Below are 105,828 nucleotides of genomic sequence, written 5' to 3'. Positions count from 1 at the left end.
GATCAGTTTTATCCTTCGGGTCTCACGCAATTGCGCAGACACCCAGTTCTTCAAATGCTGCTTCATTGATTCAAAAGAGTATTCATTAAAAAGTATTTAATATCAGTTTCTATCATTTACTAAAGAATTACACAACATTACTACCCTACTACCCTTCTATACAAAGCAAAATCTTAGATGGATCTGAACCAAAATATTCAAAGCAAAATCTTAGATGGATCTGAACCAAAATATTGAAGGCAAAAACCAAATACAAAACACAAAATGAGCCAGTGGCATATTTAGCATACCGTATGTTTTTTGGCAATGGATTAAACTGTTCACAAATCATCTTCACTTGAAATCTATCTGCCCTTATCCCTTTGCCAGAACACTGGCCTTAGTGTGTCCAATGAGAGCTTATTGAACCCTTCCATTGTCTCACTTGACAGTGGACCACTATAATGTTGCTGCTGCTGCTGCTCTGCCCAAATCCGTCCACTCCGGTTTCCCACATCATATCCAGGTGTTGATGAGTAACTTGCATCCATTAGCATGTCACCTTCCAGTATGCGGAGAACCTTCTCCAGAAAAAAGGAAACAAGCGCCCAAGCAAAGGCATAAATACCATCAGCAATAATGTCTAGTATCCGAGAATATTTTAATGCATGAAACATGATAAGTTCCCCTTGCTAAATTCAAGAAAAAAAATATTTCTACAAAGAGTTTCTCCTCACAAAATGTGACATCTTCAACAAAGAGGATTCCTGATATCTTCCCATCCAATTAAGCACTTCAAAAGGTTTTTTATTTGGCTTCCAAAGTCTATAACTTACCACAAAAAGGAATTCATATTTAATGCTGTACTTTACCGCCAAAGAAAATTTCCTGGCTATATCTATGCAGAGTGTCATAAAAAACTACTACAAGATTGGGATTATAATAATCAAGTTAACCTATCTGGCTGTTCTGAAGACTTGCTTAAAAATATTTGAGGAAAAACAATGATGTAAAATTTCCATACAAATTCCATTTCTTGTCTGACAAGCCTGAATTGTTGGAAGTTTCTCCTCACCTGTGACATGCGAGGCCTAGAGTGAGGATCTCGCCGTATACATAATGATGCTGCATGAAGCATGCAGTAAACCTCCTGTTCTGAATAGCGGTTCCCTAGCTGTGGGTCAATCAGTTCATCTATGGCATACTCCTCCAACAGTGGCCGTGCCTAATACAGATCAAGAAGCATAATGAGAATTACGGAGATCACATAAAAGAAACTACAGCCTCAAAATAAAAAATGAAAGTTTCTACTGGTCATGTATCTCAAAAAGTCACATCTTTAATCAATGATTAATATATAATTAGCCCCCAATCAATACACACACACACACTTGATCTACAGCTAGATAAAAAGACAGGAACATATTTCATAAGTTACAAGTGAAAGCTAACAATTGACGAGGTGATTCCAAAGCATACCCATTCAGTGAGACACTGCTGGCCCTTGGGCCGGTTAAGATCTACTGCTTTCCTTCCTGTAACAAGCTCAACCAATACAACCCCAAATGAATAAACATCGGCCTTTTCAGTTATTTGGCCACTTTGGGCATATTCTGGAGCCAAATACCTGCAGCACAGTAGAATTTCTTACAAAATTTTGCAATTGGGAGCAGGTAAAACCTGAAATTGACAGCAAATGCATCAACTAAAAAAATACCCAAATGTTCCAATGACTCTTGTTTCTACACCTGTATCTCCATCAGGCTGCCACCTTGCGAGACCAAAATCCCCAACCTAAATATACAGCATTCAATATGTTAACAAGTCACATTCCACCCAACCTGAGACAAATTATCAATAGCTGAAGAAACAGGTCCACAAAACTCTTGAAAAGACAAATGCTATTGAGGGCTAAATATTTGAAATTTAAACATCCACAAGATAACATCCAAAACAACTTTAGTGCAAAAAAAGCCTTGAAACTGATTGATGTGAGCAGATGCAGGCATGCAGCAAGAAACTATGGTCATTTGACATTTATACAAGAATATATTCTTATCTAGATAGGATACTAGGAAATCTCCATACCAGTGGTTCAAAATCATGGGTAATGAGGATATTGTTTGGCCGCATGTCACGGTGGACTATGCAACCTACTCTGCATTCTTCATGAAGATAGCGCAATCCTCTAGCAGCTCCCACTGCAACCTTCTGGCGTGCAGACCACTCCAATGGCTCCTGATGACGCCCTAAAACATATACTCTTCAAGGTAAATATGCAATAACGGTCGGCAGCCATAAATCCACACATTATTTAGAGCAAGCTCCACTGCAAAGTATATCTGATAAACCATATGCTGTAGTTTGGCTAACAACCAACTTACTAAATGAAATGGCACTAAAGACACATTGCCAGTACCTATTCTTTAATAGTTAGGGGAAGATACTGTAATAATATCAATGCCAAGCAAAAACCCTACAACATGTGCAAGTCTACAAATGAAGTCAAACTACTTTAAAGAGTGCCATTGATCATCTGAGGTCTAACCACATGCTGAGTGCATCTGCATCGTGCAAGCACTATAATCTTCATGCAAAGGTAAAGAGAAATTACCATAAAGATGAGAATCAAGTGACCCGTTGCATATATATTCGTACACCAGCAACCTCCGTTTATCTTCAATGCAGAATCCAATCAGCATAACAACATTCCGATGCTGAGCACAGCTAAGGACTTCAACTTCTGAGCAAAATTCAAGATCCCCCTGTGAACTAGCCAATTTGTGTTGCTTGACAGCAACTGCCTGGCCATCTGGCAATACACCCCTGTGAACAGATCCAAACCCACCCTCTGCCAAGAAATTAGCTTGAGAAAATCCACCAGTTGCAAGCTCCAACTCAGCATAGCTGAACCACCTTGGTGGTTTTCCAAACACAGGCGCCTTGTGTTGGCATATTGAGCACAAAGGAGGGGGTCCAGGAGGCGCATTTCTGGATAATGCTGCTGCTTCTCTCACATTTCCGCTTAAGTCTAAATCCTTCCTGTAGTCGGATGTTGCTCCGATTTGTCTATCAAGTTTTGAAAACTTCTCTAGCAAAGCTTTAGTTGTTGATTCTTGAGCCATACTAATACTTCTCTGTGAGCCTTCCTCCATATGTCGTGACGATTGAATGTGAGAACTAATGAATTCTCCTATCCATGGTTCAAACCTCAAACTTGCGGAAGCTGATGATAAATGTTCACTATCTGTGTCAGAACTAGATTCATCAACATCCCTATTTTCCTTAATGATTAATGATTCCTCTTTCTTCAGGTCTCCATTTGTTTCCGAGGGAAAAAATGGAGAAGTTCCAGGATCACTCGACACTGATGATGTTCCAGCTTCAGTGGCAGTAAATGGTGTCCCTAGCTCTGGACTGCTTGTTGGAGTCACAACCGGTCCTCGAATTGAATCTGAAGAATCATTTTTATTTTTTTTGTGTTCCTCAGAGGCTTCATCTAGTTCAGAAGGCAATTGATCTGCACTTTCAGCTTCCTTGGATGATCCAACCAAATTCAATCGAAGAACCTTTGGCTGGGAACGTTTCATAACGACTATGTTGCATTGTAGTTCTTCCATACAGAGTTTTTCCTCGTACTTTAGCTGTCTGCAAAACAAGCCAAAATATCTGGAATGAAATTGCATGAATTAAAAGCAATAATTTCTGGCTCAAAGAAAGCATTATGCGAGTACTCGAAAAGATCTATGTTAATTCAAAATCTTAGAAGTTATGTGTTCGTTTCTGGAGAGGATAAAACATTACATCAACTCAAAAGGGACAAAAGAAATATAGACAAATAAAGTATTACTTGTCTAATACAACCCAATTGGCTAGTGCCTTCTTGGCTTCTGCAGCCACTGCACCACAAGGTGATCCAGAAACAATCTTTATCTTCACATTGATCTGCAAAAATAAATCACGATAGCAAACTCAGCACTGGTGTGCCAGGCATTAGAACACATATTGATGCACTCACCTTGTTTGGATCATAAACATCATGAAGCTGAAGGATCATCTGGGAGCATGAATCTGTAATATCGCACTTCTGCTCTGAGGTTGCTCCTGAATGAGACTTCCGGTGACCACTGGCACAATCCCCTGCAAATCTAGGGAAACCCCATAACTTTCGACCTAAGAATGGCAGTAACAAATTGTCAGTATCATATTTATCAACAAAGTACGATGGAAAAACAAAAATGGTGCCACTGAATTTTATAGATTTCAAAAGAACCATAAATTATACACAACGGGGCTCAAAATTTTCAAAGACAGTCAGGATACCAGTACTACCAAGAAAAGTAAATACTTATGGCCAAAAACGGTCAACACATTGCAACACTTCACCTTTCCAAGATACCTTCTGGAAAGGGAAAAGATCAGTGAAGTTTCCTTGCTGTTTACTAGATGGTACCTTGCCTGGTACCATCTGAAAGTACTCATAAAAAAAAATGATGAATGAAATTGAAGCAGGACTGGGATATGGCAAAAGTGACCAATATTAAGAAAAGTGCACTCAATCAAAATTTACTACTCAAAATTTGACAAGCAAAGAAGCAAAATAAACAAGAGGAACCTGAACTCTGTGACGGAACAACAACAAGCAGAGTAATGCAGTCCCCAGCATGCACGACGTGAGTCAAAGCCCACACCAAGGCAGTCTTAGGAATCTCCTTGGATGCCTTGACTGCAACTACAACCTTCTCGGCGACATCGGAGCCGCCTTTCTCTTGCTTTCCTCTCTTTTGCTCTTTACTCATCACTACCACCCCGAAATGTATTAAAAAACCCTCTTTGTTTCTTTAACAGATCAAATTGTTAACGCTCGTAAAGCCCTGCGGTTATGCAGGCAAGAAATAGAAGCCGTAAAACAAACATTTTATGCATTATTGCTCCGCCCCCACCATGTTGGTTTCAAAGACATGTACCACCAACAACAAAACCATGCCCCTTCCAGTCACAGCAGAAGCAGACACACCTTCATTGACAAGAACGTTTTCACCATTTCCCTAAATTCCTCAAGTATTCGTCAAAAAATACAAACCCATTTCACAAGCTGTCTTTTTTTTCCTTTGTCTTCTTGATCCGCAGGTAGTACCCACTACCCAGAAACCTTGAGGATCTAGATATCGTTTTGGCTCAAAAAGCAAGAAGCTGATTCCACTGGCACAATTTTGCCAAAAAACTCACTTGCTCTCCTACAAAACTTTACAGAGAGAATCAACAACACTGTTTGTCAAAATGGAAAAGGACACAACATCCAAACAAGACCTCATTATCTGTCACAAACTAGCATTGCTTTTTTAGCCTTCAAATCAGTAAGTCAAAATAGTGTAAGAACAGCTCCAAAAGGTGAAAAAATAAGCAGAGATTCTTCGGATCCCAGTTAAGCAATGCCGGTCGTTGACTCTCTTGTTTTAGTGTGCAAATAGAACCAATAATATCATGCACAAAACAGTGCATAAAATGAAGCTTTTCTGCTGATTGATTTGAACGTGGAACATCCGTTTTGAAACATCATATTTGAACTCTAATAAGCACTCTTAAGCCTCAAAGCCACCCCTTCGCTTAAAATTGGAAACCAGCTACACACTCCTGCAAATCAAAAACCAAGATCAGAATCCGAACATAGAAAAACGGACCCCAAAAGATAAAATGTTGACTGGTTGCTTGGAAAATGCAAGAGGGGAAAAAGCTTTGTTAAATCAAAATAACCATCAAGTACTAAACTAACAAAAGTAACGACTCATTCTAACACAAATTAGTTCAAAAATAAAAATCAAAATGAGCTTTCCACAGCTAGACTGAACCCAAAAAAAAACAGAAAGAAAAAATTATTAGATCCAAAACCATAAGCTGAAACTCAAAATGCCACAGCTCTGTTTCAAGGAGGAAGAAAAAAAAAACCACTCAAAAGCATTGCATCCCAAACAACAATCCAAAAGACACCGACAACCTCAGGAACAAACGGAAAACGGTTTAGTTTTCGGGAAACAAAAATCGCTTTGATCTCCAAACTGATAACAACACTTCGAAAATGGCTTCAAGCTTCAGCTTCCTCTCTCTCTCTCTGTGCTTTCGCACTAACCAAATGAGCACAAAACGTAATCTAGGGAGACAAATAGCGCGAAAACTAGAAGAGGATAGAAAAATCTTTAGGGTTTACTTACAAGAAACAAACAATCAATCAATTTATCTTCAATTTCTAAAGATGAGTACAAAATCCTCGTCTTATGAAAATAACCTCTCTCTCTCTCTCTCTCTCTCACACACACACACACCGAAACTAGTTTGGAAGCAAAATTTTTAAATCAAAATATAAAATGATCAGATTTTCAGAGCTGAGCTGAGCTAAGCTTTGCAGCAACTGAGGGAAAGAAGATACGGCGTTCTCCATCTGGATTTGTTATTTATTTATATCAAACCAAACTCTGCAATTACAAAATCTACACTACCATACAATTTTCTTACATTTCCTTAATTTGCCCTTCTGATTCCAGTAGAATTTCGAAACTGGACTTACGTTTACATGGCAAAAAATAAAATACCTGTAAAATATTAGATAAATTTCAAAACTGTATTTAAATTTTTATTGTTATAATAAAATGATTTTTAAACTTAAAAATATAATATAAATTTTTTATATTTTAAAATTTTATATAATAAATTTTTTTTAATTTTTAAAAATTAATTTATAAATAACACATTAATATAAATAATTTAAAATAATGATAAAATGAATAATTAAAGTAAATATTTTTAATTAGTTATTATATATTTATTATTTTATTATTTTATGTGATTGATATTTTTTTTATAATTAACATATTAATAATTATAAATGATTTGCCACTATTATATAAGAAAAAAAAAATTATCTACGTCATTATTATTTAAAATTATATAAATTAATTATTAAAAATTAAAAAATATTTTTTATATAAAATTTTAAAATTTAAAAAATTTTATATTATATTTTTAAATTCAAAATAATTTTATTGTAACCTTAAAATATTACTACTAGAAAAATTTACTCTTGTTAATCATACATATTTTAAATTTTATTATTATTATTATTATTATTTAGATGTTGTAAAAATTTATTTAATTTTATATACAATAATATTTATATGACTTTTTTCATAATTTATATTTTATAATTTAATTTTTTTTATTGAAAAATAAATTAATCTCCGATTAATGTTTTTATTAGTAAAAGACTTCAAATTCATTATTTTAAATTCATCTCAAGTTTAATAAAACAACTTTTGAGTTCATCATATTAGGAATTAAGGCGAGCGCCAAAAATATCATCCTTAGTTATTTTAATGGTGGGTTTGGGTGGATACGATGCCGTTTTGTGGTTTTAAATGTCTGAAGACGCCGTCTCTTATTCGCCGATGTAAAAAATAAAGTTAAAGTTTGGCTTAGTGCTTTTGTCGTTTTATGAATGCTTCGAACGTTATGCGGCGCACAATCACATTACTTAAGAGTCAGGTTTCGCTGTGACTCTTTTCTTTTACAGTCATTAGTCGCAGCCAATGAGTGATGGGTTTGACGTGCGGGACCCAGGTGATGAGATTTTACTGATTGGCGAAATGGACGGTGATGGAGTGGGTCTGAGATGAGACTCTAGAGACAGGGTGGTAATAAATTTAAGGAAAATTGCCAATGAATCCCTGCATTTTAATGATATTAATTTTTTATTTTAAAAATTAAATTATTTAGTCCTCTAAAAACTGTTTAATTAATAAATAATTATATTATACAAGTTATAAATACTGAGGAAAAAAATACTTTAAAATAATGAGAAATATTGAACAATTCATATACTAAAAAATAAAGAGAGTAAAGAATATTTTTTAAATTAAATAATTAATTTTATTAAAATATAAAGACTCTCTGTTTTTAATATAGAGATGGAGAGTTTATAAAGTTTTTCACATTACTTTTATCATCTTTTGTTTGAATTTAATTGGTCCTTTGTTTTTTTTTTTTTTTTTTTTTAAAGGTTCAGGTTATGCTTTTAGAATCCACAAAGTATAAAGGATCAGGTTATGCTTTGCTTTCCTATCCCGCTTAAACATTTATATTTCAAATTGCCGCTTTAATTTTTTTAATTAAAAAATAATAGCTTCCATTTATGAATTAAAAAATAATAAAGTATAAATTATATAATTTACAAAATATCAATAAAACATAAAATTGTAAAATTAATGAAATTTATATTTATTTATAAATTTTTATATATATGGTAAAATGGATTGCTCTATATATTTTTTTTTTTAGTGAAAATTTTATTAATGGTAGTCATCCATTTTGTGCACATGTGTATTTTATATATGTATGGTGAAAATTTTGAATGCAAATCAAAATGTGAATGGAATCAAATATTTGAATGAAAGCAAGAATCATATTTTTGAAAAAGCATGAATCTCATTTGTACAAGAAAACAAAGCTACAAATAAATTCCTTTGTCCTTTTGAATTTGAAAATAGCTATTCCAATATGAGATCTATTAATAGTTTCCTTTTCAAATAATTTTTTTCATGATAGATATGAAATCCATTCCAAAATCTTTTTACTAAATTCTAATTAAATTTTAAATTTATTATCTCATATTTCCATAAATAATTTAGATATTACTAAATAAAAAGTGTGACTATTGATAAAATTTATACAATTTTAATTTTAAGCTTTTTAAATTAAAAAAAAAGAACATTATCATATGGTAAGTATGTTAGATTGTTAGAAAAATAACAATAATAATATGTAGTCACTCTTCTTAAGGAAATTATACCCTCCACTATATTGCTGTTAAGTATTTTGAGCAGATCTCTCTAAGATAACAAAGCCAAAATAAAATTCTAAATAAATAATTCTTGAATTCTCCAAATAATGAATTAAAGAATAACAATATTGATTGTAAATAGAAGTGAAGAGAAAAGATAGAAGAGAGAGTTACAAGATAAATAGTTAATAAATTTATGTTTAAAACTACTATTTATCATAGTTATTAGACTCGAACTAAATCGGTCGGTTGAACCAGTGAATTGGTGAACTGACTCTCAAATCCATTTGAGTTTATAATTAAACCAGATAAGAAAGTGATCCATCGTAACCTGGTTGACCCAACAATTGAACGAATAAACCAATGTGACCTAGTTGACTTGATTAGTTAAATTGTTCAATAAAATCTCCCTCTCTCTCTCTCTCTCTCTCTCTCTCTCTCTTTTTTAAAAAATTTGTTGTATAGGAAAATTAACTTAAAATCTCATAAACAAGTATTTAAAATTAAAATCAATTGAGTTAGTTTAATACTATGTGTTTTTTATTTTAATATATGCTTAATATTTTATAAATATTAAAAAAATTATATATTTATAGGAATTTTGATGCATTATATTGCTTGAATATTTTTATGTAAAATTTAAGAAAACAATTAAAATTTATCAACTATAACTTAATAAATGCTAAGTTTTTAAAATAATTAAAATTTAATTAGTTATATTTATTTATACTAATATGTTATATTTAATTAATTTATATATTTAATTAATTTTTAATAATTCACTCATTGAACCATTAACACACTGGTTGAACCACTAGCTCTTTACCCCACCTCTTCACCGGGTCAACATTCGGATCGGGTTTAATAATACTATTATTTATAAAGCACTTACTTATCTTTGAATAAATATAACAGTTCATTTTATATATATTAGAATAATTATATCTATTCACTTGCACATTGAAAGAATAGATATAACAGTTTACTTCGTATCTCTTAAAATAATTATATCTATTTATTTGTATTTATTAAAATTGATACTCATTCAATATGAGACAATTTTTTCTATTTTTAACTGTTATAATAAAAATAAGTGAATAGATATAATTATTATAAGAGATACACTCTTTTAATATGAGATAAATTTTTTTATCAGTAACTACTTTTAATAAAATATAATACAGAAACATGTAATAATTTATTATGTTTTAATTTTATATAAAAATAATATAATTATTGAGAGTTCAAATTCATATAAGAATAAGTTCATAACTCATAAATATATATATATATATTTTATAATTTAATTATTATTAAAATCGTTATTCCGCTTGTATTAGAAGAATCCGTTACCATAATAATTGAAGGTTAAGCTCACAAAAAGAGAAAATCCCATAATCGTAAATAAACGCAAAAGTTGGCCTTTTTCTTTTAGACTCTTCGAGAGTTTACCATAGAAAATAAATGCAAAGCCGTGAAGGTTAACTGGAGTCTCACGTTAGCATTGAAGACCTCCCTACCTGGAGCCAGTCTAGTCTCTAACTAGGCAACTACTGTTAACAGTTCAACCACGATCAATGGCAAAGCCCGGGATGGTGTGGGGGCCTGCTAGACAAATAGTTGGTGGAACCCAATTGCCGTTACCTATCTCCGTCAGGTTGGCTCACACACCAATCAGCTGTCCCCTTCGCACCAGTTACCGATAACCAACGTTTTCCATTTTGTCACCCAGCGAGGTGCACGTTAGCACCACCAACTGTCACCTTATCTCGTTACTATTTCTGTTTTTCTATTTTTTCTTAACTAAAAAAACTATAAACTGTGTCAAACACTTCCCCATTTGTTTAAACTATCAATCAAGGTCACCGTTTCAAATTCAAGTTCCCGGCCGCCGGACCCAGGCCATCACCGATGCTCTTCATTTAATGCCCTATCCATCAACAGTGACGTGAACGTAACAGTGGGCTTAGTTAGTGAGTGCCCAGTGGCTCTATTGGTGACTTGAATATTATATTACATTTACAAGATCAAGATACGACATAAATGAGATGGTGACGAAACGACTGCGTATTGGAAACCGGTGCAATAGATCACTTTTTGCGCCACGTGCCACGGATCATGTCCAACAGCTTTCGAACCTCCGAATCATCTGATTACGTGTTTCAACGACCAAATTATTATATTATGACCACAGATTCCTAATTTTTGTTTGGTAAGGAAAAAAAGAAATTGATTAATTTGATTTTATATAAACTTTTTTTTCTCTGATTTTATCCCTTTAAACTGGAATTTTGCATTTGTCTTATCGGAAAGGACACTGTTGATAAAATGCTTAATTACAGAGGACAAGAGAACGTGTTAATCGAGATTTGGTGTGTATTTTAATGGGTCAATGACGTATTACTGCTTCTAAATTCATTTTCCGCAGCATGGTTGTCTTTACAGGATTTTAGTAATGCCTGCACGTTCTGATAAATTTGTACTTCCCATGGTTTCCAAAACCTAGCTATTAGTTGATGCCATTGCCACGATGCTCATTTTTTTTAATAAAAATATATTATTTCAATCAATAATTTAATGTATACAAATTTTAAAATAATAAATTATATTTAAATTCATCGATAAATTTAACTAAATTTAATATCAAAATATATTAAATGTATAGATTTTGACAATAAAAGAAGGCTCACTCAATTTTATAATTACTTTTTTTTTTTCTCAAAGGCAGGAATTCATTCGTTTAAACACAAAGATTAATACAATCTCAAACTCAAAAGAACCAAACCCAAATATAATTCAAGATCATAAAGGAAAAAAAAGGTCCCAAATACTAGCCCTAAACAAGCTACTTGGCCTAAAGGCTTACAACCAACAAACCTAAAGCTAACAGGAGATTAGAGGAGGAATGCCACCAGCCACCAATTGTCAACTGGTGGTAGCAGACGCTGGCAAGATGAGAAAGAGAGACACATATGAAACACTGTCCAACAACCCGTCCTTCTAGAAGTAGCACAAAGCACCTTTTCGGCACTAACATCTATTGGCCTTGAAGGTCGGCCACCAAAAATGAGGCTGGCTAAAGTCCCCTGAGATAACCATCCACACTGAAAAAAGGACCCGTCAACCATAGCTTAGTAGAACTGTGGCCACCGCACCGTAGCAGAAGAAACAAGCAGCTCGCTTTTATTGGAGCAACATTAAGGCAAATCTAATGGAAACCCTCACCAAAAAGCTCTAGATCTACCACAAAACACAACTTATTCTAATTCACAACCTCGCCCAAAATGAGGGAGGGAAGAACCCACTGCTAGGAGAGGGAGGGCAAGAGAAAGCGGCCTTCTCCTACCCGAAAGGGCAGAAGAAGGCAGCCTGGTGCGGCAAAAATAAAGAATATAAACGCTAAAAAAAAAAAAAAAAAAAAAGAGAGTCAAGATAAAGGGTATGAGAGGTTTTAGCCACTCAGTTTTATAATTCATTTCATAATGAAGTGACATATTTACAATTGCTTTCTAATTGAATTAATCGAAAAAAATAAAATTCATGATTTTATATTATTAATTAATAAAAATATATTTATAATTCTTTTTATTTATAAAAAATAATAAATATAATTTAATATTTATAAAAAATAATTATAAGTTAAATATTATTATAAAATTATAAAAATAATAATTATAATTAATATATTAATTAATAAAAATTTTATTAATTTAATTATTAAATTAAAAGTAATTGTACTAAAAATTAAAAATTTTTAAAAATATTAATAAAAAATTAAGTTAGATTGAATTTATTTTTAATTATTTAATTATAAATAAATAAATAAATAAAGGCATAGGACATGGGAAGCAATAAGGTGCATGCAGGCAAATTAAATATGAACGGTGGGCGGTTGATCTAATGTGATTTAATTTAATTGAATTGGAAAGGGTGATTTTTGTACTTATTTCAAGGCGATTGATTGTCTTTTCTCTTAATCACTCACATTAAGAAATATTATAAATAATCTAGTTTTAAAATTTTCATGGAGATTGGATTATGAATAGTATGAGTTATGCCATGCACGTCCAAAGGGTGCTTTTTGTTTTCTTGCTCTTATATTAAACTATATCTTGAGGACTTTATAGGGACAAAGACCCCCTATTTCATGAGATCAACACTAAATCAAAAGGACAATATTAAAAAATTTATGGGTGCCAGGAATTGGAATTTTGAGACTGAGTCCAGCACTAACTATCTTGAAGTTTTTCTAATATATTTGTATTTTTGTGAAATTTCAAATGGGTGTCATGATGAAATGATTCCATGCAAATCCCCAAAAAAAATATGATTGAACTTGTGATAGTGGGTACAATTTCCATGGAAACACAAGAAGTTGACCCATTTGTGTGACATACAGACAAAGCAAGTCTAATATTATGATCATGTTACTGTCATGCATGTTCCAGCCTGCAGGGTCAAGAAACAAAACAAATATCATTTTGGGCAGTAATTAATGGAAGAAGATTTGTCTAAGTGAAAAGCAAGAACAAGAAATAATTCAAGGGTTACCAAAATTCAGAATCTTGAATTCTTGATTTTGATGACACATTACATACTTTGCTGGGCCAATATCCAAGTGGGGATTTTATTTTATCTCAAGCTCATTAAATGCTGAGGGGCCTTCATTGTCCCTTGAGAACTGGAGCTAACAGCTAGGAGTGTCCAATCAGTACAGGGACATAGAAATGTGGGAACTTAGTTTTCAAGTTGTTGTAAATTTGTGTGCTCTTCTATTGATGCTAAAGGTTCCTTCTTCCTTTGTAGTCATTGGTGCAATAAATTTTTCATTTTTTGTGCTCTTCCAATTGAAACCCATTATAATTACACCATTCAAAGGAAATGGCCCTTGTGTGGAGAGAAAACAAGAGAGAGAGAGAGAGAGAGAGTTTTTGTAGGGTAGACAGCATCTCTATATCCTAAGAAAAAATATATTTTTTAAGAAATTGTGAGAATGAAAGTAATATAATTTCAGCAACAGAATTAAGTCAGAGTAAATATATTAAAGAAAAGATTTAACAAGTTAAATTATTGCAGTTTTTGGAAAATTTCATTGCACAAATGGTGAAATTGTAAATGATTAGAAAGAACTAATTGTTTCCTACCACAGTGACCATACACATGGCCTGGCCTTCTCCTTTTAGCTTCTTGAGTGTGGGTGGTCCTTGGATGCCACTTACAGTGATTAGCTTGTCACCCACTTGTCCTGCTTCTAATAGCTTAATCTTTGTCAAAAAGGGTATATTGCTTAATCATTCTCTTTCAATGAAGTTATAATTAAGGAAGAGAAAGTGGGTTTTTTGACTAATTACTAATTAGTGGGATGCATCTAATCTAATCTAAAACATAAAACAAAAAAGATGATTCTGATTATGATGTGTGTTTTTGGAATGTGATTATTATTTGCTTATCTTGGTCCGTTAGTAATGATTATGTCACCACACAAAGGCAGCTTTAGTGTAATTTTTTAGAGTAATTATGATATGTGATTATTCAATCTTATGATTATTTTTATAAAATAATTTAATTTTAATTTTTTTTATAAAATTTATTAAATTTTAATTTTATTTTATAAAAATTATCTGTGACCTAAAAAATTAAAAGATTTCAAGTTAATTTTTTAATTTATTAACTATTTTATAAGTAAAATTACTTAATTAATAGTTACTGGTGGAGAACAAACAAAAAAATAAGAGGTTTAACGAAAATAAGAGGTTTTATATATATATATATTTTAAATAAATTAATTAAATAAAATAATTTTATTTTAAAATAATTGATAAGTCAGCAGGTTAACTTAAAAACTTTTAATTTCAAATAACAATAATTTTTGTGAAATTAAATTAAAGTTTAATAAATTTTATAAAATAAATTAAAATTTAGTGATTTTTTATGTAAATACTCGTAAAGCCATGTTAATAATTTAATAATCACAAATTTATTTGAGTATAATAACTCATTAATTAAAAATTAGTTTTCCAAGCACAAGATTAAGGAATAATTTAAAAATCTCCATTGTCAAATAATCCACATGAAAGTGTTCTAATCATATAATACATCTTCTAGGCCAAGAACTATTAATTCAGTGGAATACAAAGGGCTACTGGTAATTAAATTGAAGTGATCATTGACTAACTTCTCTCTAAGGTCATTTTCCTTTCAATTAGAGCCATGTCCTACTTGTCATTCATCTTCAATCATCATCATCATCTAGTGGGGCAGATGGATGCTTTACCATTTCAGAGAAAATTAAAAAAAAAATCAAACTATTTAAAAGAAAATTAAAAATTAAAAAAATTACAATTTAATACCTCAATTTTAATAAAATTAATTATTTAATTTTTTATTTTTAAAAATTATTTTAAACGTTAATTTAAATTTTATTCAGTCTTTTATAATTTGAAAAACACGATTATATAAACTTGAAATATTCAGTTTTGATTACAGTAATTTCTTTATAGTAAAGCATATTTGATGGAAGGAAGTTCATTTTTGCCTCTAAAGGCTTTAGAGAAAACAAAATGACAAGGCTTTGATCTTTTTATGGTACACCCAGCGATCAGAGTATATCCATAACATAAAAACACATGAATGAATCCATGTCCCACGTTATTATGAATCACGAGCACCATCATTCACCTGTCTTATTAAACGAGGTAAAATTCTCTGTTATTTTTCAAAAAGAATAATGAAAAAATAGTAAAAAAAGAAATTCAAATTCAAGATTAGTTATTAATTTGAGTACTATCCTTTAAAAATGCTAATAATAGCTGGGAAATGTGAATGACGTAACTAATATATTTAGATTATGAAGGATGGGTTTGACTTTGAGTTAATCTCACTAATTATCGTTGAATATGGATGAATGATATGTAAATTATATTGTAAATTTCTGATAGACTGTAAGCTTTTTTCCCGATTCTGAAATGAATATACTTTTTATACCTTTAATTTTTTAATACCAAACAAAAAAGAAATTAAATGAATTAATAGTATTGAAAATTTTTAACCTTTCACAAAATTTAATTTTTATTATCTGATTAATAGTATTGAAAATTGTTCTACATATACAGCATCACTAGAGAACAAAAGAAGTGTGATGAACTGGGGATAATGTGAAGGTCTTGCATTTGAATGTTAGATTGATTGAAGGGATTAATTGCATAATCTTCCCATCCTTTTGATGCTAAAAACCAATGAAGAATCAAATACAAAGAAACAAAACCAAGCAAAGAAAAACAAAAATGTTAAAACAAGAAAATGATGATCTTGAAATGAATCACAAACCCAATAATTAAAGCCATCATGGGTGGGGCCAATTCAGAATTGGTCTCCATACACCCCTCCTTGCAAAACAAAGCTTGCATTTTTACACAGAAAAGCATGTTTTCTTGATTGATTGCATCAAAGTTTGGTACACACACATGGTCTTCTTCTATAGCCCACTAACTTAGCTACTTTTGTGTATGTCTTGATTCAGAGAGTCTTGGATTCCATTATAAAGGGGTAGCAACCATTTCCATTTGGGTCATGCCCTATGAGCTTGAGACCATCATGACCCTCAAAGTGAGGCACCAAGTGAACATATGTAAAAGCATGCTCCTTTCAGCATTTGTTCTGATTTATAAAATCCATGGAACCAGTCTTTTGTTTTTGTAACAACATCTGTTGCAAAGATTTGCTCATCATTTTGTTTGTGCTCCAACCCTGGATTATAATATACATTACTGCAAATGCATATATGTTTCTGCAAAATAAGTAATGCTATACTTTTTGTCCCAACTTTCGTGCCTTTGTTTTAATTAAAGCATAATATAAATCTAATGGGACACCCAATTAACCTTTTTTTTTATCGATAAGGTTAATTTGATTAGTCTTCTTCACTTTTATCATTGAAAATTATTAAAAGAAAATAATTACATCTTATTTGGTAATTCACCTATTGCTATTTTGCTCATGAGATTCATCTTGAATAAAAAAAAAAAAAATTAAGCTATTCTATTCAAGGCATCTACTTTTGATGAAGTTCATGATTTGGGAAGTCAGTAAACTTGTTTTTTTAGTGCCTATTGTTTTCATGGGGTTTTATTCAAGGAAAAAATTAATGGGTAAGCTATTTTAGAGGCATGTAATGAGTAGGTATTACTATTTAGAGTAATGGGTTTATGCCATGCTTATGTCTTTCTGGATGAATTCATTCTAATTCTTAATGATGGATCTCATAATTTATTTTCTAGCAAAATCATGGTTTATGTCTTCATATTGTCACAGGAAATGATTTTGGAATGAAAGTGGGAATACTGTTTTTTTTTTTTTTTTTTTTCATTTTTAATTGGGAGGCCTCAGGCCTAAGGGTGGATTAGGCTTGCCAAATGATTCAAGGCTGTTCCCCATTTGTGTTCTTTCTAGACTAGCTGTGCCTCCATGGAAACTGTAAAAGTGTACATCAATTATTCTGTACAGGAATCTGCTGGAGTTTCTCTGCAAACTGACATAATTGTTTTTGCCAAACAAAGAAGTGCCAACATCTCCTCAAAGGCCCAACAATAGGTTGTTGTACTTCTTGAAGAGATGGTCTAGACTTTCTGTTTGCTTCATTAGACCATTAGGGGTTAAAAAGTTCTGGTTCTGCACAATTAGACAGAGCCCAGCACAATGGCTTCCACTTAATTATTTTTTGGGCCTGGCTTGCTACTGTTCAGACATCTTAACTCAAAAGTCAAGCCCAAATGTGCAATTCTTGCATTTTTTGTTACCCCAAAAGCACCCCACCAAAGAATTTTCCAATTTTTGAAAGGCAATAACTATAATTGTGGAACTTTCCAGATTCCCCATTTTCACTTATAATTCTGTGGATTGAGCTCAAGGGTAGCAGAAGGTTGGAGAAGAACATCATTATCCATTTTTCTACAGTATCAGGAGGGATAGTTCAAGAAAGTACCAGAATTTTCATTTGCTTTTATGATAACGATTTAAAAATCCAGAATCATCTTCTAAATCCTATATATATCCTTCCCACATCTATTGTGTTTCATCGAGAACTGTATTGATCAAAGGAAAGTGAAGCTCTCTGATTAGCTGATCATCTCTTTAAAGATTTCAATTTTCTTTCCAGGGTTACCTTCAAAAAAAAAATGGCATCATCCCTCATTCCCAGCTTCTTTGGCAGCCGCAGGACCAATGTGATTGATCCATTTTCTCTGGACATTTGGGATCCTTCAGATGGCTTCTTCACCTCTACACTTGCCAATGCGCCATCCTCAGCAAGGGAAACCTCAGCTTTCGTCAATGCAAGAATCGATTGGAAAGAGACCCCAGAAGTCCACATTTTCAAAGCAGATGTTCCAGGGCTAAAGAAAGAGGAAGTGAAAGTGGAGGTAGAAGAAGGCAGAATCCTCCAAATCAGCGGAGAGAGGAACAAAGAGCAGGAGGAGAAGAATGATAAGTGGCACCGCATTGAGAGGAGCAGTGGGAAATTTTTAAGGAGGTTCAGGTTGCCTGAGAATGCAAAAATGGATCAAATTAAAGCTGCCATGGAAAATGGAGTGCTCACTGTGACTGTTCCCAAGGAGGAAGAGAAGAAGCCTGACGTCAAATCCATTAAGATTTCTGGCTAAGGAAACAAATGCAAATCTGCTACTAAAATGGTTGCTTGGGATCAAAAGTTCTGAATATGAAATAAAATTTTAAGTAACAATATGTCTCTTTTACTGAGTAATCAGTGATATTAATCTTTGTATTAGCAAAATGATAAAAACAGAGCAATACATTCTTAATTATTGTATAAATTCTCTTTTAAAAAAATTTTAAAAAATTCAATCAGATCAAATCGATTCAAAATGCATATTATTAGTCAAGAAACAAATCAAATCATTTTTATTTCTGCCTTAAATTAAATCATCTAATAATTTTTTAACGGTCCTGCATTAGCCACCTCTCTTACAACTTTACCCTTCTTCTTTCCCTGATATTACCCCTCCCAACTACCTAAATCGCTACCAGTTTCGCGCTATCACAGGGGCAAAATGTTAACGGATTCACCAAACAACAACCCAGCGGCCTGTCAGCTCCGCGCCCTCAGCCCCATATCCAGACAAAACTCGCCGGATTCTCCGCTTATTCTAATTACTCTACCCAATTCAAAATCTGAAACCCTACCATAATATGAAATAAAATCATTATAAATTCAGTCAATTTTCACTTCACTCTCCACTTCATAGAAATTTTGAATTCGAAATTCGATTTAGGTTTTAGGGATTCGTTTCAGGAAAAAAAAGGCTACCATGAAGGCTTCGTTAAAGTTCCGTGAAGATCAGAAGCCACTCTTTCGAGCCAAGGTTCCTTTGAGCATCTTAGGCTTGCCTTTTCAATCAGGGATTGTCGCTGGCGAGTCCAAGGAGCTCACTCTCAATCTCGCTACCTTCTTCGAATCTGGACCCTCCATCAAGGTCGCTTACCGTCCCAATGATAGCTGGAACCCTTTTTCTCTTATCGTCAAGACTGGAATGGGATCCTTTGGTTCGCCCGTGGCCAGCTCCATGCTTATGAGTGCGGAATTCAATTTGCTTGGGAGGGGGAATCCTAGTTTTATGCTTCATTTCAAGCCCAGGTTTGGGGATTTTTCTATTAAGAAATCGCAGTCGTCTTCGGTCTTTGAGAAGGGCGGGAATATGTTTGGGTCTTTGCCCAATTGCAATGATGATGGATCGATTGAGGTGGTGGAGTCTCCGGTGATAAACGGAGGTGGCGTAGGGGTGGCGAACGGAATTTCCGGAAAGAAAATTTCGGTTTTGCCGCCGCCTACTGCCAGGGCGATCGCAAGCGCATTCTCTGGCGTGGAAGTGACAGCAAGTACAAAGCTTCCTGTGAGGAGCAGCGCGGTGGTCAATTTCAGATGGGGAGTTAGGGTTCCTGCGGAATTTAAGAATGGTACTGTTGGTGATTCAACAGCTGGGATCAATCTTAGAAAGATTCCGTTTTTGGTGATGAATAAGATAGGGATTGAGCATATTGATGTTGATGATTCCAAATCAAAAGGGACGGCATCTGCCCCAACGAAGTTGAGCTCGGAATTGACAAATACTGATATGGCGGAGGCTTGTTTGACGGTGAAGCGGCAACTGGAGGTGTTGCAAGCTGAGAATGGGCTATTGAAGAAAGCTGTGGAAGATCTCAGGCAGGAAATTGCTTCAGGTAAGGTAAGTTTGCTGGATTTCAATTCTGGCAAATACAGAGAAAATGAGAGGAACGGAATGAAAAATGTGAATAGCGGTAGAATTGAAAGGAGAAGCAATGAGAAGAAATCAATGGAGGGGGATGTGCATGAGGAGTTGAAGAAGTCATTGAAGGGAACTGTTGGTGTTGGTGCTTGAATTTGTAGAAATCTCTGTAGGGTATATACATGTAAAAGCTGCTAAGTGTGTTTATCTAGGCTTATTAGCAGGTTTGTTTTGTTCAATTCTATGCCAAATTTTGTAAGGATTGTTTAGGGTTTTATAAAATGTGTTCTATATTGGTTGCTTGGTTGATCCTGTGAAAAAATGGAATGCATGTTTTTGCATTATTTAGATGCAGAAGCTAATTTGGATTGAACATTTTGGATCATAGCAAGCAGGGCACTTTAACATATGAAGGAATTTGAAATATAGTTTGATAGTCATAACGGAAACAGATCATTTAAACCAATGTGCAAGTTCATGAGAAAATGCTTTTCTGCCTTTATTGTATACTGAGACATTTGATGTATCAATACGAACTTGATAGTTGTTTCAATAGCATATATATATTGTAATGGCTTGTGGAATCTAATAGCTGAAATGATTAATGATTTCAAGCTAGTTCATATTGTTACAGTTTTATTAGAATGTGGGAATTTTAAGAAAAATGTCATTCAATTATTTTCATTTTAGATACATGGCTTCCACAGATTTTCCTTTGAACTAAGGCTGCATTTCTAGTTCAGTGCAGTATTGGTTAACCCGAAATCTCAATGGACTTGACATCAGGCTTCTTATCCTCCTCCTTAGGAACAGTTATAGTGAGCACTCCATTCTCCATGCTAGCTTTAACTTGATCCATCTTTGCATTCTCAGGCAACCTGAACCTCCTTAAAAACTTCCTACTGCTTCTTTCAATGCGGTGCCACTTATCATTCTTCTCTTCCTGCTCTTTGCTCCTCTCTCCGCTGATTTGGAGAATTCTGCCTTCTTCTACCTCTACTTTCACTTCCTCTTTCTTTAGCCCTGGAAGATCTGCTTTGAAAACGTGGGCTTCCGGGGTCTCTTTCCAATCGATTCTTGCATTAACGAAAGCTGAGGTTTCCCTTGCTGAGGATGGCACCTTGGCAAGTGTAGAGGTGAAGAAACCATCAAAAGGATCCCAATTGTTCAGAGAAAATGGATCAAACACATTGGTCCTGCGGCTGCCAAAGAAGCTTGGAATGAGGGACGATGCCATTTTGGAAAGCAATGTAGAAAACTGAATGGAAAATTTTGCAGTATGCAAGCGAAAGAGGGCTTTGATCTGTTTTGATCTAGTTCAGGATGGATGAGATACGAATGTTATGAGCTTGCTATATATAAGGATCGAGAAGAGGATTCTAGCTTATTCGTTCCTATTACAAAGGAACAAGAAAAGTCTGGTCCTTTCTTGGGCCATAGGTTGGTTCATAATCCTGGCCTGTTACCCAATTAATAAAAAAAGTATAATGATGGAGGTCTCCTGTTTCTTCTCCAACCTTCAAAATTAAACTTCTTTTCTTCGTCTTAGGTGTCGTTTGTTTGGTGAAAAGTTAGGAAACTTCAAAATTCTCAAAAGATATCAAAGCCAAGCTTATTTAATTGGCTATTATCGTGAAGTTTAAGTGTCTGTTTGATTTTAAGTTTAAAAAATAAAAATTATTTTTTTAAATAAAAATATAATTTAAATATTTTTTAAAAAATAATTTAAAAAAATTATATTATTATTTTAATATTTTTATAATTAAAATTTATTAAATTTAATTTATAACTATTTCTTAATACTCTCCTAATAATATACTTAAAAAAATAATTTCAATAGGAATAACAAACTGCCATTAAATTAATTTTTCTTCTAATGGGCTATAGCTCCTTCCGTGGCAAGTCCAATTTGTTCATAGACGTTATGGGCTTCAAAAGACTGCTACTTAGGAAATCACCGAAAACATTCTTTGTTTTGTTTTATATAACAAAGCCTTTATTTTTAGGCAGACAAGCCCTTCCAAAAGTAAACCACTGATGTAATGTCCAAATTCAACCCCTTCGAAAAAAGAAAAAAAAAAAAGATTTGAGATGATACGCACCTTGAAATAATTCAAATTTAAATGATTCGAAATTGAACCGACTCAAATTTTTAATGATTGGACATTGAACCTACTCGATTTTTATTTATTACATATTGCCTAGTTGAGTAAATTTCAATTCAAGTTGTTTAAATTTGAGATACCTATCATTTTAAACTTTTTTTTTTTTATTAAATAACCTAATTTCACCTTAAAAGTTAACTATCTTATAAGTAAATACATCTGCAGATGACTTTAACATTGAAATAGGATAAACTCGAATACTGTATAGAGAAAATGAATTAAATTTAATTTCACTCAAAAAGCTAATTCAAAGGAAAGAGATTTATCAAAATTCATATAACTCAAATATTTCATTCCAAATTAATATGAGACAATAAATTATACCATAAATGGATTCAAGTTATCTATCTAATCATTTTATAAAAGAAATTTCGATTTAAAGTTGAACTATGGTACAATTTAGATAAAAAAAAAAATTATGAATTAAAAGCTGAATTGATTTAAAACATGTAAATTTCAATGTGTGTCAAATTACTTCAAATTTGAAATTTATGAGTTATTTAATTTGAAATCATTTTAAATAATTACAAGAATTCAAATGGAATTCGTAAGTGGAATCAAAATTTAACACCTCTAATGTCTTTGGATTTGACCTTCCTTCTTATTGCCTAAACATTTGATTTTTTTGTTTTTTAAAGTAAATCATAGGTATCTTCTAACCTACCAAGTTATATTTAATTCTATTCATATTGAAAAAACTCATTATAAAATAAAATACTATTAAAAGAGATTTTCTTAATTTATAAAAATTAAACATTCGACCTTATTTAAAGAATATAAAATCCTTCACGGCTCATATTATTCCATTGATCCGCCATTGATCCGCTATAGCAATAAACATTGGATTCCAATGATCATCTATAGCAACAAGCATTTCTAAATATAAACTATTAGCATTCAAACAAAAACTTGCTTATCATTAACACTTAATCACTATCGTAATTATCTCTTAATCATTATCGTAATTATGCATTCATGCTAAGACACAAAATGAAGATATTTTTCTTAGATTATTATTATTATTACCATCAACGCATATCTGTGTCTGACATTTTTCAATATATATATATATATATATTTTAAAGTAAAGAATGATTCAGAATACTTATAATATTTATTATGAAAATGACAAATCCCATAAACTGAACTTTTTAATTATTGAAGAAATTAAGCAGATACAGATTCAAAAATTGCATAGGACAATTAGGTTGGAATATATAAATAGTATTAAACTTTAAAGAGACGTGTTTAAATTGAAAACCATTTCCTGCAACTTGAGGGAGAGAGAAGAGAATTTAGACTTTGATTTGTCTGTGAATGGAAACCACTAAATTATTATTTTTTTCCTTTTCTTTTTGGTTGACTGGGAAAATGATCAATAACTCCATTAATATTGAAGAAGTGCGTGCAAGAAAATCTGTGAAAAATGTCAAATTTTAAATTTAAAAAATAAAATAATTTTATTATAATATTTTAATAAAAAATACATTTAAATACTCTATTATTTACACATTTTATTGAAAGGAGTATGAAATTTTTTATTTTATGCTTACACCATGTTTGGACATGGGAAAAATAAGATAGGGAAGAAAATTTAAGAGTAAAATAATTTTATTTTCTATTATTTTGTGTTTAGGTAGGGAGAAAATAAGAGACGAAATAAAATTTAAGAGTAAAATAATTTTATTTTCTATTATTTTGTGTTTAGACAGGGAAAAAATAAGAGACGAAAGAAAATTTAAGAGTAAAATAATTTTATTTTTCATTATTTTGTGTTTAGATAAGGAGAAAATAAGAGATTTAGAAAAATTTGAGAGGAACATAAATGTATTTTATTCACTTCTACTTTTTCTCCAAAATAAAAAAAAAAGTGGGAGAAAAGTATGTCAATTACAAATATACCCCCATATTTATATAAATTTTTATTTCTTAATTTAAGAATAAAATTATAATTTTACTATTTATAAAATAATTTTTTTATTTATATTTTCCTTTTACTATCCAAACATAAGAGAAAAATTATATTTTTTTCTTATCAATAATAAATTTTTATATTTTTCTCTCATTATTTTCATTCTTTCAATTTAAACACAATATTAAATTATGAGGTATTAAAATTGATGAAATGACTCATCATCATCAAATGTCATATTAATAATATTAATGTCACATCAATATTATGTCAACATATATTTAACACCATTAATCAATTTACCCTTTAAATGTTAATAATATTATGCCTCATGCTTTTATATTAAAAAAAAAAATTTAAACCCCTTTCAATAAAACACATAAAACACAAAGTATTTAAGTGTATTTTTCTTTATTTTAAATATAAAATAAATTTTAATTTCTTTAATAAAAGTATAGATAAGCCATTCACCAATAGTTGAATATTTTATTAATAAAAAAATATACATTGAAGACTAACTTATTTTTCATTAAAAATTTGCAGCCTTCAAGCTGTATCAATTATTCAAATCAGACCAAAATGTTTTTGGCTTTATAATAAGGACATATCAATTTCATGATTTGTCATTCTGTCTTTAGATTGCAATCTTCTGCCATTCCACTTCTAATAGACAATTCACATGAAAGAAACAAAGATAAAAATAATAATAGTAAAAAATGAATGCTGTTGAGTCAAATGTGGAGGAAAATGACAATAAAAAAAAATATATATATATATAAATATATATATATAGGAATTCTTTTCATTCTATGATGCTTAGGGGGTTTGATATGAAGATAATAAAAATAATTATTATTTTAAATTTTAATTTATTATTATTAATATTAATGTTTTATTTTATTAATATTTATTTTTTTAGATTAAATATTAATTTTAAAGAATCGAATAGTGTTTGATATGAATAATTCGATACTTTTATATCCTTTAAGCGAAATCTAACGTTCAATTTTTATAGATAAAGAAGATATCCATTAAAAATACTTTACTTTTTAATGGACTAATCTAATGAGAATAAGATTAATCTTGCCTCTAGAGATACTGAATAATATATATAAAAAATTGCTAACCTTAAGGGATTAAATTAATATTACAATTAAAACAATTAATTGAGTTAATCATTAAAAATATCATGTAATAAGGTATGAGTCTACACTTTCCCCATATTTATCTTTTATTACATTATTTAAATATACTCAAATATCATGTAATCATATAAGTATATTTTTGAGAAAATTAGTTAAAATTAATTACCATACTTTTTAATTTATCAATTTAAATTATTATTTAAAATTCTTAAATTAGTGATTTATAATAATAATAATAATAATAATAATAATAATAATAATAATAATAGATATATTTATCTATAAATTTATGGATTGAGGTTGTTTAAATTAAGGTATGCACGATCTTCAATTACTAAATTTTAAAAAATAAATGAAAATTTATTTATAATTAATAGATAAATAATTATTTTCTTAAAAGTTAAATTATTATTAAAATATATATATAAAAATAATAACTCCATAAATTAATTCACAAACACTGAATTGAAACATATCATCAACATGCTCTTCTTTGTTTCTCTCAGATATGAGAATGATTATTATTCTTTCTGCTTTTATGGACTAAAAACAGTGATTAAAAGACAAATTCATTTCCCAAAAATTTCAATAAATCTGATATGTTGATGAACGGAAACCTATTAAATGTATAACTTAAAAGCTCAATTACACTCTATTCTTATTTAAGAAGTTTAATTTAGTTATTTTTTTAAATTTAATTTAAAATTTTTAATTTAAATTTAATTTAACTTAAAAATAAAAAAAAATTAAGAAATTAAACTTGAAATGGACTAAATTAAAATATTTCAGTAAATATAAAGGCTAAATTGAATAATTTAGCTTAAATGTATAAATACATCAATGACTCAGTGCTATTAAAATTATTTGTAAATTTATGAAATTTTATATTTAAATTTAATCTGAATTCATAAAAAAAAAAAGCTCATTGATTGATCAAAAGATGCCAAATTGTGAGTGCATAGCATCCACATATTTATGTACCATAAATCAATTTAATGACTCTTCAATTAATTTGCTGGTACCAAATAAATGCAACTTTGTTTTGTCTCTATCCCATTATTTCTCTATCCCTATGTTTGTTTCCTTCTCCACCCATACCATTCTCTCTCTTTCATTCTTTATTTTTTATTTTTTAATTAAAATTGATACAAGTTCTATTCATCAAAAAGTTAATTAATTTATCTAGAACTCTAAATAATTAAAATAATAATTTTAAAAAATTATTTTTAATAGAAAAAATATAAAAAAATTTAATAAAAATACTTAAATAATATATATATATATATATATATAATCTCCCTACAATAAAATTTTCATTTTTATCTGGATCATGTTTTTAAAGTATTGTGTTTTTAAATTAGTTTTAATAAAATAAAAGAATTAACTAATAGTATTTTTTAAATTATAAAAAGCTAGACAGTTAGTTTTATTAAAATAAAAGGATTAAGTATTTGATAAGGAATGAATAATTATTTTTCCTATCTTACCATAATAAAATACATTGTTATGTCGATTTATTAAGAAGTGTATCCTCCCCTAAACCTGTTTGTATTTTTATTTTTGATAAAAAAATAAAAGTTGTCAAGATTTAAGTTTGAGTCTCTGTAGTTATATAGAGCACGAACATTACACGACTCGTCCTATTCAATTAAATTAATCTAATTTAATTGAATAGGACGAGTCGTGTAATGTTGGTGCTCTTGTAATTTCAAACTCTCTGATTCTACTTTCAGTCACAATCAAATGAAGAAAAAAAGAAAGTTCCTATCTTCTTCATTGAGCTAATCGCCCTATTTTTTGTTGTTGTGTCCATAATTAATCTCAAGATTTTATTACTATATATTTTTACACATGTTTAGCATGGAGTGGAAATCCCGTGTTTGTTGCCCTGTAAAAGATTGACTTGATCAATCATCCGGTAGTAGGCCATGAGCCTTGAATGCGACTTAAAGAGAAAGGTCTGCGCAATGCAACTGCATGCTACCATTCATGATCCACACATCACCACCACACACTCTTCATTATCATGGTGGCTAGAGCTGTTGTGGAGGAAATTGTTTTCTGTAATAGTTTTCTTTTTTTTTTTTCCTGTGGAAAATGATGATAATCCCACCTCTAAGTTATTAAATTTCTATTTTCTGGATGAATTTTTCTTGAAGTTAATGATTTTTTATGGAATGCATTTATCGATCGTATTTGTTAGAATCATTCTTTAAACTTTTGGATCTTGGGATCTCTGCATTAAGCATTATTAAGTACATTTATGAAGATTACACGGATTTGCAGACAAAAACAAAACTCATATTCAAAAGTTGGACCCCAAACTATGGACCTAGAGAGACCAAAAGTTTTGGAGTTTAGCTGGGATGCGGTTGCCTTGATACTTCATTGAATGGAGTTTCTTTCTGTGCTCTTTATTGTATAGGCTACTTGCTGAAACTAGAGCAGAAGTCTGATCAGAGAGAATTCCTTCATTAATGGCATTCTTGGAGAGTTCACTTGGTACGGACTACCTTTTACTTCTTGATTTTTCATTCATTTTATTTCTTGTGTGTGCTGTGGATTGGCTCTTTAGGATATTGTATCTTTAGTGTTGTGGTTGTTTCTTTGTACCTTTTGTGTAGACAGTAAATTTGTTAATTTCTGCATCCAGATTTTATATTTCTTTTATCGTTTCAAGCAGTTTAGACATGTGCAGAAAATTGTATTTTTTTTCCCATCCACCTCAAGAAATAAAATGAAGATCTTCTGATGAACTCTGATTGCACTTGGTGTGGTTCTTGAAAAAGAAAGAACTATGAAAAAAAAAAAATGATAATCATGAGTGAATTGTTAGATGTGACGTTAACACTATGTACAGAACAACATTTCTCTGTGTTCTTTCTTAATTTTCTTTAACTTCCGCTTTGTTGATATACTTCCTCTAATAGCCTTGAGTTTTTATGTTGCGCTTATTTTACTAGTCTGAAGTGCATATCTGCTGTTTGTAGAAGTAACAAGTAAAACTTACAAATGTTATTGGTTATCACTTGCTTATGTAGGAGGAATTTCTTGGATTTGTAAGGAGGAACTTGATTTGGGTTCTCCTTGCACACAAAGAACCATCATAGATGTAATAAATCTGCTATTCCTGGGGGTCTTCTATATGTTTTTGCTTGTGGGCTCTATCAGAAAACATCAAGTCGGTAGAAGAAATAGAAGAGACTGGATCTTTGTGGCGGTTTCAATCTGTTGTGCTCTTATTAGCATTGCATACCTTGGTGTTGGATTATGGGATCTAATAGCCGAAAACGATAGGTTCAATCATTTGAGCTGGTTGGTTTACTTTGTCAGAGGACTGGTTTGGATTTCCTTGGCAGTTTCGCTGCTTGTTACAAAATCCAAATGGAATACAGTTCTCATTATTGTCTGGTGGGTGTCTTTTTCTTTGTTGGCTTCAGCTCTAAATATTGAAATTTTAGCAGGAGCACATAGCATCCAAGTTCTTGACATTCTGCCATGGCCTGTAAACCTTTTGCTGCTATTTTGTGCTTTTAAAGAGTTCAGTCATTTTACTAGTCAACAACCCCCAGATGAGAGCATATGTGAACCTCTATTAGGTGAAAAGGAGGTAAAGAATCAATCAAAACTAGCCCAGGCCAATTTTCTTAGCAAGTTGACATTTTCTTGGATTAATGCTTTGCTTAAATTAGGCTACTCAAAACCATTAAATCTTGAAGATATCCCTTCTTTAGTTCCTGAAGATGAAGCTAATATAGCCTACCAAAAGTTTGCTCATGCATGGGATTCCCTTGTAAGAGAAAAGAACCCAAACAACAATAGGAACTTGGTTCTTTGGGCTGTGGCAAATGTACATTTCAAAGAAAATATATTTATAGGTATGTGTGCTTTGCTTAGGACGATTGCAGTGGTAGTTCTTCCTCTTCTGTTATATGCTTTTGTAAATTACTCCAATCTTGATCAGCAGAACCTGTACCATGGTCTTTCTATAGTAGCGTGTCTACTTCTGGTAAAGATAGTTGAGTCCTTTTCTCAAAGGCATTGCTTTTTCCTGTCAAGACTGTCAGGAATGAAAATGAGATCAGCCTTAATGGTGGCAGTCTACCAAAAGCAGCTCAAACTTTCAAGTTTGGGAAGAAGAAGGCACTCAACAGGTGAGATTGTGAACTACATTGCAGTGGATGCCTACCGAATGGGAGAATTTCCTTGGTGGTTTCATTTAACATGGAATTTTGTACTGCAACTTTTTCTATCCATTGTCATTCTTTTCGGGGTCGTTGGTCTCGGTGCACTTACTGGATTAGTTCCTCTCCTCATATGCGGACTTCTCAATGTCCCATTTGCAAGATTTCTGCAAAAATGTCAATATGAATTTATGATTGCTCAGGATGAACGACTCAGGGCTACGTCTGAGATCCTGAACAGCATGAAAATCATAAAGTTACAATCGTGGGAAGACAAGTTCAAGAGTTTCATTGAATCCCACCGAGACAACGAATTCAAATGGTTGTCCAAAGCACAGTTCAGGAAGGCCTACAGTACTCTCTTATATTGGTTATCTCCAACAACCATTTCTTCTGTCATCTTCTTGGGATGTGCTCTTTTCAGGAGTGCTCCATTGAATGCCAGCACCATTTTCACTGTTCTAGCAACATTGAGGGGAATGGCGGAGCCTGTAAGAAATTTACCTGAGGCTCTTTCTTTTATGATCCAAGTTAGGGTGTCTCTTGATAGAATCAATACTTTTCTACTTGATGATGAACTCAAGAATGAAAGCTTGAGGACAATTCCATCTCATAACTCAGATAAAAGTGTTAGAATTCAAGGAGGTAAATTCAGCTGGGATCCTGAACTAATGATGTCAACTTTGAGAGAAGTGAACCTGGATGTCAAATGGGGGCAAAAAATTGCAATTTGTGGGCCGGTTGGGGCTGGAAAATCGTCGCTATTATATGCCATTCTTGGGGAGATACCTAAAATTTCAGGAACTGTGAGTTACAAAATAAGCACAATGATTATCTTTACTGTTAAGCATATGTTTGTATCTATAATAAATGGATGCTCTTCTATGCTTGCTATCAGGTTGATGTGTTTGGATCCATTGCCTATGTTTCTCAAACTTCTTGGATTCAAAGTGGAACTATTCGTGATAACATACTGTATGGAAAATCAATGGACGAGGGCAAATATGAGAAGGCCATAAAAGCATGTGCTTTAGACAAGGACATTAATAGTTTCAATCATGGAGATCTCACAGAAATAGGCCAGAGAGGGCTTAATCTAAGTGGTGGACAGAAGCAGAGGATTCAACTTGCCCGTGCTGTCTACAATGATGCTGATATCTATCTCCTTGATGACCCTTTTAGTGCAGTAGATGCACATACTGCTGCAATTCTATTCAATGTAAGGGAGAAATAAACAAAAAGTCCATATGTTTCTTCAAAAGCATGAAATAATTACAAAAACAGCTTACTTGAAAATATAATTGCAGGACTGTGTCATGACTACTCTAGAAAACAAAACTGTCATACTAGTGACTCACCAAGTGGAGTTCCTCTCAGCAGTGGATAGAATCATGGTAAAACAACTTACAGAGAAATATATTTGCTTCTTTGATTTATCCAGATGTGTTAGAAAAATTTCAATTATGTTGTCTTCTCAATTAATAGGTCATGGAAGGTGGGCAAATTACTCAATCAGGAAGCTATGAACAGCTCTTGAAGGCTGGGACAGCATTTGAACAGCTTGTGAATGCTCATAAAGATTCAATAACAGTACTGGAATCTTCTAACGATCAAAGTCAAGGACAAGCTCTAAAGGTAGATATGGTTAGGCCAGATAAGTCTAATACGTCTTATACCACTAAACAAAACAGTGAAGGGGAGATTTCTGCCAAGGCTGTGCCGGGAGTGCAGCTAACAGAAGAGGAAGAGAAGCAGACTGGAGATGTTGGATGGAAGCCATTCCTCGATTACCTCATCGTGTCACAAGGAACACTTTTTGTGTGCCTTTGCATACTATCACAAAGTGGTTTTGTTGTTTTTCAGGCTGCTGCAACTTATTGGCTGGCATATGCCATCCAAATTCCTAAAATGAACAGTGGCATTATGATTGGAGTTTACACTCTGATATCAACACTAAGTGCTGCCTTTGTATATTTGAGGTCTTTCTTTACAGCCCATCTGGGATTAAAAGCTTCTAAATCTTTCTTCCTTGGTTTCACCAATGCAATTTTTAAAGCTCCTATGCTCTTCTTTGATTCTACCCCAGTTGGACGGATTCTGACTCGGGTAAGAATATACTTTTAACTTCAAATAAACTTGAAAAATCCTTTAATGCACTGTGCTCTTGATTGCTGAATGCATCTTCTCAACCACTATTGACATTCATCTATTATTATACTCTGCAGGCTTCATCTGATTTGAGTGTTTTGGATTTTGACATTCCTTTCTCCTTTACCTTTGTGCTGTCTCCTCTTCTAGAGCTTATATCAATAATAGGAATTATGGCCTCAGTCACATGGCAGGTTCTCATTATAGCAATTCTTGCCTTAGCAGGTTCAAAATATGTTCAGGTAGATATAATTTTTCAACTTCTTGATTTCATCTAATTTCTAATGGAAGGGAAGAGCTGAGTTCATTTGATCTGTTGTTCCTACTCAAAGGATTATTATTTAGCCTCTGCAAGGGAATTGATAAGAATCAATGGTACGACAAAAGCCCCTGTCATGAATTATGCAGCTGAGACATCACTTGGTGTAGTGACAATAAGAGCTTTCAAAATGGCGGACAGGTTCTTCCAAAACTACCTAAAGCTTGTGGACAAGGATGCCGTACTTTTCTTCCATTCTAATGCGGCATTGGAGTGGCTAATTATTAGAATAGAGGCAATGCAGAATGTGACTTTAGTCACTGCCTCTCTTCTACTTGTATTGCTTCCAAAAGGCGTTGTAGCACCAGGTAATATTGCTTCGATACAATTTGAGTTTTCACAATATTGTCAGAAAATGTAAAAATATGAACTTCAATTCTGGGTCTACAGGACTTGTGGGACTTTCATTGTCTTATGCATTGTCGCTTACTGGCACCCAAGTTTTCCTGACACGTTGGTATTGCAACTTAGCCAACTACATGATATCAGTTGAACGCATCAAGCAGTTCATGCACATTCCACCGGAACCCCCGGCGATTGTGGAAGACAAAAGGCCAGCATCTTCCTGGCCCTTTAAGGGTAGGATAGAGCTTCAAGAGTTGAAGGTGATAGGATCCTCAGCCTCAGTAAAAATCATCTTTTGAATGACTGAGCTTTCAGAAAACTTTGTGATCAAATGGCTTTTCAAGAATTAATATCCCCTGAATTTGCTTCCTAATACTATTTATTTTACAAATGCATTAAACCTTTTATAACAATGACATATTCTTCATTTTTTATTCTTCAGATAAGATATCGTCCAAATGCTCCACTAGTTCTTAAGGGAATCAACTGTATATTCATGGAAGGGACTAGAGTAGGAGTTGTAGGGAGAACTGGAAGTGGCAAAACCACTCTAATCAGTGCTTTGTTTCGCTTAGTAGAGCCTGCAAGTGGCCAAATTCTTATAGATGGACTTAACATATGTTCCATTGGTCTCAAGGATTTGAGGATGAAGCTCAGCATCATCCCTCAGGAGCCAACACTTTTCAGGGGGAGTATTCGAACTAACTTGGATCCTTTAGGCCTGTACTCTGATAATGAAATATGGGAGGTAAGCCAATTGATTCCTGGTAAACCCTTTTCTTTTTCATGTACAAACACATGTCAACTGCTTATTTACAAGCTTTTCACTTGCAGGCTTTAGAGAAGTGTCAGCTCAAGGCAACAATCAGCAGCCTACCTAATCAACTGGACTCATCAGGTTAGTATACTTCATCAAGTGGAAATACCATCTAAAACCAGCTTCAAGAATCCCAACAAAGAAGGAAAGAAGTGGGAAAACAACTCCATTAAGTTGCCTATTTCTATTACTCAAGGTTTAAGACTTCAGTGAAGATTATGTATTCTAATTCTAGCCAATTTTGCAGTAAGCGACGAAGGTGAAAACTGGAGTGCTGGGCAACGCCAACTCTTTTGCCTAGGAAGAGTTCTTCTAAAGAGAAACAGAATTTTAGTTCTGGATGAAGCTACTGCATCCATTGACTCTGCTACTGATGCCATTCTACAAAGAATTATTAGAAAACAGTTCTCAGACTGTACGGTAATAACAGTGGCACACAGAGTTCCAACTGTTATAGACAGTGACATGGTTCTGGTCCTCTCTTATGGTATATTTCTTGTTCTTTTTAAGGGTCATTCTAATATAAAAAAAAAAAAAAAAAGATATATGTTTTTGGCAGAAGCAATAATATTTCTTGTTGGAAGATGTTAAGTAAATAGTGTGATTTGCAGGGAAATTGTTGGAGTACGATGAACCTTCAAAGCTTATGGAGATTAACTCTAGCTTTTCTAAGCTTGTAGCTGAATACTGGGCTAGTTGCAGGAAGAACTCTTAGAAGAACTTTGCAATAGACTTTCCTGACATTATGTATCAATAATAATGGTGAAAGAAAATAGTGTTTTCTTGATGGAGTAGCAATGCTTTGATCAGCTTGACCTGAAAAGATACAAAACTTAATTAGGGGTCCTAGGCTTAGTTTGGCTGCTCGGGATTTCATTTTTTTTTTTTTTATAATATCAGATCCGTTAAATTCATAAAATTTTAATCTTTTCAGTGATATTTTTATTGTATTTAATTATTAAATTCATAAAATTTTAATCTTTTCAGTGATATTTTTATTGTATTTAATTAAAATTTTAAGATTAAATTGTTTGAGAAATTAGCCTCAATACTGATTTTGTAACGCCCTCACTTTAGATAGTATGTTCCGGTGATTAATGTCTGATCGGACAGCTAGAATGCCTGAAACTATATTTAAATTAGAGTAAGGAGCCATAAATAAGCTAAATAATAACTAAGCAAAGCTAAAGAGAAATCAAAGAAATGAGATGCAAATGAGTTAAAGGAGCACAAGGTTCCGGCGATGGGTAACCCTACTAGAAAGTGACTGTGGATATAGTTGCCAACCCCAGGCTCGTGAGGAACCCTGTGAGATAAGTATTTGGGACCAAATTAAAGAATTTATGAAGATTAAATGACAATAAAATGTCAAGAAAATGCAAGAAAATTTACACCAATTGGTAAAGACAACTATGACTCGATAAGTTCAACGAATGGTATTTTGGTCATTTTACTTCGAGAGTCGACTTTTGACCAAAATATCAATTTAATTAAGTGAGGTTAATGTAATAAAATAAGAAGAAATATTAATAAAAATTTAAATAGAAATGAGTAAAGAAAAGAAAAGGAAAAGAAAAATGATAATAGAAAAAAAATTATGACATCATGATGATACAAGCATGATCAAGCATGGTGACATAATGACATAATTAAAAATTTAATCCAATTATATGAAGATAAATACTTAACATAAGACAAATTTGACTAAAGAAAATCTTCATCTTCCTTTTGCTTCCCCATGGCCAAACCCTCTCCTTCATGCCATCCTCCATTGTTGAGCTTATTAAGCTCATAAATCCTTGAATTCTCTCCATATTTCTTATAAATTCTAACACAAAAACTTGACTATAGACCTTGATTAAGAGTTTGGTACTAAGAAGGAGAGAAGAAAGTGAAGAATTGGCTAGCTTGGAATCTTGCTACAAGAGGTTATTGCAAGTTTTTAAGTTCTTTCTACTTCTAGTATTTAAACTAAGTTAAATAATGGTGAAAATGAAAGGAATTGATGTGAATGATGTATATGGGAAACCCTTGAAATCTGGCCAGCCTTGATGGAGTGAAGGTTGGCTATGTTTGATGAGTCTAAATTTGCCTATGAGTATGAATGAATGTGTATAGATGAATTATGAGTTGAGTTGGGTGACTTTTACTTGAAGTTGAAATTGTTTGGTTAGGGTTTTAAATAATTTGAGGATTTTGGTGCTAGGATGCACAATTAGTATTATTGATGCCAAATAATGACCAATTTATGTGAATTGATAATAAATTAATGTGTTGGTTGAGATGAATAAATGAAATGGGAAGTGTTGCTTTGTGCTGGGATTCTGGACCTATGAGTCTAGTATGTTTGTATGGCTATAAGTTGAACTGTGTAACTCCAACTGGTGTGAGGCCAATTGATGATGAAATTTAAGACCTAAAACCACAATTTTCATGAAGAAACCTAGCCCAGAAACTGCCCACAAATTGCCTTAAAATTGGCTTGAATCCAGAACCAGTGTCCTGGACCTGGGCAGAAATGAACAAATAAATAGTGTTTGGTCAATTAGGCATAGTTTACTCTAGGAAGCTCCAAATGGCCTAATTTTTAAACCTATGAAAAGCTTAGACATAGTAGAACATTTTTCATGGAGATCAGAAATCTTAATTCTGACCATAACCCAATCAATTTGCTAGGCAAAATTAGGTCATCAAATCTGCCTGAATCAAAACTGACCTAGAAATTCTGGACCTTAGGCCATCCGACCAGTTGTGGCAAAAATGCCATAACTCAGCCTACAAAACTGCAAATGTAGTAATTCAAAAGCCAAAATCTTCATAAGACCTAGAACTATACTTTTGATGTTTTGACCAAAACTCATAACCAAATACAACTTAGGGAAATGTTAGGAGAAATTAGGACTTCCCAATCTGGAAATTCCTGCACCTGGACAACTTGACCATTTGTGTGACACCCCTTACTCGTGTACAGTATAACCGAGTAAGTAATGCCACACGGTGTACTGGCACACTCTAATATACCTTACTTAATTTGTGTCATGCTTTTGAAGTTAATTTATGAAATATGATTTATTTTAACCATTTATCACAAGTATATTTCATTTGAGGTTCCGAAGATTTTAAAGAAAATCCGGCGGAGTACCGGCTAAAAATGGAGAAAACAGTTCTTCGGAACCTGTTAAAAATACTTCCAATATTTTTTATTCCATCATCTCAAACTCCAATATCCAAAATCTCAACAATATTTCTCAATTTCAATTCTCAATAATCTTTTCATTTCTCACACATCCATTTTTCATATACAAGCGATAAATACATGCTCAAATTTTTGCATTCATAGTCATAACTTTCATTATTTACATGAACATCAAAATATATTACATGAGTTCAAATACATATGAGAAAGTAAAAATCTACTACAAAATATCAAAATGACAAAATGACACCTAGTGCCCTACCAATGCACTGCAGGTAATGAGGTGACACGGACACTGTGCAGATCTACAGGATGAACTCACCCAGTCTGCGGTCTACTGGGCTCACGATCGGGATCTCCGGTACCTACGCGTGGCAAAAGCAACACGCTAAGCAATAATGCTTAGTGGTGCAATAATGTAATAGAAAAAAATAACAAGAAAATAAATGTGTATAGAATGTGTATGCTTTCTTTGTTTGGTATTGATATATTCATTGTTTCATTAACGTTGTTCACTTTTATTCATTTGGTTGCCCCAAGTAACCTACACTAGACGACTGGACTGGATAAACGGGTAAACTGGCACTGGGTATCTAATACCTCGGGCCGTCACACCATCGGTCACATATGCATCTCAACAAGTCAGAATATATCAGGCACAAGGCCAAAGCTCAATACAAAGTCAGAATGACTAAAAGCCATGAAATCACGGAATGGCATATTGCCATGTGCAGTACTGCTAACTGAACCCTATTGGCATGCCAAACTATCCAAACCAATCTTGTTAGGTATACTAGGGCATTTGAAACTTTTAAATTCTTCAATTTGTGAATTTCAAATTTTTGGTGTCACTATTCATCATTGGTCAACAAAAAATGTTGACTTTTAGAATAAAAATGTGTACATTGACTTTGGCACTCCAAACATACCACATTTGGTGTTTAAAACTTATTGGCATTTAGTGTTAATACCATTCCAAAGTGTAACTCAACACTAGCAGAATTTTCAGTTTTGGTGAGTCAACTTCACTGTTCCATTGGACACTGTTACTGTAGGAATTTGAAGAAATGAAAAACATGAAAGTTGTTCCTTATTTTGTCTAGTTGAATTTCCTTTTTTGAATCACTCCATTTGGAGTTTTGTAGCTCCAGATATGGCCCAAAAACCCAAGCTGCCCGGATTTGCATTCTGCAGAAAATACCATATCTACAGTAGCATGAACAGTGACTGCCATAGCCATTTGGGTTAGGTTCTGGCCATAATTTGGGGTAGGTTCCTTCATGAAAGTTGTTTGTCTATGTCTTAACTTGTTTCTGTAAAAATTTCAGGTCAATTGACCAAATCTACAATGAGTTATGGCAATTCTGCAGAATCAGTTTCAGGGTTCCGGATTGGGGCCAAGTTTTGGTCCTCTTGCTTTGGTCTTTTGGACATGGTTTCTTCAGCAAAAATGTGCCATTATAAGCCTAGTTTCATGTCCAATTGGCCAAACACCAATTGGACTAACACAGCCCAAGTTATGGCAGTGCAAAGGGACTGAATTTTCAGTCCTATGTCTTGTCTAGGCGCTTATACCTTGACTTTGCCATACCATTTTTCAGTCCAAATTGTGTTCAACATACCTCAAATGGTCACTTATTGACCATTAGATTGTTCTTTAACAGTTTAATAAACCAAATCACATTTTCACCCTTCCAAACCCTAATATCCAAATCAATTTACTCATAAACCTCAATTAGCACCCTAGTTAAACATCTATGTAGATATATAACTTAAACACCATCTCTAACTCATGCTAAGTCCATTAAAAACATTCAAAACCATTCCTCTATTAGGGCTGCCGAATTCTTTGGTAGAGATACACATGAATTTGTTTCATTATTTCACAATTTCTAATTCATTACAAGCATAAATCATGGAATTAATGAGTTTTAACTTCATATATGCACTAACCTTGTTGTATGCCAATCCAAGCTTGAGAAAGCTTCACTTTCTTTCTTCTTCTTGGCTGCCAAAAGATTATGCAAGGTGCTAGGACAAATTTTAGTGAAAGGAAACTAGGGTTTTAGGGTGAATTGAAGGAGGGAATTGAGCTTTGATTAGGTTGTCAATGGTGGTTTGGGGTACACAAGGGTTTCGGCTGGTTTGGGATAAAGAAGAAGGCAGCTGCATTTTGTTTCTTTTGGTCTTCATTTGCCTCTTTATTTGTTAGTCAATGGATGGCTAAATTTTGATTGGTCAAAATTTTATTAATGACATCACCATGATGTCATAATTAAGCTTTTTCTTCATTTTCTTTCCTTTCCTCCACTACTCATTTTCAATTTGATTTTTAGTAATGTTTATTCATATTTTATGTCATATTAATTATTTATTCAACTGGACATGTCGGCCAAAAATCACCTCTGAAGGCGAAATGACCAAAATGCCCTCCGTTTGGCTTAACGGGTCAAAATTGTCTGTACCGATTGAAAAATTTTCCTAAGTATTTTCTTGGCATTCTAATGCCATGGGAACCTCAATAACCCTTCTCTGGAGTCCCAAAAATTATTTTATAATTTTTCCCCCGGGTCTAGGGCTCCTCGTTGCGAGAACCGCAACTTTCCTCTGGTTACCCATCGCTTGGGCACCGGCTCGTTTAACTCGGTTGTATTTTATTTCTAAAATTTTTACCAAATTTTTCTTATTAATATTTGAGTTAATTATGGTTCCTGACTTTAGTTTAAATATTTTTCCGGACGTTCTAGCTGTCCGGACCGACACCGGTCACCGGAACAGTAGAATGTACGGAGTTGGTACAGGGAGGGTGTTACAATTTGATACCCGGATAGTAAATAAACCATAACTTCCAGTAGAAAACTCTAATTGGGATGAGCCCAATTGATCTGGAAACTTAAAAAATAGAGCTACAATTTTGGTTTTGAAATCTTACTCAAATTTTGAGTGTAAGGACCTCAAATATGAGTTGCAAATACTAACCTAATCTTGAAATTCTACATATACAAGGTTAGGAGTCTAGGTTGATTAATTAGCCATAGCTCACCCTATACAATCCCAAATTTAGAAATTTTTGAACATGTGTAACCATGAGACACAAGGGAACAACTTTCATGAAGAAAGTGTGGTCAAATTACTATTGTAGCTTGACTTAAAAAATTCTGGAATTCATGAAATACACTCACAACAAGTTGAAATATGATTGGTATTTAATGCCAATGAGTCATTAAACATAAATGTGATATGAATATGTATTTGGGACCCATGTTCCCATTATGATTGAAACTAAAATGTTATGAAGCATGAACATAAAATGTAATGATAATATATAACCTATGAATGCTTAAAAACACTAAGTGCCCATGTAGGCCTAGACATATGTGTTTGGTTGGATAGACTGACATGCCAAGAAGGGACCGATATACTTAGTAGTGCTGCTTATGGTTTTTATGACATTTTGTTACATATAACTTGTGTGCCATTCTGATATATTGGCTTTATGCCTGATACATGTCCTTATGCTCGTTTATGACCTTTGAGTCATTTTGTTGATATTATGGCTTCTAGCCATTCTGCATACATGGGTCATATTATGTGTCTCATGGTATGACGGCCCGAGGCACCACGGTATCCAGTATTCAGAAACTCGCGTATTTAGTCCAGTAAGTTTGTCATAGGTTACTTGGGTAGTGATAAGTGCTAAGAAATAAAATTTGATATCAATTTAACAGGAAATAATTTATAAATCATAAAATACATTTAAATTGAGCAAATATAAATATGAATTAATTTTATTTATTTATCTAGTTTATTTTTATTTTATTATTGCACCACTAAGCAGAAATGCTTAGCACATTAGTTTTTCTAATCCGTAGGTACTGAAGATAAAACTCAGTGGACTCCAGACTGAGATTTTTGGAAGTACAGATCTGCAACCAGTGTCCAGCGTGTCACCTCACTTCGCAGTGCATGTTGATAGGACCTGCTAGGCTATTTTATTTATTTTGTATCTTATATATAAACATAAGTTTATAATGTAAATTATGAGTTTATGTAATTGAATTTGTATATAATGTAATTAATAAAGTTGAAAATTTCATGTATAAATTGAGCATGAATGGATGAAAAAAAAATTTTTTTGAATGAATTTGATGACTTGAAATTGAGAATTGTGGATTGAGATTATGAATTAAATTTGAGAATGTTGATGAGTCTATGAATTGATATGTAATATTTTTTGAAACAGGTGAATAATATATCTCGCCAAATGTTAATAAAACTGGGGAAACTCCGTCTGTTTTTCTCATTTAAATAATCGTATATAAATAATAAAAGAAAATAAAATTAATAATGAATAAAATATGACAATTGAGTTTTAAAATGGCATTCAAAATAAATTATAAATAAAGTAAGATAAAGTAATATGCTCCGATAAAGAATGTAGCATGGTTACACTGTAGATCAGATAAGAGGTGTTATAGATTTGACTCAATTTTTTTTTTTTTTTTTGAGTCTGGCTGAGATTTAAATTTAAAATTTCAATCTTAAAATAACTCTAATAATATTAAATTAAAATTTATTATTTAGTTACCCACCCTTTAACATGTAACTTAGGATTTTTTTTTCAAGAAGATTTAATTAGTCATTGATGATTTATCAATGGTCCAATTGTCTAAATATCTTGAATTTTGTAATTAAATATTATATTTTGAATTTTATTAATTTAATATATATAAATTATTAGTTATGTTTTAATTATATTTAATAAATTTGAATTAAAACCCACTAAACATAGATAAAAAGTCTGAAATCTTTATATTGAGAATAAACAGTTGGAATATATTGAAGGGTTTTATTCACAGTGGACCTGTGCATGAATTTTTTTACTGTATGATTATCAATTTATGGCTATTGAACCTAACATATAATTTAATTCCTATAAGTCAACCTAGTTTATATATATTTGCACACATGGCTAAGGCTTTTATCTAAGCCCTTGGAAAATTTGTTCATCTGTCCGAAGAAAATGGTGGAAGTTTCCTGAATTGCCAATTTTATTATTAATTGAAGGCTGGCAGCCTGCCCTGGCAATAACAAAATAATATTTTGGAGTCAAAACTCAGGTAGCTGCAGCCAACACAAGCCCAAGAGGTAGCAGTAGTAGTCCTTTATGATGGCTCAGTTTAATATCTAGAAAATTCCAGGAACTACCACAATACAAGAACTTGTGTGGGAATAGAATATATGGTGGTTCTTCAAAGCCTGGATATTCTCTTGAAATTATTATTAAGGAATCTTACAAATTATTTGGATGATAGTTTTCAGTTTCATAATATATAGTATGGTAAAGCTATTTGTTTGTGAAGATATTCTTGGAGAATAGTGATTTTGGATTATAAAATCATGGTTACTTAACCACAATTTTATCGCAGATTTTTAAATTATTAAATTGATAATTTTAGATAATTTAAAATTTTTATATTCTAATTTTTTGCTTACACAATTTATAAAATTTCAACTATACTTTTTTTTTTATTTAAAAATATTTGTTATCTCAATCATCAATTTCTCCCTTTGATAAAAAATCTTTAATTTCTCACTTACATAAGCCAGTTCTCCATAGTCTCTCACATCTCAGGTCCTCCACAACTCTTTATATATTTAAAATATTAATAAGCGTATTTTAGTAATTTTCATATTTATTGCACCATATCATTTAACCAAACAAGAAAAGATTATTAGATCATTTTATATCATATCATCTTTCCATGTAATACAATATCATAGATTAACAAATCATGTTGTACTCAATCCAACCAAGGGGTTAGAGAGGTATTGAAACCCTAACTGCATAGGTCTTTATTCTTCCCTGATGCTCATTCTGTCCATCATGAGTCTAGTAAGACAGTGAAAAACATATTATCAGAATCAGAGGTTTTCCATTTTCTGCAATTGTATTGGAAATTTTGTTCTTTTTATCCCTTGAAGAATTTTGATTTAAAAGCCCAAAAGCTCACCTCCGCATATGTCTGCTAGAAATGAGCAAAGCGCGACTAGGCTTTGATATCATATTAAAAATTTAAGTCCAATCTCAAAATCCAGATGTTAAGATTGTATTGAGATTAAAAGTCTAAGAAGTTATGAAGAGATATCAAGGTCTACAATCAAGCGACTTGGCTCAATATTCATGATGTTCCCTGCTACTACTAACAGGACTTCAGACAGAAGCAGAGACGAGCAATTTTACAAGCACGTAAGTATTTTGTTTCATTTCTTAGTCAGTTCTTGATCAAAAGCAGCAATACAAACAATTACTTGCTTCTTGTTAAAACAAAGAAAAAAGGGGAAAGAAAATAAAATCCTGTCCACTTGATAGGTGCGGCGGCATCCGCCAAAATTTGGGTTACAAAAGCTAACTACTGAGGAACAGAAAGAGCTTTAGGGAAGGCGTCATGGGCACCTATTGAAATAGTCTGCAACTTGCAATCAGTTGATGAGAATAACTGAGCAGCAGATTTGTCTTCCATAGAAGAAATTGCACCAATAATCTGCAGCAATACACGTTCTAGCTCCTCCCCATCTGTCCATTCATGAATTTCTGCCTTAATAAGCATGGGATTTCTGCAAATTAAATCCCAAACAGGGAAATTCTTCCTTGGCATCAGATAATCAGCTTCTGTAAGCCTCAAGCTGGGGCAATAATCACCAACACCATCACCAAGATAGATGATTTTCTTGTTTCCCTCCTTTGCTATGGAAGCCTGGATTCTTTCAATGATGAGACCCTATTGAACAGAAAGCATACATAACCACAAAAATTAGAACTTTAATTCTCACAATTATAAGATTATTAACTCAAGATTATAATGTTAAATACATGGACCCATATGCTGTGAATGGTGGGGTCACTTCGAACACAAGTTAACAAGATCCAAACATGTCCAGATATGTCAAAATCAGAGTCTTAGATAAGAAACCACATATATATATGTGTTCCAGAAATTCTGAATCCAATTTACCAATCTACTCTACATGAACTTTTCTTTGCATAAAACATGTGGGTCTTGCGTGTATCCAGCTCATTGTATTTTAGTTAAATATCTAGAATTCTCAGGAGAGATTCAACAATTAATTAAGGAAATTAATTAATGATAAAATAAATTATATACCTTGCACATATTTGGTGGGCAGCGGCTGCAACCATGGGAAGATTGAGTGAAATCATGGTAAGGAAAGATCCTTAACCTCCCTTCTTCATCAACAAATCCAGGGTTTGTGTTGATTTCTGAGAAGTAATCCCTCAATCCAAGATGCTTCAAGATTGTCTCAATAAAGAACATATTTGCATCACTTACAATCCTCAACTCACACCTGAAAATAAAACAAACATGTAATTAGCATCATAATTAGTTAACTAATTTCTCCATCTACATAACCATGCATAATACAGGAAATGTGCATACCCTAAAGCATGAGCTGATTTAATTGCGGGGACAATCCGAGGGTGAATAGGGGTGCGTTTCAAGACCCCAACAATGTCATCAATGGTTTTTCCCTGAGAATGAAGCTCTTCCATCAGCCTGTCCTGCAATTTCCAGAGGCAAAAAGGGAAAGGAAAAACAATAGTTGGTTAATTGAAAGGACAAAAGGACAAAATGAAGCCATTAAAAGAAAAACGACATTACAAAACATGCGACAAAAATATAAAATACATACCATGAGAGAGTTCCAAGGCATGGTAGGGAGAAGTTGATTGAACAAATCTGTAAAACCCAATTCATCAATGACCCAGTTATCGCTATCAACATCAATGATGGTCTTGTCGAAATCAAAAACCACCACAATTCCAGCCATTGCAGGTTACTGAAAGAAAAATGCAAGAAAAAGCAGGCAAGAAATTTGCTGTGTTTAACAAGTTCTTGGGGTTGTCAGGACAAAGGAGAGAAACAAAGGGTATTTATATGAGGAAAAAGGAAGCATTTTTATTTGGATGCCATTGGAATATTACGTGAAGAGGTTTCTGCGGCAAGGAAGTGGCTTTGGATTTCGGTGGGAGAACCGCGGGAATAAGGGAATATTCTTGGGGAATGAAATTCACCTGCCAACCTTTCAAAATTCAAAGTACTTTTGTTTGCGGAAATTCATTATCAATTTAAAACGGAAAAAAAAAAATAAATTAAATTTTGAATTAAATAAGTCTTTATTTTTTTTCTAATTAAGATTAAATAAATAATTATTTCATAAAATATTATTTTTTTAATATAAAATTTTTAAATTTTAAATATTAAAAATTATTTATTATTTTTAATTAAAATAAAAATAAAAAATAAAATAGATAATAAATAAAAATCATTTAATATTAAAATTATTATTTTTAATATTTATTTTTTAAAAAATAAAGAAAATAATATTTTTAATTTTTTTAAAAGAAAATTTATTTAGTGTTAATTAAAAAACTTGATTTTTGGTATATTTGGTCCTTGAATAAAAGTACATATTCTCATTTTTTTTTAATTTAAAACATAAATATACAAGATTTTATATATTTAATATATTTTATTTTAAATTTATGATAGACCAAATCTAAGTAAAAATAAATTTCTTTACTTTATGAAAGCGATTAATTTAAGTTATAATAGAAAAATTAAAACGACAGGGGTTGATTGTGCAATATGTGGTGCCAATGAAGATGAGATGCATGTTTTCTTTTAATGCCCTTTTGCACAAGAATATTGGAATTGTTTTGGCCTGATTGTAAGTTTCCAACAATGCTCGTCTTTAAGTGATTTTTTGGAATATATTGTTCCATCGTTTGGATGGTGAGATAATAGGGCTAAGTGTGTTCCATCTTATGGAATATGTGGTACCGTAGAAATCTATTGCTTCGATAAGGAAAGAGTAGTGTGGCCCAAGAGCTTGTTACTTTGGCATTGAATTACCTTTGGAAATGGGAACGAGCATAGAAGTTTTCTGAAATGACACATGTTGTGCAACAAGAATGTAGGGTGAGATGGAATAAGCTAGTTGTTGATCGACTTAAGTGCAACCTAAATGCTTCAGTCGCTTTTGATTTTGGTAAAACTTCATTTGGTGCACTATTCGAGATGCTAATGGGTCTTTTGTGTCAAACTTCTCTAATTTCTTTGGTTCAATCCATGATCCAAGCATGGCTGAAGTTCTTGGCCTGCGTGAAACATTATTTTAATTAGGCAATAATAATTTCCTGTGGGGTAATCTAGAGATGGATTCAAAGGTGGTTGTAAATGCAGTTAGTTCCTTTGAAGAAAATATGTTTGAATTTGGCCATATTATTCGTGATTGTAAGCTCCTTCTTTTATATGTTAGTCCCAAGGTTTGGTCTGAGCCTCCAAGCTCTCTTTATAATATTTTGTTTTCCGATATTACTTAAGATTTTTTTTTCACTTAAAATGTTAGATCCTAGGAATAAGTGTATTGGGATGGCCTGTTGGCCTTGATTATAGTTTAAACCTCATTCGTTAAATTTTTATTGTTTTTTTAATAAAATTATAATTTAAAAATACTCAACTCAACTCAATTAAGCCTTTATCTTAAGAATTTAGGATCAGCTATATGGATTCTCTTTTTCCATTCTAAACGATTTTTTGTTAAATCCTCGGAAATATGTAATGCTTCTAGGTCATGTTGTACTACTTTTCTCCAAGTCAATTTAGGCCTACCCCTTTTTTTCTTTCTATCCTCTAACCTAATGTGCTCTACTTGTCTAACTGGAGCCTCAGTATGTTTACACTTCACATGATCAAACTACCTCAATTTCCCTTCTCTCAACTTATCCTCAATTGGCACTATTCCTACATTTTCTCTAATACTCTCATTACGGACTTTATCTAGTCTAGTATGACCACTCATTCACCTTAACATTCTCATCTCAGCAACTTTTATCTTAGACACATATGACTCCTTCAGCGTCCAACGCCCACCACCATATAACATGGCCGGTCGTATGGCTGTACGGTAAAATTTTTCTTTCAACTTATTAGGAATCTTACGATCGCATAAAACTCTCGTGGCACTTCTCCACTTCAACCATCTGACTTTAATCCTATGACTAACATCCTCCTCACATCCCCCTGTTAGTAGTATGCCCTAGAGCATATCATTTAGTATGTATCTTGTACGTGTTTTATTAATAAAAGGCATTTTCACTTTTTCGTTTACATAATATATTTATGTGTAATAGAAAAGGTCCATTGATATTGATCAAGATGGAATCTGTTCCTTTAAGTAAATAGGGATAAAATCCTATGTTCATTTAATTGTTTTTGATATTTTCAAGTTCCTGGCCAGGATAGATAGATTTAATCAGAAAAGAGTTTCTGATGAGAAAATCTTTTTAATCAAGAACTAGAATTAAAAGATAACATAATATTCATAGCAAATGGGGTTTGACATAACCATGACTCCAGCTCGAATTGGGATTTTGTAACAGAGAGATTCTAGTGCATGGTAACATATGATTATAGGTTCATTTAAGGTAAACCTTATTACTAATTGGGTGGCTATGGCATGCTATGCTAGGTGTTAACCATGGTCTATAAGGTGCATAAAATGATTTAAAGAAATCATTTATGGTAAGAAAGAGTTCTGATGATATTAAGAGTTGATATCATGTCTCATTGCCAATTAGTGATGAGCTTAGTAAGTCACATACACAAGTAATCACCAAATTAAATATGATTTATTTAATTAATTAATTAAAGAGTTTAATTGATTAATTAAATAGGTTTGGTTTGCAATTAGATTGCAAAGTCCCTAGCATAGCTTGAAACCAAATCTAGGTTATTGGATGTATAATATAAATTAAATTTATATTTAAAGTATTTAAATATGAATTTAATTAATGAAAAATTAATTAATAGAGATTAATTACTTAATTAATATTTGATATAAATTGATTAGAAGAAGAGAAATAATTATTTTGGGTTGAGAACTCAAAATTAAGACACAGGGGTATTTTGGTCATTTTACAGGGTGACATGTGGCACCATGAGATGGTGACACATGGCACTGCACATAAGCTTGCCATGTGTCTTTTAATCATGTAAAATATTTAAAGTTAAAATTAAATATAGGTTTGACACTTGGCACAATGTGATTGGGTCAATTAAACCTAGAGCCAATCAGAAGGTGACATGTGGCAAGGATTTTAAGTGATGACTTAGCTATATAAGTGTTGTTATGAAAGAGTAAAACGTGTGGGCTACTGTTCTTCTTTGGTGCCGCCACCCAAAGAACATCTCCCCTCTCTTCTTCTTCATCTCTCATCAATTCAAAAAGATTACCAAACAATCTCTTGAATTAAAAGTACTAGAAATTATTTCTAGAGTCCTGTTTACATCTGTAATCTCTCAAAAGGCAAAACTTGATTTTCTAATTCATAGAAAAAGCTTTAGAAGCTGTTCAAGGGCTGTCATAGGTGATCTTGGTGTGGACAAGCTAGAGGGACAACATCTGGTATCCTAAGACGTATCCTAAAGGTGCCAAACATACTGCAGTGCATCAAAAGGTTAGTGCACTTGTTCTTGATCTAATCTAGGGTTCTAATGAATTAATTCGTTAATTATAAAATTTTAAATGGCAAATATAGATCCAAAAATATATTAAAAAAGTTTTAATATGCTGTTTATCATTGAAATCAAATAGATAAAAATGAATCTTGCATGATGCATGTGATCCTAGATGAAAAATTTTGAATTTCAATGATATAAACTTGTGTTTTTCATGCTTCCGCTCCTTCACCCCCATCCACTTGAAGGATTGAGCCGAGATATTTAAAGTGATCACTTTAGGGCAGTACCACTCTATCCAAACTAACTCCTTCCCTATCACCAGTTCGGCCTTCACTAAACTTGCAATACATGTATTCTGTCTTTGTTTTACTTAATTTAAAATCCTTTGACTCTAGAGTACTTCTCCAAAGCTCTAGCTTTCTATTGACTCGTTCTCGTGTCTCATCTATCAAAACTATATCATATGCAAACAAAATTATAATTTAAAAATAATATATAAAAATTAAAATGGATATTTTAATTTAAATTCTTTATTTGATTATTTAGTCTCTCACTTATTATTGCCAATTTTGCTAGTTTCTAGAGGAGAGATTTTCCTCTCTCTCTCTCTCTCTCTCTCTCTCTCTCTCTCTATATATATATATATATATATATATATATATATATTTGGGTATCGACCAATTAATTAATGAGAAATGGAAATTTTCCATTGGAGAAGAAAAAAAATATATAATTTCTCTTTTTTTTTTATGTATGATTTTTTTTTTCTGAAAAGGATATCTTTCATTACTTAAGAAATGACTGGGAACATTCTATCCTCAGCTAATAGATGCACTAATTGGCTGGGGATGTTGGTAATCCAAGTTGGATAGAGCATGCCGCTTCTCACTGAATTAGCTATCCAATTTGCGCATCTATTAGCTGATCTTTTAACATGAGTAATTCTGATCAAAGGATAGTTTGATAGAATACATCGCAAATCATGAATAATAGCCTCAATTTCCCAAGGAGGGGACTCTTAAGGAGATAAAAAAGCCTAAACAAACTGAAGGGCATCTGATTCTATAACACAAGAAGTCCAACCCCTACTGATAGCAAAATCCACTGCTTTCTTGATTGCCCATCCTTCCACTGCTAAAGCAGATAGACTGAAGGAAACTGACGCAAATCCATCTATATACTCTCCTTCGTCATTTCAAGCTAATACCCCCATACCTGTTTCAAAAGAGATATTATCAAAAGATGCATCTACGTTCAGTTTTACTTCCCCAGTAGGGGGAGGTGTCCACACTATTGGATTGCTTTAGTGAATGGTCTGAGGCATAGCCAGAGAATGTCTTTGTGGAACTGTTATAGAGCACAACTCCTCAACTTCATTCTGAGCCCTTTTAAAGGTCTTCTCTGGTTCTGGATCAATGTGTTCAAAAACGGCCTTATTTCTTGCTTTCCAAATATACCAGCTAAGAAGATAAGCCAACCTTAGTTCCATTTGATCTGGATGATTGGCCATCTTTTGGAGATATTGCAGACATAACCATAAAGATTCAAAACCATTAGCATTTGGACTAAACCCCAGTCTTGAGCCAAACCAAGTTGTAGCTGCATAAGGGCATAAGAAAATCAAGTGTTCTACAGATTCAGCTGTTTGATGACATAAGGGGCAAAGAGGAGATGAAGCACTACCACGAGCATACAAATTTACTCTGGTTGCTAAGGAATTAGTACAAGCCCGCCAAATAAAATTTCTGACCTTAGGGGGGACTGGGATGGACGACACCATCTTCCAGAATGAAGGAGGGGGAGATCTAGATGTTGATGGATCATATTGATTCCTTAATCTACTAATACTTTGCAGCTGGTAGTACACTGAGTTGACCGTCAATTCTCCATCCTTCGAGAAATGCCAAATCCTTTTGGGGTCAAGAGGCTGTTGACATAAGGGAATTTTCCTGATTGCTACACACTCTTCTAGAGTAAAGGATGCATAAGTCCCACTGTTTTGTGCTTGCATTAATTAAGTCTGCTACATAAAGAACTAGGCTATCAGGTGGTCGTTGATTTCAAATTCTGAATTCTGACAATGAAGGAACCCATGGCTCTTGCCAAACATTGATAAAGGAGGGGCCAGTAATGTGCCATCGTAATCCTATCTTCAAAGCTTCCCTTCCCACTAACACACTCCTCCATCCCCATGAAGCATTGCCACTAACTTTAGCTTCCATAAAGTTAGAGTATGGAAAATATATACTCTTTAGGATACGAGCATATAGAGAATTAGGGAACTGAATGAGTTTCCATGCCTGTTTTGTTAATAAGGCTTCATTAAAAATACTAAGCTCTTTGAACTCCATACCTCCCTCTTTTTTACTCTTGATAAGATTCTTCCAATTAATCCAATGAAAATTGGATTTATCAACTGAGTGCCTCCACCAAAATCTTACTGCCAGCTGATGAAGCTCTCGAATTATACTTAAGGGAAGCTTGAAAACTTGCATAATGAAATTTGGGATAGCCTAAACTACTGCCTTTATCAACACTTCTTTCCCTGCTTGTGAAAGAAATTTGCTCTTCCACCCTTGAAGTTTGCTGCATATTCGGTCTTTGAGAAAAGTTAAGGCATGGCTTTTTGATCTTCCCCATGAAGTTGGAAGCCCTAAATATTTAGAAAAGGCAGCAGAGTTTTGAAAACCCAAAATCTGGGCTATCTGATGCTGAATATGTGGCTCTGTATTGCTGCTAAACATAATGTCTGACTTTGTTGCATTGATTTTTTGCCCTGATACTAGACTATAAGCGTCCAGAATCTGCTTTAACTGAGTTGCTTTCTCTATTGTGGCTAGCCCAAACAACACTGTATTATCAGCAAAAAGAAGGTGAGAGATAGGGGGGCAGTGCTTCTTGATCTTGTACCCTTTAATCTGATTTTGGTCCAAGGCCTACACAATAAGTCTTGAAAGAACATCTGAGATCATAAGGAAGAGATAAGGTGATATTGGGTCACCTTGGTGCAACCCTCTAGATGGCTAAAAAAATGGAGAAGGCTCTCCATTAATCATCACAGAGTATTCCACCATTGAGACACAGTGAAAAATCCAGTTCACCCATTGCTCACAAAACCCCATTTGACGCATGACAGCCACTAGGAAATTCCAATCCACGCTGTCATATGCCTTGTAGATATATGCTTTAATTGTCATGATCCCTATTCTCCCTTTTCTTCTTAATTTTAAGCCATGGAAAGCTTCATGAGCGATATATATATTATCCTGGATACTTCGATGGGGAACAAAAGCTGACTGTGCTGGGGATATGAGATCCCTTAACCAGGGTTTCAAGCAGTTGGCCAAGACCTTTGAGATAATTTTGTAAGCATAGTTACAAAGACTAATGGGTCTGTAGTCGGAGAAAGACTGTGGGTTGTTATTCTTCGGGATGATAACAATATTAGTGGCATTCAGGTGGCGAGGAAGAACACTATTCTGATAAAAATCCTGCACCAATCTTACCACTTCCACTTTGACCGTGTCCCAATATTTTTGAAAAAACAAACCTTGGAACCCATCAAGGTTAGGGGCTTTATAAGCGCCCAAAGAAAACACTGCTATCTTTATTTCCTTCTCCATAATATATTTTTTTTTTTTATGTATGATTAATGTATATATAATAGGAAAATTTTATGATGACTTTATTTTTAACAAAACAAACATCTAAAAATAAAATATTCAAAAAATTAAAATTATATAATATATATTATCATGGGATTAATGAATATTAAACCCTTATTCATATTAAACACTTATTTATTAATATCTGATATAATTATATATCAAATATTAGCAAGAATATTGTGGCACCGAATCTTTTAAGTTGTGGAAGCATCTGTGACAAGACAATACAATACAAGTTTGGATTATTTTTCATGTGATTAAAACATTCCAGAATATATTATCCAAATATTCCTATCCCCCAATCCAAGTGATGAAGTGACAAATATATATATATATATATATATATATATATATATATATATAAATGTGCAAAGACTCCAGTTAAACAAGTAGAGCATATTGGGTTAGATGATAGAAAAAATAAAAAGGGTAGACCTAAACTGATTTGGAGGAGAGTAGTACAACATGACCTATAAGCATTACACATTTTCGAGAATTTAAGCCAAAATTGTTTAGAGTAGAGAAAGAGAATTCATATACCGACCCCAATAAATTTTTGGGATAAAAGCTTAGTTAAATTGAGTTGATTATATATGTGAATGTGTTTGCCCGCATCATGGTTTCTTGATGATTTGTTTGCTTAGGCAAATGCCAATCTTTTGGGTATGCAATTATTTAAGGGTGAGAGAATCCCATATGTTTTCCCTATCTTCTTGTTAGAAATGCTTTTCTCATAAAAGAATATAACACTGCCGCCAGCACCACCATTAATATATCGCAACTTGGGGTCAATTAATCCACAGAATTTCACTAGCCGACACCCTCAATTTCTTGGTGTGCCAATGGCATGCAATCGATATACGTGTGCTTAATTAATTAGTATAGTTTTTCTTTTATAATGGATGTTTATCATAAGCTGATGCATGCACCAACATGGTCCATAGTTTAACCTAATCTTCTTGTATTCTGCTACCCCTAAGCATTTTAAGCTAATGTAGAACCATTGGGATTTTTCTTTAAATGGTTAAAGAGAAAGAAGATAATAATTAAAGATCCACTACTCTCTCCACCATATTCCAAGAGAAAGACAAAGATAGCTAAACATCTTTGCTTTCTCTTGTTGGATACGTGATGATATTGTCAGGAAAAATAAAATTTGTAGCAGTAGTAGCTTGGTGGTTGAAAATACACATCACACACATGGTGCCCCCATCGTGAGTCTGTCTGTGTATTGCTTGCTCAATTGGCTTCACGCAATTTCAATATCATGTTTGCTTTTTATACTTTTGAAAGTTGGTGGTGGTTTCTCTTTTGTGCCTTTCAGCTTTTCGGTGGATTTCCCGATTTTTCTCCCCTTTTCTTCTTTTCTCTAGAAATTGACATATTCACCTCACCATCTGGAACCTCTCCGACTCATTTCATCATCATAATAATAAAGCTCAGTTTGATAAGTTTTTTTTTTTCGTCAATTTTTGATACAGTAATTAGCCAGTGTCTGCATCTTTTCCAACCCGACAAACTCAAGTTCAGGATGATTCATCGTATTATGATGCAAGTTTCTATACGAGTATTGATGGTAGGTTGCAGTATTCGACTTTAAATATCATTCATGCTGTTAACTCAATGTGTCAACATATGCACAATCCTCTATAGTCTCATTGGCACTTGGTCAAACGACTAGGTTACATTCATGGCACAGCTTGGTGGCCTAGAAAAGGTTGAGTTGGGTTCACGTGTGGAAGGGTTAAATCTCGGGCTGGGCACTTGCAGCCTGCATTACCTAGTGGAGTCCTTTCCTTCCACTCTTTACCTTCCCCCACAAATTTTATCATTCATTCTTTATCTACACCTTTCTTTACTTCCTTTTCTTTTACCCTTTGTTTGTATCCTTAATTGTACTTGGAGAAATATTAAATAAAAAAATGGTGAAAAAAATAAAATTTAATTTACTTTATATTATCAACATAATCTTTTTATTCTTCTTTATTTTATTATTTGCTAAGCCTAATTGGACTTTTAGAGATTTGCACCAATTTTGAAGTTGACCCAATAACTATGAAAATATTACAACTCTAGTTTCAGCCCAGGGCTTGTGCTGAGCAATAACCAAATCTTTAGCTCCCTAATGTGAGTGCTCACTGCTTGGCTGTGCCATAAATAGTAAACTGTGGACGCTACACGTTATGGGTTTGTTTCCGGTCTAATTGGGTCAATATAATGGAGTAATGTGATTGAGATTGGATTTGGTTAAGTGGTTAAGTGCAACTCATTACTTGTGCACTTATCACTACAATGGCCCTGTATTATGAATCCTAGTGGGGTTCAATCAACCCTAAACAATAATGATGGGCCTAAAAGGAAACATGGGTTAGGGGGGTTGACTAGGCCAGGCCTGAACATGGTTAGTGCCATTGGGTCCCATGCAAAGCAAAAGTGCAAGGAGTAGTAAATGTACATGTGGATGTGGGAGGCAAGCAATCAAGTAAACTGGTGCCAGTGAACCTATTGGTTCACTTTAAGAGTCTTTCACAAAAAGTCCTAACTGAAAAAATTAACTCAACAAGGAAAATCACTACTAGATTTAGAGGCAATAGCTCACCTATTTTTGGGTCCAAGAATTCCCAGATATGAGATGGACCCATTGCTTTTCTTGACAACCCATCATCCATAGGCTGACCCACCTCCTTATCCCATCAAGGTATAAGCATTCTGATCCAAACATCCTCCATTTCTTTCTCAAATAGAGGAAAATCTACAGTTTTAGTGTTTATTATTAATAATATTTTTTGATATAATTAAATTCGATTGAAATCTAAATTTAAATTCGAAACATCACATTTTTTAAGATCACTCCAATACAAATATTTCATTCGCTCATTAGAGACAATTTATTCATTTTGATTTAATTATGGGTTATCTTTTATAATTATTTTTTAAATATTATAAATATGATATTTTCTCATCGTTAATTTAATTTTTTTAATATATAAATAATATATAACATATTTAAAATTTTGAAATAATTATAAAACTATAAGCAAAGTGGGAAAAGCCATTATTTGATTTTATAATTCACCCGTTTATGGCCTCATTACATCACTAATCACTACTTTAATTACCTTATATTTTTTAATTACATCCTCTTTACCTAACCAATAATAAATAACACTCAAACAAGGGTTTAGATGTCAATAAAACCATTATCCACGTCTGTAGTATTATTGTTTACGTAGAATTATAAGATATGGAAACAACAAAATAATATTAATTATTTTTTAAAATACTAAAAAGAAACATCAATTTGAAAAGGGAAGAAAAAGAGACATTAAGTCTACTAGTTCACCTAATTCTAACACTACATTTCCTTGCATGACATCATCCCATTGTCCCGTCTTCTTATTCTTCTTCATGGCATTGCTACCCTAAAAAAATTATTTTTATTTTCTTTGTATAATGAAAATGGAGTCTAGGGCTTGTCAAAACCTCAAATTATTCATTTACAACTTAAGTATAAGAAAACATTCTATTTGTCAACCTTAAAATTATATATTTATTTATTTATTTTTAATAAAATATTAAAAGAGTGAAGATTCAAATAAGAGTCTATCATGTAAGTGATATGTTTTCTGTTATTAGAGTAAGTCAAATTAGACAAACTCTTATATCTTTCTAACGTTGGAAGGAATTTTTTTTTTTTTTTAAATGCTTTCAAATGTCTTAAAAAATGGATAAAAATAAAAGGAACTTGAAATTCCATTATAAAAAAATAAAGAGAAAAATAATATGATAATGTAAAATCCAACAATCTGATCATTAAGATTTCAGTAAGAGCTTGGGACTTAATTTTCATGAGTAAATAAGTGGTTTTTGAAATAAAGAAGATGGGTGATTAATTTGCAACATTCACCTAATTATGTTAATAAAGTTAATTATAATCATTTATAAATAAAATTACTTTTACCATTATTATAGACTTTAAATTGAAATTTCTTTTTACATATAATAAGTTCAAATGATTTAGCAAATTAATAAATAAAAAAATAATTAAACTTTGTAAAAAATTATTAAAACTCTAAATATCTATATAATAATGATTATAAGATTTTGAATTCAAATCTTATATTTATTTGTAATGAAGTTTTTTAAAAGTAATAAGAGGCTTTTTAAGTTTTAAAAATCTTATATTTGTATTTAAAGTTTTATTAAAATAAGATTTTTATTTATTTTCTAACTCATCAAATTTATAGATTAAAAAAGTTTTCGTTTTAAAACCTTCAAATATTTTAAAAACTTTCCATTCCTCTGAATGCTAAAAAAATTATAAAAGAAATAGCAAGAAAAAATTTAAAAAAATATTATTTTATTTTATCTATTTTCAAACAGTTGTAGTGTATTATATATATAAAAAATTCCTTATATATATCATTCAAGATTGAAGATTTAAAAAAATATTTATGAATTTTAAATTTTAATATTAATTACTCCATCCGTCTCATAAAATACTTACTTTTCCTTTTCATATGTCATAAATTATAGGCTATTCTTATTTTTTGAAATTATATTTTATTTATTCACTTATTAATATATCCCTATTTAATATGCGTTTAAAAAATTAAATTTATTCATAGTAATAATAATAATAATTTAGTAATATGAATTTTACATCTAATATAAAATCTCGAATCATCAATCTATTGGGCATACCCATAAAGGACCTCAACCATAGACCAACTTATAAATTTGGATTAATCATTTATTGAACCAACCAAAATTGAGAAACTTATAAATTTGGCTTTGATCTTACCTATGGTAACTCCATACATTGTAAGAATATTTTCTATTACGAAAAATATGAACAAATAAATAATCAATTGTTTAAAGAAAGATAATTTTGATAAGATTAACAAAAAAATTATTATACAATGTTATTAATGCATGAAAACTCACGTAGGATTAGGGGTGAGCAATCGGTTCAAACCGAACCGAATTAAATTATAAAAACTGAACTGTCAATTTTAGAAATTGAATCGAATCGAAATTAGTGAAAATCGAATCGAACCGAACCGCTTTATTTCAGTTCGGTTCGGTTTAAACAATCGGTTTGATTTTTTATTATTTTTTAATTTAAACTTGATTTTCAAGTTATTTGATATAATTTTAACTTTGGTTTGAACATAATAACCATTAGTCAATGAAATTAAACAATTAATATATATAAAATTAAATATAATTCATAAATTTTCCATAAAAAATAAATTAATTCAAAAATCAATTAGTTCGATTTGACTATATAAATCACTATTCGATTCGGTTCGGTTTAATCGATTTTTTTCTCATCAAAATCGAACCGAACTAAAATAATTGAAATTTTTATAAATTAAAATCAAACTGAACCGATTAAATTTTAAAACCGAACCAATTGAACCGAATTGACTCAATTCGATTTAATTTTTCAATTTGAACAGAATTCTGCTCAGTCCCTACATAGGACATTGTATTTTTTTTTTATTTTGCATTAATGTAAAGAATATTAAAAATATTTAATATTAATTAACTATTTTATTGATATTAAAAATACCTATATAGTTATTTAATTGATTTTTATGCTATAAGTTCTTTTATTTTTATAAAAAAAATTAAAATTTTGATCTCTAGTTTGGCCTCTGAATATCTTAATAAATGTGCATTTATAATTATTGAAAAAAATAAAATTTATTATTTTTAATTTTAACTATATTACCATATTTTCGTGTATGAAAAAGTGTAATTATTTTTAATCAAATAAAGAAAATATACTTGATTAATTATATATTTGGGATCACATCTTGTTTGGTGGACATATATGTCACTCACAAAAGCATATCCTAAAACTTTTTTTTTTTTTTATAATCTCTCACCACCGTCCGATCATAGGACTTTACATCCCACGACCGATGTTGATCTCCATGCAAAAAAAAAAAGCCCAAGGGCAATCGTGTAATTCCAGACCAACCCTAACATGTACGTCTACAATGCTTTATCATCACGGACCAATGAAATCACATCCCTCCACATCACAGCCCAATGGAACTCGTCTGTCCAAGTAAACGATAACAACAGCAACGTGACTTTATTACATCCTCAATGATTTCTTTTAAAAAATACAAAAATTAGACGAAAAATTATTTAATATTTTAATATATGTATATTTATATTTAAAAATATTTATATTTTTATATAAAAAATATTATTAATTATTTATGAGTTCCCCTCTGTTCTCTCACAAGAACTCATATGTTTTGGAATTACAGTTTTGCCCTTTTAGAGAAAGAAAAACAATTTCCTTATTTTCGTTTTACTGTAGAGAGAGAAAGATGTAATTTTCATTTTTCATTTTCTTTTATTTTTCCTTTCAGATATAGAGGGAGGAAAAATAAATAAATAAATAAATAATAATAATAATAACACATAGCTCTCTCTGTTTTAATGGTTGATTTATGAAAATCTCTGGTTAAGCAGAAAAGGAATTCCTTTGATGGGTCTTTGTTATAAGCTGAGATGAGATGAGATGCGATCTTTTTGATTGATTGTCGGGACTTAATCTGGACCTTGGATTTGATCGTGTTGAGGGAGAGGGATATAGATAGTCAGAGCGAGCGAGAGAGAGAGAGAGAGAGAGAGAGAGAGAGAATGAACGGTGGCGATGAGGTTGCTGCAGCTCCGTCGGGCCCACCACAGCCTTTGGAGTGGAAATTCTCCCAGGTCTTCGGCGAGCGCACCGCCGGTGAAGAAGTACAAGAAGGTAAATTATCATCCATGTATACTTTTTTCTGTGTAAACCTTATAATTTTTGGTTCATTTGGATCCAGTTGATTTTTTTCGTGTTTGCGGAGTATTAGGGCTTGTTTTTGGGGTTTGGATCCGAAATGGATCGTGGGTCGATGAGAAATTTGTGTTTAGGTTTTCGGTCAATGAGTTCTTTTTTTGTGTTTTATTGTGGGGTTTCTGCTTGTGATTTATACAAGTATAGTGGTATAGATTTGCATATTTAATAGATTGAGGGAAGTTTAGTGTGGAAGTTGGGTATTGTTTCCTTACGGCACATGCAATGGGTAAGTGATACAAGTGGGTCGTTTAAGTCGTGAATGTTCCAATTTTGTGGCTATGGTATGGATCTTAATGATTTCATCGTCCTTCTATAATTGGTGATATGTATTATCGGTTTATGCATTGTTCATAGTTTTGCGAACCAAGCTAATATGGCCTGTTTTACTGAACTGAATATAATGGCAATCCTATTTGCTGCTCTATTTTTTTTTTCTTCTTGATGTTCAAAAGAATAACCACATTTTACATGCTCCTGGGATGTCAAACTCCCTCCCCCCTCCCCTCCCTTTTTAACTTGGTGCATGCTAATCTAAAAATTATTGTTTTCCCCCTATTCATTAACTCGATTGCTATTTGAAGTAGGTCTACAGCTACCATAACACTATTGGAAATAAAACTATGTATGACATGATGTTTGAACTAATGTGTTGATAGCATAAGTGCACGAGTAAGAAAACAATGTGTTCACTTTAAGTGTGCAACATTTTACACATGAGTAGTAACAGTTGTGGTTGCATTCTCTAAAGGGAGTAACTTTTAATCTGCATCAATCAAGAGTACCCGATCTATGCTATTGGTGTGTGGTTTTGAGGAACCTGCAAAATGGAATTTGCAGCTATTGTATTCAATTCCATGAATCAAAAGAAGGAGCTTATCCTAGATGATGAAGTATTCTGAGAAATAAACCAAGCAGAAGATAAGGAAGTGTTTGTTGGTTGAGCAATTTTATGATTTCATGATAGAAAGAATTATTGGACTCAAAATGAAGATGTCAGGATAATTCAAATTTCAAGCAAGGATTGTGTTTTTCTTTCTTCTTTTTTTGTTTTCCTTTTTTTGGGAAAAAGGGAGGGGGAGGGGGGGGGGGGGGGGCGGGGAGGGGGATGGCTGCATTTTTTAAAATTTTATCTAGCATATAAAGGGACATGAAAATTCATAACATTGATTACTGAATTGGATTAAAACCAGTGATAAGCACTGGTAGGAAAAACTAAATGAAATGAGGAGCCAAATGTGCCTTCATCCTGTTATCAGTCAATTGAAGCAGCATTTGGAATGGAAGTTTTGGAATCTGATCAAACCTTATTTGCAAGAATCAGGCTCTCAAGACTTGAAATTGTGCTCTTGTAACTGTGAGATGAATTCTTCAGAATTGCTGATGAGACAGAACAAAAATAAGAATAAAAGTGAAAGTAAGAATGTTTGAAGCTCACTGCAAGCAGTTGGGATTCAAAACTTTTAATTTGAGCTAGTTTAGCAAAAAATTAAGCTAGAAAAATGGAGGTTTCTTAAGGTGCGCTGGAATAACCTAAGGAATTTTGAGGTAGAAGATTGAGTTTTTTGTAATTTAAGCAAGCTAACAAGATTGTTTCTTGATTATGGGGAAGTATATGTTTTGTAAGATTTAAGTTGATCATCTTGTTTCTGAAATCAGATATTCCCAACTCAGAGAAATCCTCACAAGTGTTCCAGCACTTTAGCACAAAGAAGTCTTCTAAGCAATCTTCTTTGGATGGCTAACTTTTGTTGGAAAAGATATTCCTTATTCTACCATGGCTTCAAGTAGTTGCTAGTGGGGGGCACAGGTTCAATGGCTAGGCTCTTTCTATAATTAACTGGTAAAAAGAAGAATATTATTTCTAATTCTACTATAGGCTCAGACGGAATTTATTTAGGGACTCATTGACATACTAAAAGGAATTTTATGATACTCTTGGCTGCTGTTGGTGGTTCTTGGAGCTTTTGTTTTGTCCAAGAAGGATCAAGTTTCTGTGGCTGAAGCACAACCTAGTGTCTAGACCACTGTTCTAAGAGGAGGTTATGAGTTCAAATCCACCCACTTCAACCACAAGGTGACACAGAAAATGGAAAAAAGAAAAAAAGATAGTACAATTACTCTATGTAAATGCTTGCCTAAGCTGTTTGATTGACAGGTATTGCTGCGCTAACATTTACTATCAAGAATAACTTGGAATTTAGGAAAAATGTTGTGCCTGCAATTGGCTAAAGTGTTCAAATTAGTTTTGGCTGATATTCTCTATTTGCAAGGTGCTGTATGCTAGATTATGCACTGATGACATTCCATTATGAGAGCTGTGCATTGATGTCAATGCCTTTTCCATTTGCCTGTCATTAATGAAATTAAGCACTGATATTTTATATGATGTTTCTGTTTCAATTTTGTTTCTTCTTCTCTTGTTGGTTTGTTCCCCTGTTTCCCTTTCTGTTATTGCCACCGTTATCATTCATCAGTTCTGTTGATATCAGCCTGCTAATGATACAAGTAGAACCATCGCTATTAGTTAAACAGCCATATGATTGTCTACTTATATAATTATTTTTCTGACAGCAAGAAACATGTATGTCGTGTGAAGGTGTGAGTTTTCTGCTTTTATTATATATACTTTGAAGATATACTTTCAGAGAATAAAGAACTTTTAAAGTTGAGGTTAATAAGACAGCTAGCAGTGGCAATATAGACAAAGAAGCTATCACAAGTTTAGTGTATAAAAAGTTGCGAAAAGAGAAAAAAAAATGGAAATGGAAGTTTAAGCATGTTTAACAAGATTATATAACAGTATTTGCACCAATGTACAGTGGAATTGAAGGATCTGACAGGATTCCCTGATTTTGTTTCCTTCTGCAGTTGATATTATTTCAGCCATTGAATTTGATAAAAGTGGTGATCACCTTGCCACTGGTGACCGTGGGGGCCGGGTAGTTCTATTTGAGAGGACAGACACAAAGGATGTATGTTCCCCCCCCTCCCCCCCTCCTTTGCAAAGGCTTCATTTGTTCAACTCGTTATGTTATTGCTTATTGTTAATTGATTTATTTTTTGGTTAGTGGCAGCATTGTAATAATTTTTGTTTTGTAATGTGAAGCCTGGCGGATCCAGAAGGGATCTGGAGAGAATGGATTATCCTATTAGTAGACATCCTGAGTTTCGTTATAAAACAGAGTTTCAGAGCCATGAACCTGAGGTATTATTTTCCATTGGTTACTGCTATTCTAATTTCAGATGCATTTACCTTTTGGTTATCACTGTTAGTGTTTTCACTGCTTCTACTTGTGTTTCTTCCAGTTTGACTATCTCAAGAGTTTGGAAATAGAGGAGAAAATAAACAAAATCAGATGGTGCCAAACCGCCAATGGTGCTCTTTTTCTCCTTTCTACAAATGATAAAACCATCAAGTTTTGGAAGGTAGGAATGAGACTATCTTGAAGCATGGTAAAAGCTTTATTTTTTTGTGTTTTTTTATTACTTAGCAGCTCTCTGGCCTGTATATAACTATATATGCTTAATGTGTTGATGAGAGATATGTATACTTGTTTACTAAATGATCTATTTTGAGGTCATCTTAATTGTGGATTAGCTTGTCAAAAGTCTTAATGGTTAAGACTTAAGATGTTTTTTTCCCTCTTTCTTTCCCTTTTAATAAGATTCTTGTGTATTAAGATGACTATGTTTAGGTTAGATTTGGGGGCATGAATTTTTAAAATGAACGCTGTGGTGGTTGTGTCGATGCATTGATTTATAAAACATGATATGTAATTGCTATTTCATAGAAGCATCCATCTCAGTGCCTCTTGGAACTAGTCATTAATTGTTGTAAGGAGGGTAAATTGTTATAGCTTATATTGAAGGCGTATATGTGTAAGAAATTTTTATCCTCTGTACATGAATATTCTTTACCAGTTTCCTTTATTTAAAAGGTGGACTTATGATTACATTATGGTTAAGATGTGTCAAACGATTTCATGTTTCATTTGTTGAGAACTTACCTTTAGGAAATTATTCAGCTACTTAACTTTTTTGGTATTTCTGTCTTCAAATTGCACAGGTCCAAGAAAAGAAGATTAAGAAAATTTCGGACATGAATGTGGACCCTTCAAAAGCTGTAAGTAATGGTAGTGTTGCTAGTTCAAGTAACTCAAATAGTGCTAAACAGTATCTTGCAAATGGAGGTTGGCCAGAGAAGTCATATGGTTGCCCAAGCAATGACTTCACTTTCCCACCTGGGGGCATTTCATCACTACGGTTACCTGTGGTAGTTGTACTCAAACTGATCTTTTCTTTTCCTTGCATCCTTTTGTTCGGGCACTGTTTGAATTTCCTGACTTTCAATTGTTACACCTCAACAAAGCTGCATGTTTTTTAAAGGGTTGCTGTATCCAAGGAATGGTGCTTCTATTGATTATGCAAATTTTTGTGCTATTAGTGTACCACTTTTTTCTATTTGATTTAATGAATGAAATTTATGTTGAATATTTTATCTCCCCTGCCCTCGCATTTTATGCTGTTTTTGTCTACTTTGGGTGATACATTTAGAGACATAATATTATTCTCTCTCGAGTTTTTTGTGCCTCAATATCTTTGAATTTTTAGGATGGACAACCTGGTTGTTTTTGCTCCCTTTTTTTTTTGGTGGGGGGGGGGGGGGTGTTGTCTTTGTATATGGTTTACTTATTTTCTGGATTGCTCATGCTCTCTTTTATTAATTGACTCTTTTTTTATGCTTTGCATAGGTAACGAGCAATGAGACCAGCCTGGTGGCTAGATGTCGAAGGGTATATGCTCATGCACATGATTATCACATCAATTCAATTTCAAATAACAGGTGCCATTTCTCATTTTTCAAGTTATATATATATATATATATATATATATATATATATATATATATATATATATATATATATACATATTTTGATTCTTTGGGTATTTTATGTGATCCTGAAGAGAGTTTGGTATGTTGTCTATATGTTTAGACTTAAAACTTTTCTGTCTTTATTGATGATAGAAATCTGTGATGATTTATTATTAGCCTTGGATTTTGTGGCGTTCCCCCTCCCCTCTTTGAAGCACTCTTTTTCTAGAAGATGCCCATTTTTCCCAAAAAGTTGATTCATAATTTTGTGCTTCTGAAAATCACCAATTGCTAGTGTGTTATATCCATTAATGCCTTAGAAGCTCATTTAATCAGGTGGCTACAGCTGTGGATGGTTTTACTGACTTTCTTTTTGAACCACAGGTTATATCTCAAGCATATTATATTTTCGTTGACACCTAATAATAATCTTTTATTTGTCTTTGGTGTTTATTTATTATTTGGAGCAACATATAATATAGAGCTAAGAGTCATAGGACTTTTTAGCTATTTCTCTTGATTACTTCAATACTGTGGCAAGTTTTACTGGAAATATTTTTATGGACTTAGAAGGTGTAACTTGCTATATCTCTATTGCCTCATCTGTATTGTTGATTTACTAATTTTGCTAAACATCTCTCCTTTCATTCGTTCTAGTGATGGTGAAACATTTATATCAGCTGATGACCTGCGAATCAATCTTTGGAACTTGGAAATTAGCAATCAAAGTTTCAATATTGTTGATGTGAAACCTGCAAATATGGAGGATCTAACAGGTAAGCTTCTTACTCTGTTGTTCAGGGATGTATTGAAACTTGGGCTTCAATTGGGATTGTAGTTGAGAGTCTAAAAAGCTGCCTTTTTTTTTTAAAGCACCATTTTATATGTTTAAAAAAAGCAGTTTGAAAAAAGATGTTTAGTTCTCATGGCTAAAAGTTAAAATATGTCAAACTTTTTAATATCCTCTAAATAACATATTTAAGGATGTGCTTTGTTCAACAGCAGTTCCAAACTTCCATTAGCAATGTCAAATAGGCCATTTATGTATTAGGCCAACCAACATGCCCATAAACAACTTTTCTGATCCTGATTTTGACATGAGATATGGTGTCCATACCTGCCTGCCTTTAAATAATTTCCCTGTTATCCTTTGTCTTCCTTTCTGTAAAATATTTTGGCCTCTTAGTTGAATAACATTTTACCTGGCCTGGTTTTTTCTGTGTATGCCAGTGTTGTGCGTACGCTATTAGGTTTACCCTCTGCATTTACGCTTAAATTATTCCTGGATAAACTAGTGTTAAGTTTCCTCTTTTTGATTGATCAAGTGTTTCTTTCAAGTGGCAAGCATCTGTTCAACGATTTATTGCTTTAGTTATCTACCTAATTTCTTGATCTTTGCAGAGGTTATAACATCTGCAGAATTCCACCCCAACCATTGCAACATGTTGGCATATAGCAGTTCAAGAGGCTCAATCCGACTCATTGATTTACGGCAATCAGCTTTATGCGACTCTCATGCTAAATTGTAAGTAGAAACGAGATGGTTGGGACTGGAAAAAATGAGAAGGCATAAACAGATGCCATTTTGGTTTGGGGCATATTATATGATGGAGGTTTTGTGGGGACAGGCCGTTATGGATCGGTGTTGGAATCAATAAACATTATTTGTGAGGTCGTTTACATCAATACCATGAATGGACTCGATAGTAATATCTATTGGTTGCAGGTTTGAGGAACAGGAGGCACCAGGCTCAAGATCATTTTTTACAGAGATAATTGCTTCAATCTCAGATATTAAATTCGCTAAGGATGGACGACACATACTTAGTCGTGACTACATGACTCTCAAGGTTTGGGCTGCTTTATTTGCAATTCATTTGGATCACATTTGTTGTTGATCATGGAGTCTCATATTTATATGAATATCAGCCTACTATATGGTAGCCAAGTTATATGATTCAAGGAGAAATTAGTGTTGATTTTTAAATTTTTATGATGATAAATAATAACATTGTCTTTTGCCAAGTGGTCATGACCAAAATTACCACCTTGCTTGTAGCCATTTTGGCAAAAGAATTGAAAGAATTGATCTGACTGCTTGCTATTAGATTATTTTAAAATGAAAATTTCTGGATAATGAAGAGAGTTTAGATTTATGATACATGCCATATTAGTGTTGTAACATTGAGATGTGTTGTTAGAGTTGGACTCTTAAGCTGCACATATCTGGTCCTTGCATGAGCATAGTGTTTGTTCATGGCCAGACTAGACTAGGATGGCATTTTGAATATGGTATGACTTTCGGGTATTCCTTCCCATGCATGTTGAATTTTATGATAGTTGTATGCTGGCTCTAGGTCCACACAAGCCCTAGGTCACACGCCTAGGGTGGTTCAAGCAAGGCTCTGTCCTTGAGGCACATGCCTTGTGTTTGCACCTTGGCATTCGTGTTAGTGGGCTTTTTTTCCCTTTGAATGGTACTTTCTATTAGTTTTTTGAGTTTTTATTTTATGCCTGTAATTTGGGTTTAAAACCATTGGATTATACCATCTAAATATCAATGATAATAAAGTAAATGTGATTACATTACATAGAATCAACTCTTGTGAGGTGAATGTCAGAATTTATTGTGGTGTTCTAATCCCAAATCAAAGTTGCCTGTCTTCCAGCGATATTGATTGTTTAGAGTACCAACAAACGTAAGCAAGTTCTTCTCTGTCTGGAGCTACTCTTTTAGATATTGTAGATGAGGAAGAGGGATATAAACAGAAGATGGATGAAAAGAAAGAAGACAGAGAGGATGTAAACTCTAATAAAGGGAAAGAAGAAGAAAATGATATTTAACATGACGATGATAAACATTACTATTGTTTTCTAGGAATGGCTTATAGAGTAGATTTTAGGGTTGTTATTATGATCTTTCTGAGAGCATGTATTTTGGTGGTTGCTTATATATATATATATTACGCAGCTGTGCACATAGTTTTTGCAAGATAATTTTAGTAGTTGATAGTTATCTTTTCTGTTGTATTGATTTACCTTGAAGGTAGGTTGTGTTGGATGATTTCTTTGAACTAAAGTGTGCACATTACTTGTTTTGAACAGTTTCAGTTGTTAATCTTCTTTTTAGTACTCATATTTTGTCAATAATTTTTTAATGCTTTTTTATGCAATTATTTCTAGTTATAAAGTGGCATAATTATACAAGTTTCAGTAAATTTGCTTTTGGATGAAGTGGATCTCTTCTACGTAGCTGTTTAAGGATTCTGTGCACCTTTGGCAACTATGAAGTTCACAAACACTCTATTTTTACAAGATAATGGATTTATGAAGGATTTGTTTGAAATTTTAGGGAGAGTGAGCCATGCGTTGGAGAGAGAGAGAGAGAACTTTGAGACTACCACAAAGTTGAATGGCATGTGGACTTTTTGCTGATTTTAAGCTCTTAATCTTCTTTTGTTTCAGAAAGCTTTTTCTTGTTTGACTTGTGCTCTCAGTTTTCTGTTCTTTTTCTTTTTTTGGGAACCATCACTATACACCCAAGGAATTGATGTTTGCAGACACTTTCTTCTCAGATTCAGTTGGGATCTTAGATTGTTCTTGGTTTCTCATTTTTGTGTTTCCACATTGTTAGTTATGGGACGTCAATATGGATTCGGGTCCAGTTGCAACCTTCCAGGTTCATGAGCATTTAAGACCTAAGGTAAGATTTTTTCCCCCTTGTCAGGCAAAATTGAACATAAAGTCATTTAACTAGGCTGCATTGTACTGATCATAATTTTCTTTGAATGTATCCAGTTGTGTGATTTGTATGAAAATGATTCAATTTTTGATAAGTTCGAGTGTTGTTTGAGTGGTGATGGATTGCGAGTGGCAACAGGATCTTACAGGTCTGCATTTAGTGCCCATATCTTGGTATATCCATGTGTTTTTGTTGAAATGTATCTTAATACTTTTTATGCAAACCCAGCAATCTGTTCCGTGTGTTTGGTTGTGGCCCGGGAAGTGCTGAGGCAACAACTTTGGAAGCCAGCAAAAATCCAATGAGGTACTTGTACATTGATATATTATTATCAATAGGCGAGCTCTAGGATGCTTTATATAATAGCATGGGTAACTTAATGAACTTTTTTGGTTTACCCTGTTAGGAGACAAGTTCAAACCCCTTCAAGGCCTTCCAGATCCCTAAGCAGTATAACACGTGTTGTAAGACGGGGTCAGTGCCATCACTTGCTTGTCCTAAATTCCCCTTCCCCATTGTGTCTCTTTCTATTCTTACAAACCTATTGATCATATTCTTTTATCACATACTCTGGAATCACTAACAGGAGCAGAAAGCCCAGGAGTTGATGCAAATGGAAATTCTTTTGATTTCACTACAAAGTTGCTGCATCTAGCATGGCACCCAACAGAAAATTCAATTGCCTGTGCTGCTGCAAACAGCTTGTACATGTACTATGCATAAAGACGGTCCAACAAGAAATGTATTTGCTTGGTTAACTCTTTTGGGTTGCTGTTGGAGAAGATTTCTTTTCCATTCCCACCAACCATTTAGGTGGAGGCTACACCGATTCCTCACATATCAAATGCCCCTTCAATCTGTAACACATGGTAATATCTATCAAGGTCCGCATGTGGCTGTCGCAGAATCCGCAAGGAACCAACTTGTTTTTATTCCCGGGTGGGCGGCCTTTTTCTTCCCTTTTCTTCCCAACCCTAAAAATTCCTTTTTCTTTTTTCCTTTTTATCTTCTAAAAATAGAAGATTGCGGTTTATGTTCTATAATGTGTTGGGTTGAAGTCAGAAGAAAATGTGATTGTAGCTCTTCAACAAAAACTAAAGGATGTTCAATATTTGCCGCTAGGTCTTAAGGTAAATGTAGTTTTTACTCAAATCTTGGTGGGAAGGAGCTGTTGAAACTTGCAGTGCATTTTTTTATTGATTCTTTGTCATGTTTGAAACTTGATCCATTTAGTCGTAAGATAATTTGTAGGTTTTTTGTTTTTTGGGTTCTCTTTTGTGTTATTGATTCTTTGTCCCTAGGATCACCAACTAGACTTAATTTGCCAGACTTTATTTAGTGAGAAGTTCGATATTTTTTATGTTTTGTAGTTTTCTTTTGCTAAAGCAAATAAATGATTGCATTGAAACCACTTCTCAATATCACAGCATCAAAGTAATTAACTTCACTTGCCTGCTTTTTGTGTGAATGATGTGTGATTTCCCCATTTTAAGTAGGGAGAAAATGAACACACGAGAGGATAAGACACATCTCATCGCAAAATCATATTTAAAATTATCGTTCTCAGTAAATATGAATTATAATACACAATTTTAATACTAATTTATATATGATATATCTAACTTGGATCACATATAGATGATATTAAAATATATATATATAATAAAATTTCTTTAAAATAACCGTGTATGATTATTAGACGGATCATCTCTTGAATGATACGCCTGATCACTTGTTTATGCAAGTGAATCAAGTGATTCCATTCCTCTTATCTGATTTAAAAAAAAAAAAAATTCCATTCCTCTATATTTTCTTGGGTTGCAGCCCATCCATTGTCAGAGCGCTTTAGATTTTGCCAATCTCATGAAAGCCGAACTCCATCTCGGAGAAATTAAATTGTCATTTAGGTTCCCTCGCAGGCTCCATGAGTCCTCAGAAAATGCCATCTCGATTTCTCCCCTTCCATTGCTTGGTTCCAAATGTTTTGTGCTATGAAACCCAAATTACTTCTAGAATTGTAACAATTTAACACTGATACATAAATGAAATGACAAAATATTTAAGTATTTTATTTGTAGTCATTATGAAAAAAAAAAAAAACAAAACTTATGCTCACATGGATATTAAAACAACCTCACAACCGTAGCCATGAAAATTCTTGGACAAGTTCATACGAAACTTGTGCCAGGTTCAATCCTGAATCCAAGTATGCTCAATGATGGGCATTGGCAATTGATATTTCTTCATAAACTTTTTACTACTCTAGAATTTTATAAAGGCACGCATATCAACAGAAAACAAGCTCAAAGCAGGCTGTCAATAGCATACCAACAAAATTCCAACCATATGAATACTTGTCTTATTGTATCCATCGAGTCTCAACAAGGCGAACATCTAATATTGTAAAATCTTTGCAACTACATTGAAACATCAAGATGTAAATAGAAAGACTTGGAAAAAAAAAAAAACAGAGGAACAGGATTGCACTACTCTGGGACACAATGGGGGAGTGTGAGTAAAGCTCCAATTGCAAACAGCATCACAGCCACTTCATTTTCTTGCCAAAACCACTGCCAATATGCACTTCACAATCAAAACAAAACAAACAAGTAGCAGTAAAAACAGGCATTGATGAAAATTAGGACAGCTGAATATAGCCGGCAAATGATGAGCAACTTATTCATAGATCAGTTGTAAGCAACAGGAAATAAGTTATTATGAAAAGACTTCAGCAGTGGGGAAAAAAAATCAGAAACCGAAAATTCTAATACTAAGGAGCAATGTAGCATAATATTTGCTAATTTTAATATAGTTCGGTTCTAGTTACTAGAAATTTGCAATTACGAGGTCTCTAATAAACCATACTGCTAGAGCCAGATGAGTACACACCAGGGGTGGATAATGTTATCCGGTGAGGTACCATAAAAGTGTAACGTTTGAACTGAAGATCATAATTTCAGACACGCAGAACATTGTCCGAGGAAACACATTATTTGTTTTCAAATATCATGTCACACTATTTCAAATACCCAAGTATGTCAAAACTTCAATTACTATTATTTGTAACCCAATAAAAAACTACATGACGAGCTCTCATGCCAACTTCAGTCCATCACACTGAAAGAAATTTGACTAAAAGAGTCATTTAACTGACTGAAAAGAGCTCAAGTTGGAAAATAAAGCGTCAATACCTTTAAGCTTGAGCATCAATCTGTTTATCTTCAACATCATTTGCAGCTCCATTTGTCTCTACATTCTCAGTATCCTCACCAGGGGGCTGAACCTGCTCCTCCTCAGGCAAAGGCTCCTCTACATAATCATTCTCAAAAGCATCAGCTGGAACTTCATAAATTCTCACTTGTGGCTTGGACGGGTCTTTCACCAACACATATTTTCCTTCATTCAACTTCATACACAAGTCAACAATACTCTTCACAATCCCCCACATGTTGGATGTATTCAAATTAATCTGGGAGGCAAAATCCCTCGGCTTGTACCCAACTACTGCCAATATCACATGATTATAATGGTCCCTTGGATGAACCCTGGACACATAACCCAATTTCATCAAATCTGCACTGGCCACCAGAGCTTGAGCAGTCCACTTAGCCAATTTATTGGCGTTGTTCTTCAATTCAGTAGCCAAAACTGCACCTCTTTGAGTCTCCAACTTCTGCCTCCAATCAACTCCTGAATATTTAGGGTCAAACTCATTAAGAGCATTCAACGTCAAAAACGACCTCTGTTTGTTAACCTCCACAACACTCTGCACTTCACAACGGGCAACAAGATACATATCATCATCAAGCTTCCACCGCCTATACCTATAGGCCACAGAAGCAACTTCCTCTCCTTCGTTTGCAAACGGGTTGGGCTCATCAAAAGCGACCTTATTCCCATCCCTAATCAAGACCTGCTGTGAGAAGTTCTGATTAATATAAGCTGCTTCAACACTCAATGCATATGCAGAGTTCATATCATCCTTGGCCTCTGGCAACGGCTCATGTGAAGTCTCATGCACCGAAAGCAAATCTAGCTGGGAACCATCCCTCTTATCAAAAAAGAGCTTGTTTCCGACCCTCTGAATCACAATATCCCATGAATACACTGACCTCGGTGCGCACATCAAAGTTGCGAGGATATTATCCGTTGCAAAGACCGTAGCTTTATCCTCATTGGCAAGCCTCCGTATCACTGGATCGTCAGTAGTAGTGACTTTGAAAAAGTTTCGGTTTTTGAACCTCTCCAAACGACGCTCGTTTTTGGGAGTGATTCTATCATACGATCTATCGTAAAACTCGAGGCCGCCGCAGAGAAGTAGATCTTCCGGCTCAGGGACTGTGAATGAGAGCTTTGAAAACGTTGAAAAGGGTATCTGATCCAGCATGTTCCACTCTGGTTGGATGTCCACCGATGACTTAAAAGCGGCCGCCTCGCGACGTGGATGGTTTTGGTTGGAACGGTTGAGGTTGTAGAGCCGGTCACGACGGGCGCGTTCCTTTTCCGCCTCGCGTTTACGAGCTTCCACCTCTTCATCGCGTCGCTGTGGAAGCTGCGGGCGGTGTTGGTTGAACCGCCACTTAGGCCCAAATTTGGGGCGCGGAGGAGGTTTTCCGTCTACAAGGCGGAAAGTTGAGTCATCGTCACCGGCAGCAGCTGCTGCGGGAAAGGAATCATCTGCGGTAAAGTCAAAAACCGAATCCAATGCAGTTTTGTTGGCGTTTGGGCGAGTCGCATTGGGGTTGTTGACGTTGCGGGTCCAGTCGGCAATTCGGCCTAGTTTTTCTGATCGGGAGAAGGGGGCGAAGGGAACATGGAGAGGGAGGGTTGAGGTGGCAGTAGTGGTAGTGGTGGCTGTTGTGGCGTCTGGAGGGCCCCAACCGTCAGGGTTGAAAGGAACGGCGCCTACTTCGAAGCCGCCGACCATTGCTGAGGAAGATGATGGAGCAGTGGTGACTGAAACCCTAGCTGAGATTTGTGTTTGGGGCAGTGGCAAACAAAAACCCCAGCGGGTAAACAGTTCATTATTTTCTTTTATTTTTTTTTAAGGAAACAGTGCATTATTGTCTGAAATAACTTAAAAATAGAGGATAATTTATTATTTACTCTTTAAATTTTATTAGTATTAATATTTTGATTTTTATATATAAAAAATATATATTATTTAATTTTTATAATTTATTTTCATGTATTAAATATATTATTTATATAATTTTTTAAAAAGTATTAATAAAAAAAATATATTATTTTTATGAAAACCAAAAAGCCCATGACCTTGACCTAATTTCTCCAAGAGATGTAGCCCACAGGAGTTGGAGAACTACTCACCCATCCTTTTTTGGCACTAACAACTGAAATTCCATTCTCTTTCTTCACCATTATTAGGGTTTACATTAAATTATTTATCTCTACAGCCCACTGCTTTCACTTGCAAAAAAAGAGTTGAAGAAAAACTAATCAAATGTAAATTAAGGTTGCAAATCCCTTTTTTCTTATTTTGGATTTTCTCTTGTTGATCAGAGCTTTTTTTAGCCTTTTTGTTTTTATTTGTTTCCCGGTTGATGGTTGGAGGAATTTCGAGGAAAATGTAGAATCCTTCTTTCATTTTTCCCCTGTCCATGTCACAGAAACATTTTTATACTAAAATCTTGAATGCCCCATTTCATTTTCTTGCGAACCAAACATATCCACTAGGCATTTTAGCATCTCTAAATACAATCATTGCGTTTTACTTTCATTGCAGTAGAATTGCCAACCCATTGTTGAGTATCATAATTAGTGTTGAGCCTTAAACTCAAAACCTCACAGTCCTGTCCTTTAACTATAACTTCGTTTTTTCACGAAATTTCGAGGCTTAAGTAGGATTAGTGGCTGTTTTTTTTTAAGTCCAAAAACTTCATTTTAATGCCAGGCTTGGTGCAGGGAATCCATGGCATCAAAGTTGCTTCAGTTGCATGCTAAGGTGAGTTCAGCAGCCAAGCATGGACGTGCTTTCTGCAAGCAATTGTTGGAGCAAAACAAGCAATATATCTAGGAGCCACCAACCGTAGAGAGATGGCAATTACTAGCAAATCAACTGCTTCTTCACCCTTGTCTTGCCAGAATTTTCTCTTGCAAATCAATTACTAGCGCAGAAAGTGAGGGATCACATAGCAGAAACCAAGATTGAAAGAAAGTTTAATTTATTAATTTTCAATTATCACATGGAATTACTTGTAAGCTTATTAAACGAGTAAGCTCATATAAAAAACATTCTTTTAAAGCAGATTGAAAAAGTTATTTTGATGTTTTGAGTCTCTCAAGAACCTAATCAAGAACAAGCAAGAGTTCAATATTGAGAATGCAGGCCTTGTTGCTCTGTTTGGAGTTTAGAGTGTTCTGCTTGGTTCTGTGGTGGTGAAATAATTGGAAGAGGCTTTACACTTACTCGTTACCCTCTCTAATTCAAACTGCTTTCAAGATTATCACATTTAGGACTAAATGTATAACAATCTTTCATCTTTTGATGATTTGATTCTCACCAATCTGAGTTCACCTCTTTCTGTTGGTAGTTTGAATGAGTCAATAAGTCCTATTCTACAGGAGCTATTTTCTGTTAGTTAGTATATACTCTTACTGCTATATTTAGCATGTTTTAGCAGATATTTCGTTTTTCTGTTTGTAGTAAAGGCTATATAAAGCCTAGCATTTACTTCAATAAATATCACGTTCAAATCCAATTGTTCTGGTTTCTGTTTTGTTTCTTGTTAAACCTCACAATTGGTATCAGAGCCCCACTGGCCCTGTGAAAGCAACAATAGTTGAGTGATCAAACACCGCGAGGATGAGTGACGATAAGACCTTGACCAAAATTCCTCACTTTGATGGTCACTACGATCATTGGAGTGAGCTGATGGAGAATCTCCTTAGAGCTAAAGGTCTTTGGAGCTTGATAGAGAATGGTTTTGAAGAACCAAAGCAGGAAACGAGACTGACAGAGGCACAGCAGGCCCAACTTGACGATGCGAAAACCAAGGATCATCAAGTGAAGCATTATCTATTTCAAGCAATAGATAGGACAGTCTTTGAACAGATTACGGATCGTCGGACAAAGCAAAAATAGTCTGGGATTCATTGAAGAAGAAGTTTGGTGGAAATTTGAAAGTGAAGAAATCTCTTCTTAACGCATTACGAAGGGAATTTGAGGTTCTTGAAATGAAACGAGATGAGACTATCACTGAATATTTTGCAAGGGTAATGGTGGTAGCAAACAAAATGAGAAGTAATGGAAAAGAAATGACGGATACCAAAATTGTTGAGAAAATTTTGCGTACCCTCACAGATAAATTCACTTATGTCTGTGTATCCATTGAAGAGTCAAAAGATATTGAAACAATGTCTGTTGATGAAATACAGAGCACCTTGGTGGTACACGAACAAAAATTCCGACGCGTGTGCAGGAAGACGAAGACCAGTCTTTGAAAATTGAAGGCCGCTCAAACTCGACCACAGAGGAAGAGGCTCATATAGATGACGGGTACTATTTAGAGGCAGAGCTTTGTTTAACAAAGCTTCCGTTGAATGTTACATATGCCATGATTTAGGGCATTTCCAATATGAGTGCCCGAATTCAATCAAGGAAGCCAATTATGCCGAATTGGAGGAAGAAGATGAGTTGCTTCTAATGGCGTATGTCGAACTCCATGAGATCAGTAGGAGTGATGCCTGGTTCGTAGATTCGGGTTGTTCGAATCATATGTGTGGTAACTCGAAGATGTTTTCAAGCTTAGACACCGATTTCACCCATTCGGTCAAGCTTGGAAATAACACAATAATGAAGGTTACTGGAAAGGGGTTATAAACCTGTTCCTGCAAGGGGTATGCTATACTGTAAGTGATGTGTACTGTGTCCCTGAACTGAAAAATAACTTGCTGAGTGTAGGTCAATTACAAGAAAAAGGTGTCGCAATTTTGTTTAAAGACGGAGTGTGCAGCCTCTATCATCCACTGAAAGGAAAGATGGCAGAATCAGTGATGAGTGCAAACCGCATGTTTATTCTGCTTGGTGAAACACCTACTACGGTGGTTAATGAAAATTGTTTTCAAGTTGGCAGTACAGATGAATCGATTTTGTGGCACAATCGATATGGGCATCTCAGCTACAAAGGCTTACATACCTTGACTGACAAGAACATGGTTTTCGGATTGCCTAAAATCTCAACACCAACGTCCCCATGTGAAGCATGTGTAAAGGGCAAGCAACATCGGAACCCAATCCCAAAAAGGAGCAATTGGAGAGCAACAGAACAGCTGGGCCTTGTTCATGCTGATATATGTGGACCGATTACTCCAGCTTCGAACAGCCATAAGAGGTACTTGTTATGTTTTATAGATGATTTTTCAAGGAAAGCCTGGTGTTATTTTCTTGTTGAAAAAACAGAAGCATTCTACCATTTTAAATGCTTTAAAGTGCTTGTGGAAAAAGAAATTGGGTTTCCAATTAAATGCTTGAGGACAGATAGAGGAGGGGAGTTCAACTCTACAGAGTTCACAGATTTCTGCAAGCAGCAGGGAGTAAAACGACAACTGACCATGGCCTATACTCCACAACAAAACGGAGTAGCTGAACGGAAGAATCAAACCGTGATGAATCTAGTGAGGGCAATTTTAACCGAAAAACAAATACCTAAAGTTTTTTGGCCAGAAGTGGTGCAGTGGACTTTTCATATTTTAAACAGATCACCCACACTAGCGGTAAAAGATAAGACTCCCGAGGAAGCTTGGAGTGGGGAGAAACCTTCAGTGGATTATTTCAGGGTTTTCGGTTGTGTCGGCCATGTACACATACCAGACGCAAAAAGAACAAAACTTGAAGTAAAGAGTACAAGCTGCGTATTCTTTGGATTTAGCCAAGAATCCAAAGGATACAGGATGTATGATCCGATTGCAAAAAAAATTGTTTACAGCCGCGATGTGGTGTTCGAAGAGAATCGGGCTTGGGATTGGAGCACAGACTCTCAAGAGAAACAATTACTTGAATTAGAATGGGGTAATGACATCAGCACAACTGAAGAAGAACACTCTGCTGGGCAAAACAATACTGGAGATACTGATGTTATTTTACCAACAGAGGGCACTTCCGATCTCGAAAGAGATTTGGGAGCAAGGGAGGGCAGAACCAGACGCCCCCCCATACGACTAACTGATTTTGTTTCAGGTGAGGGCTTGTCCGATGAAGATGAAACAAACATGATGGCCCACCTTGTGATCTCTGATCCCACAGATTATGAGGAAGCAGTAAAAAGCAAAAAATGGAGGATGGCCATGGATGATGAGATAAAATCCATTGAGAAGAATCACACCTGGTACTTGATGGATTTACCAGCTGGAGCCAAGAAGGTTGGCGTGAAGTGGATTTATAAGACAAAATTCAATGAGCATGGAGAGGTTGACAAATACAAAGCAAGGCTAGTCGTAAAAGGGTACACCCAGCAATACGGAATAGATTACACAGAGGTTTTTTACTTTGTGGCTCGAATGGACACTGTTCGAATGATTATTGCTTTTGCAGCACAAAGAGGGTGGAAATTGTATGAGTTGGATTTAAAGTCAGCCTTCTTGAATGGTGATCTGGAGGATGATGTGTACATCGAACAACGAAAGGTTACGAAAGCGTGAAGTGAGAAAATGGTGTACAAGTTGAGAAAAGCCCTCTACGGTTTAAAACAGGCACCCAGGGCCTGGTTCAGTCGGATTGAGTCTTATTTTATCAAAGAAGGTTTTAGAAGCAGCTCCAATGAACAAACCTTGTTTGTCAAGAAGAAGGGAGAGAAAATTTTAATTGTGAGTGTATATGTAGATGATCCATTATATCTTGTGATGATGATAAATTGCTTGCAGATTTTAAACATTCCATGGAAAACGAATTTGACATGACCGACTTGGGACCAATGAGGTTTTTCTTGGCATTGAGATAATTCAACGAATCTTTGGAATTTTTATTTGCCAAAGGAAGTATGCTAGCGAAGTTCTACAACGATTTGGGATGGAGAACTATAATCCGATAAGTAATCCGATTGTTCTGGTCAAAAGTTGAGCGAGAGATGAGGGAGGCAAGTCGATTGATGCAACGCAATTCAAACAAATGGTGGGAAGCTTGATGTACCTCACAGCTTCACGACCCGATCTTATGTTCGTTGTGAGCTTCATTAGTCGGTTCATGGCCAACCCTACAAAGCTTCACTTTGCTGCAATAAAAAGGGTGCTAAGGTATTTAAAGGGGATTAATTATGGACTTTTTACGTAAGAGGTGGCGAAAGCGAGTTGGTTGGTTATACGGACGGTGACTATCTTTGGCGACATAGATGACAAAAAAGCACCTCCGGTTATGCATTTTACATTTAGTGGAGGAGGCGTGGCGTGGTCTTCTCATAAGCAACCCATTGTTACCTTGTCAACTACAGAAGCTGAATTCATAGTTGCAGCTGCTTGTGCTTGTCAAGCCATTTGGATGAGAAGAATACTAGAAGAAATTGGTCATTCACAGGAAGAAGGGACTGCTTTGATGTGTGACAATACTTCAACCATCAAGTTATCTAAAAATCCTGTTTTACATGGACGATCCAAGCACATAAGGGTGAGGTTCCATTTTCTCAGAGATTTAGTTAAAGAAGGTATTGTTGAATTACAGTTCTGTGGCACCAAAGAACAACTTGCAGATGTGATGACGAAACCACTCAAGTTAGAAGCTTTCCAGAAGCTGCGTCAAGAACTTGGTGTATGCACAGTTCAGTGTTGAACCAATTCCTGTACAGAGGAATGAGTTCAAGGGAGGGATTGTTGGTAGTTTGAATGAGTCAATAAGTCCTATTCTACAGGAGCTATTTTCTGTTAGTTAGTATATACTCTTACTGCTATATTTAGCATGTTTTAGCAGATATTTCGTTTTTCTGTTTGTAGTAAAGGCTATATAAAGCCTAGCATTTACTTCAATAAATATCACGTTCAAATCCAATTGTTCTGGTTTCTGTTTTATTTCTTGTTAAACCTCACACTTTCATTATTTATTTTCTTGAAATGAAAGCTCATCAGACATCATTTTCTCTCAATTTTAGAAATTCATGTCGCTAATATGTCTTATTTTTTAACATAATTGATAAACACTTTGAACAGAAATTCTGTTTATTTCATTGAAATAAATTGTATGTAAAAATTATTTTTCATGAAAATTATTTTCAAGAAAATATTTTTTATTAAAATATTTTTTATTATTTGATTGTAATATTAAATTAATAATATGCGTTTTTATGCTACACATATATAAATATTTTTATATTTTAATAAAATTATTAAAATTTATAAAAAGACTTAACTTTCTTTTAATTGAGAAAATAGTTTTAATTGATTCATTTACTGAGTACCAAACATTATAAAACATTTTTATTCAGTTCATTTGATTTGATTAAATTTAGTGATCAATTTTTTTTTAATTTTTTTAAATCGAATTTTGATCATTCCTATTTCGATTCAATTATGAATTTGATTGATTCTGGCCCAAGCCCGGACTAGGCCCATATCTACCATTATCTTAGACGTAGATCCAGATTTGAGCTAGTTCGAATCATGAATTGGACCAAATCAACTGTTTCAGTTCATGAATCAACCAGAAATTAGAATACAGAGACTGTTACGGTTCCTTTTTTTCAATTTAAACCATAACTGGTGATTTTAAACCAAAAAGCAGCCCGATTGAATTTTTTTTTAATTTATATTTTAATCTTTTTATTTATTTATTTTTATATTTAAAACTATATAAATGAATTCAAAAAATTTATTATAATTTGATAATATAACTAAAATCGATTTGAATAGTAAGACTAGCCGAAGCTGTGGTTGTGGTCCAGAACCGCCCCACGGCGAAGTCTGCCTGAAAGAGTGAAGATAAAATCACACACTAAACGGTTGGACAAATGTGTTTATGATGTTGTAGATTGTTGAAAATAGTTGAAGATGTAAGCTACGCAGCACCATAAGGTGAGTAAGAATCATAATTAACTAAACAGTAATTGGTCCAATGAAACATGATGGGTTAAACAAGCCGAAGGTGTGAAACATGGTGGTGATCAAATTGACGGTTGAAAATGAAAGCTTGAGAATATCAGAAATGAAAAGAGAGGACAAGGGAAGGGGAAGATATTTCACGTCACTGAGTCATATACAGTGTGTGTGTATATATATATATATATATATATATATATATATCCCAACAAGAAGCGAGTGAAGAATATGGCATCCCAATTCCTTCGTTTTGGATTCTCTTCAAAATTCAACTCTTGCCTGAAAATCAACTCTATCAAGATAGAATTTCGCACACCAACGTTGAATTTGATTAGATGCTTCATAATTTAGGGTACTGATTCTGCTGTGATTTTGCACTTAGTGTCGTATTTTAATATAATTTCACTTTATAAATATCAACAAATAATCTTAAAAAAAATAATAAATAAAGAGATTTAAATCTAATATCTATTTGTTATTTATATTTTAAATTGATAAAGTTAATAAAGATGACAGTAAATAGAATATCCATCAAAATTATTTTATCTAAATTTAAACTTGAATAATATATTCAAAATTTGATTAAAATTAATTTTTAACTATTTAAATTTATTCTAAATTCAATTTTTATTATAAAAAAAATACATAAAATTCGATTTGAATCTATCATGAGTATTATTCATCAAATTTAATTATATATTATTTAAATTCATATCATTAAAATTTAATCAAATCAAATATTCACAAAAACTCAATATATTCTCATCTTACCCCCTAATTAACATCCACTACACTTTCGCTATATATATATATATATGTAACTTCATAATTTCATAACTTCAACTTTAATTAGCTTTAGGTTTAATTTTTTAACAGGCTGCTGGCAATGATTAACTGCTGCAAGCCTTAAAAAAAAAAAATTGGACATAGCCCATGGGGATACGAAAAGAGCGATGAATCCGGAGATAGATTGAGGGAAAGAGAGGCATTGCTCTTTAAAGCGTGTTGCGTGCTTCTAAGACACGGACACGACATTTCTATTTCTATGTTTGTTTCATAACCCCACCACCACCATTACCACCACCGTCGCTACCACCTTTCATCACCACCACCACCTCCCCCTCCTCTTCCACCACTTGTTTTCATAAGTTCTTTGGACCCACTTCATCTGTTGCTCTTTGACCCTTTCCCCTATGTCTCTAGGCTCCCGTGATCTCCATTCAATCATCACCGTCCCATGCATTTTCTTCTTTCCAATGCCATGTTATTCCTATTTCCATGCCTTAAATCTTTCCCCATTTGCATGTGTTATTATTATTATTATTAATAAGAGTTTATTTAATTTAACAGTCAGAAATAGTTATAACTGATAACTGTCCGGTAATTAATAACTGCTTATAGTATTATTATAAAATAATTATTAATAATAATACGTATCATATTATTTATTATATAATAAATTAAAAATATAATTATTTTTTAAGTATATAAATTTAATATTATAATTATTTTATTTATAATATTTTATATTATTTAATATGATTTTAAAAAATCTATTGACATAAAAAATTATTTCAAAAATAAAAATTTATGATTAATAAATTTTTTAAAAGAATAATATAATGCAAATAAAAAATTAAAATCAAATCGACTATCAATTAATAAGAAATAACTTTAAAATTAAAATTAATATAAACTATATTTGTGAGTATCCCACTAGTTGTCTATCAACTATTAATAAAAATAAAATTATGTATTTATTATTTATTACAAATATTGATATGAATATTCAATTTAAAAATGATTAAACTTAGTTTTATTTTAAATGCATATTATTATGCAAAAGTTAATTATTTTAAATTAATTAATCAATTGATAAGTGAATTTACTTCTATTTTGTTGGTTAGAATTCAACTTCTCAATTTATTAATCAAAGTTCAAATCTTAGAACAAAACCATAAATGAGATTATGAATTCAAAATCTAATTAGAGCTAATTATATATATATATATAAAAAAGACTTTTCCTTTTAATTGAATGTGAATATATTTTATTATGAAAGTTTTTTTATTAGAAATAAAAGATACGTAGATATGGGTTTGTGACGATGATGGATTATCGTTAAAATCATGATAATTTTAATAAAGTATTTATTTTTATATAATCTACATTCACACATAGTATATAATTAATGTATTATCTTAAAAGATTAACTCAAATAGGCTTGATTTGATATTTTTACGATAGACTTGAGCACACCAGCTCTCTCTCTCGACTTACATAATAAATTAATTATAGCATCCTAATTTTGATATGAAAATAAATCATAAAAATTATTTACTAATGATAGAAATTCCATGAATATTATGTTCTTTTATCATAAATCATTTTTCATGTTGAAAATGTCATAAAAGAATTTATATAATGAAAAAATTTTTCACGATAAAAATATTTTTGTAAATTAAAATTACAAATTTCGGCTCAGTGATAAAGCAAAAACGACAGTCCAATAAAAACACAGACAGTGGAGTCCAAGGGGGATCCAACCCCAGCTAATATAATCCATAGCTTTCACGTAGTGTTTATCACCATAGCATTCAGCATTACTGCTTAAATCACTCGATGTCTCATGGGGTACTGCCACGTAATGCCGGTGACATTGGCTCCATGTTGGTAAACCGCAACTAAATGCTAATGATTCACACACAATCTTTAAGCGCGTGATTTGACATATGGACGGTCTTGATTAATCCTTTTGCTTTATTTGCACGCAGTGTTTCTTTGTCTCCTTGCGGCTTCGGCCTAATTACAGCATTTAGGTTAGTGGGTGTCATTAGATGGTTAGCTAAAAAGGGGTCTTTGTGCCGAAGAAATTCCCTCCCATATGAGACAAAATAAGAAGAATATTATACATGAAATTAATGTTGATGGATTATTCATTTATTCTAAAATTATATTCGACCTATTGTATATCCATCGAATATATATATATATATATATATATATATATATATATATATATATATATATATTGTTTTAATGTATTGCTATTTATATTTTTTAATGTTTGAAATACTTAAAAAATAAGTTAATAAAAAATATTTTACTCATTAAAAAAATTTAAGTCATTTAATTTCTCTATTAAAGAGGAAATTATTTTTAAATTTTATAATTATATTAAAATGTGAAAATGTTTATTATATAATATATAAACTTATTAATTTAACATGGTAATTAAACAATGATAAAAAAATAATTTTTATAAAAAATATTTTTCATACATAATTTATTTTTTTAAAAAAATCTTAATTTATATAAATTTTATATTTATTAAATGATAAGAATTATATAAATTAGCTATCCAAATCACGTTAACATTTCTCGTAAAATATATATAAATGATTTTATTTTATATTTATAGGATATGAGAGTTTTAAAAAATTAAAAAATTGTTATAATTTAATAATACATGAAATAAATATTGAAGGTTTTAAATTTTATAATGAGAAATAATTTTTTTATATAATTTTCATTTTAAATATAAAATATTAATGAAAAAAAAAGAGATTAAATAATGAAATAGTGAATTTTTAAAAATTAAACAAAATAAATTAGAAAAAAATTGCGATTGACAATTGCAGGATGCCAAGGATAAGATATTGAGGTCTACAAATAAAAACAAGTTTTGGTTATGCGTTTAAAAGCATGAAAAAAGCATAGGAATTATTGTTCTTAATAATATTTTAATCCAAAAGTGTGTGTTTTTGTTATTTAATTACATGTTTAGTCGTTGTCTACAGAAGCTTAAGCTTCTCCAAATATCCATTTTATTCTCTCTCTCTCTCTCCATTTCAAGTCTTCACTTCAGTGGTCGCTCTCACGCGTAAACGCAAACCCATAGGTCCTCTTCTTCAAGATTTTCAAGAACTAACATGTCTCTTCCTTACACTTCTCTTTCATTTCTCTGAATTTCTTTATTTTGGTTCTCATGAAAACTCATAACCCCACTTGGAAGAATTTCGATTTAACTTCCCTTTCAAGCTCCAAAGCCTAGAAAAATCCTATCTTTCTCTTTCTCCTTCCTCTGCTTCCTTTCCAAGTTTATGGCTTGAAAGTTGAAAGTCTCTGTGGTTTTGTTTTGCAGAGTTGGTGGTTGTGGTGGTGGTGACGGTGATGGTGATGGTGATGGTGATGGTGATGGTGATGGTGGTGGCTATGATCTCTTCTCTTTCTTGAAAGCCCATGTCTGGGTCTGCAAAATATCCAACCTTTTTGTCGTCTATGCAGTTATATGTTTTGCCTTTTCGCCACTTCTCAGCTTTTGAGGCTAATTAGCTTGTCAGGTCTCTGTTTCTTTAACTTGAACATCTCTTTATCAAACCAAAATCTGCAGCACAGAGATCATCAGAAAAGAATTCAAGGTTGGAGTATTTTCTTCTCTATTTCATTCTTGAAATCCAACTAAACTCACCATAATCCTTAAAAATCGTATCTTTACCTTCAAAACCAATCCTTTATTTTAATTTCACAACAACAGAGAGAAAAAACCAATATCAGCAGAGCCAGAACAACTGCAGTTCAGCAATCATACAAGACCCAGCTCTCTTTTTACCCATTTGGAGCAAAGAAAACATGCAAGATCCATCAACTGCATTCCAGCAGATGAAGCCTCACTTCACAGAGCAAGAACAGCTAAAGTGCCCACGCTGTGACTCTACCAACACCAAGTTCTGCTACTACAATAACTATAATCTCTCTCAGCCTCGCCATTTTTGCAAGAATTGTAGAAGATACTGGACCAAAGGCGGCGCTTTAAGAAACATTCCAGTCGGTGGTGGCAGCCGCAAGAACGCTAAGCGTTCATCGAACCCGAAACGTGCGAACCCGGATCCCAACACCAACAGCGATCCAGCTCGGCTCAATCGCCGGGTGCCAGAACCATCATCATCATTAACTCCACAAACGACTGCGGCAACATCAACTTCGCAATTCGTGGCTAATGGGATTTCCGATTTGGGTGATCCGACCCGTTTGTATGGCTTGGAAGCAGATCAGGACCGAAAGATATTGGACATGAGTGGTAGCTTTAGCTCGCTATTGGCCTCAAATGGGCAGTTTGGAAATATTTTCGAGGGTTTGAATCCTAATGGGTCGGGTCTTAAAATGGTGCACATGGGTAAGTTTGGTGAGGACTTAAATTCAGGTTTGAATGCTGGTTCAGGTCAGAACTCAGGTTTAGATGTACAAGGCAGTAATAATAATGACGGCGGCGGCGATGGTGGTGGAGGTGGTGGTGGTGGTGGTGAGAGTTATTTGCAGAGTGGTGATTGGGGAAATAGTAATGGATGGCCTGATCTTGCTATTTACACTCCAGGCTCTAGTTTCCATTAGGGAGAACACAAAGGAGAATTAATTATTTTGATTAATCTTTCTTTTATTTTCTAGTAATATGGCTCTTCTTTCTTTCTTTTGGCGTCTTCTTGTGTGGGTTTTAGCTTGAATGTGGATTACATATGAAGAAAAAGAAAAAGACAAGTGTTAGAAATGTTTTCTTGGTGTGGAGGCATTATATTATATTATATTATAGTTTTGTTTATATCATAACCATTATTATCTTATCTTAATTAGTGATAATGCAGGGATGTGTTATTCATCTGGTTTGCCATTTTCTTGTGAGTTGTTTTTTAATTTTTCAAGTAATGGGCCTAATGTCATTGATGAGTGTAGTGGGAGTTGACACTCTTGTTGTTGTTGCTTATGAGCAAAGATGATTTGATTGGATGAGATAGATGAATAAAAAGATTTAGAAGATCCGAAGTCCATACTCAACAGTTATATCAGTTGCAAAATTGTCATGCCATGACTAGACAAGCTTCTACTTTCCTTCTTCTTGAATATGATTTCTTATTATAATGTTTGTATTTCTTCCCTTGTCACAGTTTTCATGTTCTTTGTTTTCATTTTTCTTTTTAACCTGGCCCCCTTTTCCCTTCTCTCCCCTATTCTTTATTACAATTTTATTAATTTGGTATTTCAGGTTGACAAATAGAACAATTAGGGTTCCTATTCACCCTAGACTTTAAAGCATATGTGCCACAATTTCTGCCCCTGATATTGGGTTCTGCCAATTTGAATTATTGATGTTACAAAACCTTGTCTGACTTCAAGGAATAGTGACCTTTGTATATAACTTGTTGAAATTTCTAATTTTTCTATAGTTGAAAATCTTTATTTAGTAAGATTTCCTAAAACTAACAGAATTGGCGAGAATGAGAACTAATCTACATTAGGGTATTCTGTTCCTTTTGAAATAAATGATTTGAATCATTAAGTGTCCTGCTTCTTCTTCTTCTCCTCCCTTCTCTTCTACTTCATGGGCCTCACACCGTTAATGATGCTTTATTGGACCACTCTATATGTTAACAATTTCATCTCCAGAAGGCCACTTGTGTGGGGGCTTTGCTTAATCACATTGGAGTGGATAATCAATGGCTCAATACAAATTCTCATGTAATGAATGGTGATTGATGCCAACAAATTAAGATTGAGACCTTAAAAACTAAGAGATTACAAATTTAAATCTCATTAATATTGGATTAGTTGTATTTGTTTGATTGCTAGAATTATGATTGAGAGAAGAAAGATTTATTAGCCTTGTTGGGCAAGTGTTATTCAGGACTGGCAAAATGGGGAAAGCCTAGGGCCCATAGGGGACATGATTTATTTCCATTTGAAAAGATCAATGGCTCCCAACACAAACTAAAATGAAATGGATGGTGAAGTGAAAAATGGGATGAAATGTGAAAGGGGTTCAATTAGGCTTGTATGGAAAGAAAGGATTCTGGATCAAATTCTTGAGTGGCAAGTGGCACATGGCAAAATTCTTGGTGGAAGTTTTGGTGTAGACATCCCAGAGATGACTGCTCCTTGAGTAATAAGACTTTTGGCATTTTCCACTTGTATTGCCCACCAACTTTGAAGGGAAGGCAGCTATGACTTGCCCTCTTTGCCCCAACAATTAATGAGGCCTACATCAAAGTAGACCAATTTTGTTTGGCAATTTAGAGGGCACATTGGCAAACATGATCTGTACTATTACTGTATAGGCTGCCAAATATAACAGAGATTTGACTGGAATTGTGCAATACTAACACACTTCCAAGTTGTTCAAAGCAAACTAAGAGATTTTTCTATAAATTTCCTTGAGATGTTAAGATGGGTCTTATTTACAAAATGGAGAAATCTTGTTTAAGAGAATATATCACTTCACAAATCACAAGCAAGTGAGCAAAGGACAATAACTGGATCTTGGATGTACTTGTGAATTGTGACCATTCCATGTACATGTGCATTAGTGCACCAATAAAAACTGTCTTCCCTTAAAAGTTCCATCTTCTTGCTCTGCTTTTTATGTTTTTTTTTTTTTTTGGGTGGATCCCATTATTGCTTCATTTATTGCCATAGATTGAAACTATTTTTGTGAACACACACAGTTTGGAGTTGTTGGATAGGTGGGGATGAGCCTTAGTTAAACAAAGCTGATTAACTGTGTTTTGTTCTCTTTATTGGATAGCTGCCTTTCTTAAAGAGCATAGTGTAATGGTTCGAAAGTTCCCCACTCCTATTCTTGACAGTTGGCAAGGCCGTCACAAGTTGTCTCTTGCCCTATGGAGCTAACCAGTGTGAATCTGTACAGGTACGTACCAGAAACCTCAAAGATGCTTATTATTTGGGCTTATGCGAGTTTACCAAATAGGGGGAGGCTGACCTAGGGGCCCTGGCCAAGGGGGACCTAGGTGCCGCACGGGGCTAGAACTCCCGTCCCGTGACAATGTGGTATCAGAGCAAGGCCCCAGGCGATCCGAATCACGCCAAGCGCCCCAATGGGATAGGGGTAGGCAGGGTGCCGATGGCGACAAGGGTGTTGCTAAAATCGGGTGGGGGAGAATGTCAGGCCTCAATGGGACAGAGGTAGACAAGGGTTTTCTCAATCCCACATCGGACAAGAAAGGGGTCGATCCAAGGGACAAGTGCGGCCTATCATGCAGCAGCTGGTATGCGTCTGGCGAGCAACATGATGAATCTTGGCAAAAGGCATTTTGGAGGATGTCTGTGTGCGGAAGTGGGTGAGTGCATTGGCAAACTGGTGGCCAACATGCTGCTCAAGTGTTTGCGTTGGGCGAGCGCAACGAATGGTGTGTGGACTCCTATGTGCGAGGGAGTGTGATCAAGTTGTGCAGGGAAGCAACGCGAATGCACACAAACGAGGGCGCTTGCGGGATTGGGTGGAGGAGAATGTAACGGTTCGGAAGTTCCCCACTCCTATTCTTGGCAGTTGGCAAGGCCGTCACAAGCTGTCTCTTGCCCTATGGAGCTAACCAGTGTGAATCTGTACAGGTACATGCCAGAAACCTCAAAGATGTTTATTATTTGGGCTTATGCGAGCTTGCCAGATAGGGGGAGGCTGACCTGGGGGCCCTGGCCAAGGGGGACCTAGGTGCCGCACAGGGCTAGAACTCCCGTCCCGTGACAATAGGCTCTACATGTCTGCATTCTCTTCTTTGTTGGTTTGGGAGGAAGAAGAAGCTGCAAATTACATGGAAATTAGAAACAATGATATAAGAAGCAGCAGAAGGGAGGGGAAAAAAGCTATGTAACGTATGGATTTGGGTCAACTAAAACACAAAAATGCAACTCCAATTCCAGAGATATGTTCAACTTGTGATAGAAAATGATTACTTGAATATATCAAGTGTCAACCAGGGCAATTGGACAAATGGCAATACTAGTTGGAAGGGAATGACACAATTAATTGATTGATCAAAAGAACTTATTTTGGTTGACACACTCCCCATTTATCAATATGGATGGAGGCACTTAATTGAAATTTTGAATAAAATATTAAGATTTGACCTCTTTCTATTTAAAAAAAAAAACAAAAAAACATTCTAACTTTTTAATATGATATTTATTTGAAAAAATAAAATTTATATTAATGTATAGTAAAATGCTAAAAATTAAAAATTAAAACTAAACTGGCCTGAAGATTTAAATTTAAATGGAGATATTTATGGGTTAAATTCAATATTTAAATTACATTTTATAATTAATAAAGCCATGAATAAATTAGCACTGAAGAGCAAGCAATATCCAATTGATAATAATATTGTTAATTGAACCCTACATATCCATATATCAATTTAGTGCCCCATCATCCCATGAGCCCCACTCATAACTCACTACTCACTTGTCAGCCAATGGAAATTTCTAGCTCAGCAATGAGCAAACCAAACACCAAGGTTCACACAAGGACACTTGCAGACCTCAGTAGATTAAAAAATAAGCACCATATTGTTAGAAAACTATATCCAATCACTTAAGAGCATTATGTTGGGAGATATTTTATTCAAAATTTCTGTCTTTAATTTCAAAATGCCCTGATACATAATGCATATGCATTGAGAAGGAGATGTGGAATTTAATTTCAGCAATCAACTTCAAGAATGCAAAACTACTAGATTAATGAAACGCTATACTATAATCTTGACCAATGCTTGGCACATATAAGAACATAACACAATAAGAAGAAATGCCACATTATTAGAAAATGAAATCAAACCATCGAAAACTTGCACGCATGTGACAGTTCCTATAGTGTAACAAATGCAAATCTATTGCCCATTTCATAATTTGAATCTACAGAAAACGTCCCTGTGTGAATTGAATCGAAAGAAAACAATAATGATAATAAAATCAGATTACATGGGGACAGCACGCGCCTTGTACATACAAATATAAGCCATATGCCAGTCACCTGAAAACCATAAGAAACCAAAACTAATTGGAAAGAAGAGCAATAAAAGCATAGAGCTGAATAGCAGTAAGCTTCTAAATATTGTCATTTGAAGACATGTGACCAGATAGGATTCACTACTATGCAAGGTGAGCTCACCTCCTCCAGATAATTTAGTAATATCCTCCTCCCGCTGTGGGATGGAATTATCATCATCATACTCGATCCATTTCCCTGTGCAGAATGACATTCATCAGTTTAATAACACAAGCCAAATACGATGGTGACAGAGTAATCAAACTGACTAGATTCAGAGAACTTACCATTTTCTTGCTTTACCCAGGCAACATAATGCCCTGAATCAGCACTCCTCCCCTTATGGGTCAGCACAGCAACCAAATCATATATTCCAGTCAAATGTGATTCTTTGTCAGATGAACCACCTGGAGTGAACAGTAAGAATGTTTAATAGAGCAAGCAAGATGGGTTTCAGCATAAGCATCAGAACTTAATATATGTGCATCTTGGGAAAATAACTTGGGGAGCATGATACACTTAAAAATAGTCAACTACTAGATTAATGATACGTGGACAATAATGAACTGAGACACCTGTATATACAGGGGAAGCCATGTCTGTATCTGAGGGTAGTGGACTCAAATAAACGCTCAATGAAGATCGTGCGATCCAATCGATCAAGGGATTGGCATTAAACTGTTATGAAGAAGCTACTGACCGGTATTGGAACCCAACCCCTCAAAACAGCACTCGCAGAACGAAATGCTCCTCCTAATGAAGGGAGAGTCATTTATTATCAGTAAGGCGAGTATTAATGAGCCAAATAACTGTGGTACTGTGCCGGCAACAAATGTTATCATCACTGACACAATAACCGCCATTGCAGGAATGACATTACACCTGTTACTAGAGACAAATTTTGAGTAACATGCTGTAAAAGATGAAAGCTATAGTCTAGCTGGTAACCCAAAACAACACTTGGCACTCCCCTAATGAGATAATGGTTGGTGTATAAGACTTTACTTTCTCAAGGTAAAACATTCGAACTCTTACATTCTCAGCCATTATTCTCTTTGCTTCTAAATTCTTCCAACAATTACTAACTTAACCATCAAAGTGCCGATGGGGAATCACCCCTTTGGCTTTCTTCTAACCTTTCATTCTCTAGCAGAAGAAGTTAACGTATTGGTCTCAGACTCATTTGAAGACTGGTCGAATAAGCCAAATAACCACTCGTACCATATACCTCGTACCATATACCTCATACCTTACCCTTACCCTTAATCCCATACTTTCCAATACTTTCATTGTAGACCCTTCTGACACAATCCCACAAGTCATTCACCTGCGATACCCCTGGTATCACCCATCATCAGAGCACAAAGTCACTAGGCAATTATTGGTTTGATAACCTTCAATGCAGGATGATCATGTATATAGTCTAGCATCTTCCCAAAATGCATGCAATACTGGAAAGCAATAGAATTTAGTTCAGAAATAAACTTCTGAAATATAATGCCACAACAACTCATTTACACCATAAATCTCCAAGGCCCAAAGGTCTATTACAAAGTCCACACTCCAGAGACCACACCCAAACACAAACTAACCCACAATGTCAATGCTAAACTGCAAACGACGCCTTGGACGTCAAACACAGATTATATTTACCAGATCTCAATAAAAACATTGAAATACAAAAAGGGATGCTCAGTTCAAGCTAAGGAGAATATTTACAACATTTACCTTCTTTGGAGGTAGCCTTAAAACATTCTCCGCTTCCATTGGATGATCCCTATAAGCAAAACACAAACAAATGTAAGATGTACCACAGACGCAAAGGGCTTAAGTATTTGCCCTTGCATGTATTGCTCAAACAGAAGATCACCTCTGCGTCAGTCATCTTGATATCATTGTCTTTTGAGCCAGAGCTCTTCTCATTTGCTTTCAGGCCAAGCTTCTTACCTTCTGCATCTCTTAAAATCTGATAGTTATTAGAAGTTAAAAACAACCATGACCACCACCAAAAAAAGTTATCAGCATTTATATTTAAATTGAACTCCACATCCCTACAAAAGCAAAAGAATATCATATACCTGGCGGGGTGCCTCCAATTTTTTGCGGAGATCATCTGAACAGAAATCATAGATATCTAGCTCCAATGGGTAATCCACTTTCTGAAACACAAGCATGCCCAAAAGAAAATACAACAAATTTCAAAAAGAAGATACAAGTATTGCTTTTATGAAACTTTTTGCATAACCAGTCTTTAAACCTAGACCAAATGACTTCTTGACGCAAAAGTAATCATATTATATTTATTTTTACTTTTTTTCTTTCAGCATCACATAAACAAAAGATTTAGTGAGAAAAGCATCATATTTACTTCATTTAACTTTTACAGTAACAGAAGAAGAGAAATTCAATTACCCGCAAAATCTTGGCCTTCTGATTTGACTCCCTCTTCCAGAAAAAACGAACAAACTGAACAGTCAAGTACCTTTTGGCAAAAAAAAAAAAGTCAATGCACCTTGAAAATACACACTGTAAGAATTTGAAGGCCTCATAACAACTTAAAAAATAACAGAAGACGAAAATGACATCGACACTAATCAAGTCAAATCAGTAAATTTACAAATTATGAACAATCTTGCCAAAAATCAGGCAACTCACAGGGATATCCACGCTGTCAGATCTTGTATAACTAGTGATAGCATATCATAATGGTAATAAAAGGATGAAAACATTGTAAAGAACAAAGTCTCAAGGAAACAGGCAATTTGTTACCTTGGCAAGGCATTGATGCGAGATTCTTTCAAGTAAATTGCACTACGCCCTAAGGAAGGGGAGGCCTTCTCCAACTCAGATTTCAGACCCTACACGATCCAGTAACATTGATGAGATCATTACTTACATGTAACATCATGGGATTAGAAATATTAATGATTACAAAAAGAATAAGAAATGCTACAGTATATAGAATAGCAGACTTCATAAGAGATCCTCTTAAAAACATAAAGAAGGGTTCACAAAAGGAACCAGCATAATAAAATGAGTCAAAAGAATTATTTTCAGTACTAATTAGGTACTTTTTTTTTTCCAACTCCGGAAAGAAAAGAAATTTTATTAAGGAAAAAAAAAGAGATTATCATATGAAGGATAATATGTCTTGCTACTATTTCCAACACAAAACAAGAAGTGAATTACAAAATATAATGTCCTCTTTCCTGTTAAAACATCTGAAACACTAGGGGTGTAAATAAAGCTCTAACCTTCCCACATGCAACCCACCCACCCCCCCTTTTTCTTTTTTAAATAAACTAATTAAATAAAGTACCAAAGAGAGAGACCAGAACACTGGTGTGCAAAGTTATACAAGGAAGCACTTTGAAATGACCTGTCACACAAGGAAAGAATAAATTTCTGGTAAGACTTACATGCTTTAGTCCTTCATGCAAATGGTTCACCTCCTGCGATATGTGGCATTTAAGTGAATAAACTGATTCTGTCTCTGAGCTCTCTTCACCACTTTCTTGGCAATGGATTCTAGAAACATTAAAATTTTGTTAAGTCTTCAGATACATTAAAACAACCAAAATCACACACAAACACGCAAACACACACACAAATAAAATTAAATAAAAGCATCAATACTACTCATATGGTTGACAGAATACCACCAATGAAGCTTAGTGATGCTTCTTTTTGATGTGTGCTTCACAAGAAAATAAAAAATACAGAAGAAACTCAAGAAATCAACCTGCTTACAAGTTCGATTCCAAAAAGTGCCTTCGTTGTATCCAAATTTTCACTGGGGGAAGTTAAACAAGATGAAATGATTAAGTTAAACATAAATGACAAGAAAGAAAGCTAGATGATCACACAGCAAGATCTAAACTCAAAACTTCATAATACATTATCTTTAAAAAAACCTATTCTGAACCTAATTTATCCATGCAATAAGTTATAATTGGCAAAACAATCATTAGGAAGATCAATCATATAATGAAGTAAGCTTCTATGAAGCCAATTTCAATTGCAGACATAGTAAGTGTTGCATATTCACACCATAAAATAAAAACCAAAACTACCTGGGACTTGATGATCTAAGAGACTGTGAAAGAGTGTATAAAAGTTGTGTCCAACACTCTTCAGCATCCTGTCATATATTTTAGATTATATGGATCAACATTACAACAGAATTTAATATATAAGACTATTACAAGCAGCAGAGAAATATTAGATATTTGAAAACCTGCTGCATGAATACACCATTATGCAATTGGCCAAATTGTGGATACTTTTTGCGTAACACCTGCAAATACAATGGAAAAAAAATAAATAAATGTGCAGTCTTTATTTCCTTGTATCCCAGCGAGCAAGGTGAACAACAACTACCAACTACCTAATGATGATATCTATAAAAGGTTCCAACAATAATTTTGGACAAAAATGTAGAAAATGGTCTACACAAAAATAATGCTGCAATGTGACTTATATGTGACCAAAAAGAGAACAAACCATCCAAAACTGCATAGGTGCCACAGGCTTAACACTTTTATCAAGCTCATTAAACAGTTCTCGAGTTGCAGCTGTCAACATATGAGATGTCTGATCCAAATCATTTCTCTTTTCAGATGGATACCTGATCAAAATTTACATTGAGAACAACACCGTTGTCAAATTGAAAGCATGCTATTATGATGTAATCAGAAACAACACATTTATTCACAAAATAAGGTAACTTACTTGAGTAAAGCAGACTTCAATTCTGGAACAGAATGCAAACATTGTATCGTGGAGTTCATGTAACAGGTGTTTCCCAGATTAAATAGGCCAGCAGTATGACCCTGGTAGCAGGAAAAACATTAGCAATATGCTTGCACCAAAGCTAAATAAGAACATTGGCTAAGAAAAAAAAGGTCAACTAGCATTAATGCTTGTTTGCAACAAACTGAACATCACTACAAAACATTAATTTTGAACTACAAAGCTTCAAAAATATCAGGTGACATAGGAAAGCATGCTTGAGTAATTTTGAAACAATAGCCAGAAGCTTAAACTACATCAAACATTAATAAAGGGAGAATTAGGTATGTTCCATTCCCAAAAACCTGATAAAGGGAGAGACTTGTGCAGATTAATGGCCAGTGCAAAACTATTTAAACCTCTGTGAATCCAGATCCTTCAGGACTAACAAAAAATTTGGCTCCAAAAAATGTTGGAGGAAAAGAATCCATGCAGCCAAAGTTTGGAATTAAGCTCAGTTGAGTTGAATTCTGCAAGAAATATGTTGAGAATGACAAGGATCTACAAATGCTAGTCATAAATATTTAATTAAACCAAGGTCAACCGAGGTAAGCCCACAGATGATAGATTAATGATGAGATGGTCAGAACAGTCTGAACTAATAATTAGAAAACTCAGTATCACAGCTTTGCTAACAAAGCTTTAAGCAACTTCAAACTAAAAAGGAAGCACAGAATGAAATTCAGGCAAATATTTTAATCATACATCTTGACATAGAATCAAAGGAATTCTTCCATTGCTACAGCTTATACAGTCAATAGGCCAAAAGTGAAGTGTTCTTTCATTGGTATAGAACCAAAGAAATGGAGAAACAAAAAGTTAGTAACAACCAGTAAACGGGAAGAATTTCACATATGTTTAATTAGCATGTGCAATATATCTATAATCAACAGCATTTATTAAAGATACATCTTTAGTTTATACATTTCGTTCATAAATGACATAAAAATCATGAGGGTGTCAATGTTATACAGCCACTAACAGGTTATACTATGTAATGATACTCCATAAATTAATAGGTCATGTATAAATAAATAAATATATAAAAGAAACTGAAGAACTCTACCACAGCAACCACTTGTTCTTCTTCTGGAAGATCCTCCATGAAAACAGGGCCCTTCTCTGGGGCCTTCACAATCTCATCTGCAGTTCCCATCATCATCAATTTTTGACCCTAGAGAAAATTATTAAATGCAAACAATTACTCAAAATCAAATTCCACCAGGATAAATGTGATACGGCTTCAAAACCACCACAAAGATCATTCACCTCCTTCACTCCTAGCGTTGCCCAATCAGCATCATCCTGCATTGTCAAAGAAAAGTTAAAAAGGGTGATACTCACCTTCAATAAACACACTACAAATTCCTAATGTAATATATATATATATATATATATATATATATATATATATATATATATATCAAAATGAATAAAGCAGAGAAATAATCACTGCCACCCTGATACATCAACAAAGCCAGCTAATTACCTTCAATAAACCACCTTTAACCATAATCTTTTGCCTCTCAGGGGGCACTCCTGTCAGATCATACAATTGGCACTTGAAAACATAGGGGGGCAGGCTTGTATCGATCTCCACCTTTGGAAAGACCTCCTTTTGCCATTTTACATTCACTGGAAATTTTCATTTTAATCATCATAATTGACTATCAAACTTTGAAGAACAATAGCTCCAAAAAAAATGCCAATCATGCTAGATGGTCAATGCATCCCCATTAGCCCATTGTAAAAATATCTGACAAAGACTAATTTCTCACATGGTCTATACTCCTTACCAGTTCATCAAATGTACAGCATGTAAATTAGAGATTTTATGTTCACTTCAGGTATCCTTAAATAAACAAAGACGGGAAATAGTATATGCATTGCTCCAGTAGCATATCATATAAAGTTTATTTCAAAGTAAAGCAATAATAACGTACAAGATCTTAGAATCATAAGATTCAAAACCCACACCCAAACAAAGGACATTTCATCAATAATAGAAGTGGCTATTACATCATTAAAGTCAGCTTCAAATTCGACACCGTCAGATCATTTGTTTTGCACAGATTTCTGATTCATACATACGTTATCTGAGTACTTTTTTTTTTATTCTACTTTATCAATTCCAATCCAAAATAGCTATAACATATTTCTACCCACGAATCATTAGCATACAAAACAATTTTAAGTGTGTATATATATATCCAAAACCCAAAAATGGCCAAAGCCCCAGTTTATGAAATTCAAAAATAAACCCAAAACAATCAAGCATCAAGTTATATCTGCTACATTAATTATATCTGCTACATTAATTATAATAGAGAGAGAGAGAGAGAGAGAGAGAGAGAGAGAGGGCAAGCGTAATCTAAACCGCTTAATCATGTAAAGGTGACTGAAACAGTACCTTTTAGCATGATTGATAGGTGTTTGGAGAGATCGACAGAGAGAAAGAGAGGTGTGGATTTTGAGATTGTGTTTGTGCTTTTGCCTTGCTTGAGGTTGAGGAAAAGAAACACAGAGCTTTGAGAGTTCTTGCAGTCGTACGAATTCGATTTTAAGCTTTGTATGCAGAAGAGCTGGTTGTGTATAAACCCGAGTCCGGGGTTTTTCATTCGGGTAATGGTGATGAGTACATCTGCTACAAAAACGGGTCCTTTTTGGGTCAAAATTGAAAAATCACGTCTTTACGATTAATCCCTAAATTAAAATTTTTAACAATTACATCATATATTTTATAGATTAATGCATACCACACCGTTGCTAAAACCATTAACTGATGGTAAATTATTAGGTATATTTGATGCATTTAGAACATATATATTGTCATTTAGAAAATAATAAGTTTGTTTACTTAGAGAGAATTTTTTAGAGCCTGTTTACTCAGGAAAAATTTTCTAAATTTTTAGAATATTTTTCTACAGAAAATGAAAATTAGAATATTTTATTCATTTTGATTAATTTTCTAAATATCAGGTTACGAAATAATTTTCCATAGTTTTTTAAATTTAAAAAAAATTTAGATAACATTTCTGAGTTGTTTTTTAAAATTTTTTGTTAAAAAAGTTGGAGAGTTTTTTAAATTTTCTACAAGTTTTCCAAATAGAAAACAGAGATTTTTATATTGACATCAAAAAAATATGTCTACAAATCCTGACAGAACTCTTTTTTAATTTTTTCTCTTTTCTCCCTTTTTATTCCTCCCTTCCTCCTCGATCATCAATTAATCATTTTCTTCAAAGAGTTCTTTCTCTCTTCTTCTCTCAATTCATTTTCTCTCCTCTTCAGTCACAATGTTTGATTGGTTTTTTTTTTTTTTTCGTATGAGATTCCTCCAATTTGACATTAAATATTGGATTGTGCTGATAATCCAAATTACCCCATATTAATTTTTAATTTCTTCAATTTCAATACCCTTTTAGCTCACTCAATTTTATTATAAATTCCTTGCTTTGGTTAGCATTAGTTAGCATTGGATTGATAATTGAATTCCTTGTATGTGCAAGATCATAGTGTGCAGAATTTGCTGCTGTACTTTCCAATTGTTGGGTCTCTTTTGCTGCTTTGATTTAATTGTTTGTACTCCATTGGTTTGCTTTGATAAAGGGGTACTCAAATATTGATGCTAAATCTATGTCTTACTCTACCATGTTGTGCTTGGTGCAAATTTCTGCTCTATTTTGTGAACGATATTTGTGTGTACTAGCTGCATTGTTGTGTTCATGCCGTGGTAGATTTTGCGCAAAATTGGTTGATTACTATTTGTAATATATATATATATTCTCTTTCAGTTTAATCTAATGTAATTTCTTCCTTCGCTTCCAATATCTTTTGCTTGAGAAACGAATCAATACAAGGTGCATTAAAGGTATGTTGTAACATCTCTTACCCGTCAACAGTATAGTCGAGCAAAGTGTACTATATTCGGTGTCGGAGCACCCTATCCTATCTTGTCATGTACAATATTAATTTACTGTCTATTTAATTTCATTATCTTACGTGTAGATTTTTTTTTTATCACATCTTATTTTTATGGAGACCCAGACAGGGTCTCCTTGTTAGTAGTATGTCATAGAGCATATCATTTAGTATGTATCTTATACATATTTTATTAATAAAAGGCAATTTCACTTTTCCGTTTACATAATGTATTTATGTGTAATAGAAAAGGTCCATTGATATTTTGTTATAAATTATATTCTTAAGTTGTTAAGAATATGAGTGACAGTATTTATAGCACAAAATATCATAAATCGGTTCACAATTGAGGATATTTCACACAGGACATGATTTATCCAGAAAGATTATATTCATGTTTGTTTCCAAAGTATTTATATGAGATATAAATAAGATGGAGTGGTGAGTCTCATGCCACATAACAAACATGATAGGCACCTATACATGATAAGTAGGCCGAACTAGTGATGCATATGACAAGCACATGGACTTTACTCTTGTCAATGTATTGTTATATATCATATCAGTGCATATAATCTTTAGACATAAGATAACACAGTTATATTGTATATAGGTAGTTTGAGTTTGATACTGCTTTCATACTTGTACTGTGTATGGGTATATGGGCATGTGTTGGCTCCTACTAGTTATATATGGAGATAGGTGTTGATGATGATGGAATCTGTTACCTTAAGTAAATGGAGATAAAATCCTATATTCATTTAATTGTTCTTGATATTTCAAGTTCCTGGCCAGGACAGACAGATTTAGTCAGAAAAGAGTTTCTGACAAGAAAATTTAATTAATCAAGAACTGGAATTAAAAGAGAACATAATGTTCATAGCAAATGGGGTTTGACATAAACCATGACTCCAGCTCGAATTGGGATTTTGTAACAGAGAGATTCTAGTGCATGGTAACATACGATTAAAGGTTCATTTAAGGTATTCCTTGTTACTGATTGGGTGGCCATGGCACGCTATACTAGGTATTAACCATGGTCTATGAGATGCCTGAAATGATTTAGAGAAATTATTCATGGTAAGAAAGAGTTCTGATGATATTAAAAGTTAATATCATATTTCATTTCCAATTAGGATGAGTCTAGTAAGTCACACACATACACAAGATAATCACCAAGTAAAATGTGATTTAATTGATAATTAAAGAGTTTAATTAATTAATTAAATAGGTTTGGTTTGCAATAAGATTGCAAAGTCTTTAGCATGACTTGAAACCAAATCTAGGTTATTGGATGTATAGTATAAGTTAAATTTATATTTTAAGTGTTTAAATATGAATTTAATTATGAGAAATTAATTAATGGAGATTAATTAATTGATTTATAGTTGATATGAATTGATTAGAAGAGGAGAAATAATGATTTTGGGTTGAGAACTCAAAATTACAACTTAAGGGCAATTTGGTCATTTCACATGGTGACATGTGGCAACATGAGATGGTGACACATGGCATTATATAAGTTTGCCATTTGTCTTCCTATCATGCAAGGTGATCAAAGTCAAGATTAAGTATAATTTTGACACTTGGCTTAATGTGATTAAGTCAATTAAAAACAAGATGCAATGTGGTGGTGACATGTGGTAAAGGGTTTAAGTGATTGCTTGACCTAATTATAAAAGGGAAAAGAAAATAAGAAACAAACACTCTCTCTTTCTCAAGGTGGCGACACCTCTTTCTACCTCTCCTCTCTTCATCTTGTCTCATCAATTCAAAGAGAATTGCCCAAAATCCTTTGAATTAAAATTGCTAGAAATTGTTTCTAGTGTCCTATACATACATACTACCTCTCTAAAGGCAAAGGCCCAATTTATAATTGGTTGGCAAAGGCTTGAGAAGCAAATTTGGGGCTGCCCATTGGTGATCTTGGTGTGGACAAGCTAGAGGGACAGCACTTGGGGTCCTAGGTGCTTCCTAAAGGTGCCAATTACATCCATAGTGCATCAAAAAAGTTAGTGCTCTAACTCCTCTTTTAAACCAGGGTTTAAATGAATTAATTTGTTAATTCATAATCTTGAATGGCAAACATAGATCCTAATACATATTAAAAGTGTTTTAATATGCAATTGAGCATTAAAATTAATTAGGTACATAAGAGATGTAGCATGATGCATGTAACCCTAGAAGAAAAAATTTGAAATTCAATGCTCTAATGAACCAATCACCATGCTTTCACTCCTTTACTCTTTTATTTTATTAGTGCATGGTTGGTTTTCTTATTTACCTGTTAAAATCAATTATATCTATTTCATCACATTATTTCTAATATTAATTATTCATGTACCATATCATATCATTACTCATAAAATTTTTAAGAAAATAAACTTTCATTTCATTCACATAACATTACATACAATAATCTACAATTATATACAATCCAAAATTTAATTACATGTCTCAAAATAATTTACAACGTTTACTTATGTACAATAATCAAAATATAAAATCTAAATTTATATGAGCCCTACCAAAATGGACTGCTGAGGTGACACTGATACTGTAGCAGATCTAATCAAGATCTTAGCTAGAGTTTACTTGTAACACCCCTATATGCATAGCTTGGTATATTTCACTGTTTCGGTGACCGATGTCGGTCCGGACAATTAAGTAGATTAGAATCACATTTACCTAGATAAGCCCTGAACGCAAATAATTAGTGATTTCCATATAGTTAAGTATAAATAAGAAAAACAGAACATAAAAGATTAAATGAGCTGGGAGTCACAGCAATGGGTGACCTTTCCGGGAAGTGACTGCGAAGGCCATCGTAACCCTAATTCTGAACCAGAAAATGTGACACCGCGGTCCTAAGGACTATTGCGAACATAGTGGAAAAGAGAAAATCACAGAAAAGAGTTATTAAGCAGATCAAATAATTAGGTCAGTGATCCGAAAGAAATATTGAATAACTAATAAACCAGATCAAACAGGCGATGGCCAAATTGGTCAATTCACCCCTAGAGCTTACTCCGGACCTAACTGTCCAATAAAATTGGACTAACAAAAATTTCAAAGTCGAGAATTAAATTAAAGAATTATTGAAAAAAAAAGGGGGAAAGTAAGGAAAAATCACTTTATTACATCACCTTACCTCATGTTTATGACATCATAAATCAATTTAAATTTCCTACAATTTTTGACTAAGTCAAATTGACTTAATAAAATACAAATACATAAGAATTACAAGCAAGTCACTCATTTTCTCTCCCATATAATTTCGACAGCCCCATCTCCCATAGCCCTCCATGTGCAAACCTCCATTAAAGCTTACCCCAAGCTTTAAATCCCCCATTAAACCTAATTTCTCCCATAATTAGTTCATAAGACCTTGTTTTCTTCCCTTAAGAAGGTTATTCAGCAAGAAAGAAAGAAGAAAAGAGGAAAAAAATTGAAGATTGAACTTTAAAGTTTGAGGTTAGTGTTTAACTTACAATTTTTAGTTTAAATTATGTGTTTATGATTATATATATTTAGGAATTAGAGAAAAAAAAAACAAAAATAATTATTGGGGGACCAAAGGAAAATTCGGCCAGCCTTAGGTGGAGGTTGAATTGAATGATTTTGATGGAATTAAAGTGGTAATTAGGTGGAATTAAACATGTAAACAATGAATATATACTTTAATTGCATTAGATTTCAAAATTATGTAATTAGGGTTCTTAACCCTCTTGAAAATTTGGGAAATTTTGAGGAAATAGTCAAATGATGCAAATGACCTTAATAGAGGTTGAAAATGGTCAATTGGGACCATTTATGGTATGTTTGAATTGGTAGAAACCAAGTGCAATTCGGATTGGTTAGAGTCACTATTCTAGTAGCTTGACCTAGGTCTCTTTCAGGGACTAAAACTAAAAATTTACTAACCCAATTGGTGTGAAACCAATTGGGAATGAAAATAGACACATAATGGCCCATTTTTCATTTAGGAACCATGCCCAGAAAATGACATTAACATAGTAAACAATTAGGTCAAACCCGAGTGGAGTGCACTGCTACTGTACCAAAATGACCCAATGAACAATATTTATTCATTTGGCCATAACATGGGCTATACAGGTCCAAACGACCTGATTTTTGTGGCATTGGAAAGGTATGACATAGCACTACAACTTTTATAAATGACACTAACCCAAATTCTGCCCATAACCCAGTCATTTTGCCACTTAAATTTAGCAGTCTAAAACCGCCAGAACCAAATTAGGTGCCCAGAAATCTAGGTTAAACCAATCTGGCCAGCCATGTTCAAATGGCCATATCTTGGGCTACAAAACTCCAAATGGAGTTATTCAAAAAGAAAATTAAAAATAAGACAATAAGGAACAACTTTTATGAAGAACACTTTATCAAATTTCCACAGAAACTTTATTAATACAATAGTGCAAAACAGGATACCAAATCTGAAAATTTGAAAATGCAATTAGGAGACCTAAAAATTGAAGGGGCAACTAAAACCAATAAATTTGATAACCAAAATGTGGTATGTGGGTGTAATTGAAATTGCCATACCTATTAAGTATAAGAAAGTCAATAATTTGACTTGAATAGTGCCATGAATAGTAACCTTAAAATGCAAATTTTAAAGAACATTAATTTAAGCGTATTAGAGCTAGAAATAAATAGATGTGAATTTGTTATTGAATTTATTATAAGTTGTGATACTGAAATACTATGAAATTTTGTGTTTCAGTTGAAAAGAATATCGGGAAAGAACCCGAGGCATCGAGTCAAGGCCTAGAGGCAACTCGCACAAGGTTTGTGCACAACATAAAATCTTTCTATAAATTCTCTTTGACACTTTGTTTTAATGAATAAATTATGATTTATCTTTATTGCAAATTTGTGACTGAAATGAATATTATGCTTTTGACCTAAATTATTGGAAATGCAATTGTATGTGTTTGAATTGTTAATAAATGTTTAGTAAAATGTTAAGATAATTTTGAAACCACAGCGTCATGATCATATATCTGAATGCCTCACTAGCATGCCTAGTGGGAGGAATTAGTTTTGAATTTTGATTCCCTCTCTGGCTGAAGTATTGAGGTGTGTGCTAGTAGAGAAAGAAATTGAATGGGTACCCATAGATTGAGCTAGCTAGCTTTGAGATTTCTCATAAGCCTCTAACTATTGAGATAAACATTGTACTGATGGCATGATATAACTGTGTGTTTTTATGAAATTGTTTTGTGACTTCCGAAATGAGAATGTTTGACTAAAAGTATAAATTGTGTTTTGTATCTGCTTTTCCTTTTCAGTACCATAATTGAATAAATGTGATTTGATTTACAATAAAATTGTATTTCTGTTATGTTGTGCACCACTGAGTCATTATACTTAGCGATAGCTTTTCATTGCTGTCGCAGATAGAGAGACTAGTAGAGTAGCGGAGTGAGCTGCTAAGGATTTTAGAGCTACTTCTGAACCTTTTGTCAGGTATAATCTTATACCCTGATTGTACATGTTTATTTTGATGTAATTAACTGTATCTACATTTATAAATTGGTCATGAGCAGTTGTACAGATTTTGTAATATTATTATTTTGGATTTTCAGATGAAATTTCTGGACTAATGAATGTAACTTAATTTTTCTTTAATGAAATATGTATAAAACTAATTATTATTATTTTCAAAAATATTTGAATTGAAATTTTGAGTTGTGAAATTTTAATTTGAATTATGGGAGTTGAGCTAATTTGTGTCAATTTGAGTTAAAATGGTGGTTGAGATTTGATGAAGTGTTATATTAGAAGTGTTTTCTACAGGTTAAAATTTTCGATTTTCTCAAATACAACCGGCACTCTACTGAAATTTTTCCAAAATTACAAAAAAATAAAAATGGGCACAAATTTAATCAAATCTTTAAACTTCAAGTAAATGTTTTTAATACCTGCTAGAAAATCTCACCACTTTCAAAAAGTAAGAAAATTGTTTTAAAATCTCTTGTAGTGTATTTAATGGGTTATCAGTAGATAGAGTCGCTAATTCATTAGATATACTATGAGATCATGTTATGCCTTACAGAGGGGTAAGGTGTGACATGTTTTAGTGGTATCAGAGCAAATTTTTAAAGTATGTTTTGACTTATGAATTTGTATATTTTCTTTGATAAGTACAACTGCTCAATGTCCTTATTTGATACATACAGTGTATTACATTATAAATATAAACTAATGGAGAGAAATCTCATTGTGTTATTTGTCCAGGAGATATCCTATCCCCAATTTGAAATGGAAGAAGGGGACCGCTCAGTTGAGCAATCTGTGGAGGTTGAGGCACAAGAGGAAGCCCCAGCTCTCCGAAATGTCAGTGGTTCAATGGCACCGACCCCACAAATGTCACAGTTTCCTGCACAATTCACTCAGCAGATGGCTGCTATGTTCCAACAGATGGCTGAAAGTATGCCTGTTCAATCTCCACTTCAGTCACCTGTGGTGCAACCTCAGTCTCCAGCTAGACAATATGACAAGCTATTGAAATATGAGACTATAGAATTCAAGGGTACAGTAGATCCTCTAAAGACAGAGCAGTGGTTGGAGAGAATGGATAGAGTATTCAAGAAACTGCACTGCTCGGATGAATTGAAATTTGAATATTCAGTGTCACTATTTCAAGGGGATGCGTATGATTGGTGGAAGACCATCTCCCACAGCTTGGTGGAACCTCCAGTACTGACATGGGACGACGTCATCAGAGAGTTCAGATAGAAATACGTCCCAGATGCTTATGTGGATCAGAAGCTACAGGAGTTTTTAAGCCTGAAACAAGGAAGCAGAACAATGGCATAATATGAAAGGGAGTTCTCCAGCCTGAGCCACTATGCAGGGAGTTTACTATCTACCAGTAGAGAAAGATGTAAGAGGTTTGAAACTGGTTTGAAACCCAGTCTGAGGATGCAAGTGGTTGGATTCAAACATAATAACTTCTCTGAGCTCATCTCTTAAGCACTTGAGTTGGAAAGAATTGAGTCAGAAGGGGCACCAGTGAAAGAGAAAACAAAGAAGACAGAGAAATCAGAAAAATAGAAAAGTGGAAAGGCAGTGGATCAAAGTTCCAGTGGCATTACTGAAAAAAGAAAGAAATTTAGGGGATGTAAAGGTAGATTTTCTGGGCAGAGACCCCCTTGGTCTGGTCAGCAGCTATCTAGGAGTTTTCACCCTCCCTGCCCTTGTGAGACATGTGGCAAGACCCATAGTGGTGTTTGTTATTGGGCTACAGGAGCTTGTTTTAACTGTGGAGGCATGGGCCATCTTGCTAAGGACTGCACCAGTGCCCATAGATTTGGGCCAGCTCCTACCACTGTAGAAGGATCCATTCAGAGTTCTGCTACCAGAGGTTTATAACCGGTTAGCAGAGGAAGAGGCAGAGGTAGAGGTAATGCTTCTGGCAGTCAGGGTATCGTTAACCATTCAGAACAAGGGAGTGCTCCAGCCAGAGTTTACACGATGAGACAGTGAGAAGAGGCTGAGACTTTCGATATTATAATCGGTACTTTCTCTATCTCTGAGCAGGATGTCCTTGTCTTATTTGATCCGGGTTTTACCCACTCATATGTTAGTGCTAGCATAGTTAGTTTCATTGCTATTCCGTGTGTCAATATGAGTTTTGAAGTGCTAGTAACTAGTCCGTTAGGACAAGAGGTTCGGGTCAACCAAATATATAGAGATTGTCCTTTGGTGATCCAAGGAAATGTTTCTCTCTCATATTTGATTGAAATACCCTTCAGAGATTATGATATCATCTTGGGCATGGATTGGTTAGCCAGGCACCATGCAATGATTGACTGTAGACTAAAGATAGTCACTTTTGGTCTCCCTCTATACGGTGATGTGGTAATATATGGGGAGAGGTAGTTATTACCATCTAACATAATTTTGGCTGCACTAGCTAAGAAGGTGATCAGAAAAGGGTATGAAACATACTTGGCACATGTGATAGACACCCAAGTGGGGAGTCCAGCATTGAGGGACATCCCTACAGTATGTGACTTTCTGGATGTGTTCCCTGATGAGTTGCTAGGATTACCTCCGGAAAGAGAGGTGCAGTTTGAGATTGATGTCATGCATGGTGTGGATTGAATCTCCATAACACCATACAGAATGGCACCAGTAGAACAGAAAGAATTGAAAGTGCAGTTGTAAGAGCTGCTTGATAAGGGCTTTATTCGCCTTAGTGTGTCACCTTGGGGAGCGCCAGTGTTG

The 105,828-nt window shown here is 33.6% G+C and overlaps 11 protein-coding genes across 17 annotated transcripts; 5 read left to right on the top strand and 6 right to left on the bottom strand.

Moving 5' to 3' along the window:
* Positions 1-65: 65 nt before the first annotated feature.
* Positions 66-6,405, bottom strand: LOC110639068 (inactive protein kinase SELMODRAFT_444075). Of its 3 annotated transcripts, none has more exons than XM_058150571.1 (10): positions 6,189-6,405; positions 4,595-5,613; positions 3,998-4,152; positions 3,830-3,924; positions 2,594-3,627; positions 2,068-2,228; positions 1,697-1,773; positions 1,459-1,606; positions 1,055-1,204; positions 66-560 (listed from the first exon to the last, which is right to left on the bottom strand). In XM_058150571.1, exons 2-10 carry the CDS (start codon positions 4,776-4,778, stop codon positions 345-347), a joined length of 2,220 nt encoding a protein of 739 aa, XP_058006554.1. In that variant the 5' UTR covers positions 4,779-5,613; positions 6,189-6,405; the 3' UTR covers positions 66-344. The 3 variants fall into 3 exon arrangements, with proteins under 3 accessions (XP_058006554.1, XP_058006555.1, XP_058006556.1); XM_058150572.1 differs by lacking the exon at positions 6,189-6,405 and adding an exon at positions 5,975-6,130; XM_058150573.1 differs by lacking the exons at positions 4,595-5,613; positions 6,189-6,405 and adding an exon at positions 4,366-4,579.
* Positions 6,406-17,795: 11,390 nt separating this feature from the next.
* LOC110639065 (17.4 kDa class I heat shock protein) lies at positions 17,796-18,545 on the top strand. The gene has a single exon (XM_021789862.2). The coding sequence runs from the start codon at positions 17,983-17,985 to the stop codon at positions 18,463-18,465; it is 483 nt and encodes a 160-aa protein (XP_021645554.2). The 5' UTR covers positions 17,796-17,982; the 3' UTR covers positions 18,466-18,545.
* Positions 18,546-18,713: 168 nt separating this feature from the next.
* On the top strand, positions 18,714-20,374 carry LOC110639064 (uncharacterized). Its single transcript, XM_021789861.2, has one exon. The coding sequence runs from the start codon at positions 19,132-19,134 to the stop codon at positions 20,218-20,220; it is 1,089 nt and encodes a 362-aa protein (XP_021645553.2). The 5' UTR covers positions 18,714-19,131; the 3' UTR covers positions 20,221-20,374.
* A 405-nt stretch (positions 20,375-20,779) lies between these two features.
* Positions 20,780-21,571, bottom strand: LOC110639047 (17.4 kDa class I heat shock protein-like). Its single transcript, XM_058150570.1, has one exon. The coding sequence runs from the start codon at positions 21,302-21,304 to the stop codon at positions 20,822-20,824; it is 483 nt and encodes a 160-aa protein (XP_058006553.1). The 5' UTR covers positions 21,305-21,571; the 3' UTR covers positions 20,780-20,821.
* A 5,757-nt stretch (positions 21,572-27,328) lies between these two features.
* Positions 27,329-33,890, top strand: LOC110639063 (ABC transporter C family member 8-like). The gene is made up of 12 exons (XM_058150569.1): positions 27,329-27,791; positions 28,331-30,279; positions 30,372-30,692; positions 30,781-30,867; positions 30,959-31,579; positions 31,699-31,863; positions 31,954-32,248; positions 32,331-32,545; positions 32,728-33,033; positions 33,120-33,183; positions 33,350-33,589; positions 33,714-33,890. Exons 1-12 carry the CDS (start codon positions 27,767-27,769, stop codon positions 33,815-33,817), a joined length of 4,392 nt encoding a protein of 1,463 aa, XP_058006552.1. The 5' UTR covers positions 27,329-27,766; the 3' UTR covers positions 33,818-33,890.
* Positions 33,891-42,536: 8,646 nt separating this feature from the next.
* LOC110639055 (inorganic pyrophosphatase 1) lies at positions 42,537-44,333 on the bottom strand. The gene is made up of 4 exons (XM_021789838.2): positions 44,012-44,333; positions 43,759-43,880; positions 43,465-43,666; positions 42,537-43,080 (listed from the first exon to the last, which is right to left on the bottom strand). The coding sequence occupies exons 1-4, from the start codon at positions 44,147-44,149 to the stop codon at positions 42,712-42,714; spliced, it is 831 nt and encodes a 276-aa protein (XP_021645530.2). The 5' UTR covers positions 44,150-44,333; the 3' UTR covers positions 42,537-42,711.
* Positions 44,334-49,147: 4,814 nt separating this feature from the next.
* On the bottom strand, positions 49,148-49,855 carry LOC131169270 (uncharacterized). Its single transcript, XM_058128404.1, has one exon. The coding sequence runs from the start codon at positions 49,853-49,855 to the stop codon at positions 49,148-49,150; it is 708 nt and encodes a 235-aa protein (XP_057984387.1).
* An 8,064-nt stretch (positions 49,856-57,919) lies between these two features.
* On the top strand, positions 57,920-68,256 carry LOC110639075 (serine/threonine protein phosphatase 2A 55 kDa regulatory subunit B beta isoform). 2 transcript variants are annotated; one of them, XM_058150566.1, is made up of 14 exons: positions 57,920-58,293; positions 61,246-61,349; positions 61,484-61,582; positions 61,684-61,803; positions 62,444-62,650; positions 63,129-63,220; positions 63,908-64,026; positions 64,652-64,775; positions 64,977-65,100; positions 66,885-66,953; positions 67,049-67,140; positions 67,221-67,298; positions 67,399-67,466; positions 67,579-68,256. In XM_058150566.1, the coding sequence occupies exons 1-14, from the start codon at positions 58,182-58,184 to the stop codon at positions 67,713-67,715; spliced, it is 1,545 nt and encodes a 514-aa protein (XP_058006549.1). In that variant the 5' UTR covers positions 57,920-58,181; the 3' UTR covers positions 67,716-68,256. The 2 variants fall into 2 exon arrangements, with proteins under 2 accessions (XP_058006549.1, XP_058006545.1); XM_058150562.1 differs by having other exon boundaries at positions 57,921-58,293; positions 62,444-62,653.
* Positions 68,257-69,292: 1,036 nt separating this feature from the next.
* LOC110639074 (eukaryotic translation initiation factor 3 subunit D) lies at positions 69,293-72,060 on the bottom strand. 2 transcript variants are annotated; one of them, XM_021789874.2, is made up of 2 exons: positions 70,184-72,060; positions 69,293-69,575 (listed from the first exon to the last, which is right to left on the bottom strand). In XM_021789874.2, exon 1 carries the CDS (start codon positions 71,917-71,919, stop codon positions 70,186-70,188), a length of 1,734 nt encoding a protein of 577 aa, XP_021645566.2. In that variant the 5' UTR covers positions 71,920-72,060; the 3' UTR covers positions 69,293-69,575; positions 70,184-70,185. The 2 variants fall into 2 exon arrangements, with proteins under 2 accessions (XP_021645566.2, XP_021645564.2); XM_021789872.2 differs by having other exon boundaries at positions 69,293-69,562; positions 70,184-72,059.
* A 10,787-nt stretch (positions 72,061-82,847) lies between these two features.
* Positions 82,848-84,681, top strand: LOC110639071 (dof zinc finger protein DOF3.1). 3 transcript variants are annotated; one of them, XM_021789868.2, is made up of 3 exons: positions 82,848-82,962; positions 83,173-83,449; positions 83,566-84,681. In XM_021789868.2, exons 2-3 carry the CDS (start codon positions 83,320-83,322, stop codon positions 84,417-84,419), a joined length of 984 nt encoding a protein of 327 aa, XP_021645560.2. In that variant the 5' UTR covers positions 82,848-82,962; positions 83,173-83,319; the 3' UTR covers positions 84,420-84,681. The 3 variants fall into 3 exon arrangements, with proteins under 3 accessions (XP_021645560.2, XP_021645559.2, XP_058006533.1); XM_058150550.1 differs by having other exon boundaries at positions 82,911-82,929; XM_021789867.2 differs by having other exon boundaries at positions 82,860-83,449.
* Positions 84,682-88,608: 3,927 nt separating this feature from the next.
* On the bottom strand, positions 88,609-96,314 carry LOC110639083 (ubiquitin carboxyl-terminal hydrolase 7). The gene is made up of 18 exons (XM_021789889.2): positions 96,059-96,314; positions 95,138-95,283; positions 94,918-94,953; positions 94,715-94,822; positions 93,589-93,689; positions 93,361-93,484; positions 93,095-93,154; positions 92,931-92,998; positions 92,600-92,650; positions 92,277-92,385; positions 91,627-91,715; positions 91,270-91,339; positions 90,936-91,016; positions 90,728-90,823; positions 90,586-90,634; positions 89,145-89,264; positions 88,981-89,055; positions 88,609-88,842 (listed from the first exon to the last, which is right to left on the bottom strand). Exons 1-18 carry the CDS (start codon positions 96,264-96,266, stop codon positions 88,787-88,789), a joined length of 1,647 nt encoding a protein of 548 aa, XP_021645581.2. The 5' UTR covers positions 96,267-96,314; the 3' UTR covers positions 88,609-88,786.
* Between the last annotated feature and the right edge of the window lie 9,514 nt (positions 96,315-105,828).

This window comes from Hevea brasiliensis, chromosome 1, assembly GCF_030052815.1.
Source record: "Hevea brasiliensis isolate MT/VB/25A 57/8 chromosome 1, ASM3005281v1, whole genome shotgun sequence".
Classification (NCBI taxonomy): domain Eukaryota; kingdom Viridiplantae; phylum Streptophyta; class Magnoliopsida; order Malpighiales; family Euphorbiaceae; genus Hevea; species Hevea brasiliensis.
This window is presented reverse-complemented; position numbering and strand designations above follow the sequence as displayed.

Coding starts and splice junctions, on each gene's coding strand:
- LOC110639068 (XM_058150571.1), bottom strand. CDS start 4,778: ATGAGTAAAGAGCAAAAGAGAGGAAAGCAAGAGAAAGGCGGCTCCGAT. Junction 3,628..3,829: donor AATTGGGTTGTATTAGACAA/GTAATACTTTAT, acceptor CTTGTTTTGCAG/ACAGCTAAAGTACGAGGAAA. Junction 561..1,054: donor CTAGGCCTCGCATGTCACAG/GTGAGGAGAAAC, acceptor TTTCTGGAGAAG/GTTCTCCGCATACTGGAAGG.
- LOC110639065 (XM_021789862.2), top strand. CDS start 17,983: ATGGCATCATCCCTCATTCCCAGCTTCTTTGGCAGCCGCAGGACCAAT.
- LOC110639064 (XM_021789861.2), top strand. CDS start 19,132: ATGAAGGCTTCGTTAAAGTTCCGTGAAGATCAGAAGCCACTCTTTCGA.
- LOC110639047 (XM_058150570.1), bottom strand. CDS start 21,304: ATGGCATCGTCCCTCATTCCAAGCTTCTTTGGCAGCCGCAGGACCAAT.
- LOC110639063 (XM_058150569.1), top strand. CDS start 27,767: ATGGCATTCTTGGAGAGTTCACTTG. Junction 30,868..30,958: donor CAGCAGTGGATAGAATCATG/GTAAAACAACTT, acceptor CTCAATTAATAG/GTCATGGAAGGTGGGCAAAT. Junction 31,580..31,698: donor TTGGACGGATTCTGACTCGG/GTAAGAATATAC, acceptor TATACTCTGCAG/GCTTCATCTGATTTGAGTGT.
- LOC110639055 (XM_021789838.2), bottom strand. CDS start 44,149: ATGGCTGGAATTGTGGTGGTTTTTGATTTCGACAAGACCATCATTGAT. Junction 43,881..44,011: donor TGCCTTGGAACTCTCTCATG/GTATGTATTTTA, acceptor TGGAAATTGCAG/GACAGGCTGATGGAAGAGCT. Junction 43,081..43,464: donor GCCCACCAAATATGTGCAAG/GTATATAATTTA, acceptor TCTGTTCAATAG/GGTCTCATCATTGAAAGAAT.
- LOC131169270 (XM_058128404.1), bottom strand. CDS start 49,855: ATGCAAGCACAAAACAGTGGGACTTATGCATCCTTTACTCTAGAAGAG.
- LOC110639075 (XM_058150562.1), top strand. CDS start 58,182: ATGAACGGTGGCGATGAGGTTGCTGCAGCTCCGTCGGGCCCACCACAG. Junction 62,654..63,128: donor CACTACGGTTACCTGTGGTA/GTTGTACTCAAA, acceptor TGCTTTGCATAG/GTAACGAGCAATGAGACCAG. Junction 63,221..63,907: donor AATTCAATTTCAAATAACAG/GTGCCATTTCTC, acceptor CATTCGTTCTAG/TGATGGTGAAACATTTATAT.
- LOC110639074 (XM_021789874.2), bottom strand. CDS start 71,919: ATGGTCGGCGGCTTCGAAGTAGGCGCCGTTCCTTTCAACCCTGACGGT.
- LOC110639071 (XM_021789868.2), top strand. CDS start 83,320: ATGTTTTGCCTTTTCGCCACTTCTCAGCTTTTGAGGCTAATTAGCTTG. Junction 83,450..83,565: donor TCATCAGAAAAGAATTCAAG/GTTGGAGTATTT, acceptor TCACAACAACAG/AGAGAAAAAACCAATATCAG.
- LOC110639083 (XM_021789889.2), bottom strand. CDS start 96,266: ATGAAAAACCCCGGACTCGGGTTTATACACAACCAGCTCTTCTGCATA. Junction 92,386..92,599: donor GGAATCGAACTTGTAAGCAG/GTTGATTTCTTG, acceptor TAATGTTTCTAG/AATCCATTGCCAAGAAAGTG. Junction 91,716..92,276: donor TGCATGAAGGACTAAAGCAT/GTAAGTCTTACC, acceptor TGGATCGTGTAG/GGTCTGAAATCTGAGTTGGA.